Raw genomic sequence first — 134,506 nt, 5'->3', positions numbered from 1 at the left:
ATTCCTTTTTACACTCCATTACTTATAGATCCAGTTCTTTTTCATGACAGCCTGATAGTCCACTGAATTGATCGATTTTGATTTATTATTTTCATATTGGTGGATAGTCATGCTTTTTCCAATTCCCTTTCTACAAATAATGCCACAATAATTATTCCTAAACATATATCCTTACAAGTGGTGCTTTGATTTCTATTAGGCAGAATGGTACAAATGGGATTTCCAGGTCAAACCATATGCGTATGTAGTGTTAATAGATCCTACCAGAACAGCCCCCTTCCTGCCAGCGGTGGGTAAGAGTGCCTCTTTTCCCATCTCCCCACCAGCTTGTGGATATTATGAATCTTTAAAATTTTTGCCAACTTGATAAGATGGAGAATGGTATCTCATCATGTTTTTGTTTTGGCGTTTTTGTTTTTTTTTTGCCGCACCACAAGGCATGTGGGAATTTAGTTCTTGGATTGAAACCAAGTCCCCTGCAGTAGAAGCATGGAGTATTAACTACTGGTTCATCAGAATGTCCCAGCATGGTTTTAATTTAACTTCTAGGAATATGTTGAATCTTTTGGCTACTGAATCTAGCCATTGGGTTTCTGAATTGCATCTTTCTCCCTTGAGTTATTTATCTTTTTTCTTATCAATTTATAGGAGCTTTCTGCACATTGGTTGTGATCAACTTTTATCTAGCACATGCTCCAAATATGTTCACTATTTAGTTTCAAATATAAAAGTTTAAATATTTAATCTGCATATATTTTCTCTGGAATATGTTGCAAAATGAAGAAAGGTGAGAAGAAAAAAAGTAAACCACCTGTAATCCCACTGCTCACTGACAACTTTGGTTGACTTTTCGATGCCCAGGGAGTCAAGGTAACTGTTAAATTCTTGTTCAGTGGAACGAGACAAAACTGGAATTTCACCAGTTTGGGGAAACCAGGCAAAACTGGGGTTCATGAGTTCACAATTTACCAGTTGAGGAGTATTCCAGAAACTTATTTCATCTCTCTGAACAGTAACTTACTCATCTGTAAGGGGTATTAATAATGCTAATACATTTTGAGTGAACATAGCACCTGTGATAGTCTGTGTTTAATTATATGCACATTTTATATGTTTATATGCATATTTAAATATCTCACACTGAATACATTATTTTACATTCTGCTTGGTCTTGTTGCATTAAGTATACATACTGTTACTCAGCCTTAAACCTTCATAAATATTATTGCACGAACACATACCATAATTAGTATTGTTCAACATCCAAGTTTCCAATGATGTATTTTCTCTTACAAATAATGCCACAGAATAAATATTTTTCTCCAGTTAGGTAGAAAAAGAAAGACAAAGTTACTGGGTCAAAGTGTATGAATATGTTCTTGATGCATATTACCAAATCACTTATTAAACAGGTATAGTTTTTAAATTTTGTTGAAGTTGATTTACCATATTGTGTTGTATCTCTTAGTCCCATACCCCATTCTCTTGCCTCTCCCCCTTTCCTCTTCTCACAGGTAACCTCTAGTTTGTTCTCTATGTCTGTGGGGGGGGTGTGTGTGTGTATGTGTGTTGCTCAATCATGTCCAACTCTGTGAGCCCATGGACTATAGCCCACCAGGCTCATCTGTCCATGGGATTTCCCAGGCAAGAATACTGGAGTGGGTTGCCATTTCCTTGGTGTGTGTGTGTCTAATTGAATGTATGTATAATGGAATATTAGGCTTCCCTGGAGTCTCTGATGGTAAAGAACCCGCTTGCAATGTAGGAGACCTGGGTTTGATCCTTGGGTTGGGAAGATCCCCTGGAGAAGGGAATGACAACCCACTCCAGTATTTTTGCCTGGAGAATTCCATGGACAAAGAAACTACAGTCGATGGAATCACAGAGTCAGACACCACTGAGCAACTTACACTAACTAATAATGGAATATTATTCAGCCATAAAAATGAACAAAAATTTGCCATTCGCAACAACAACAAATGAATCTGGAGGGTAATATGCTTAGTGAAATAAGTCAGACAGAGGAAAGACAAATACTGTATGCTTTCACTTATATGTGGAAACTAAAATATAAATGAATAACTATAACAAAACAATTGGACTCACAGATATTTGTCTCCTCATCAGTTGTAAAATGCTTCCTACCTAGTATGTTCCCTTCTCCCTCACTTGTTATACTCTTTAGTGAATTTCTTTTATCCACGCTGCCTTCCAACATGTCCATAAAAAAGGTATCGAAGAATGAAATTGCACTACTTCTCAGTACTTGTTAATAAATAACATTTTCCCCAGGGTTGTCATGTGAATCAGTTGACTATTTGAACATATAGTTTCTTCCACAAAATGACTTAGTTGAGGTGAAAACATGAATAATAATGTGCTATTTCTTTTTTTTTTCTTTAATACCTCCCTCTCTGTTTACATGTTTCTTTTTTGAAATATTTATTTTTGACTGTGCTGGGACTTCGTTGCTGGGCACAGGCTTTCTCTAGTTGCTGCCAGCAGGGGATACTCTCTAGTTGTGGTGCTGGGCTTCTCAATGCAGCGGCTTCTCTCCTTGTGATGCTTGGGCTTGGTTGTTCCCAGGCACGTGGGATCTTCCCAGGCACGTGGGATCTTCCCAGCCCAGCGATCCAACCCAGTGTCGCTTCCATTGCAAGGTAGATTCCCAACCACTGGACCACCACGGAAGCCCCCTTTCAGGGGTTCTTAATCTGAGGTGTTCAGGAGGTCCCAGTCTTCATCATAGCCTTACAAGGGGTGTGACTGGCTCTGCTTAAGTTAGACAATTGACCATCGAGACATGCCTGGACAGCTCCAGAACTGGACGGGGCAAGAAGACTAGCTGAGCCCTGGGTCACGTGGAGCAGGAGAGGACAGCGGAGGGGGATCCCAGAGGGGATCCCAGGAGGGAACCGCTCAAAAGAGGAGGATGAGACCCCAACACGCTGCATATGAGGCACTAGCTCCACGTTCTCAAGGTCTGAAGGCTGATAAATTGGGCTTTCTCTGAGCCACAGCCACTAAAGTCCCAAGTTTCTGCCTCAGATATCTGACTTGGTTCTCCCTGCGGACGCCGCGGCAGAAGAGTCCTCTGTTGGCACAGGAGCGCCCCCTGCAGTTTCTCCTTGTATTACCCCAGAGGAATTTATGGAAAAAAGGTCGGATTATTTCTCATCTCCCTGAAAGAACCAGCCCTTTGGGGTCGTCACTGCAAAGGCCCTTCATATGTGGCATCAACCTTTCCAACCCCACCTCCCTGCCTTCCCTATACACACACACACACACACACACACACACACACACACACACACATTTCACACCTCTGTGCTTTGCACTTGCTGCTTCTGTCTGTCTGCTAGAAAGTCCTTCTGCTTTCTCCCAACTGCATTATCACCTCCTCCAAAGAGCCTGCCTTGATATTCTCCTGCCCCCAGCAGTTTGGGTTCCTAAGTCCTTTCATTATTCCATTCCTTATAAGGATGCTCTGAGGGTTACGTGAGTCAGTGCTTAGAGCCTGGCAAACAATGAAGGCTCAATAACAATAAGATATTTTTAATTTTAATTTTTATTATCTTTAGAATTATTAGGGCTTCCCTGGTGGTTCAGACAATACAGAATCTGCCTGCAATGCAGGAGACCTGGGTTCAATCCCTGGGTCAGGAAGATCTGCTGGAGAAGGGAATGGCAACCCACTCCAGTATTCTTGCCTGGAGAATGCCATGGACAGAGGAGCCTGGCAGGCTACAGTTTATGGGGTGGCAAAGAGTTGGACACGACTGAGCAACTAACACTTAAAATTATTACTGTTTTATTTATCTTGGTGGCTCCTGAGACCTGGCACATAGCAGGTGCTGGATAAACACTGAAGGAATGAATGGCAGAGGACAGGCTTTCCAAGGGTAGACTCAGAAGGGAGGTCCCAGGCCTGATCTCCAGGCATTTCTGTAGCTGCTCTCCACGCTCTGGCCTCCAGCTGCATCAGGCTCCAGACAAGGTGGTCTGTCCAACTTCAGCCAGGGAAGCTCTCTGTACCTGGCCATGTTGAATGAAATTACCTGGGCAAGACCTTCTCGAAGATGGTCCACACCTTTGCCCACTGAATTCTACTCTCTACCAATCAGAGTCACCTTTGGGAAAAGCAGGATGGTGAGAACTTCAAATAAAGTTTGTCAACTGCCCCCCCCGCAGTCTCCCTGGCCCCATGCCTTCCTAGTCCTGATCCTAGCCTAGACTGTTTGATCAGTGGATCCAGGAGAAGCCTGCTATGGCCAACAGACATGGCAATTTTCTCAGCAGAAGGCTTTTAGCTCCATGCCTGGTTATTCCTGCAGCAGAACACGGCTGGATACTAGTATCCAGCCTATCTGTCTTCATTGCTCTCCATGTTTAGAGCTCCCTGAGGTCCCCCGGCATAACAGTAGAGCACAGAACAGGGAGCAGGGACTATGCAGGGGACCCATGTGCCAACCCCGGTGTCAGGCCAGGCACATGCCTTATGAAACACCCATCATAGCCGTTGAGGAGATAACCTACCTCTCACTCTGCTTTATAGCCGAGGAGCCTGAAGGATCATGTGACTTAGCCAAATGTCACAGGATTTAAAGCTTGGCTTCTTTCTTTCATGAAATCTCATTTCCATGAAAACCTTCAGTTTTCTTATCTGTAAAATGAGGATAATTATACCCATTTTACAAGGTACAAATGTGCACGTTAGTTGCTCAGTCGTGTCTGACTCTTCTGTGACCCCATGGACTGTAGCCTGCCAGGCTCCCCTGTCCATGGAATTCTCCAGGCAAGAATACTGGAGTGGGTTGCCATTTCCTTCTCCAGGGGATCTCCCCGGCCTAGGTAGCAAACCAGGGTCCCTGCACTGCCGGTGGATTATTTACCATCTAAACCAGTACATGATAACACAGGGAACAATACTCAGTACCTTGTAATAATCTATAGGGGAAGAGAATCTGAAACAGAATATATATATATATATATATATATATATATATATATATAATATATATATAAGTGAATCACTCTGCTGTACACCTTAAACTAACACAGCATTGTAAATCAACTATATCAATTTAAAAAAAAGAGGTGTACTTAAAAGAAAATAAAAAGAATGTACATGAATGGATATTTTTAAATTTTTGGTAAATGTTAATAAAGTGTTTTGCTTCATTTGCTTAAGACAGGACACATGCACTGAGTTCCCCGCCCCCACCATGATGTCAACCTGATGGGATGTTTTTGTCATTCCTTGGCCTGGGGTGGGGCCTTGATGATGAGCCTGCAGAAACAGAACCCGGAGGCTTCTGTGAGATAATACGAACAGCCTTTACATGTGTATATTCTTCGGTGTTTACAAAACTCAATCACAGATGCTATCTCCCAAGATGTTCATTTCGTCTCTGTGACTTAAGAATTATTAGCCCCATTTCACAGAAGGGTAAGTACCTAAGGCAGGGTGGGGCTGCAGACCTCAGGCTTGTACTACAGCGTGCCCTCTTCTGGATCCACTGCGGATTGGAAACTCTGAAATCACGCCTAGCAGGCAATACTATCTGAGCACCTTGATAAAATGCTGATTCCTCAGCCCCACCAGGTGTGGGTGGAAAGTCACTAGGTCTGGAGCAAATGTCAAGCATCTGCATTTTTATCCAGTTTACCTAGAGATTGGCTCCCCGGTGCTGTGAGAAGCAGCAGAAGAGAATGCCGAGTTCCTGGAAGTCTTGACAAGATCAGCCAGTAGTAAATCTCTGATGGAGCTAAATCAGAAAGTGGGGTGCAGGAGACAGCATGGAGGGGGTGGGGGTGGATCAGAGTAGCATCTCTTTTTTTTGACCGAGACACACTGGCTTATGGGATCTTCCTTCCCTGATCAGGGATTAAACCTGGACCCTTTGCCATGAGGGCTTCCCTTAGTGACTCAGCCGCAACCTGCTCCAGTATTATTGCCTGGGAAATCCCACGGACAGAGGAGCCTGGTGCATTACAGTCCATGGAGTCATAAAAGAGTCAGACACTACTTACAGACTAAACAACAAACAACAGCAATAACCTTGGCAGAGAAAGCCCCAAGTCCTAACCACTGGACTGTCAGGGAATTTCAACACCTATTTAGATGTCTCAAGAGTGTTTTGGCCATGCAACAAGCCAGAATGTGTGCATTAATTTCCAAACATCTCCCTTGTGACTCAGCTGGTAAAGAATCCACCTGCAACGTGGGAGACCTGGGATCCATCCCTGGGTTGGGAAGATCCCGTGGATAAGGGAAAGGCTACCCACTCCAGTATTCTGGCCTGGAGAATTCCATGGACTGTACAGTCATGGGGTCACAAAGAGTCAGACACAATTGAGTGACTTTCACTTTCAAAACTTGTGTATGTGTATGTGTGTATATATATATATGTATGTATATGTTTCCCTTATAAGAAGTACTTGGAGTACTCAAACCCATAGAGACAAAAAGAAGAATGGTGATTGCCCAGGGATGGGAGGAGGTGGGGAGGTGATGACATAAAAGTTCTGGAGGGGGATTGGTGATGGTTACACAAAAGTCTGAATATACTCAATGCTACTGAACTATACACTTAAATGTGGTTGGAATGGTATATTTTATGTCATGTGTATATTTTATCACACACAAAATATATAAATATGTGTGTGTGCTAAATCACTTCAGTCATGTCTGGCTCCTCATGTCTGGCCACCGGTCTCCTCTGTCCATGGGATTCTCCAGGCAAGAATATTGGAGTGGTTTGCCATGTGCTCCTCCAGGGGATCTTCCTGACTCAGGGATTGAACCCACATCACTTTATGTTTCCTGCATTGGCAGGTAGGTTCTTTACCACCAGTGCCACCTGGGAGGCCTATATATATGTATACACATTTAGAACACAAATGAAAAAAGCATCTGAGTTCCTTACATACCAAAAAAAAAAAAAAAAAAGACCAACAATGCAGGAGAAAAATTATTTTTGAATTCAACTCTTTACTTTTTTGCAAATATTTGTTTAATGGTATATGCCAGGCACAAGTCAGGGCTGGGAATATAGCAAGAACAGTAAGACAAGGAGATTCCATACCAATTGGAAAAATGATGATAAACTAAAAAGGAAAGCAAAGAAGGCTGGGCACTGAAGAATTGATGCTTTCGAACTGTGGTGCTGAAGTAGACTCTTGAGAGTCCCTTGGACAGCAAGGAGATCAAACTAGTCAATCCTAAAGGAAATCAACCCTGAATATTCATTGGAAGGACTGATGCTGAAGCTAAAGCTCCAATCCTTTGGCCACCTGATGCATAAAGCTGACTCATTGGAAAAGACCTTGATACTGGGAAAGACTGAGTGCAGGAGAAGAAGGGGGCTTCAGAGGATAAGATGGTTGGATGGCATCACTGACTCAATGGACATGAGTTTGAGCAAGCTCCCGGAGTTGGTGATGGACAGAGAAGCCTGGTGTGCTGCAGTTCATTGAGGTTGCAAGGAGTCAGACCTGACTTAGCGACTGAGCAACAATAGAAGTTGGTAGAATTAACTATTGCCCAGTTAATTATGCTACTTGTAGGTGGCTACTCATAATTTCAATCTTCTCTCCACACTATCATACTGAGGCTAGGCTACTGGAAGAATGCTGAAATAAATGGAAAACCTCACCCCCATCTATCTCAAATGTTAATTTGCTTATGAATCATTTGGGGGCTCCAGTTAAAGTGTGGATTCTGAACCAGCCAGTCTGAGGTGTTGGACCTGAGATTCTGCATTTCTGTCCACACTTCTGGGCCAGCAGTTTTACTATGACTGTTGAGGCTTGTGGTTCCCAGCCTTGGTTGTATTTGGGAATCACCCGGGAGCTTTTAAAAAAGCCTGATGTCTGGACCTCACAGACAGAGAGTGCGGGTTTTTAAGGCTGGAGTGTGGCCAGGGGTTACTGGAATTTTTAAAGGTCCCAGTATTCTAACCTGCTGCAGAGATGGAAAAGCAGAGCTTTAAAAATCATCCAGGGAGCTTTCTTTTTCTTTTTTTTTTTTTAAATGTAGGTTCCCAGGCGGCTCAGTGATGAAGAATCTGCTTGCCAAATCAGGAGAGGCGGCTTCCATACCTGGGATAGGAAGATCCCCTGGAGGAGGGCATGGCAACCCAATCCAGTGTTCTTGTCTGGAGAATCCCACGGACAGAGGAGTCCATGGGGTCTCAAAGAGTCGACAAGGCTTAGGGACTAAACAACAACATGTTCTAGGATAACCATTCCTAAAGTCTTTGATTCTTTAAGCTTTGGGAAAGGTTCCCAAATAAATGTGCGTTTTAGCAGGAACCCCTAGAGACTCCACTGCCCATGAACCGCGTTCACGCGGGAGCGCTCCTCCTCCCCCGCTCCAAACGATGCCCAAGGCCAGCGATTATCTGAATCAGATACAGCGGGTTTGGACTCCAGGCTCATTCAATAGCTGCATAATTGCAGGTAAATCACCTCAAAACAAAACAAAACAGAACCTTATTTGCCTTTCCCACTAAGGTTAACATAGTGTGTGGCTATTTCTGAAGAATAGATTCCAAAAGGGGAATTTTTGTATCAAGAAGAATTTCTTTGCAAATTTCAACAGATACCAAAATTCATTCAAATGCATTCCTCTTTACATTCCTAACACTGTGGAGAATTCTTTTTTTATCACACAGGCACCCCCACAGGTAAATCTTTCAAATTCTTGCCATCGAGGAGTGGAAAAATGGGATCCCCGTTGTTGCTTTCTTTCGTCTTTCCCTGTTGAGCAGCGAGGTTGAGTTCTCTTTATTCATATATTTATTTTAAAATATTTACAATCCTCCTGGTGTGCCTGATTATCCCTATGTGGGTAAATCCTTCGACTTAGTTTTCCTTTCCTCCACTCTAGAATGGTGGCAATACTATCTCCCAAGGCGGTTGTGAAGATTAGAAGAGATCTCATGAATATACAGTGCTTAGTATAGGAGTGGATGTACAGTAGGCGTTCCAGAAAAGTTTGCCTTTGAAACTCGCGCAGGAGCCCACCCTACCGCGGCCAGCAGGTCTGAGCCCCAGGCAGGTTCATTCCACCCGAGGGAGCGGAGAGGGAAAGAGGGCTGGAGGTGGGAGGTAATTAACAACGTGGAGGTACCAGCTCCTCCGCGCAGCGCGTACCATTCGCGCAGCGTCCGCGCTCCATCACATCCCCACTGAAGTGCCCTCTGTCCAGTTCGCCTTCCTGCATCTGCTCCGCAAAGGGACAAGCCACTGGGCCGGCTAGGTACCACCCAGTCAAACCCCACGGCCTTCCCTCGGTGTCTTATCGCCCCCACGTGGTCAATCGGAGCTCTCTTTCTCCGCGACCAGTCTGCACCAATAACAATTCCTGGCGCCGCTCCCGGCTGCGCAGGAGCCAGACCTTAGACCGCGGGCCAGAGAATAGGAGTCTCATCCACATACCTTTGGTCTCCAAACCCTCTGGCCACCCTGCGCCCCGGCTCCCCGCGGAGTAAAACCAAGGAAGATTCTCAGGCTGCCCTGTTGACCTGAAGCTTAGGGTCAAAGTTCTGAAACAAAGGGGGAATTTTCAGCACCACCCCCCACCTGCCTGGCCCCACAGGGCAGCCCCACACGGCAGCCCCACACCCCTCGGCTAACAAAGGGCGTCTCTTGATTACTTTAATAATAACCACACTTTCACCTTAACCTAACATTATCCTCGTAACATCAACTGTCAGCCTCTGGTCTTTGTCATATGTATATTCAATGTCTGTAGTTTTGCAGAAACTATATGAAATTTATAAGCTGTATATTTTACTTTGGGCTCTTTCCTGCTTTCATCTCTTGTTTCCTTCCTTTCTACTCCTTGAGGGTAGCTAACAGCCAGGGGTTCTTTCTCTACCTTCCCCTCCCCCCTCATCAGGTAATCGTAGATTTGCATATATACAAGTTTGTGTGACTCTTCAACTCAAATTATGTCACTTAATCCTCATAGTAACTCTGCAACAAATTATGCCCATTTTATTCGTTTATTTTTGACTGTGCTTGGTCTTTGTTACTGCTCGGGCGTTTCTCTAGTTGCGGGCAACAAGTGGGGATCAGTGTTCATGGCAGTGTGTGGGTTTCTCATTGCAGTGGCTTCTCTTGTGGAGCATGGACTCTCCGGCACTTTGGCTTCAGTAGTTGCAGCTTGCATGCTTGGTTGCTCTTTGGCAACTGGGATCTTCCCAAATTAGGGATTGAACCCCTGTCTCCTGCATTGGCAGGTAGATTCTTTTCCACTGAGACACCAAGGAAGCCCTATTTGTTTACTTCTGTTGTTTTATCTTTTGGCCGTGCTGCAGGGCATGGGGGATCCTAGTTCCCAGATCAGGGATGGAACCCGAGCTCCCTGCATTGGCCGGGGGGAGTCTTAATCACTGGACCGCCAGGGAAGTCCCAAATTATACCCATTTTAGAGTTGAGGAAACTGAGGTTATGATTTTGTTTTCATATCTGTTTATTGAGTGCTTACTACTTGTAGGATTCTGTGCTAAATGTTATATATCTTATCCCCTTGATCTTCAAAACCTGTTACTTGCAGTTGTGGAAACAGATTAGAGAGCTCAAGGAAAATTATAATAAACAAGTAAATAGTAATACGGCTGATTGTGACTACAAACAGTCTCTCTTGTTACCTGTCACTCTTTGAAATCGCCCTCTGGATTGAAGGAAATTCAGAGAAGTGAAATTGTGGGTAGTGGGATGATAAGTGGATTATTACAAACTTCCTGTTATGTGACTGTAGTTATTTTAACAATGGTGTTGGTTCCTTATGGATAAAACGGCGGTGAAAATATCTGAGTTGCAGAGGGCCCAGCAGAATTAAATGAGACCATATCACGTCTGTCTGAAATATAAAGAGCAGGATACAAAGATGAGATCAATTAAAATAGTGGAAATAGAGTTTGCTGGTTTCCTTTTTCTTGTTTTATTAATTGATTGTTATTTGATATTTTATAATTTTATTTTTATTTACCTGTTTAGTTTTGGATGTGCTGTGTCTTCATTGCTGTAAAGACTTTTCTCTAGTTGTGGTGAGCGGGGGCCACTCTCTAGGTTCTGTGCGCGGACTTCTCATTGTGGTGGTTTGTTTCTCTTGTTGCCCAGCACGGGCTCTGGGTCTCACAGGCTTCAGTAGCTTGGGCTCCCAGGCTCTAGAGCACAGGCTCAGCAGTTGTGGTGCATGGCCTTACTTGCTCCGTGGCATGTGGAATCCTCCCAGACCAGGGATCGGACCCATGTCCCCTGCATTGGCAGTCGAATTGTTTATCACTGAGCCACCAGGGAAGCCCTTGGATATTGTTAATCCTGAAAATAGTGCATCTGTTGGAAGAGATCAAACGATGGGTGAGATGAAGATTGGAGTTAATAATCTCTTCCCTTGACCCTTCTCCCCTATTCCTCTCTCCTGAGGTAACCAATGTGGTGTTTGGTGTAGATACTTCTAAACTTTATCCCGATGAAAATATTCCATTCAAACAGATATAGAAGCCATTCCATTTGGCTGCAATCATACTACTCACACTCCTCTGCAACCTGGAGATTGGTCACTTATCTGCTTCACAGACATTTAATCATTCCATCTAGGCTGCTGACTCATTTGCAACGTATCAGAGTACAAATGTATTTTCATCTATTCAGCCATTAGTCTGAGTATTTCTTCAAAAGATCCTTTTGAAGAAAGAACACCCCTTCTTTCCCCTTCATTACCTCTCAGTATCAAAGCCTCTCCCTGCAACTGGGCAAATTTGTGACCTTTCTGGGGAGTGCAAATTTCCTCTGTCTCCTGAAAGCACCTGAGTTCTGACTGGTGAACTCTACCTTGTCTGGGCTCCTCTTCCATGCTCTTGCTGCTAGCAACAAAGCAGATGCCAAGGTTGAGCTGATCCCAATCTTGCTGTTATCCTTCCTGACATATTCTCTGAGTGAGCTCTTGTTGTTCAATAGCTCAATCATGTCCGACTCTTTGCGACCCCATGGACTGCATCACACCAGGCTTCCCTGTCCATCACCATCTCCCAGAGTTTGCTCATTTCATGTTCATTGAGTTGATGATGTCATCCAACCAGCTCATCTTCTGTCACCCCCTTCTCCTCCGGCCCTCAATCTTTCCCAGCATCAGGGTCTTTTCCAATTAGTAGGCTCTTTGCATCAGGTGGCCAAAGGATTGGCACTTCAGCTTCAGCAGCAGTCCTTCCAATGAATATTCAGAGTTGATTTCCTCTAGGATGGACTGGTTTGATCTCCTTGCTGTCCATGAAACAGTAAGGAAAGAGTGAGTTCTAAAAGTCCTTGTCTCCCAATTCATCCCACCCCCTTCCCTTTCCCATTTGGTACCCATATATTTGTTTGTTCTCTGTGTCTCTTTTTTCTGCTTTGCAAATAGGTTCATCTGTACCATTTTTCTAAATGAATTGTGAGATTGGGAAAGGCATATATATACTGTTGATACTGTATATAGCAAATAGGTAACTAATAAGAACCTACTATATAGCTCAGAGAACTCAGTACTCTGTGGTGACCTAAATGGGAAGGAAATTTTTAAAAAGGAGGGGATATATGTATACATGTGGCTGACTCACTTTGCTGTACCGTAGAAACTACACAACACTGTAAAGCAACTCTACTCCAGGAAAAATTGATTTTAAAAAAGTTAAAGTAGAACTGCAAAAAAATCGCAAAATAAAAGCTCCCTTCTTTTCAGGAGGCAGAAGACAGGGAGCCTCCCACTGCAACAGCCCCTGGAGAAATCCTTCCATACCCAGCCCTAAAGAGTGATGACAGAGGAGCAGCCCCTGGACTCCCAGGAGCCAGCCCAGGTTTAATCACTGGACAAGGGGTGTCTTCTGGCTCCCACAGACCAGGCTCAGGCCCTTTGCCCCCTCTGCTGGGTGAAGGCCTCTCTCTCTCTCTCTCTCTGTGACTCCTCCTTCCAGTCCATTCTCTTCCTCACTTGCCACAGGGATCTTAAGGATCACGTCACATCTGAGCCTCCCTGACTCGGAAACTTGGAATGGTTTCCCATTTTCTCCCGACTAAAGCCCCAGGTTTTTGTTTTTGTTTTTTTTTAAAACCACAGAGACCTGGGAAATCCATTATTTTCAAAAGGCAACAATCTGTCCCCAAACCACCTCCTCCTTCTTTTAGATTCTATGGAAGTTTCTGCACCAGAAATCCAAGAGCCTGGGAAAGGAGGTAGGAGGGAGGTTCAAGACGGAGGGGACATACGTATACCTATGGCTGATTCATGTTGATGTTCAGCAGAAACCAACACAGTACTGTAAAACAATTATCCTTCCATTAAAAATAAATAAATAATAAAATAAACCTTAAGAAAAAAGAAATCCAAGAGTCATCTTTTTCCCCTCTACCACTTATTCACTGACTTTATTTTGGGGGGCTCCAAAATCACTGCAGATGGTAACTTAAGCCGTGAAATTAAAAGATGCTTGCTCCTTGAAAGAAAGTTATGTCCAACCTAGACAGCATATTAAAAAGCAGAGACATTACCTTGCAGACAAAGGTCCATCTAGTCAAAGCCATGGTTTTTCTAGTAGTCATGTGTGGATGAGAGAGTTGGACTATAAAGATAGCTGAGTGCTGAAGAATTGATGCTTTTGAACTGTGGTGTTGGAGAAGACTCTTGAGAGACCCTTAGAAAGCAAGGAGATCAAACCTGCCCATCCTAAAGGAAATCAGTCCTGAATATTCATTGGAAGGACCGATGCTGAAGCTAAAACTCCAATTCTTTGGCCATCTAATGGGAAGAACTGACTCATTTGAAAAGATCCTGATGCTGGAAAGATTCAAGGCGGAAGGAGAAGGGGACAACAGAGGATGAAGTGGTTGGATGGCATCACTGACTCGATGGACATGAATTTGGGTAAGCTCGGGGAGTTGGTGATGGATAGGGAAGCCTGGCGTGCTGCAGCCCATGGGGTTGCAAAGAGTGGGACATGACTGAGCAACTGAATTGACTGAATGACTGACTGAATTATTCACTTAATTCCAGTGTCCCTGGCCTTCCTGCCTCAAAAATAATTGTCAAGTTCTTCTATTTTTCTCCACTCCCATTACAGAGATCTCACTTTCTCATTCCTCCCCTCCCCATCAAGCCTTTGGTTGGGCTATTCCTCCTGCTTTCCCCATTTTTCTTTTTGCACCAGCCCGAGCAGGGGAAGCAGTGAAAGAAGCTACTCTCTTGCTGTACAGAGGGATGCTGAGCCAAGGATGAGGGATGCTAAAGCTGTTGGAAGTAGCTAGTATATATTGCCCTGGGTTTATTATTTTAAGTCATTGTCCACTTGAGGAATTTAAAAGTACCTCATGGCAGAAGCATTATGGGACTTGTGATGGTTGACTTTTTTTATGTCTGGCATGTTTAAGTCAGTCACTATGGACCTGCTTGTTATGTTCTTCTCATGATGTCTGAAAGAGGGGGAATACCTTTATAGGTGGAAGAGTGTTTTCTATTCCAGCTCTCAACTACAGATTTTCCTCAACTTATCATGGAGTTACATACCCATAAACCCCTAAGTCAAAAATGCATTTAAAACAGCCAACCTTCTGAATATCATAGCCTCACCTATTTTAAATGTGTTCGGAATATTAGCCTCAGTTCAGTTCAATCGCTGAGTCGTGTCTGACTCTGCAATTCCTGTGGATTGCAGCACACCAGGCTTCCCTGTCTATCACCAACACCTGGAGCTTACTCAAACTCATGTCCATTGAGTCAGTGATGCCATCCAACCACCTCATCCTCTGTTGTCCCCTTCTCCTCCTGCCTTCAATCTTTCCCAGCATCAGGGTCTTTTCCAAGGAGTCAGTTCTTCACACCAGGTGGCCAAAGTACTGAAACTGCAACTTCAGCATCAGTCCTTTCAATGAATATTCAGGACTGATTTCCTTGGGATTGACTGGTTTGATCTTGCCATCCAAGGGACTCTCAAGAGTCTTCTCCAACACCACAGATCAAAAGCATCAATTCTTTGGTGCTCAGCTTTCTTTATGGTCCAACTCTCACATCCATACATGACCACTGGAAAAACCATAGCTTTGACTATACACACCTTTTTGGCAAAGTAATGTCTCTGCTTTTTAATACGCTGTCTAGGTTGGTCATAACTTTTCTTCCAAGGAGCAAATGTCTTTTAATTTCATGGTTTCAGTCACCATCTGCAGTGATTTTGGAGCCCAAGAAAATAAAGTCTGTCACTGTTTCCATTGTCTCCCCGTCTACTTGCCATGAAGTGATGGGACCAGATGCCATAATCTTAGTTTTTTGAATGTCGATTTAAGCCAGGTTTTTTACTCTCCTCTTTCACTTTCATCAAAAGGCTCTTTAGTTCCCCTTCACTTTCTGCGTAAGGGTGATGCCATCTGCATATCAGTCAGGCAAAATCTTCTAATACAAAGCCTATTTATTATTATTTTTTTTATTTTATTTTATTATTATTATTTTTTTTTTTAGTTGGAGGCTAATTACTTTACATCATTACAGTAGTTTTTGTTATACATTGAAATGAATTAGCCATGGATTTACATGTATTCCCCATCCCGGTCCCCCCTCCCACCTCCCTCTCCACCCGATCCCTCTGGGTCTTCCCAGTGCACCAGGCCCGGGCACTTGTCTCATGTACCCAACCTGGGCTGGTTATCTGTTTCACCCTAGATAATATACATGTTTCAATGCTGTTCTCTTGAAACATCCCACCCTCGCCTTCTCCCAGAGTCCACAAGACTGTTCTATACATCTGAGTCTCTTTTTCTGTTTTGCATATAGGGTTATCATTACCATCTTTCTAAAGTCCATACATATGTGTTAGTATACTGTAATGGTCTTTATCTTTCTGGCTTACTTCACTCTGTATAATGGGCTCCAGTTTCATCCATCTCATTAGAACTGATTCAAATATTATTTTTGATTGCACTGGGTCTTTCATCGCTGTGGCAGGCTTTCCTAGTTGTGGTAAGCGAGTACTCCTCTCTAGTTGTGGTGTGCACACACGCTTCCCATTGCAGCGGCTTCTCTTGTCGCAGAGCACAGGCTAGGTGCACGAACTTCAGCAGTTGCAGCACACGGGCTCGGTAGTTGTGCCGCTGGAGCTCTAGAGTGCGGGCTCAGTCGTTGTGGCTCACAGGCTTAGCAGCTCTGTGGCATGTGGAATCTTCCCAGACTGGGAATTGAACCTGTTCTGCTGCTTTGGCAGGTGGGGTCCTATCCACTGAACTACCAGGGAAGTCCTCATTTTTTTTAATATAGTACTGAAAGTGAAAAACAGGATAGCTGTCTGGGTGCAGAATGATTTTAAGTGTACTGGTTGTTTCCCTTCCTAAATGTGTGGCTGAATTCCCAGCATCACTAGAGAATATGTCACATAGTGTAGCACTAGCCCAGGAAGAGATCAAAATTTTAAAGTCAAAGTACAGTTTCTACTGAATGTATATCACTTTCGCATCACTATACTGTCCAAAGATCCTGTTTGAAAGGTCGGTGGAAGTGAAGTGAAAGTTGCTCAGTTGTATCTGACTCTTTGTGACCCCATGGACTGTCCATGGAATACTCCAGGCCAGAATACTGGAGTGGGTAGCCTTTCCCTTCAGGGGATCTCCCTAACCCAGGTATCAAACCCAGGTCTCCCACACTGCAGGTGGATTCTTTACCAGCTGAGTTACAAGGGAAGCCCCTGAAAGGTCCCTATTTACTTCCAAACTTCTTGGGAGAAAAGGCGAACATGAGCCCCCTGGTGGCAGTTACGGTAGTTGCAGGACTAGAATCTGGAGGAGGAAGTCTCCTTAACAAGTTCAGTTCAGTCGCTCAGTCGTGTCTGACTCTGCGCTAATCGCAGCACGCCAGGCCTCCCTGTCCATCACCAACTCCCAGAATTTACCCAAACTCATGTCCATCAAGTCGGTGATGCCATTCAGCCATCTCATCCTCTGTCATCCCCTTCTCCTCCTGCCCCCAATCCCTCCCACCATCAGAGTCTTTTCCAATGAGTCAACACTTCACATGAGGTGGCCAAAGTATTGGAGTTTCAGCTTCAGCATCAGTCCTTCCAGTGAACACCCAGGACTGATCTCCTTTAGGATGGACTGTTTGGATCTCCTTGCAGTCCAAGGGACTCTCAAGAGTCTTCTCCAACACCATAGTTCAAAAGCATCAATTCTTCGGTGCTCAGCTTTCTACACAGTCCAACTCTCACATCCAAACATGACCACTGGAAAAACCATAGCCTTGACTAGATGGACCTTCGTTGGCAAAGTAATGTCTCTGCTCTTTAATATGCTATCTAGGTTGGTCATAACTTTCCTTCCAAGGAGTAAGCATCTTTTAATTTCATGGCTGCAATCACCATCTGCAGTGATTTTGGAGCCCCCCAAAATAAAGTCTGACACTGTTTCCACTGTTCCTTAAGCAAAGTGCCTTACAAATCTAGTTCTGGAAAGAGCAAACACCCCTTGGAAGTGATCCAGAAAACATCCAGAGTTCCTGCTTTGCCCTTGACTTATTCCAGGAGTAAGACTGAGTCACTCCATGACCTGTGGTTACACTGGAAGCTTGTTGTCTCCATTTCCTTGGAGAAATACAATCACTTTTGGTGTAAATGCATCCATAGGAAAGTATCAGTGAGAAACAATCTGGAAAAAGAAAACTGTCTGGAACATCGTAAGTGACCGCTTTTCTGTTCTTCTAGGAGACAAAGGGCAGGCTAGGTAGCTCATTTTCAGAATTTCTCACAGTCTTCCTGATCTCTGGACCAGTACTTGCTGCCAAGGTATTGCTTTCCTGACTGGAAAACAAGCTGTGTGCATGTGCTTTCTCCCAGGACAGAGTCTATAAGCTGTGTGGCTTCCCCATGGGACCCCTCCCCTTTAGGGGTGGGGGATGTAACCCACTTCAGTGAAAAATGGAGAAAGTAGTAGGCTAAAGCAACAGCATCAGGCAGAGCCAAATGAATGCTCAGTGTCCCAGTCCACTTTTCCTCTCATTTAAATTAAACCTTAAGATCTTGTTCCTTTAGAAAACTTCTAGGATTTGAGGGTTTTTTTTTTTTTTTAATCTGTTTTTAGCATTAAGATTGTTGAACCATCTTTTCTCCTTCATTTTGCAAATAGTTATTTATTGCCATGACTGGTACATTTCTTTTCCTCCTCATTTGGCTATTTCCTGAGGGCTGCAGCTATGTCAGTTACATGTTATGTTCTCCAAATCCAATTTGACAAATATGCACCTTATGCTGGATGTTGATGGGATTTCAAGAAGGGGTACCTGCACCTTCTGGGATCTCAGCTATTAAGGAGATTGATTTGTACCAGTTACTGGGTCAACTGCATTCTGTGGGGGCAAATCTGGAGGGAGGGGGCTTGGAAAGATGTCAGAAAAGCAATAACTTGAAGGAGGAGGAGGCAGGGTTTGGAGTCCAGAAAAAGAGCTCTGGGAGAAAATGCAGGAGACTCTATTCTGGTGACCCCTGAGGAGTTGTCAGGTTCTGTGGCCCAGCCCCTGAGCTTCCAACACTGCTTTCCTACTGGTAGCCAGCAGAGGCACAGGCAGAATTAAAATGAAAGAAGTGGGGCTTGCTTCCCTGCTGGTCCAGCGGCTGAGACTCTGAAATCCTAATGCAGGGGGCCAGAGTTCCATCCCTGGTCAGGGAACTAGATTTGCATGTGTCGCAACAAAGATCACAGACCCCACGTGAAAGTGAGTGTTCGTCTCTCAATCATGTCCAACTCTTTATGACCCCATGGACTGTAGCCCACTAGGCTGCTCTGTCCATGGGATTTCCCAGGCAGGAATACTGAAGTGAGTAGCCATTCTCTTCTCCAGGGATCTTCCAGACCTAGGGATCAAACCTGGGTCTCCTGCATTGCAGGTGAATTCTTTACCATCTGAGCCACCAGGGAAGCCCAGGTTCAGTTCAGTTCAGTCGCTCAGTCGTGTCCGACTCTTTGCGAACCCATGAATTGCAGCACGCTGGGCCTCCCTGTCCATCACCAACTCCCGGAGCTTACTCAAACCGAAGTCCATTGAGTTGGTGATGCCATCCAACCATCTCATCCTCTGTCGTCCCCTTCTCCTCCTGCCCACAATCCCTCCCAGCCCAGGTTAGATATGTGCAAATCCTTCAGACAGCTTGGTATGAGGCAGCAGACAAAAACCTTAACTAGGGATTGGAATTCCTGGGATTTGGTCCCAGTTCTGCTCTGACTGGCTGTTATCAAGGGGCAAATGACAGCATCTTTCTGGACCTGAGTTGTACAATAAGAATGGTAATAATAACATCTGTCATAGTGTTTTTATAACTTTTATTATTATTTTACTATATATTTTTATTTATTTGACTGCACCAGGTCCCAGCCTCAGCAAGTGAGATCTTTTTTTTTTTTTTTCAGTTGCTGCATGTGGAATCTTTAGTTACACCATGTGGAATCTGCAGCTCCCTGACCAGGGATCGAACCTGGGCCTTCTGCATTGGGAGCTTGGAGTCCTAGTTACTGGACCACCAGGGAAATCCCTAAATAGCTAGTTCTCAGGGTGGTCGTGAGGGTCAAAGCGTCTGCAGCTGGAACTGAGCAGGCAAACTGGGAAGAAATCAACAAGATCCCTCGCTGGGGTGAAGGGGAAAACAGTAACTGAAGCAGGCTAAGAGAGGAAGAAAAAAAAAAAAAAGAGTTGAACTGGCTAGGAGCCAAGCAGAACAGGGAAGAAAGAGGAGTTGGAGCCTCATTGAGCAGTGAGAATCTGGGAAGAACACACAAGGATCTGTGACGTGTGCCCTTAGCTTACAAACTGCTCAGACTCTATGGGGCAGACATAACGTATCTGTAAGATGGAAATAATCATGCAGTTGACCCTTGAAGGTTGGGCCTGGCGAGTTTGTGCCTGGCAGCTCTGCACGCCACATGCCTCCATCAGACACACCGTGATCCCAACACAACTGGCTTTGCCATACGTAGCCTTTGCTCTAGGCAGCCTCCCTTTGGGGTAGGATGGTCTTTATGTCTCTGACACAGAGTAGAAACTGAGCTAATGTGTTTGGATTATGACTCCAGTGAATTTTGAAAAGGACTTGATCCTGTCAACTCTTTGGGAGAGGACGAGAAGATGCCTGTTTAGAACAGGTTCAGTTCAGTTGCTCAGTGTCCAACTCTTTGCAACACCATGAACCCGCAGCACGCCAGACCTCCCTGTTCATCACCAACTCCCGGAGTTTACCCAAACTCATGTCCATTAGAACAGGTTAGGAATAAGTTTTCTATTTTTTAAAATTAATTTCTATTGGAGTATAGTTGCTTGAAATGTTGTGTTAGTTTCTGCGGTATAGCAAAGTGAATCAGTTTTACATACACATGTATCCCCTTTTTTGGGTTTCCTTTCCGTTTAGGTCACCACAGAGCACTGAATAATAGAGTTGCTTGTGCTATGCAGTGTGTGTGTTTGTGTGTGTGTGTGTGTTCAGTCGTGTCTAACTCTTTGCGACCCCATGGGCTGTAATCCACCAGGCTCCTCTGTCCATGGAATTTTCCAGGCAAGACTGGAGCATGTTGCCATTTCCTACTCCAGGGGAGCTTCCCAACCCAGGTTTCTGAACCCTTGTCTCTTGTGACTGCTGCATTGTCAGGCAGATTCGTTACCACAGAGCTACCTGGAAAGCCATGTGCTATACAATAGGTTCTCATTAATTATCTATTTTATACACAGTATCAATAGTATGTATGTGTCAAGTCCAATCTCCCATTTTATCCCCTGGTCCTTGATGTCCTTATGTTTGTTCTCTACATTTGTATCTCTATTTCTGCTTTGTAAATAAGATTATCTATAAGGAGTAAGTTTTCTTGAGAGTAGGGTTATGACTCTTTTGAGACCTATGATCCCATTTTAAAGTCTGAAAAATCCCATTTCGGAGCCAGTTCCCTCAAATAAGAATCAACCATAAATCATTTCTAAAAGTTTTATTAAACCATTTAGACTTGAAAGAAGTCACAATAGTTAACACACTTTTAAGTGTGTTCTGTACACCACCAACCCAAATGGATTGAGTTCAGAATTTTTATAAATAAAAAATAAACCTATTTACAGTGAAAAATAAAAACATGTTAGCAAGTTAGATGATTAGACTGTTATCTACAATCAGTTCTGAGACAGTATCAACCTACAATATTACATTTAAGACATGTAAGATTTCATTAGGTTTAAGAAGTCCGTAATTGAAGCAGTTAGCTGTGATATATGATTTGTTTCTTACTACAGCTTTTTTTCCTTCTCCAAGCCAGAATTTTTGACCAACTTACACAAAAAGCTTCATTTTTCCCTTTACTGGAGGTAAAAGTACAAAAAGCTCTTAAAAATTTTTCTCTCTAGTTCTAGAACTATCTGAGGAATAAAGCTATTTAATGCTACAAATGACCCTAGAAAACTAGCTATATAATTTGTTCTACTTGTCCTCCAAAATAATGCAGCTTCCTAATTCACCCACCAGGGACAAAAATGGAGTCAGCTTTGTTTTGAAATCAGTTTCAAAACCCCCATGATCTCTCTAGAAAGCGTCTTTCTAGAACAATATGGTTACCACCATGTAGGGAATTTCATTTTCTGTACTATAAAAATATTTCCATTTTATAATTCTCTCTATACATTTTAGGGATTGCTTCTACCTCCCTAGGCAAAACGTGAGGGCAGAATGCTTGGCCAGCCAGTTTCAACAGACCAGCGAGGGAAAGGACTGCATGTGACAGCCCTCCCCTCGACTGGAGCGAAAATCAAAAGTTGGCTCAAATGAGGTGTGCGCTCCAAAATCCAGTTTAAAATCTGATTTAGAAAAGGCAGCCTAAAACAAAATCAAGTGGAGAACCATATTTTCAAGTTTGCAGTTTTGGAAAAGCAATATTCCTTTGAAGCAGGCTATTCCGTTGTCCCCTGTTAGGGGCGCGAACGGAACATAAGGCTAATTGCTGGGCAAAGGGCTGTGGGGGCTGCTGGAGTGTCTTGAATGTTTCGCCCCAGACGAGCTCATGGATCGAGACCTCTGTCTGAGGACCGTCTTTCCTGGAAACTCCAAGTCCTCGAAGATCGCGTTTTCAATGATGCTCGCAGCTTCTGGCCGTTCAGTAGGAGATGGGGACAGCATGTCTTGCACCATGGCATACTGAAAGATAAAAATTGTTTTGTGATCAAGGGGCCACTGAACCATTGCCTAAATCAGGAGTCCACCAAATATTACGTTTCTGTAACTATGTTAAGTTGGTATGCCAGTTTCTCTTTTTTTCTAAATTAATTTTTACTGGAGTATATTGCTCTGCAATGTTGTGTTAGTTGTGTTGAATGTTGTTGAACCTGGGTTTCTGGCATTGCAGGCAGATTCTTTACCATCTGAGCCACTTAATTCCATAGGGAATCAGTTATCGGTACACATATATCCCCCTTTTTTTGGATTTCCTTCCCATTTAGCTCATCACAGAGCACTGAGTGGAGTTCCCTTTGCTATACAGAAGGTTCTCACTGGTCATCTATTTTATACATGGTGTCAACAGGGTATGTACGTCAATCCCAGTCTCCCACCCCATCCCACCCATCTCACCTCACCCTCCCTTGTCCATATGTTTGTTCTCTATATCTGTGTGTGAGCAACTTTTCAACTGTGCTACTGAAATACAAAAGCAGCCACAGACTGTACGTAAACAGGTGGGCCTGCCTGTGTTCCCATGAAACTTCATTACTAAAACAGGTAGCAGGCTGGATTTGGCTTATGGGTCATAGTTTGGCCAAGTCTTGCTCCAAATACACCTGGACTATTTCAGGTTAATTGGTTGTTTTCTAATATAAAGGGCCCTAAATCACATCTCTGAAACACAGTCTGACCTTTAAAATAAATTCATCTTACAACTGCATGTGAATGTACAATTACTTCAATAAAGATTTCAATTAAAAACTAACCATACCAAAGAGACACAGAGACACAGAGAATGGACATGTGGACACCGAGGGACGGGGAGGATGAGATGAACTGGGAGAGTAGCATTGATGTACATACACTACCACGTGTAAAAGAGATAGCTAGTGGGAAGCTGCTCTATAGCATAGGGAGCTCAGCTCAGTGCTGTGTGATGACTTAGCTGGGTGGGATAAGGGGGCATATAGAGGAAGATACAAGAGGGAGAGGATATATGTAAATGTGTAGCTGATTCACTTCATTGTACAGTGGAGACTAACACAACACTGTAAAGCAATTATACCCCAACAAATAAAAAGAAAAATAAATCATGCCAGGGGTCAGTACCTAGCCCCTTTCCCTGATTTTTTTCGAACCACTTTAGTATAACACGGATTCTTGTGAGTCCCCCAGGAACTGATTCACCACTTTTCAAAATACACAACAAACTAATTTTTAGTAAAATAAACTTCACTTTAAGTTAGCATATCTCTGTTGCTATAAAGTTCATTTTTAATGCAATCCTTCAATATACTTAAAATACTGAAAGATCAATTAGACTTTTTCCAATTTGATAATCAGCCACACATTTTAATTTACTTCAACTGAATTTACTAAGAAAATTCAAGCATAAATTTTAAAGCGATGTGTTTGTGGACATAACATAAATAAACAAAAACTGCAAAAAGAAACTTCAAAAGTTCATTACACACAGTTTTCACCATCAAGACCATTTTAATTTTCCCTTCCCACTATTCTGAATCATTTACTGTTTCTCTGAGGGGTATAATTTCAACACACAAAATCATTAGAAATTAGTGACTTTTTTTTAAGAAGCTGGTTTTTAAGATCTGTGTCAAATTCGCTAAGAGAAAGAAATTAATGGCCTGATTATAATGGCAACTTGATTCCTACGAGGGTGAGCTCTTTACGTTCAGCCTTACTGAAAGTCATGTCGGACTCTTTGTGACCCCATGGACTACAGCCTGCCAGGCTCCTCTGTCCATGGAGTTTTCCAGATAAGAATATTGGAGTGGGTTGCCATGATCGAACCTGCGTCTCTTGCATCTTCTGCATTGGCAGGCAGGTTCTTTACCACTGAGCTACTTGGGAAGCCCTACTGAAAAGCGAGGTTGCTACAATCCCCGGATGGGCTGTCATGCAGCATGGAGCAGACTCCTAGCTGCCAGAACAGGGACTAACTCACACCCCTGCAGTGGAAGGTCACATTCTTCACCAGGGAATTCCCTAGCCTTTGGTTTTAAGAAGTTGCATGTTGTTGGGATCAGGTCACTTTCCTCTTTAGACCTTAGGCCTCCTCATCTGTAAAACGTGGAAACTGGTGAGCTGACTGCTGACTTCACATCCTAAGTAAGATTTTAAAGAAAATAAAAGATGAGAATTATACCAACCTCACGAGGATATTTTTGAGTAAATAGTGGTGGAAATTTGAGATCTCTTACATCAGTTAGGATCTGAAAAGAAAGAAAAGTGTTACTTATCTTTAAATCTATTTTGATATGTGGATCTATTTAAACAGAGATATTTTTTGATACTGTAAGCAAGGCTGACCATTAAGCAGATGGAAAATTTATCAATAGCTTTTCCTGACTTGATAATCTATACATCAGTGCTCCCTGGGCACAGATTTACCTGCCACCAAATCACCAAATAATTTACATATATTAGAACTCTACATGATCCTGACATCTGGATTTTAACTGAAAATGGACTGATCTGCATCAAAAATAGTTCAATCATTCATGAACACACATTTGTGTTCTTAAGTGGGTAACTTTTTGTACTAGTCACTAATCACTTTATTTGATATAAAAGGACATAGTGTTCTTTTTAAGTGAAGAAAACTAAGTCAATTGTGCTAAATTCTGAATATAAAAAATAAACTAGCTTTTTGGGAAATTTTCATACAAACAGGATAACAGTGTCTACTTTGTATGACTGCTTTGAGACTTAAATAAGGTAATTGAGGCAAACTATTTGGCACAGTGCCTTAAACTCCTTTAAAACATTTTTATTACTTCTTTCTTTTTGGTGGCTCTGGGTCTTCGTTGCTACACTTGGGCTTTCTCTAGTTGCAGCGAGTGGGGGCTACTCTCTAGCTGTGGTGTGTGGGTTTCTCATTGTGGTGGCTTCTCTTGTTGCAGAACACAGGCTCTAGGCACATGGGTTTCAGTAGCTATGGCACGTGGGCTTAGTAGCTGTGGCTCCCGGGTTCTAGAGCACAGGCTCAGGAGTTGTCGCTCAGGGACTTAGCTGCCCCACAGCACATGGAATCTTCCTGGACCAGGGGACTGAACCCGTGTCCCCTGCATTGGCAGGCGGATTCTTTACCACTGTGCCACCAGGCAAGTCCCTGATACTCCTTTTATAATGAATCAGTTTTGAGGAATGAAATAAAGCAAGTATGTCTTCATATTTCTTGAGAAATAAGATAAAAAGTACTTAAACAAAAATATGAACTGGGTTGGCACTTGTCACTTCCCACTAAAGGAAAACAGAAACTTCACTAGAAGAATCTATGACGCAGGCCATAGAAGGGAGTGTTTCACCTGCTAATAGGTAGGTCATACCAAACAATGTGCAGATAAATGCTTAAGTCTTGAATCACAGAATTTTTAATCCCATTAGATGCTTTTTCTTTTTTTTAACCTGCTGCCCTTTGAAAGACATCATTTAGGAAATGAAATGGGAAGCCACTGGCTGGAATAAATTAGTAATAATACATATACTTGGCAAAGGACTTGAAAAGATGATCAAGGTCATTAATCATCAGAGAAATGCAAACTGAAACCACAATCTGATTGTATTGTACTCCTATCAGAATACCCAAAAAATGTAAAGACTAAAAAACCTAAGTGTGGATGAGGATGCCGAGGACCCAGAACTCGCCTACACTGTGCGTGAGAATATAAAATGGCACTTTCTTATACAGTTAAACCACTTACACATAATTTACCAAGCCTACCTCCTCATTACCCAAGACTAATGAAAACAGATGTATGTCTACAAAAAGACCAGTTTACAAATGTTCACAGCAACTTTATTTATTATGGCTGCGCTGGGTCCTCTTTGCTGCCCAGTGGCTTTCTCCGGCTGCAGCACATGGGCTTCTCATTGTGGTGGGTTCTCTTGTTGCGGAGCACGGGCTCCAGAGTGCAGGCTCAGTAATTGTAGTAAATAGGCTTCAGTTGCTCTGTGGCATGTGGGATCTTCCCAGGCCAGGGATCGAACCCCTGCTTCCTGCATTGGCAGGCGGATTTTCCACCAGAGGACCACCAGGAGAGTCCCACAGTCACGTTATTCGTAGGTGTTTCCAACAGGTAAATGGACACGAACTATGTATATATATACCATGGAATATTACTTAATAAAAAGGAGAAACTGCTGATACACTGAGTAATGAATGAACCTTGAAACCTTTAAGGTGAGTCAAAGATGGCAGGCACAAAAATGTATACACATGTATGATTCCACTCATATGAAACTTTCTAAGACAAAACAGATTAGTGGTTGCTTGGAATCAGGATGGGGGATGAAAGAACAGGAGACTGACTGGGAAGGAACAAAAGGCAACTTTTGGGGATGATAGAAATATTCTGTATTTTGAATGTAGTGGTCATTACATGAAGGTTTAAAAGTATCAAAATCTCATAAAAATATACAAAGTGGGTACATGGTACTGTGTGTAAATTATAGCTCAATAAAATTAGTTTCTTGAAAACCATCTTGGTCAAATCATTGAATAGTCTCCTTTACATTCACTAATAGAATCTCAGAGGGGTTCTGCCTAAACAAGGCAGATTTTCTGAAATTCCCTGATGGTCCAGTGGCTAGGACTCTGCACTCCCACTGCAGGGGGCCTGGGTTCAATCCCTTGTCAGGGAACGAGATCCCACGTGCCACAACAAAAGATCAGAGATCCTCTGTGCTACAACTAAGATCCAGTGCAACCAAATAAATAAATACTAAAAAAAGAAAAAAAAAAGAGTAAACATGGCAGATTCTTTTTTTTTTTTTTTTTTTACTACATTTCGAAACATTTTCACTAAAGCAAAGGCAAAGAAAGGAAAAACATTTTAAATCTTTACAATGAGTGCAATGGAAGAAAAGATCACATCTTTGGAAAGAGAGAGAAAGTAGATGGAAACATAGTGTAACTACTTTAGGTCAACAGAGAAAGCTAAACCAGGGTGCCCACAAGGGATAAGGCCAACAGATGGGGAATTGCTTAGCTGTGTGGAACCTGCAGGAGGTGGGGGTGAGGGATGAAGATGGCTTCAGGAGAGCTGTCGGAAGTTCTGTGAATGAAGTGATATTACATACCCTCATAGGACACAAAGGGCTTCCCCAATGCCTCCAACAGTAAAGAATCTGCCTGCAATGCGGGAGACCCAGATTCAATCCCTGAGTTGGGAAGATCCTCTGGAGAAGGGAAGGGCAACCCACTCCAGTATTCTTCCCTGGAGAATCCCATGGACAGAGGAGCCTGGCAGGCTACAGTCCATGGGATTGCAAAGAGTCAGACAGGACTGAGCAACTAACGCTTTCACTTTTCACAGGACACATAGGTTTGTTATTCAAAGAAACTGAACCAAGGCTTTTCAAACATAGGGCCAATACAGAGGCATGAGGATGAGTCAGGGGTGGGCATGGAAAACTGAACAAGCGAAGATCTGCAACAGTAAGACACTCTCCACCCCTCCATCCATCCCAGTTCTTTCTCAGGCAGGAGAATGAAGCTTCTTCTCTGGAGAGAATGAGGAAAGTCCAAGAGATGCTAACATGTGAGTGTTCTCCCCCATCGCCACCCCAAAGAAAGAACTGGATCATAACACTTAACAGTCATATCCACTTCAGGGTTTTTTGTTTTTGTTTTTTTTTTTTTTTTTTTGGTTGCCTGGCTTGCAGGATCTTAGTTCCCTGTCCAGGGATAGAATAGGGGTCCACAGCAGTTGAAAGCTCTGAGTCCTAACCACTGGACTGCCAGGGAATTCCCTTTTTTGTTTATTTTTTAATGTCCACTTCTAGTTACCATTTTAGAGCACCATTCTTAAATAGGGACAGGATTGTCAACATGTGAAACACACACACAAATCATAACAAAACTCAGAGATATTAGTAGGGAGAAAGTAAGTGTGACTATAAAGGGGTAGCAAGAAGGATGGAACACTTCTATATCTAGACTGCAGTGTTGGTTACAGAAACCTATACATGAGATAAAATACCATGGAGCCATACATAACACAAAGTACCCATGTCAAATTTATGTTGTACTATAATTATGTAAAATGTAACACTTAGGAGAAATTGGATGGAGGGTATCTCTTTGTATTATCTTTGCAACTTTCTGTGCATCTATAATAATTTCAAATAGAAAGCTTAAAAAAAAACAAAGGAAAGAGACAGTATGGGGGAAGAAATACATACACACATACAATTGAGATTCTCAGCAATATGAAGAGAATGAATTCATGCAAAAAGAGTGCAAATACTACAAAAAAAGAAACAATCTCAGATTGTAAAAACTGAATTGTCAAAGGAATTAGGAAAGTTAGAAGAACAAGCTAAGGAACTTCTGCAAAAAATAGTACAAAAAGACAATGATAGAAAATGGAAGGGAAAAAAATTAGACATTTTTAGGAATAAGTCAGGAGTTCCAGGAAAAAACAAAAAAGTTGGAGGAGAATTTATCCAAAAAAATATGAGAAACTTACTAGACTGAAGGATGAATCCCTTCTAACTGAAAGAATCTACCAAGTGCTAAGTACAGTAAGTGAGCAGGGGAGTTGGGGTGGGGGGGTGGGCAGGACTGGTGGAGAGATCTTTAAGGATCTGAGTGGACTAAATTTCATAATGGCACTGATAAAAACTAAATCCCTAAAGCCCTCAGAAAGGAAGATATAACGGGTCCAAAATACCCCACATTAAAAAAAAAATGATGCATCAGAATAGTATCAGCTTTTCAACAGCAGTATTGGAAGCTATAAGAGAATGGGGCAATGCCCTCAAGATTCTGAAGGAAAGTTATTTTCAATCTAGAACTAGAACCTAGTCAATTTATCAATTATGTATAAGGATGGGGGGAAAAAATACATTTTCAGATACCCGAGGACTCTAAAATTTTCCCTCTCGTACATTCTTTCTGAGAAATTTACGGCAGAATGTGCCCCAGCAAAATAAGAGGGTAATGTAAACAAAACAAAACATGAAATCTAGGAAACAAGGGATCCAAGCCAGGATCCAAGCTGATTAACATTTGGGTTGCTCCTACCTTCTAGTCATTATGAAAATGTTACTATGAACATTTGTGTACAGGTTTCTGTGTGGACCTATGTTTTTATTTCTCTTGGAGAAACAGGAGTAGAACCTAGGAGAAGAACATGGTCATTCCATGTTTACCTTTTTGAGGACGTGTCAAACTGTCTTACACAGTAGAATGTACCACTTTACATTCCTACCAGCAATGCATGAGAGCACTAATATCTCCATATCCTTGCCAACACTTATTTTCTGCTTTTGTTTTATTCTATTAGAGCTATTCTGGATGCTGTGAAGAAGTATCTCACTGTGATTTTAATTCACATTTCCCTGATGAATAGTGATGCTGTACTTATTGGCCATCTGTAATCTTCAGAGAAACATCTATTCAAGTCCTTTGCCCATTTTTTAACATTTTGTTGTTGAACTGTAGTCATTCTTTACATATTCTAGACACTACTTTTAAGACTTTCACTACTATACTCCTTAAAGGCAACAGTCATGGTTTATTTTGAGAGGGGAAAGAAAACTTAACTATGCTTAGGTTTTCAGCTTTTAAGCATATGACTGTGTGGCCATTTGTTCTCTGGAAAATTCTCTGACCACGACCATCGCCCCACCTTGTGGTTTCCCTAGCTTTGCCCTTATGACAAATTTAAGTGCAAAATATGGTTAAGTTATGATGAAGTTAAGCAACAGCAAGCAACAGACAATTCACCTCAACCATTTTTGAAGGCTGAGCTTTAAATGGAAGCAAAGAGCCTACAAATTCTTTCTCTTCTACTTGCAGTCAACAAAGTTGCTGGTATTAAGAATAACTTATTTTTCTTTTACAACTCATTCTTTTGTAAATTGAAGAGTATTTTCTTTCTTTCTTTTTTTTTTTTTTTTTAAGAGTATTTTCTTCTGCCTTTTTGGAGAGGAGGGGAAGAACTTACCCTGACCCTTTCCATCTGAGTGCCAAACGGGTACAGTAATTCAAACAGAATGAGGCCCAAAGAAAAGATGTCCACTTTATGAGAGTAGCTGCTGCCATGAATCTGCAATCCCAAATAAAGAGGATTAGGAGAACAGTCACAGAGACAGTATCACAGATGATCATACAGCATGAGTGAATCCCAACACTTAGTCCCTACTTGGTTTAAACGTAATCCTGCAGGTAAAAATGTCAGCAAAGAGTTAATCATCTCTGAAGCCCCTTTTCTTCAAGTCACCCACAGCAAGAGTAATTAAACTACTCAGCATCACAGAAGGAAGCCCAGGTATAGCTCTGAGATATGCATCAGTAAAATAGGCCCAGCGGAAGCCAGGAGCCAGGAAAAGCTGCCCCCCTACCCCTGAGGTGAAGTTTTTCAAAGCCGGCACTATCTAAAGCAAATCTCTCACTTCTGACTATCTTAGTCCTCACCTATTTTTATGAGAAAATCTTCCAAACCACTCATCAACTGTGGTTAGCCCTCATTACAGCACTTAATTATGGACTTCTCTGCATTCTCGGTTGTATTTTTCGTGTGTGTTATTTCTTACTCTTCACAACTAAATTATAAAGACCTGGAGGGAAGGGAGCTGCTTCTTTTGTATTCCTACCATCCAGAACTGAGCTAAGTACAGAGAAGGCCTTCAACAAAAATTTATTTGCTAAAAGGAACAAACGAATTACAACCCAACAGACTCTTAAAAAGTCTCATTCAAATTAAAAGTGACCTCCTAGGACTCAGAGGAAGCCTTTCATTTGGGAAAATGAAGCTAGGCACATAACTTGACACTTGGCAAAGGCCAAGGAGGGCCGGAACTTTGCGAATACTCACATCAATATTTCTTTTTATTTATTTATTTAGTTTTTAAATTTTTTGGCTACAGCATGAGGCATGCAGAATCTTAGTTCCCCAACCAGGGATCAAACACGGGCACCCAAAAGTGAAAAGATGGAGTCCTAACCGCTGGACCACCAACCAATGCCCCATGATTTTTTTTTTTAATCTTATTTACCTAAAAATTCCTATTTTCTTTTACACAAATGACTTTTTCCAGAAACATGATCTGCAGGTCATAGCTATTTTTCATCAAAACTGTACTTATTGGTTTATTGTCTTCTAGGGTTGAGTGTTACAGAAAACAAACTCTTTAAGCTGTAACCTGGTTTTTTCCCTACCTAAATACTTTAATACTATTTTTCCTTTATCTTGAAATTCAAGATGTCTAAGTATAGGACTATATAAAAAAAAACCTAATTAAATTAAAAAATGAAAATATTAAGCATGAAAAAGAATACACTTGAATAATGCAAACAACTCAGGCAGTCTAGAAGGATACTGTACAACAGTAAAATAAAAGCCAATTCCTATGACTGGTCTCTGATAAAACCTTCCAAAGATAATCAATCCATTGAGAGTGTGGTCTATGGATCCCTGGGGATCCCAACATCCTTTCAGGAAGTCTACAAAGTCAAGACTATTTTCACAATAATTCTAAGACATGATTTGTCTTTTCACTATGTTGACATTTGCTCTGCTGAATCTTAGCACGAATTAAGGCAGTGGCACCAAAGCATACTAGTAGTAATTATGTTCTTCAGTTTACATACTGGGGGAGTAGGGTGGGAGAAAAAAGAAAGCAAGAGAGAAAGAGAAAAGAAGAAAGCAAGAAAGAGAGAGAAAGAAAAAGCAAGAGAGAGAAACAGAAAAAAGAGACAAAGTGAAAGTAAGAGATACAAAGAGAGAAAGAGAAAGAGAGAAAAGGAGAAAGAGAAAGCAAGAGAGAGAGAAAGAGAAAGGAAGAGAGAAAGAGAAAGAGAAAAGGAAAAAGAAAGCAAGAAAGTGAGAGAGAAAGCAACAGCAAGAGAAAGAAAGAGAAAGAGGGAAAGAAAGAGAAAGCAAGAAAGAAAAGAGAAAAAGAAAGTGGAAGTAAGAGAGAAAGACAGTTTCACGTAAAATATCCTGCTGAAGCAGTGAAACTGATTAATTTTATCATGTCTTGCCCCTTAGACCACATCTTTTTAATATTCTGTGTGACAAAATGAGCAGTTCTGCTCCTCCATACTGAAGTAAAATACTGTCTCAAGAGAAAGCATTTATGTAATTGTTTGAGTTCCTATATGAACATCTAATTGAGCTCTTCTCATCGAGCACCACTTTGACTTGAAAGAAAAACTGGTAGAACAACTGTGGTTATTCAGACTTGGATAATGGACAGTATTTTCTTAAAGATGAATGAAGTGAGAATGGCACTTCAAGGAAAACTGACAGCTGTTGCCAAAGATAAAAGTTGAACTTTGAAGTGAACTTCAGAATTCTGGAAAATTTGTGTCCATCACTGGGAACCTGACAGCTTTTTTAATACTTAAAAGCTCTTTCTGGTGAGCTTTGTTGGTGATATTAAAATATTGATGATTTTTTTAAATATTATATAATGAGATTGAGAGGAATAGGAGAAGGGGGCAACAGAGGATGAGATGGTTGGATGGCATCACCGACTCAATGGACATGAATTTGAGCAAACTCTGGGGGATGGTGAAGGACAGGGAAGCCTGGTGGCTGCAGTCCATGGCATTGCAAAGAGCTGGACACAACTTAGCGACTGAACAACAACAATAATGAATTGTGACAATTTTTGGAAAGACACATAATGTAGAGAACCAATAATTTCCAAATGACCAATGCACAACTTTAAAAACTCAGGCATGGAAAAGAGGTCCATTCAAAGTGTGAAATGGATGCTACAGTAACAGAATACAGAATGTCCACTGCTATGGTTTTAGATTCCAGAGGGCAAATGATTCTTCAGAAACTTCAGAAACTTTTGCTTATTGAGTTTTGGTCATGCCCACAACTACCTGAAAATGGTATTAAAATGTTCCTCCCTTCCCCACTGCATATCTGTTTAAAGTCAGATTTGCTTAATATACTTGAACCAAAATAACATAGTTCAAGGGATTAAATGCAAAAGCAGATATGAAATCTAATCCTTTTAAGTCAGATAGTAAAGAGCTTTATAAAAATGGAAATAAATACCATTATTCTCACTAGTTTTCTTTGGAAAAATATTTATTTTTCAGAAAGTATCTTGAAGATGGGATAGATTTAAGACAGCTATTTTTAATTGAATTACTAAAATTTTATAAATTTCTGCTTTCATCTCTAATATGGCAAATATTGATAGATATAATCTCACAAGAAAAATTATTAAGCTCTCAATCATATTTTAATATAAACAGGCACTGGTTAAAAAGTCTGAGAACCACTCATCTAAGCATCTATAAGCTTGTGAATATCATCAGTGCTGGGGATGCTACACTGAATCTCCTAGGATGCCCTGCTCCCAGCACTTCCGGTCTCCGTTCCATTTGCCGAGTTTTTCCCACAAGGCAACACAGCTCAGCCTGTCCGCCTCTGTTTCCTGCTGTGCCTGTGGATTAACCCAGAGGGCAGTTTGCTAAACTACCTCCAACTGTCTCTGAAAACAGTTCCTACCTAGTTCACATAAGGGGAAATGAGAGTTAGGTTTGGGAGGAGGACATTCAAAGTCTCCTCTAAATTTCTGGGACTTCCTTGGTGGTCCGGTGGTAAAAAGTCTGCCTGCCAATGTAACAGACACAGGTTCGATCCCTGGTCTGGGAGGATCCCACCTGCCGCAGAGCAACTAAGCCCGTGGGCCACAACTACTGAGCCAGTGATCTAGAGCCTGGGAGCTGCAACTACTGAAGCCCGCTGCCTAGAGCCTGCGCTCCGCAATAAGAGAAGCCACCACAATGAGAAGCCTGTGCACCGCAACAAAGAGCAGCCCCTGCTTGCCACAACGAGAGAAAAGCCCGGGTGGCAATGAAGACCCAGCAGAGCCAAAAATAAATAAACGTTAAATTTCTGGCTGTTGTCAGGTTCTGGTTCAAAGGGCAAGCACATTTCATGCATTGTGAGTACTTTTCTTTATCCACCTCCAATCCAGGTTGCAGGAACTGCACCCTAGCTGTGTTGCCTGTGGAACACTACTGTCAGTTTTCATCATTTTCAGATTTTTATTTTATTGGGTATTTTAAATGGAGCACAGATGAAGATTCACAGGGAAACATCTAGCTTGCTGCCATCCTAATTAATAAATTATTTAGGGACTTCCCTGGTGGTCCAGTGGTTAAGACTGTGCTTCCAAAATATGGGTTCGATCTACCGTCAGGGAACTAAGATCCTGCCAGACTTCATGCCCCCCCCCCCCAAAAAAGACAGAGCATACTTAAAAAAACAATTTTAACAAAAATCTAGTTATTTCTCAGAAGGAAAAGGAACAGCTCACCTGTTCTGGGCTCATATACAGCTTGGTCCCGACTTGTCCTGTGTGCCTGGCGTAACCTGGCATTGGGGTCAGAACCATCTGATCTTCCTCATCTTGGTCCATTGCCGTCACCAATCCAAAATCTCCAACCTTGACCACATCATCCATTGTAAAGAATATGTTGGAAGGCTGAAAAAAAAAAAAAGCAGATAAAAGCACAGTGGGTGTGTATGGAGGAGAGACAGGGAAGAGAACTATTTAAATGACTACAGAAAATAAATACAGGACACTTGATATTCTCAAGCATCTCTCCCTTTACAATGGACTAATATGAAAATGAAAACAATCCTTCAATGCTAGACAAGTACTGTGAATAAAGAAGAAGCAAGGCGAGCAAGTATTCACTGAACATCTGTTTAAATAAACCCTTAGAGAGTCACATTCCCTAGTGTCTAGGGTGCTTAATCCTCAATCTCCTTATTCTTTTTTTAACTTTTTATTTTGTATTGGAGGTACAGCCAATTAACAACGTTATGCCAGTTTCAGGTGAACAGCAAAGGGACTCAGTCACACACACACACACACGTATCCATTCACCCCCAAACTCCTTTTCCTACCCAGGCTGCCACATAACACTAAATCTCATTATTCTGTACACTCTCTCTTGGCAAGCTTCTCTACATTTCTGACCTAAAGGATGATTATAATAATAACAAATACATACAGAGCATTTGCAACAGGCCAGAAGATGATCTAAGTGGTTTTATTACTGTTTATTATTATTAACTCATGCAATACTCATAACCCTTTTAGTCCTATTGGTCTCTCCTTTCACAGATATGAGAACTGAGGCCCAGAGAGAAGCTAAGTAAATCACCCAAGGTCACCCAGTTAGTAAGGTGTGGAGCAGGGTTTCAAACCCAGGCGGTCTGGCTCCGTGAGAAAAGGGCATCTGCCCCACTGCCCTGTGGCAGCAAATCACTACTACCTGGTGAATGAATGAAACAGAAGGATCTTTGGGCTTGTTACGAAAGGGAAACGTAGGCTGTCACGGAGAATAATAAGAGCTCTTAACAACAATCTTTTTATATATATATATAATTTATTTTTCTTCTGGCTGTGAGGCTTGAGGAATCTGGGTTCCCTAACCAGGGATTGAACCTGGGCCCCACATTAGTGAAAGTGCAGAGTCCTAACCACTGGACTGCCAGGAAATTCCCTTAACTACAATCTTATGTTGTTTCTTCTAATACAGGCTCCCATATACCGCATGAACCTTGTCCCGAATTCTAAACTCTTATATGCAGCGCTCATTGGATACACCTAACCATTGGCTCCTCAAATTAAAAATCCTGCACAAGAAATATATCATCTTGGGACTTCCCCGAGAGCCCAGAAGTTAAGACTTCGCCTTCCAATGCAGGGAATCAGGTTGGATTCCTGATCTCGGGGAGCTAAGATCCCACATGCCTCTTGGCCAAAAAATCAAAACATAAGTAATAGTGTAACAAATTCAGTAAAAACTTTAAAAATGTTCCACAGCAAAAAAAAAAAAAAAAAAAAAATATATATATATATATATGTATATATAATATTATCATCTTTCCCTACGGCTTACTCTAACCTCAGCTAACATGACCATCACTCATAGGCCTTTGAAATAAGAGGGGGAAAAAGCCATTTAGCTCATAAAATTTACTTTCATTGGGCTTCAAATGTGGCTTCCCAGGTGGTGCTAGTGGTAAAGAATCTGCCTGCCAATGCAGGAGATGCTGGAGACGCAGGTTCAATCCTTGGGTCAGGAAGATCCCCTGGAGAAGGAAATAGCAACCCACTCCAGTATTCTTGCCTGGAGAATCCCATGGACAGAGGAGCCAGGTGGGCTACAGTCCATGGGGTTGAGAAGAGTTGGACAAGACTGAGTGACTTTGCACATAACCCTCTATTCTTCCTCAAATAACCTTGTACAAGAGATAGGATTAGACTGTGCTGCCTTCAATTTCCTCATTCCTCTCCTCTCTGGGCTCTGGTGTCAGCTTCTATGTACCCAACACTAACAGACTTTGGTTCCTTTTTGGTTCTCCAGCGTCTATCCATCCCTCTATGCTTCCACTGGAAGCATCTGGAAGTGACTTTAGAAATTTCCTTCTTCTGGGCAGCAAGTCCATGGTTCATGTGGGATGTTATCTGGAGGTTGCATCTAGAGCTTGCATCCACCATAAGCATAATCGCAGCCCCTGGCCAGAAGATTGGTTTGGGGATGGGTATGTGTACAGGATTTCGGTCACCTGATGTGAACAGCCAACTCATTGGAAAAGTCCCTGATGCTGGGAAAGATTAAGGGCAGAAGAGGACGTCAGAGGATGAGATGATTGGATGGCATGCAATGGATATGAACTTGTGCAAACTCTAGGAGATGGTAAGGGACATGGAGGCCTGGTATGCTGCAGTTCATGGGGTCACAAAAAGTTGAACACAACCAGCGAATGAACAACAGTGTGTCCTTGGCTTATCAATTAGAAGAAAAGCCCAGGACTTTGTGATCAACAGCGGCAGAAAAAAATACTTTTCTCCCCAGCACCTCCAAAAGACTTAAAACGTGGAGCCCTGAGAACTGCTGGCAGTTATGCTGAGACTGGCATGTGACAAACACGTGACCAAAATATAAAAAGCTTAGAGGGCCTAGAAGGCTTAACATTAGGCTCAATGACAGGTCAGAATGAACACAGTAAAGAACTTTTCAACTGGGAATATATATATAACTGAATCACTTTGCTGTTCACCTGAAACTAACACAACTTTGTGTTACTTCAATAAAAATAAATAAGTGCTGGAGAAGGGGATGGCAACCCTTTCTAGTATTTTTGCTTGGGAAATTCCACAGACAGAGGAGCCTGGCTGGTCAGCTCCTAGGGGGCTGGCCCAGATGGGTCTGACTTTGAAAAGTGGTTCAGAAAAGTCAAGTCAATCTTCTAAAAAGAAAAATAAATAAGTAAAGGACTTCCCTGGTGGGCCAGTGGTTAAGAATCTACCCACCAATGCAGGGGACACCGGTTCGATCCCACATGTTGGGGAGCAACTAAGCCTATCAGTTCAGTTCAATTCAGTTGCTCAGTCATGTCCAACTCTTTGTGACCCCATGGACTGCAGCATGCCCGTGCACCACAACTAATGAAGTCAAAGCACTCTAGAGTTTGTGCTCTGCAACAAGAGAAGCCACCGCACAGAAAGATCCCGTGTGCTGCAACAAAGACCCAATGCACTCAAATAAAGAAATAAGATCATTTTTTAAAAAAATAAGTAAACGAAAAAAATGAATAGAAAAATAAAACGGCGGAAACCCTCGGGTGACAAGCCACAGATAACAGACCTTGAGGTCCCTGTGCATGAGCCCTTTGCTGTGCAGAAACTCCACCGCCTCTGCAATCTGCAGAAAGATGTGCAAACATACGCTCCTCTCTCTCGCCTCAATGGTGCAGCGGCTGTTCAGCCAGTCTTTGAGGTTTTCCTTTCTGCACAGCTGCATCTGGATGTACAGATAAACCTTGGGCGAACTGGGCTGGAGTTTCCCCACCGAGCTTTTAGTGAGGTCTAAACTTAAAGTGGTCGGTCTTGACGGAGAAACAGACACAGTAGGTCCTGAAGGAGATTTGCTACCGGAATGCCGGAGCGCAGTTAGTTTATCCGCATAATGGTTGCCCACAGGCGGCTGGTTCATTCTGGGCTCCTCTTTGCTGGATGTGTTATCACAGCCAGAATCTTCAAATACTATAGATGAGGAGGTTCGCTCCCTGGACCTTACATAAGGAGAAGCTTCCGAAGGACAAAGTTCAAAGGAGTGCCCTTCATCATTACCATCCATGGTACCATCCTCCCCCTCGCAGTCTGTAAGGCAGCTGTCCTGGAGTTGGCATACCACATCTGCTGACTTGCTCACATTTCCGTGGTCCATCCCGGAAAACTCCAGGGGAGAGAACTGACTCTCAGATGAACTGGTCTGGCCGCAAGAAATCCCAACTGAAAAAGACCTGCTGCTGTGTGGCGAAGGAGCTATGATTTCAATACGTTCCTTTGTAGAGAAAGGATCCATTCTGCGTATTTTAACAGAAGGCGCATCCACGGGACTAGGAGAGCTGAGTGGCCAGTCTGTGCTAAGAGTGGGAGAAGTAAAAGGCACAGGAGTGAACATGTGCAGGTTAAATTGCATGAACTACATCCTCTATCTGCTTATTAAATTTTTTTAGAGTATCTTTTTTCTTTTTTACTGAAGTACAACTGTTTTACAATCTTATGTTCTTCCCAAGTGGCGCTAGTGATAATGCAGGAGACGTAAGACACATGGGGTTGATCCCTGGGTTGGGAAGATCCTCTGGAGGAGGGCATGGCAGCCCACTCCAGTATTCTTTCCTGGAGAAATCCCATGGAGGGAGGAGCCTGGTGGGCCACGGTTCATAGGGTTGCAAAGAGTCTGACACAACTGAAGCGACTTAGCCTGCACGCTGTACAACATGAATCAGCTCTAAGTATACATATATGCCCTCCTTCTTGAGCCTCCCTCCTACCCTCCATTGATTTTAATTTTATTGAGGTATAGCTGACTTACAATGTTGTAACTACACCCTTTGCTTCCAAAGTTTCATCTATAATAAAGCCAGTTCCCAGAGGAAGACACAGAAATTCAATGAAAACATGCCACAGGAGACAAAGCTCAGAGTCAGGCCGTTCCTTAACTGGAAAGCTTGATTTCATACCAGAAACTGTTATCTGAGACTGTCATGCCCAGAGCAGCCATGTTCTGTGTAAAACAGAAAGCACAAAGGAAGACCAAGGCCAGGAACCCTTGTACCTGTGATCTGGAAGCCCCCATCCAAATCAGGGCTTGACATACAGAGCCACTTCTCCTGGTCTTTCTGTGGCTGGGCTATAGACAATGGTCACTGCAACTAACTAGGTACCTCATATGGATCTAGGCTGTGTCAGGTACTTCTAGGCAGAAATTTTATTCCAGCTCTTTAGTAAGTAATCTATTTAGTAAGCAGGCTTCCTAGGTGGCTCAGTGGTAAAGAATCCACCTGCCAATGCAGGAGACACAGGAGATGTAGGTTTGATCCCCGGGTGGGGAAGATCCCTTGAAGGAGGAAATTCCACTCCAGTATTCTTCCCTGGAAAATTCCATGGACGTAGGAATCTGGTGGGCTACAGTCCATTGGGTCACAGAGTCGGACACAACTGAGCATGCACGTGCTCGCATACACGCATGTACTCATGCTCTTTAGTAAGTAGTCTATTTTTACTCCAGCCCTTTAGTAAATAGCCTGTTTCCTTATTCTTTTTATTTAGTAGTTTTTAAAAAGGACCTTCTCTCCTAGGGAATAGCATGTTTAACATAGGAATCATCTACAGGTTACCTAAGTTCACATATTTTTAAATGCAAGCAGTTTAAAACTACTTCAGAAAGGAGTTGTAAAACTGCTAACCATCAATCCTAAGAAACTAAATGAAAATTGAAAATAAAAAATGGAGACAAAAGTCAGACAATGTCTCTCATTGAGAAAGGCTACTGTAAATCCCTCAGGGAATTATAAATCATATAGCCCTATCTACCAATAAGTATGGAAATTCACGTTCTGGACAAAAAAAGGAAAAAAAAAAGTTCATGTTCTAAAAACTAAACCAACTTACGTAACTAGAGAAGATTCTAAAACATGGTAACAGAATCAGTAATGTGCTATTCTTTTGTTTAGAAAAAAAAAAAACCTCTAAAGTTATAGTAATAGAAAGGATCTTTTATTCATGTAAGTCAAAGACTAACCTGAAAGAAACACTCATTTTTAAGTCTATGTCAAACCAAGTTACCTGTCATCTTTCAGCCAAATTTCATCCATTTTTTCTTGCCACTTTTCTGGTGGCGCTTCCAACCAAGCATTGAAATATCTCACAATTCCTGGGTGTTCAAGCTTGGCTAAGGCTTTCACTTCTCGCATTACCTTCTCCCGAGCCAGTTCCCTGGAACAGAGAAACAAAGAAGACACTGAAGGTTGCTCTGAAGAAGCAATTATATCCAACAGTGCAAAATAATAAGAAAAGAATTCTTGCTTAAAAATCAGCCTAGCAGCATAATTCTAAAAACCAACAAAGTGTTGTATTAAAAAAAAAAATGTAGAGTATTTCTTTTCTCTTCTAGAAATAAGTGCTACAAGTATATCCATCCATTCAAATAAAGAGTTCTTAACTTACAGACCCTTACAGGTAATTGCTTAATGCTCATTCCTTAATAGGGGGATGAAGAGGTGGAAGTGAAGTATTCAGAAAAGAGAGCTCAGCCTGGCAGCTCTGGAGGAAACAGGAGCACCCCGACAAGGTATATACAAGAATCCTAAAGGCTTGTATGTGTACCCTGACTGTTTAAAGCCTCAGGCTTCCCTGCTGGCTCATATGGTAAGGAATCTGCCTGCAATGCAGGAGACCCAGGTTTGATCCCTGGGTCAGGAAGATCCCCTGGAGAAGGGAATGGCAACCCACTCCAGTATTCTTCGCTGGAGAATTCCATGGACAGAGGAGCCTGGCAGACTACAGTCCATGGGGTCGCAAAGAGTCGGACATGATTGCATGACTAACACTTTCTTTCACTGAATATCACAGACAGTAATGTTTAGCCAGAAAAGCATCTGGATTTGATCTGCTTTGACACCTTTTCTGATGGATCTAAGCTCACATTCAAGGGATTCCACCATCACCTGAAACAACATAATATTAATGAATATGTTATATCCTCTTCCCTCCCCAAGAGAGAGTCAGCTACTCCCACTTTTCTCTCTGGGCTTTATTACTGTTAATGGCCCTGCCCTGAAAATTCCAACAGATTTCTGAATTCTTCACATTCAGTGACCAAATCCTATCAGCTCCTCCTTTTAATTCCTGATACTCATTCCTTCCTCACTTCATAGAGAATAGATGGGGAAACAATGGAAACAGTGACAGACTATTTTCTTGGGCTCCAAAATCACTGTGGTGGTGACTGCACTCATGAGATTAAAAAAGATGCTTGCTCCTTGGAAGAAAAGCTATGACAAACCTAGAAAGCATTTAAAAAACAGAGACATCATTTTGCTGACAAAGGTCCATATAGTCAAAGCTATAACTTTACCAGTAGTCATATATGGATGTGAGAGTTGGACCATAAAAAAAGACTGTGTGGAACAATTGATGCTTTTGAACTGTGGAGCTGGAGAAGACTCTTGAGAGTCCCCTGGACTGCAAGGAGATCAAACTAGCCAATCTGAAAAGAAATCAACCCTGAATATTCATTCACTGGAAGGACTGATGCTGAAGCTCCAATCCTTTGGCCACCTGATTTGAAGAGTCTACTCATTGGAAAAGACCCTGATGCTGGAAAAGACTGAAGGCAGGAGAAGAAGGGGGCAACAGAGGATGAGATGGTCGGATGGCATCATTGACTCAATGGATATGAGTTTGAGCAAACTCCAGAAGATAGTGAAGGACAGGGAAGCCTGTGGTGCTGCAGTTTATGGGGTGCCACAGAGTCGGACGCAAGTGAGCAACTGAACAATTCCTTCCTCCTCTGTCTCCACTTCTGCTGTACTAATGCTCTGCATCTTAGGACTGAACTTCTAAAAAAAAAAATCTACTGAACATGCTTACATGCTTGTCTCTTACTACATACCACCTCCACTTTGATCATGTCATTCTTCTGCTCAAAGGCATAAAGTTGACTATCTATGGAGTAAAATCTAAACTCCTCTGCCTGGCATTTCAGGTGCTAGAAGCCACTTTTCCCATCTTTCTTCCATACTCTCCTCCGTTTTTGTTTTTTTTTGGCCATGCTGCAAAGCTTACTGGACTTTAGTTCTCTGACCAGGGATCAAACCCATGCCCTGAGCAGTGGAAGCATGGAGTCTTAACCAATGTTCACCAGGGAAGTCCTACCCCTCCATTTTTAACCTTGCTTCACTCCTGCCAGAATCCTTACTAACCTTTACACCTCTGCCAGTGTCTGCCTAGAGACTACGCTCAGCCCACTTAGTGCATTTGGCTGTCCTTCCCTACATGTGTGTCCACCAACGGACAGGCTCCCCTTGAACATGGTGCAGACATCACCACCATCATAAGGCTTGCTTTCCTTGACTGCTTTTTGGCTACATCTGTGCTTTCTTCATGAGAACCTATTTACTAAGCTAAGCCATGGGTGACAATCTTCCTCGCTTTGCAGTTATTTGAGTACATATACAAGGGCCTCAAATAGTTACAGGGTCTGAAGGACAGAAGCCTTTCTTAATTTTACATCCTATGCAGAGCCTAATATATAGGAATATTTAAACTATTCAAAAATTATACATCAAAGAAAAGAAAATTATAATCAAAGCACTCATGTTACCAACCAACCAGGGTTCTTGGCTTCCTTAATCAATAGAAATTGATCAGAAGCCAGATAAGAAATTCAGGCAAGGCTTTATGGGGGCCCGTGCTATAGCAGGGGCAGCAAAAATAAACAACAGGTTCCCTTGCTCACTCGCTGCCTGAGGAGGGGCAGGCTGGTTCCTTACATGGGGTGAGTGTAGGCATGTGTCCAGGGGTTGCGCCAGAGGGGTGGCTTAGGTAGTCTGCCCACACCTTAGGTGGTGTTGTATGCAGACGGCATGCGCAGTACCCTGCTCTTGCTCCAGGATCTTCAAAAGTGGCAGTTGGGTTTTTCGTCTCTTTGTATCTTTTGTCCACAATTTGCCCCAACTGCACATGCATGCACTTATTTGTTAGTCCTATGTAGTAATAGTTTCTTTATATTTTGTTGCTTGAGGAGAGGTGTGTCTAGGTGCAAGCATCGCAGCAAAGGGTCCAGGTTCCAGCCTGTCTCACTCAGACCGTCTCATTCCTGTGTCTCTATCTGTTGGACAGTATGTTTAACTATTCATTAGAATGACAGTCCAGCAATTAGTGAACGTTTAATCAAGAATCCAGAGGAGAGCATGTCCCTGGCGGTCGAGTGGTTAAGAATCCACCTGCCAATGCAGGGGACACAGGTTTGGTCCTTGGTCCAGGAAGATCCCACACGCCCGGCTGGAGCAACTGAGGCTGTGCGTTACAGCTATTGAGCCCATGTTCCCTGGAGCCCGTGCTCCGCAGTAACAGAAGTCCCCTGCTCGCCACATCTAGAGAAAGCCCTCATGCAGAACAAAGACCCAGCACAGCCAAAAATAAATACATTCATTTAAAGAAAAGAACCCACAGGAGGCTTCAACAGTAGATGGCAAGAAAGGTATTACTGAAAGCCAATCATTTTAAGTAGCACACGTTCTGAGCCCAAACTTCTATTTTCAGGAATCTATCCTAAGGAAATAGATGTGATCAAAATTTTCCGTAAAATTTGAACACTGCAAAGTTATTTTTAATTTCAACAAATTGGAAACCTAAGTATTTAATGACAGCAAACAGTTAAATAAGATATGGCACAAGGATTCATTGGACTATTATCCAGTCATAACACATCTTCAAAATATTTTAGCATCTCAATGACAAACCCTTAACTGCAAGGAAAATAGTGAGCACACAACAAAGGAAGCAATAGATAAACTGTATTATATTGATGACTGTGCTATCAATGAGGTAAATTTATGATCAGTAAAAAAAATCAAAAGAAAATGCTCTAAAATGTTAAAAGTGGTTATTACTGGGTAGAGCAGACATGGATTGGTCTTTGTTTTAATACTATTTCTTATTTTCCACAATAAATACAGATTATTTTTCAATGGTTATATATAATAGAAGTTTGTAGTTACCAAAATTCACAGTGGGAATGCTCTGAGTTGTTAAGAATCAAAAACAGGGTATATTTTTTAAGAGGATACAAAGCGGTTAAAGTAGATGACATTTTTAAAAGAGTTGATTACCTGGTGGCACTTAGGACATTAGATTCAGAAATTATGTTTTCTATAGTCTCTATGGAGTACAGTAAGAAGGACATATTGACTATGAGATTAGATAATATAGTTCCAACTCCAAGTTTACTAAAAGTACCATCCATTACCTGTTGGGGAGACGGATTCTCTTGATAGCATAATTGCAGTCATCAACCTTGTTTCTAGCTTCAAAGACAACTCCAAACCCCCCACGGCCCATGCACTGAATTGGTTCAAAGTCTGTTAGATAACTAAAAAAAAAAAAAGGTAAATTTATAAAAGTTTGTAATAGTTTTAAATTTTACTTTGTATAAACTAAATCTCCTAGAAATTACCTTAATAGACTGCAAATAAACTCTTAGCTAGCTTTCTTTGCTTTTCTATTTGTATTAATCAAGCAAACACATTTTAATTTTTTCCCTGTGAAATTTATAGAAAGTTAAAAAGCTTCTGCTTCATGGGGAAATCACTTGTTAATCACTTATTCTTACAGCAATTTTTTTTCTTTATTTATTTAAATTGGAGGCTAATTACTTTACAATATTGAAGTGGTTTTTGCCATACATTACCGTGAATCAGCCATGGGTGTACATGTGTTCCCCATCCTGAACCCCCCTCCCACCTCCCTCCGCATCCCATCCCTCAGGGTCGTCCCAGTGCACCAGCCCCGAGCACCCTGTCTCATGCATCGAACCTGGACTGGCAATCTGTTTCACATATGATAATATACATGTTTCAATGCTATTCTCTCAAATCATCCCACCCTCGCCTTCTCCCACAGAGTCCAAAAGACTGTTCTATACATCTGTGTCTCTTTTGCTGTCTCGCATATAGGGTCATCGTTACCATCTTTCTAAATTCCATGTATATGCATTAGTATACTGTGTTGGTGTTTTTCTGACTTACTTCACTCCATATAATAGGCTCCAGTTTCATCCACCTCATTAGAACTGATTCAAATGTATTCTTTTCAATGGCTGAGTAATATTCTATTGTGTATATGTACCACAGCTTTCTTATCCATTCATCTGCCGATGGACATCTAGGTTGCTTCCATGTCCTGGCTACTATAAACAGTGGTGCGATGAACACTGAGGTACACATGTCTCTTTCAATTCTGGTTTCCTCAGTGTTTATGCCCAGCAGTAGGATTGCTGGGTCATATGGAAGTTCTATTTCCAGTTTTTTAAGGAATCTCCACACTGTTCTCCATAGTGGCTATACTAGTTTGCATTCCCACCAACAGTGTAAGAGGGTTCCCTTTTCTCTGCATCCTCTCCAGCATTTATTGTTTGTAGACTTTTTGATAGCAGCCATTCTGACCAGCTTGAGATGGTACCTCACTATGGTTTTGATTTGCATTTCTCTGATAATGAGTGATGTTGAGAATCTTTTCATGTGTTTGTTAGCCATCTGTATGTCTTCTTTGGAGAAATGTGTGTTTAGTTCTTTGGCCCATTTTTTGATTGGGTCGTTTATTTTTCTGGCATTGAGTTGCAGGAGCTGCTTGTATATTTTTGAGGTTAATTCTCTGTCAATTGCTTCGTTTGCTATTGTATTTTCCCATTCTGAAGGCTGTCTTTTCACAGCAATTTTATTTTATTTTATTTTTTTTTTTTTAATTTTTATTAGTTGGAGGCTAATTACTTTACATCATTACAGTAGTTTTTGTTATACATTGATATGAATTAGTCCTGGATTTACATGTATTCCCCATCCCAGTCCCCCCTCCCACCTCCCTCTCCACCCGATCCCTCTGGGTCTTCCCAGTGCACCAGGCCCGAGCACTTGTCTCATGTACCCAACCTGAGCTGGTTATCCGTTTCACCCTCGATAATATACATGTTTCAATGCTGTTCTCCTGAAACATCCCACCCTCTCCTTCTCCCAGAGTCCACAAGTCTGTTCCATACATCTGAGTCTCTTTTTCTGTTTTGCATATAGGGTTATCGTTACCATCTTTCTAAAGTCCATATATATGTGTTAGTATATTGTAATGGTCTTTATCTTTCTGGCTTACTTCGCTCTGTATAATGGGCTCCAGTTTCATCCATCTCATTAGAACTGATTCATATGAATTCTTTTTAATGGCTGAGTAGTATTCCATGGTGTATATGTACCACAGCTTCCTCATCCATTCGTCTGCTGATGGGCATCTGGGTTGCTTCCATGTCCTGGCTATTATAAACAGTGCTGCGATGAACATTGGGGTGCACGTGTCTCTTTCAGATCTGGTTTCCTTGGTGTGTATGCCCAGAAGTGGGATTGCTGGGTCATATGGCAGTTCTATTTCCAGCTTTTTAAGAAATCTCCACACTGTTTTCCATAGTGGCTGTACTAATTTGCATTCCCACCAACAGTGTAAGAGGGTTCCCTTTTCTCCACACCCTCTCCAGCATTTATTGCTTGTAGACTTTTGGATAGCAGCCATCCTGACTGGCGTGTAATGGTACCTCATTGTGGTTTTGATTTGCATTTCTCTGATAATGAGTGATGTTGAGCATCTTTTCATGTGTTTGTTAGCCATCTGTATGTCTTCCTTGGAGAAATGTCTGTTGAGTTCTTTGGCCCATTTTTTGATTGGGTCATTTATTTTTCTGGAGTTGAGCTGGAGGAGTTGCTTGTATATTTTTGAGATTAATCCTTTGTCTGTTGCTTCATTTGCTATTATTTTCTCCCAATCTGAGGGCTGTCTTTTCACCTTGCTTATAGTTTCCTTTGTTGTGCAAAAGCTTTTAAGTTTCATTAGGTCCCATTTGTTTATTTTTGCTTTTATTTCTGAAATTCTGGGATGTGGGTCATAGAGGATCCTGCTTTCACAGCAATTTTAAAACTCTTCTGTCCTATCCAATACTTTCCATCATCCATCAAATAATTAATCCTTTATTCTCTAACCTTTTATCTCCTGTGGCATTCTATAATCAAGTAGAAAATGTACTTTACTCTTATGTCAGTGCCTGTATATTTTATGGAAAAGATTTCATCAGTCCTATTATATTTAAGTAACTTTTTTTTTTTTGGCTGCACCAAGCAGCATGTGGGATCTTCGTTCCATGACCAGGGATCAAACCCGTGCCCCTTCCAGTGGAAGCATGCATTCTTAACCACTAGACTGCCAAGGAAGTCCCTTAAGTACATGTTTATCCAGAAATTTCTCTAGGAACCAAAGCTATCTGAAATTTGCTGAGATGCCTCAGGAGACAGTGTTCAGTTCAGTTCAGTCCAAAGGTATTTGGACAGAGCTAACTCACCATCTGGCACTTACAGGTAGACCCGACTTTGTAGCCTATCTCCCCATTAATGTCTGGCCTTGCTGCTCTGCTCTGTATATTCCAGTCGGCTTGCACCAGGTTTTCTCAAACTTGAGGGCTTTTGCTTCCACTATTTGCTCCAATGGGAACTTCTTTGGATTTAATAAAACTCTATTCTTCATTCATTCTGCTCATCTCACCACCTCTGTAAGGCCTTCCTAGACCCCGATCTTAATGATCTTATAGCACTTTGCACACAGTACATGGAATATTTAAATTAAGTCTTACTATTTTGCAGTTATTTATATGCAGGCTGTATATTCCAGTCAGCTTGCACCAGGTTTTCTCAAACTTGAGGGCTTTTGTTTCCACTACTGGGGGACTTGACTACCTGGTGGCTCAAAAAGTAAAGAAACTGCCTGCAATGCAGGAGACCTAATTTGACCCCTGGGTCAGGAAGATCCATTGGAGAAGGGAATGGCAACCCATTCCAGTATTCTTGTCTGGAGAATCCCATGGACAGAGGAGCCTGGCGGGCTACAGTCTATAGGGTTGCAAAGAGTTGGACGTGACTGAGTGACTAACAGACTTGACTGCAGGAAAGCATTCTTTTTTCTTTTTGTATTTCCAAAGTCTGGTTTTACCTGGCAAATAGAAGGTCTAACAAATATCCATCGAATAATGCATGAATTAATAAACAAATGAATGCATGCATGTGTGCTGTGGAAGATAATCTTCCAGCCACAGAAGGGAGAGTTGAACTAGATTACCTTTGGTGTCCCTTATAAGGTTAAGTTTATTACTTTATGACTCACACACTCATATTAATTTAGCAGTTGGCTCAGCTGGTTTGAGTGTGTAAGGAGGAGAGACAATATATCCCAACCCTCCATGGGCCAATTACTGTCCAGAGAATGAAGAGTAATAATCTGTATGCCTAAAAATAGCTACTCAAGGTACTTCAGTACAAATCCATCTCCCTAACTGCAAAAGCCCATGAAGTTCACGTACTCCTCCTGGAGGGCCAACTGAATTATCTGCCTACGTTAAAGAAAACACTAATGTGAAAACAGATATTTCTTTTGAAAAAGAGGTATATCCACTATATATATATATATATATATATATATATATATAATCTAAGTATATAATATACATATAAAATCATATCCTATACATGATCACAGACTTTATAAACATAAATATCACCTTGACTCAGGTCCCAACAGGCTTTTAATGATGCCTAGAACATAGTAGGCACTCAATAAACACCAGGTATTACACAGAGCTCTGGTATTTTAAAAACAACCAGCATTCTCTTCATATTGAATAAAATGAAAGGAAAATTAAGTCTGATACAATTTTAGAGTACATTATCCCAATTCTCTTCAGAACAGCCTTACAAATATATGCTTATTCATCATACCCCACTTACCCTCCATCTCCACCTGTCAGTTACTCATGATTTATGGTTCAATGAAAATGTGACCTCATTTATGACACCTTCCTGAATCATCACAATCAGGATTAGTCACTTAGCTCATGGTTTTTTTCCTTCATATGTTTATGTTTTATCTAGTATCACCTTCTTCCACAGACGTTAAGCTCCTTCAGGTGATAAGCCCAGTCTTTTTATTGATATTTCTCCCAAAGCCTAACCTACTGTCCTGCACACAATTTTTCATAATAGAAGTTGAATGAACAATGAATGGCTTGGGTAGTGAACTGCCCGTGGAGCTGGTGGGGCCCCCCTCTCCTCTCCCTCCCTGCCTGCTGGTGGTGTTGGCCACTGACATATAAGTCAGCGTCTCTATTAGCAAGGGTATTAAAGCCTTTATTTACCACTTGCTGGTCACCCAGGATGTTTTTCTAGAACATACTGATTACAGTCAATTCTCAATTTTTGAGAATACAGTATGAATGCAGCTTAGATAAATTCACAGATAATCAAAATAACACACATTTTAGTTGTAATTATCAGTCTTTTCTGTCATAAAGCTGTTGTTATCCTGGATATTAAGCAATAAGTTTCATACAGAACTTCCCCTTGTCCCGACATTATGGAAGTGCTAGGCATGATATCAAAACCAAGGGGAAATGTAGCAATAACCCATGGAATAAGAAAACTGAACCACAGCATCATTTCTAGTCCCACAAAGCATTAAAATCCGTACACCTGACAGACCTGCTAACAGATTCTCTACTTATATTTTACTTTCAAATTATTTGACTTGGCTGCTTTTTAAATAACCAATCTCTTCTGCTTTTAACAATGATCTATTCTATTGGTATATTCCTCCCATTTTTTTGCTTTTTATTTTAGACAGAATAAGGATGAGATAAATAACTGAGGATTAAGTCACACAGGAGATTTATATCATACTCTAATAATATAATAATTAACATTATCATTTATATCATATTTTAGTAATGTAATAATTATCAATTATTAATGTCAAGCCCAGTACATGGCAAACCCTCAATAACTAAGTTATCTGAATAACAACTCAATTTTGTGGCCATAATTCTTTTTTTAATTCCAATTTTACTGAGATGTAATTGACATACATGGTGGCTGTACTTTTAAACTTTTGTAACACTATACTTCTAGCCGTCTTATACGCCACTTTGAATGAGTTTAAGTAACTTGAAAGATAAGTCTGTTTCAGGGCTTCCCACGTGGTACAAGGAGTAAAGAACTTGCCTGCCAATGAAGGAGACATAAGATAATAAGTTTTGATCCCTGGGTCTGGAAAATCCCCTGGAGGAGGGCATGGCAACCCACTCCAGTATTCTTGCCTGGAGAATCCCATGGACATAGGAGCCTGATGGGCCACAGTCCACAGGGTCAAAAAGAGTTGGATGTGACTGAAGCGACTTAGTACACATACATTAAAAAAAACCAAGTTAAACAAGACCTTAGTTTAGAGGCTGTTTCTTCTTTTTTAATTGAAATATAGTTGGCATATAATATGTAAGTTTCAGGTGCACCATTTAACAATTTGACATTTGTATACAATATAAAATGATCACCACAGTAAGTCTAGTAACCATCTGTTTCCATAGACAGTTACTGCAGTATAATTAACCATATTCCTTACACTGTCTATTATATCCCTGTGACTTATTATATAACTGGAGGTTTAGAGCACATGTTAAATGAACAACTACTCTAGTCTTCATCTATTTCGCCCACCAGTGCCACTCCTCTCCATTCTGGCAATCCATTTGTTCTCTGTATCTAAGGCTATTCCTTTCTGGATTTGAACAGTCACCACCAGAAGCTACAATGCACACACATGCACTTTAGCATAAGACTCTTACCGTGACACGTATCCAGAATTTTTTATGTCATTCCAGCTACTGTCATTAGCTTCTCCACTGACAGCATCATATTTATTTTCAGTTTGACACTGAGTTTCAGATTCCTTCCTTTGCTGAAGAGGTGGGGGAAAAAAATCACTCTCAGTACAAAAGCTGAATTGAAGTTAGCTAACAATATTAGGCTGCAAAATAACATGGAAGAACAAACAATACTGAGAGACTGTATTAGAAGAACGCAGAACAACAGCATTTTCTTTGTCAAAGGGAAGAGAAATGATCAGGGTGGAGCCAGGGTTGAAGAGTGAAGGAGGGGTGACATTCACGTGGAAACAAAAGTATAGGCAACAGTGATTTTAGGGTGAAATTTAAGGAAACATACCCCTTGCCCAGCACATGGGCACGCGCGAGCATGCGCGCGCACACACGCGCACACACACACACACACACACACACACACAGCTTTCTATAGTCCCAACACTTTGAAATAAATGAGATTCTAAAAAATGTCTTACTCTGTGAGGATGAGGATGGAAGAGTCTGCGTACAATGAAAGTTGTTGCTACGATACAAAACACGATGGTTCCAACTATTTCTTTCCACCAGTGTAAGAGAAGAACGGGGTCCTTTTTGCGGATGTTCTTGTAATTCGGGTTGTCAAGAAATCTGACTGTGATCTGCGTGCTCCGTTTGTTTCTCTCCCTCTTATAGTATGGCAGATAATAACCATTATCTTCAAAAAAATAAACATTATATATTTTTTAAAAGATAAACCAATATAGTTCTACCATTAATTGCTAAAAATTATCTCATTTCCTATGACATAACACTTTCAATTCCTTTTCCTAAAGTTTCATCTCTTCTTTAGAACATTTCCACAGCCTCACTTACCGTGCTTTTTCTTCCTTCTACACAGATATATTTTTCTTTATTCCATAACATCATACATTTTCTTTCTATTGAATAATAATAAGACTAAAAAAAACACATCTTATTATCTCATTAATAATTCAATCCCTTAAGTGGAAGAAAAAATTAGTACTCAAACCTTCTTCGAGGATTTTAAACTTTCCTTTCAGTTCAGTTCAGTTCAGTCACTCAGTAGTGTCCGACTCTGCGACCCCATGAATGGCAGCATGCCAGGCCTCTCTTTAGCCCCCCCAAAATACCAAAATACCAAATTTTAGCATGGTTCATTCTTCACAAGGAAAGGAAAACATTTCCACTGTGCTCTCTGGTTCATTTTAGGCTGTCAAAATGAGTCTGTCCTAGAAAGCAGTTTTTCTTTTTAACTTCTGTTTTACACCATGTGGGCAGATTACACAGTTCTCTTTTACCTTCTATGTTGATCAATAACAGACTTTAGCACCTTGTTGTTTTTTTTTTTTTACTAAATCAATTTAAATTCTACAATAACTTCCCAGTCCTACCATCTAGGGTAAGTAACTGATAAGGAGTCTATGTTTTTGCCTAATACAGATTCGAGGATTTTTTTTTTTTTTACTGTTCAACTGTTCAAAAGACTTTCATATCTGAACATACCCTAACTTTCCCGGTGGCTCATATGGTAAAGTGTCCGCCTACAATGCAGGAGACCTGGGTTCAATCCCTGGGCTAGGAAGATCTCCTGGAGAGAGAAATGGCAACCCACTCCAGTATTCTTGCCTGAAAAATCCCATGGACAGAGGAGCCTGGTAGGCTACAGTCCATGGCGTCACAAAGAGTCAGACACAACTGAGCGACTTCACTTTCACTTTCGTAAATAAATAGGAATGTGTTACATGCCAAATTTCACCTATTTTTGACTTCCATGCTAATTTTCCTTGTCTTAAAACAAAATTAAAATAATCCCATTGTATAGCATTTTCACATAGCTCTACAGGAAACATCTATTTTCACTATACAGACAGATATTACATAGACTATATTATATAAGCTGATCATTAAATAAGAGGTAATAACAAGAACTAAGGCTTACCGAACATTGACTATTTGCCAGACTTGGTGCTAATTAAGACTAAGCATTATTGGATTTCCCTGGTGGCGCAGTGGATATGAATCCATCTGCCAGAGCAGGGGACACGGGTTCAATCCCTGGTCTGGGAAGATTCCACATACTGAGGGGTATCTAAGCCCACATGCCACAACCGTGTTTCAGAGTCTATGAGTCACAACCACTTAGTCACAATTACTGAAGCCTGGATGCTTTAGGTCCCACAAGTCACAACTAATGAGCCCTCGCGCACGAGAGCCTGTGCCCTGCAACAAGAGAAGCCACGGCAATGAGCAGCCCTTGCGTTCTCACGGTGGGCAGCCCCCGGCTCTGCACAGCTAGAGAAGGCTCGCATGCAGCAACGAAGACCCAGTGCAGCCGAAAATAAAAACATAAACATAGCAGCGTGTACATGTCAAAACAAAAAAAGATTGCATTATCTCACTTAGACCTTAGAACAATTCTATAAATAGATATATAGGATTATTGTATCTTTGTTTTACAGACAAAGGAATAGAGACATAGGTAAGTTAGGTGTGTCCAATCGAGCATGTGACAAAACCCCTGCAAACAGTCTTTGGAACCTTGGCCACCATATACAACATTTGCTTCCCAAGATATTTCATTTTTTACCCTCCAACTGATTACCCTGCATTTGAATTCTATTAATTAATTTCAAATGAATAAACTAAAATAAATAGAAAAATCAGACACCATTTTCAGTTCAAATGTAATCACACTTACCATAAGGATACTGCAAGATTGAAAGTGCACCATTACTGTACTCTTCGTGAGAAAACTTATCATTACTGAGACATTTGTCAAATTCATCAGACCCCACCAAGACAGGAGTTCTAGAAGGAGAATCTAAAAGAAAATGGTGAAATCTTAACTGTTATGATTTTAATGAAAATGTGTATGCCTCATTCATTCAAAACACAGATATTCAACCACAATTCAGTTTAAATATGTTAGTCAAACAATGGCCCAAGGTTTTTTCCCTCGAAAAGCAGTCTTATAGAGAAGATGAGTCATTTATACAAGTCATTAAAATATGATGTGGTATATGTGATTAAAAAAAAAAAAAACATATACAAGGTAGAGAAAGACAGCTGAAGAAAATAGATGGCTTAGTATTTGAATTCAATTCATTTGAGTGTCTCAAAGAAGTATGATGTGATAGCCAGATAATGTTTCACAAATATTCTTAATATAAACTAAATGATACCAAGGCATGGTCAGAGAATGGTTAGAAGTTTTTCTAACCTGTCTAGAGAAACATTTTATTATTAACACTGATTTCTACAGAAGCAGCTGTTGCTTTGATGAAATCATGTTGCAAAATGATAATTAAAATTCATTAACTTCTGAAATACCTTCCCCACTTATTAGAAAGGACGAGCATGTGTGCTCAGTCATGTCCTACTCTTTGTGATCCCATGGACTGTAGCCCACCAGGCTCCTCTATCCATGGGATTCTCCAGGCAAGAATACTGGAGTGGGTAGCCATTTCCTCCCCCAGGGGATTTTCCCGACTCAGGGAGCGAACCTGTTTCTGTATTGGCAGGCAGGTTCTTTACCTGCTGAGCCATTAGGAGGCCATTAGAAATTACAGAGTATATGTCAGTTGTGATCCTTGTGATACTCAAAACTAGGGCAACGACAGTCATGATCAGGCCTCTGAACATCTTAATAACATTTACAAAAGTTCACAGTTCACTTACGAATTAGAGGTTTCCATTTGATGGTTGGCAAAGGAATAATAGCATTTTCACTATTGACAGATTCCAAGGCCTTGGGACTCGTAGGAAACTTTTCTGAAATTCTGACTGATGACTGCAGATACAGCTGGCCTCTGTACATTCCTAAATCAACCAGAACCCTGTCAATCACATTTAGAATCAAGTGCCAATGATTTTTTTTTTTCAAAAAGGTTCATTTTGGTTTAATAAAATTAGACAAATTTCAGTTATTTATTCATGTGCTACACAGCTCTTTTCAAAGACTCATGCATGACGCACTCAAATTTGACCCAAAGGTTATTCAACAAAAACAGGGCAGGAAATTTATGTACCAGTTACAATGTTTCTCACTGAATAATCTTTGGTAAAAACTGGAAAACCCCTCTGGCAGGAAAATTGAAAGAAATAATTGTTCTCTTAGGAAACTAATAGCTTAGATGAAGTAACCTTTTCTTAAAGAAAACCTAAACACCTGTCATTCACAATATACTAACAATTCAATTAAATACTATCATATCACGTGTGTGACATGTCACTCTTTCAAATTCTTGCATTTCGCTGAGATTGAGGGGTGGGTAGCACATTGATAGCGCTAAAAGAATTTTATGAGTATTTGGCCACAAAATTAATTCAAATAATTAGATTTTAGGGTTTTCAAAATGTATTATATTAAAGGCTTTCAATTGCCCAGTAGCACACAAGCATTTTGTTTTAATTTTTCAGATACACTGTATAGACGCATAGAAAGAACTAAACATGATCTTTAAGAGAGAGCAAGCTGATAGAGATACAAATACAAATGTCAAAAGTTTTAGACTTTGAGGATACATAAGTAACATGAAACCATGCTACATAATGGCAACATTTTTAAGCCTTTTAAATAAAGGTCTCCAAGAAAAAGAATACACTATGGTAATTAGAAGTTTCAGAACTGAAAAAATGAGAAAACACTGCAGAACCGAAATCAAAGTATAAATCTTAAGGCCAGAGAATGTACTAAGGAATTAAAACCACTATAGGCACACCTAGAGTAGGGAAAGACCATGTAGGAATAAAACCTGGATTCAACATGCACTATCTCGAGATAAGAGACATCCACTCACCCAAGTAAACACTGTTTTCTGTGGCTCCCCGGGCAGCTTCTACAATATCTTCTTCATCTTCTAAAACTCCATCATTGGGGGCGTAACTTGTATCATCAAAAAGACTGATGGGAATGACTTTGCCATCCTTAACCAACCAGGCAGATGCAATGGGAGTACAAAACTAAACAAACAAACAAATAAAAATGGAAAAGAAAATTTTAATATCTTCAAGCAGTATTTATATATATCCCAACTCCTGAAATACCATTTAAAACCACAGATTTATTTTAAAAATTTTCACTTTTCCAGCTTTTTTGTTGTTGTTCAGCTTTACTGAGGTATAACTGGAAAATAAAAATGTATGTACTTATGATATTGTTGTTTAGTTGCTAAGCCGTGTCAAACTCTTGTGACTCCATGGACTATAGTCTGCCAGGCTTCTCTCTCCATGGAATTTCCCAGGCAAGAATACTGGTGGGGGTTGCCATTTCCTTCTCTAGGAGATCTTCCCGACCCAGGGATTGAATCCGTGTCTTCTGCATGGCAGGTGGGTCTATAACACTGAGCTCCCTGGGCTGGGAAGCCATTTATGGTATAGAATGTGATATTTTGGTACATGTACACACTGTGAAATAATTAGCACAATCAAGCTGATATATCCATCATTTCATAGTTATTTTGTATGTGTGTTTTAAGAATATTTAAGATCAACTCTCTTCACTTCTGTTTAATATCGTAAGGATCCCCCATGCTGTTTTCCATAACATCTAGGTCAAAGAAACGCTGCTGTACGCTGCTCACCTCACCCACACTTGCTATCTTCTGTCTTTTTCATAATAGCCATTCTAACAGAGGGCTTCCCTTGTGGCTCAGCTGCTAAAGAATCCACCTGCAATGCAGGAGACCTGGATTTGATCCCTGGGTTGGGAAGATCCCCTGGAGAAGGTAAAGGCTACCCACTCTAGTATTCTGGCCTGAAGAATTCCAAGGACTGTATAGTCCATGGGGTCACAAAGAGTCAGACACGACTGAGCAACTTTCACATTTTAACCGATGTAAAATCACAAATTTCTTGAAAATGGAGAGATCACAACAGACAACACTGAAATACAAAGGATCATAAGAGACTACTACCAGCAGCTCTATGCCAATAAAATGGACAACTTGGAAGAAATGGACAAGTTCTTAGAGAAGTATAACTTTCCAAAACTGAACCAGGAAGAAATAGAAGATCTTAACAAAATGATCACAAGCAAGGAAATCGAAACTGTAATCAGAAATCTTCCAGCAAACAAAAGCCCAGGACCAGATGGCTTCACAGCTGAATTCTACCAAAAATTTAGAGAAGAGCTAACATCTATCTTACTCAAACTCTTCCAGAAAATTGCAGAAGAAGGTAGACTTCCAAACTCATTCTATGAGGCCACCATCACCCTAATTCCAAAACCAGACAAAGATGCCACAAAAAAAGAAAACTACAGGCCAATATCACTGATGAACATAGATGCAAAAATCCTTAACAAAATTCTAGCAAACAGAATCCAACAACATATTAAAAAAATCATTCATCATGACCAAGTGGGCTTTATCCCAGGAATGCAAGGATTCTTTAATATCCGCAAATCAATCAATGTAATACACCACATTAACAAATTGAAAGATAAAAACCATATGATTATCTCAATAGATGCAGAAAAAGCCTTTGACAAAATTCAACATCCATTTATGATTAAAACTCTCCAGAAAGCAGGAATAGAAGGAACATACCTCAACATAATAAAAGCTATATATGACAAACCCACAGCAAGCATCACCCTCAATGGTGAAAAATTGAAAGCATTTCCCCTGAAATCAGGAACAAGACAAGGATGCCCACTCTCACCACTACTATTCAACATAGTTTTGGAAGTTTTGGCCACAGCAATCAGGGCAGAAAAAGAAGTAAAAGGAATCCAGATAGGAAAAGAAGAAGTGAAACTCTCGCTGTTTGCAGATGACATGATCCTCTACATAGAAAACCCTAAAGACTCCACCAGAAAATTACTAGAGCTAATCAACGAATACAGTCAAGTTGCAGGATATAAAATTAACACACAGAAATCTCTTGCATTCCTATACACTAACAATGAGAAAACAGAAAGAGAAATTAAGGAAACAATACCATTCACCATTGCAACAAAAAGAATAAAATACTTAGGAATATATCTACCTAAAGAAACAAAAGACCTATACATAGAAAACTATAAAACACTGATGAAAGAAATCAAAGAGGACACAAGCAGATGGAAAAATATACCATGTTCATGGATTGGAAGAATCAATATTGTCAAAATGGCTATACTACCCAAAGTAATCTATAGATTCAATGCAATCCCTATCAAACTACCAACAGTATTTTTCACAGAACTAGAACAAATAATTTCACAATTTGTATGGAAATACAAAAAACCTCGAATAGCCAAAGTAATCCTGAGAAAGAAGAATGGAACTGGAGGAATCAATCTGCCTGACTTCAGACTCTACTACAAAGCCACAGTCATCAAGACAGTATGGTACTGGCACAAAGACAGAAATATAGATCAATGGAACAGAATAGAAAGCCCAGAGATAAGTCCACGAACCTATGGTCACCTTATCTTCGACAAAGGAGGCAAGGATATACAATGGAAAAAAGATAACCTCTTTAACAAGTGGTGCTGGGAAAACTGGTCAACCACCTGTAAAAGAATGAAACTAGAACACTTTCTAACACCATACACAAAAATAAACTCAAAATGGATTAAAGATCTAAATGTAAGACCAGAAACTATAAGACTCCTAGAGGAGAACATAGGCAAAACACTCTCCGACATAAATCACAGCAGGATCCTCTATGACCCACATCCCAGAATTTCAGAAATAAAAGCAAAAATAAACAAATGGGACCTAATGAAACTTAAAAGCTTTTGCACAACAAAGGAAACTATAAGCAAGGTGAAAAGACAGCCCTCAGATTGGGAGAAAATAATAGCAAATGAAGCAACAGACAAAGGATTAATCTCAAAAATATACAAGCAACTCCTCCAGCTCAACTCCAGAAAAATAAATGACCCAATCAAAAAATGGGCCAAAGAACTCAACAGACATTTCTCCAAGGAAGACATACAGATGGCTAACAAACACATGAAAAGATGCTCAACATCACTCATTATCAGAGAAATGCAAATCAAAACCACAATGAGGTACCATTACACGCCAGTCAGGATGGCTGCTATCCAAAAGTCTACAAGCAATAAATGCTGGAGAGGGTGTGGAGAAAAGGGAACCCTCTTACACTGTTGGTGGGAATGCAAATTAGTACAGCCACTATGGAAAACAGTGTGGAGATTTCTTAAAAAGCTGGAAATAGAACTGCCATATGACCCAGCAATCCCACTTCTGGGCATACACACCAAGGAAACCAGATCTGAAAGAGCCACATGCACCCCAATGTTCATCGCAGCACTGTTTATAATAGCCAGGACATGGAAGCAACCCAGATGCCCATCAGCAGACGAATGGATGCGGAAGCTGTGGTACATATACACCATGGAATACTACTCAGCCATTAAAAAGAATTCATTTGAATCAGTTCTAATGAGATGGATGAAACTGGAGCCCATTATACAGAGCGAAGTAAGCCAGAAAGATAAAGACCATTACAGTATACTAACACATATATATGGACTTTAGAAAGATGGTAACGATAACCCTATATGCAAAACAGAAAAAGAGACTCAGATGTATGGAACAGACTTGTGGACTCTGGGAGAAGGAAAGGGTGGGATGTTTCAGGAGAACAGCATTGAAACATGTATATTATCTAGGGTGAAACGGATAACCAGCTCAGGTTGGGTACATGAGACAAGTGCTCGGGCCTGGTGCACTGGGAAGACCCAGAGGGATCGGGTGGAGAGGGAGGTGGGAGGGGGGACTGGGATGGGGAATACATGTAAATCCAGGACTAATTCATATCAATGTATAACAAAAACTACTGTAATGATGTAAAGTAATTAGCCTCCAACTAATAAAAATTAAAAAAAAAAAAAAATCACAAATTTCTTAGAGCACAGAGAACAAGTTGAAAAACTGCAAAATGGCATCACCTCCCTCTACCCAACATGTCTGGTCAGACTGAGAAGGAAAGAAACACATTCATAAATTCTCAGTGGTTCTAGGTACCTGGTATTCCCACTCCAGGTGTCCTCCCTTCTTATTAAACGCCATAACTTTCCAATCCGCAACGGAGACCTTTATCACTGTATCCATCATGACAGCTTCCTGCTCTTCCACGTCTGAAATGATTTTAGACTGTTCTTTGTTTCCACTGGGCTTTAAAGTGCTTTCAATAAATCCGGCTCTAGTTTCCATGTCTGGAATATACCGAAGTTCAAAGTGGCCAACACTGAAATTCCACCTTAAATTTACAAAGGCGTGTTTTAGAAACTTACATTTTAAAAAAGGGACCAAACAATAAAGAACTCTTGTAGAGTGAAGAAACAAACACTAAAATCTGGGTGATGAGAAAAGAACAATTAAACAATCTTCTAGAAAAGAGCACACTACTGATTTTAGCCACAAGAGGGCGTAACTTGGGTCATGACCCTTAGAAACTGATTCTGAGAGCTGTGATCTGACAACAGCTATGGGATAGATTTTTCTCTCAAAGATTAACAAATGTTCACATTTCTAAATCAAGGCGATTTTCTCAAAACACATTAAAGTCACATCAAAATGACGCAGCTTGCAGTCGGTCCTACTTCTTAATTAAAGTGTGGAAACATTTCACTCAAGTGTTGAGAAATTAACCCTTATTGGGATATCCCAGTAAGCCAATGTAAAAGGCAAGAAGAATACACCAATTTTAGATTTTTATGAAAATAGAGCCTTGAAAGGCAATGTGACCCAGTATATCAAGTCTGAAGGTCATAACACCTCAGCTCCAATCTTAGTTCTCTACTGACTGAGATCTGGTTAGCCTTAACCTTGTCTGAGTTTTAGTGTCCGTATTTGTAAACTGGTAGCAGTAATGTTTCCTCTATAATTAACATATAGAAAAATCACATATCTATTGACACTACAATGGTCTTGACACTTAGATATAAAATGGCCCTAGAATTCTGACATCAGTTAAAAAGTAATCTCAGACGTCAGATTCTTCCCATTCTGATAATTCAAATTCTGTTAAGTTGAACATCTGCTCCTATGGTGGCTGAACACGCAACAAGCACTCAACATTTAGGGAAACAAAATCTCATCAGGATAAAGGAGCTCTGGTTGCCAGCAAAGTCCTCAACTTACAGTCCAGGGAATGAAGAGAGAATACATTCTTCACGAAACTTGAGAAAAGTTTTCAGGAAACAATTATTGTGCATCAAATTAGACAAAATCTCAAAGTCTGGTTCACTTTCAAAAAGATAAAGATGGGCTCTCAAATTCTTTTTATTGCATGGCAATTTAGAATTTAAACATTAGGTTTTTAAAAAGTCAAGCATGTAATTTATGACCACTAGCATATCTAATCCAATCACGTAATTTTATTTTAGCTTTTTAAATATTTATTTATTTGGCTGCGTTGGGTCTTAGTTGCGGCAAGCAGGACCCTTTGCTGTGGTGTGCAGGCTTCTCTCTAGTTGTGGCATGTGGGCTTATTTGCCCCGTAGTGTGTGGGATCTTAGTTCCCTGGTCAGGGATTGGTCCCAGATCCCCCTGCATTGGAAGGCAGATTTCTCAACCACTGGGCCACCAGGGAAGTCCCTAATCACGTTATTTTAAATGTAAAAATTTACATTACTTGAAAAAGGAAACAAAAAAGTATTTGACCAAATAAATTACACTTTAACACTTTAAGAAAATAGATTAAAATTTAAAATTGAGGTGGTAGTCAGACAAACCACAAAACTATCTACCAGAGAGAACTTCAGAGTCCAACAGGCCCAAGTAAAACAAAGCACATCAGCTTTTTCTTTCTGTGTTCAAAGAACTTTGACCAGTGAGGTTGCTGTGAAAAGTATCATTAACCTAAAACTAAGCTAATATATGGGCTTCCCTGGTGACTCTGGTAAAGAATCTTCCTGCAATGCAGAAGACACAGAGATTTGGTTTCAATCCCTGAGTGGGGAAGAAGCCCTGGAAGAGGAAATGGCAACTCACTCCAGTATTCTTACCCAGGAAACCCCATGGACAGAAACACCTGGGGGGCTACAATCCATGGCATCAAGAGTCAAACATAACTGAGCGACTAAGCAATTAACAACAACAAAGCTAATATACAGTCATTGTATGGGACTCCTCCTGGTTACCATAGCCGAAAGCACATGGTGAGAAGTTCAGCTCAAGATTTGTTAATATTAATTGTCATGAAGCTGTTTTAAATTTAGGGGCTACTGAGACAAGTGCTCGGGCCTGGTGCACTGGGAAGACCCAGAGGGATGGGGTGGAGAGGGAAGTGGGAGGGGGGACTGGGATGGGGAATACATGTAAATCCATGGCTAATTCATTTCAATGTATGACAAAAACCACTGCAATGTTGTAAAGTAATTAGCCTCCAACTAATAAAAATAAATGGAAAAAAAAAAAGAAGACATCAATAAATAAATAAATAAATTTAGGGGCTACAAGGACTTCCCTGATGGTCCAGTGGTAAAGAATCTGCCTTCCGACACAGGGGATGTGGGTTCAACCCTTGGTGGGGGTACTAAGATCCCACATGCCACTCATCACAACTGGAGAAGCCTGTGTGCTGCAACCAAGACCCAGCACAGCGTAAATAAACAGATAAATCAAGGGGCTACATTTCTCCTTAAAAAGTAGTATGCTTCTGGGGAAACAAAACCGTTCAGAAAATTTCAACAAAGAAAAAGCCGATGAACTCTGCTCTTACTGTACTTCTAAACATCAACAGCAACATCATCTAAATACACACTTCTCATTGCCGCTGCGAGGTCCAACAGCTCTCACAGTTTTCTGGGTGCGCTGCAGAAGCAAGATGTCTTCTTCTTGTTCCATTTCATCATTATCCCACTGGCGACAACCCAGAGCTGAACAGATGTACCTCACCTGAAAATACAGATGTAAAACTGGTAAAGAGAACATGTTCCAGGAGACCAGAGACAGTAAAAGACTCTCGATAATTTATAAAAAGTGAAAAGAAATTGAGGAAATGTGTAAAAAGTACCCAAGGATTAAGAAGCAACAGCTATACTGTTTAGTACAAGGACCTCTGCTCGATACTGTGTAATGGCCTATATGGGCTTCCCTGGTGTCTCAGCAGTAAAGAATCCGCCTGCCAAAGCAGGAGACATGGGTTCATTGGAGAAGGAAACAGCAACCCATTCTAGTATTCTTGCCTGGAAAATCCCATGAACAGAGGTGCCTGGAAAGCTACAGTCCGAGGGGTCGCAAAGAGTTGGACACCACATAGCAACTGAACAATGATGACAGTGGCCTATATGGGAAAAGAATCTTAAAAAAAGAGTGGATATGTGTGTAACTGATTCACTTTGCTGTATACCTGAAACTAATATAACACTGTAAATCAACTATACACCAATAAAATTCTTTTAAATAAATAAATTTTTAAAAACTGGAAAAAAAAAGCAGCAATAGCCAGATTACCACCAGTTCCTAAAATGAAACATTCAGAACCATAGAAGTGCCAGTTACTATTTACTTCAGTGAACGAGTTTCAGGATTTAGACAATTTCAGTCTTACAGTGAGCATTTCCATGAAGAAATGGAGAGCTAGTTGTGATCTCTTAGTAATAATACCATGAATAAAATCCAAGGTGAGTTTAAAAAAAAAGGAAAAATCGCCTCGGAGTTTCCATACAACAGAAGCATTTAGTTCTAAAAAATTCAAACCTTCTCTAACAGCTGTTAGCATTTTCAAGTACCTCCTTCAAATCCTCATTCAAAGGAAAGGGGAAATTCTTTGGATGGTGTGACCAAAATCCTCACAGAAAGTGTACCTGCTAGGATACCAGAATTTTGGAGCAGCACATCAAATCACAAAACTAGGTGCTCAGGTTCAGTCCCACTGTTTTACCGATGAGAGCACTGGAGGAGAAAGAGGACCACAAGGCCCCCTCAGTACAGTACAGACGCAGGTGGCTGGAGAAGGGAAAAAAGTCTGCGAGAACAAGAAGGGCCGATGGGCCGAACACTCAGACAAGGGATCATCAAGTTTGGAAAACTCAAGGATCAAAGACCTTTTTTCTATTCTTCCTTGTTTTCAAGTCTATATACAAATATTCAAGCATTGATGTGTTAAGGGGTTAGAAAGAAATTTTCACCTTTCTAAAAAAGTGTGTTTTTAGTTATTCCCAACAATGGATTTATAAGATCCAATCTTAAGAGTCAGATTATTTCCTAAGAGCTAATAACGGAGAAAGCATAGGTCATTAACAGCATGACTTTTTCATCAGACAGATTTAAATCAAATTTGACCTTGGCAGTTTCTGAACCTTTGAAAGCCTCAATTTTTTCATCCTAAAATGAGCACAGACTTGCCTCTTAGATTCTCTCATGACAGGCTCGAACTAGAGAAATAAATAGTAGTAGCAATTATTCTTATCATCAGGATTATTATTAATCCTTGGAGTGTTTTTCATCTATCCAAATAAAAATTTTTAAATGCAACCATTAGAAATATTGTGATGATCTCAAAATGATGCATGAAAAATGCAACTGACACACAGCAGATCACAGTTATTCATTCTCTTCCTTCTGCTATTCCTGGCTCTGCTGTTTGACTCTGCTGTTTATTCTGTTATTTTGGATAAATTCCGTTTCTTTTAATAGCATTTCCCCCTTTCTACTTCACAGTTCTTTTATCAAAAGAAATGACAGCCTCGGGGGATAATTATAACAGATCTCAACCAGTAATAGTACAGTTTAAGAAATTATTTCTTCTATTCTTATTTAGACTGACTTCTCCCCAATCAAATTGAACATTTTTACTCACCTTTCCACTATATGCACTGAGTCCATATGTAGTGAGAGACTTTCCTCCAACCAAGACAACATCATCTCCAAATTTATAAGATGATTCAAGAAGTGATTCAACTGTAAACGGAACTGTTTCCATGCTCTCACGATCCCGGTCCCACTGGAAGAGGTCTCCATCCAGGGAAGGAATGATCATCTTGTTCCCAAATACCTAAAATAAAAGCTAACTTTTAAAAGGATTTTATGAATGAATAAAGAAGATGTGCTACATATATACAATGGAATATTACTCAGTCATAAAATAGAGCAGAACAATGCCATTTGCAGAAACATGGATAGACCTAGAGATTATCATGCTAAATGAAGTAAACCAGACAAAGACAAATATCATATGATATCACTTATATGTGGAATCTAAAACACAACACAAATGAACCTAACTACAGAAAAGAAACAGACTCACAACAGACACTAAGAATATACCTGCGGTTGCAAGGGATGGAGGGGTAGGGGAGGGATGGACTGGAAGGTTAAAATTAGCAGATGTGAACTATTATACATAGAACGAATAAACCAACCATAAAGTCCCACTGTATAGCATAGGGAATTATATTCAATATCCTGTGATAAATCATAATACGAAAAGAATATGAAAAAGAATATATATGTATATATAACTGAATCACTTTGCTGTACATAGAAATTAACACAACACTGTAAATCAACTATATGTCAATAAAATAAATCTTAAAAAAAATAAATAAAAGGATGAGTAGGAACTAAGAGCCGTGGTCTCATGCCTCATGTACTTTGGCCTCTGGAGCAGCAAACGAAGTTGCACAGCTTATCAACCAAAAGCAATTTAAAAGAACCACCCATCTCTCTTGGGGCCCACAGGTACGCCCCAATATGGTTTTCCTCAAACTCCGTTCACCAGGAGCCAAGAGTGTTCCATAATAAGAGCTACCAAATGAGAGTTTGTGACTCAGTGAGTTCAAGCAGAGGTTACTGGAGGAGTTCTTATGGTGATTACCATGCCAACAGATAATGTGATTTTCTAGTAAAGGGACAGTTTATGCAGCACTTTCCAGGCCTGTTTTATCCAAGCCAGTTACCACCAATGATTCAGGTCCAAGGAACACAGGTTGATTTAAGCAGCATCCCACTCTTTCTCTCATTCAATTTCTCAGATCTGCTAAGAGCAAGAAGCCTGGTAACCAAGCTTAATGATTTCATGCTCTTAGAGGTCCTTCCTTCTTTTAACAACGTTTATGGAGGGCCTATTACATGTCATAGGAAATAGTGCCATGGTCTCATGCCTCACGTACTTTGGCCTCCAGAGCAGCATACGAAGTTGCACAGCTTATCAACCAAAAGCAATTTAAAAGAACCACCTGTATCTCCTGGGGCCCATAGGTACACTCCAGTATGGTTTTCATAGGAAACAGAATAGGAAAGACTAGAGATCTCTTCAAGTAAATTAGTGATACCAAGGGAATATTTCATGCAAGAAAGAAGAAAAGGAAGTGAAGTCGCTCAGTCGTGTCCAACTCTTTGCGACTCTGTGGACTGTAGCCTACCAAGCTCCTCCGTCCATGGGATTCTCCAGGCAAGAATACTGGAGTGGGTTGCCATTCCCTTCTCCAGGGGATCTTCCTGACCCAGGGATCGAAAGCAGGGATCGAACCTAGGTCCTACACATTGGAGGCAGATGCCTTAACCTCTAAGCCACCAGGGAAGCCCCATTTCATGCAAAGATGGGCTCAATAAAGGACAGAAATGGTATGGACCTAACAGAAGCAGAAGATATTAAGATGAGGTGACAAGAACACACAGAAGAACTGTACAAAAAAGATCTTCACGACCCAGATAATCACAATGGTGTGATTACTCATCTAGAGCCAGACATCCTGGAATGTGAAGTCAAGTGGGCTTTAGGAAGTATCGCTACGAACAAAGCTAGTGGAGGTGATGGAATTCCAGTTGAGCTATTTCAAATCCTGAAAGATGATGCTGTGAAAATGCTGCACTCAATATGTCAGTAAATTTGGAAAACTCAGAAGTGGACACAGGACTGGAAAAGGTCAGTTTTCATTCCAGTTCCAAAGAAAGGAAATGCCAAAGAATGCTCAAACTACCACACAATTGTACTCATCTCACACACTAGTAAAGTAATGTTCAAAATTCTCCAAGCCAGGCTTCAGCAATATGTGAACTGTAAACTTCCAGATGTTCAAGATGGTTTTAGAAAAGGCAGAGGGACCAGAGATCAAATTGCCAACATCTGCTGGATCATTGAAAAAGCAAAAGAGTTCCAGAAAAACATCTATTTCTGCTTTATTGACTATGCCAAAGCCTTTGACTGTGTGGATCACAATAAACAGTGGAAAATTCTTCAAGAGATGGGAATACCAGACCACCTGACCTACCTCTTGAGAAACCTGTATGCAGGTCAGGAAGCAACAATTAGAACTGGACATGGAACAGCAAACTGGTTCCAAATAGGAAAAGGAGTACATCAAGGCTGTATATTGTCACCCTGCTTACTTAACTTATATGCAGAGTACATCATGAGAAACGCTGGGCTGTACGAAGCACAAGCTGGAATCAAGACTGCCAGGAGAAACATCAATAACCTCAGATATGCAGATGACACTACCCTTATGGCAGAAAGCGAAGAAGAACTAAAGAGCCTCTTGATGAGCATGAAAGAGGAGAGTGAAAAAGTTGGCTTAAAGCTCAACTTTTAGAAAACCAAGATCATGGCATCCAGTCCCATCACTTCATGCCAAATAGATGGGGAAATAGTGGCTGACTTTATTTTTCTGGGCTCCAAAATCACTGCAGGTGGTGACTGCAGCCATGAAATTAAAAGACGCTTACTCCTTTGGAGGAAAGTTATGACCAACCTAGATAGCATATTAAAAAGCAGAGACATTACTTTGTTATCAAAGGTCTGTCTAGTCAAGGCTATGGTTTTTCCAGTGGTCATACATGGATGTGAGAGTTGGACTATAAAGAAAGCTGAGCGCAGAAGAATTGATGCTTTCGAACTGTGGTGTTGGAGAAGACTCTTGGAGTCCCTTGGACTACAAGGAGAGCCAACCAGTCCATCCTAAAGGAAATCAGTCCTGGGTGCTCATTGGAAGGACTGATGTTGAAACTGAAACTCAGCTTCATATTTTGCCCACCTGATGCAAAGAGCTAACTCATTGGAAAAGACCCTGATGTTGGGAAAGATTGAAGGCAGGATGAGAAGGGGACGACAGAGCATGAGATGGTTGGATGGCATCACCGACTCAATGGACATGAGTTTGGGTAAACTCCGGGAGTTGGTGATGGACAGGGAGGCCTGGCGTGCTGCAGTTCATGGGGTCGCAAAGAGCCAGACATGACAGAGCAACTGACCTGAACTGAACTGCTTACATGTCAGGGACTATTCAGTTGCTTAGGGTACACAAGTAAGTAAAACAAACAAACAAACAAAAAAACACCTACTAACTTGGATCTCAAACTGGATTGGGGAGCTAAATAACATAATAAATAATTACAGACTATGTTAGGGCATAAATGCCATAAGCAAAAAAAGTAGAACAAGATAAAGGAGGAAGGGAAAGTGTATGCATGGGAGGGGAAGGGACTGCCATTAAGGGTTAAGTTCAGGGCAGGCTCCCATAGAGAAAGTAACATTTGAGCAAACTCGAAACACAAGTGTTAACTCTGCTGATACAGGGGAACAGCCCTTGCAAAGGTCTTAAGCAGGAAGTACACGGTGACAACGGGGGCGGGGGGGGGGGGGGGGGGGGGGGGGGGGAGGGACAGGCTGGAGAGGCAAGGATGGAGAGCAAGCAGCAAGCCCGAGACTGTGCTGGTGGTGGGCAGCGGAGGTGATGCCGGTGGTTGGATAAAGTAAAGCCAGCAGGATTTCATGGTGGATTCCCCATACACACGAGCAAAAAAAAAAGAGCCCAGGATGACTCTAAAGGTTTTGACCAAGAACACCTTGTTTCTGGAGAGTTATTAGTACATGCCTTTGTGACAGTGGCCTTTCAGCATTAACAAACAGACACAACTCAGGAATCCCCTGGTGGTTCAGTGGTTAGGACTTGGTGCTGTCACTGCTGGGGCCCGATTCAATTCCTGGTCAAGGAACTAAGATCCTACAAGCCATGTGGTGTAAAAAAAAAAAAAAAAAAAAAGGACACAGCTTGATTTATTTCAGCTAATGACAACAACTATTTTCCGGACTATGAAGGCTCAAAACTTTGGAAAAGGGGCTATGAAAGAAGTATGAGTTTAAAAACCAAATACTCCAAACAAATGTCGATACAAACTTAAAAAAAAAAAAAAATTTCTCTATGGACTTCTTTGTTCCTTAAGCAGCAGAATCTTTTCTTTAAAGAGATACTAACAGGGATCTTTTAAAGAGATCCTTTTCTGTCACAAAGAGTTTTAAGTTGTTGTTCAGTTGATATATTCTTTCCCCCACCCTCTACCCCCAGGTCTGTCCCATACTCCTGGAGTTCTAGAAAAAGGCTGAAAAACTGGACTCTAATCCACTTCTTTCCTTCATTTCAAATCCTTATATCTCTGTGTGAACTATTATAATAATCTCTTCACAGGTCTTAGCTGGAAATTTCCTCAACCTAACCTCTGCATATCTTCTAGATTAATCTTTAAGTCAGAGTTAAGCTTGTTATGACACTATTCAAAAATCCTCAATAGCTCTCCATTATCTTCTTACTAAAGACCCCAAATCCTAAATCCAACATTCAAAGTCCTCTAAACACAACCTTGTACAATCTTCTCCTCCTTGTCTTTCACCTTTCCCCACGTGGGTGGAAACCAGGCATCATTACTGAAGCAGGATATTTAATGTTATGTCATTGTCAATGTCATTCATTCTCCCTGGAGCACCCTCCAGCACCAACTCTGCCCACTGAAATCCCATTTGGCCTTCAGGCTAGCATCACTTATGCTTTTCCTTTGCAATCCAAGAAAATTTTAGCAGTGGAAGTTCACTGACAGAAGTCTTACTACTATACTTTTTGCTGTAACTATACTGAGACAATATTACAGTCTCAAAAAGTGTTTGCTGTACTATTAAATATTAAATATGTTAATGTGTACACATTTATGCTTATACAGTAGCTGTAAAATTAATGCACTCAAACCTAATGGCCAGATTTTATTAAATTCCATTCCCTCAGCAAAAGAACAAAGGCTTCTGAGAGACATGGCTGACTCCTGGGCTGGGACAAGGCAGGTAGAAGGTGAACCTTTAATATCTTATTGGTCAGAAAAGTAAGAATATGCCCCCCCAAAAAGATGAAAATGTGTCGCTGACCACATCTGGAACTGAAGCACCAGAATGATTACTGAATTATAAAGCATTGAAAAAAAATAAGGAATTTATGAGTCCACATTGTTAACAAATAGGTAAACAACATATGGGAGAGAAGGGAATGCTTTTACTGCAATAAAATGCCAAGAGTCTACTGATATGAAGGGAGGACTGCAGTTGGAAAAATTAGCATCTTGCAGTCATCGCAGTTAAGATTGTGTCAGGCAAAAATCAGCCATGCTGTTAAATCTAGGTGAAAATTTTGATGAGAAGCAGGATATCTGTATGGTCCTAAAGTATCTTCCTGTGCTTCCCTAGTAGCTCAGCGGTAGGAAATCCGACTGCCAATGCAGGAGACTCAAGTTCAATCCCTGGGTCGGGAAGATCCCCTGGAGGGAAAAATGGCAACCCAGTCCAATATTCTTGCCTAGAGAATTTCATGAACAAGTGAGCCTGGCAGACTCTAGTCCATAGGGTCGCAAAAGAGTTGGAAATGACTTAGCAACTAAACAACAACAAAGTATCTTCCCAACTGCTTATTAGTTACAATAGACTAAAAACAAAAACAGAAAAGTCATATAGTGGAGAATTTAGACAATACCTTGACTAGATGATCAAATGAGTTTGATAGACAGGAAACCTAAGAGAAGGTTACCCATACAGCATTTTGAACCAAGAATGCACAGCCTGGATCTAATTATCAGGAAACATCAGACAAGCACAAAAGAAGGAAAATTCTATTTTATTTTTAAGCAAAAAGCCAGAGAGACAATATTTTTCAAAAATGTCAGTGTCATAAAAGATAGAGTCTGTGGGGGAAAAAATCCAGATTAAAAGAAGCTAATGTGACAAGTAACTGTGCTACCTGACCCTAGACTAGATGCTACACTGGGAATGAAAGACACCATAAAAGACATTATTAAGTCAACTGATAAAACTGGAATATAGACGACAGATTAGAGGTTGATGACTATACTGTGATTACATAAGAGAGTATCTCTATTAAGAAATGCACACTGAAGCATTTAGGAGTAAAGAGCTATAATGGATATTTCATTTATCTTTAGATATTTCAAGAAAAAAAGAGTATGTATGGGGGTCTGGGAGAGGAGAGATGACACATACAACTCAAATGATAGAGCAAATAAGTTTTGAGGAGATTAATCTGGGAATACAAGGGTTGGTTCTTTTTTTTTTTGGTACTACTTTTCATACCAAAAAGTGTGCAACTTCTTGTACTGTGAAATTACTTCCAAATAAGAGGTTAAAGAGAAAAGATACTCAGCTTTGCAGCTGTAATTAAACTCAGAAGGCTATACCATGAAATTGAAGGTTCATCATAATTCTCTATATCTAAAGATCTCCAACTATTTCTCTCTATTTTAAAGAAATCTAAATTTGGGGGGACTTCCCTGGCGGCCCAGTGGTTAGGACTCTGCACCTTCACTGCCAGAGGCCTGGGTTTGATCCCTGGTCGGAAACTAAGATCCCACAAGCCATGTAGCATGGTCAAAAGTACATAAATAAAAATAAACATTTGATTTTTAATGAGCTCTCAAATGACACTGGCATGTATACATATGTATACCACCGCATATTATCTGAGAGTTTTAACATTACTATTTTATTCTTTGCTTTCTTCTATTTCTTGGTAACAACAGATAAACAATTCTATTTTCAAAAATCAAAGTTTTTCATCTTTTGAAGAATGTTCAACTCGAAGTTGTCATTAAAAACAGATTTAGTCATAGTTTACATACCCTATGGTGAAGCTACCATGGTATTTAGCCAAAGTAATCACCCATTTTAAGTTACACATTAGTCAGAAAATCAAGTTTACTGTTCTCTACCTTCCACATTATATTCTCTATTCTATTCACTAGAACAATAAATTCAAACTATGATATAAAAATGATAATAAGGGACATCCCTGGTGGGTCAATGTCTAAGACTCCTCGCTCCCAATGCAGGGGGTTTGAGTTCAATTCCTGGTCTGGGAACTAGATCTCACATGTTGCACCTAAAGAGCAAAGATCCTACCTGCCACAACTAAGGCTTAATGCAGTGAAATAAATATTTTTTTTTACAAATGATAATAAAAATAATGATATAAAATGATAAAATTAAAAAACAGGTATTGTCTGGTAATGTCAACAGCAGCACTGGTTGAGGACAAATAGGCAGAGCAGGTGGCGTTATCACTACAAGAAAGAGGAAGAGTGGTTAGTGGGTCTGCAGTAAACAAATAACATTTATTTTTACTTGTTTCCTCTTCCATTAAACAACTTCTCTTCCTCTAAACAAGCAGCAGGTCCTTAGGGAACACAAAGGCTTCGAAGTGCAACCATCCCCAATCACTCCCCCCGCCACACACACAAAAAGAATAAATGAAAACCTCCATCAGACGAACAGGAGCTAAAGTTCACCTTTGCTTCCAAATGTAAAAGAAAGTAAACTTATCTGCAATTAAAAATATGGTTTAAACAACCAAGAAGATGTCATGTGATTGACCATATGGAGACAAACTGCCTTATTTTATCTGCTGGTTTTTTTTTGGGGGGGGGGGCTTATTTTAAAAGAGGACAAAACCCAAAACAAAAATGCATTATGATTCAAGCCTTGATCATGTCATATTTCTGGATGATGATTTTAAAGTTCACTTTCAAATAGCTGCTCTTCACTAATTGGCTGCTTATGAGTCATACTCACGGCTGCTAACCTCTGCACCAATCTTTGTGAAGTCTTTGAGGCTGCAGCTGTGAAGCAGATGGCGCTTTTTCCTTGAGAGCCACAAGAAGCGGTCGAGGCCTGCAGTTCAGGTAGAGAGATGACCTCACCTCTCGGAAAAGCATTACCTCACCCTCCCAGCATAGGAATGAGTCACCCAGAGAGTCAGCTGCAAATCTCTTGGTATAAAAAAAATGTAGGTTATGGTGATGCATTTTCACATTCCACCAGTTTGTCTCTGGAAGGAGCCATTTGTTCTGATTCGCTGCTCTGCATCTCAAACTAATTACGTGCCTCGTTTCCCACTTCAGTCAGTTTCAAAAACCCACATGCTTATTATCTGCGGGTGGTGGTGGGGTTTCCCTCTATTTGTTTTTTCCTGTGAATAATTTTAAAATAAAAGGTTTGTCAAATCGGCAGGCAAACTCGGGATCAAAGATTCAGCCCCAGTCTTTAACCACCAAGTCACAAAGCAGCTTAGTAAAAGTAATTCAGTTACCATTTCTGATCAAAACCTGAATGGCATAATGAATACCTGTGGCACTTGGAATCAAGGACTGCTATTTGAAATCAGAATGTGAGGATAAGAACTCTGTTTTCAAGTGGCAGGAGGAACTTCAACTGAGAAAATAAAGGAACTGACTAAAAACAAAAATTCTTCCTATTTGAAAAAAACATTTTCATTTGGTTCTTCCTTCTTTTTCCATGCGATCACCTCTCCACTCACCCAGCCCAAACCTCCTACCATCAACACATACACTTTGGGTGGGTATATTCAACTTTAACTTAAAATGAAAGTTTTAAAACATCAAATGTAAAGAGATGACTATAATAAAACCCCATGTGTCTATGACCCAGTTTCAACCATCATCAACATTTTGCTACTCTCCACTTATCTGCTACATATATTTGTTAGGACAGTATTTTAAAGTCAGTCACAGGCATCATTGTCATTTCACCTACACATACTTCAGTATTTGCTGCTGAGAAATAACTACTATGCCAAATGTTACATCTAACAGAATTAAGAGGAATTTCTTAAAAATCATCTAGCATTCAAATTTCCCTGACTGTTGCAAAGACATACTATATAATTGGGGCTTCCTTGGTGGTGCTAGTGATAAAGAACCCACCTGCCAAGGCAGGAAGTGTGAGAGACGCGGGTTCAATCCCTAGGTCAGAAAGATCCCCTGGAGGAGGGCACGGCAACCCACTCCAGTGTTTCTGCCTGGGAAATCCCACGGACAGAGGAGCCTGGTGGGCTACAGTCTGTGGAGTCTCAGAATTGGACATGACTGAAGTGACTTAGCACTCAGAACTATATAATTCATTTGCTCCAACAGGAATATAAAGTCCACATATCACATTTGATTCTTTCTGTCCCCTATCAGGGACCCCTTTACTCCCTTTTTCTTGCTTTGATTTACTTGAGAAACCAGATTATTCATCCTAGAATATCCCTCAGTGTGGATTTTGCAAGTGACTTAACTTGTTACTTTATTCCCAGTATTTCTTTCCTTTCTTCCCCCCACCCCTTTTCTTTTCTTTTTAAAATTTATTTGGCTATGCGAGGTTTTAGTTGCAGCATGTGGGATCTAGTTCCCCAACCAGGGATCAAACCCAGGCCCCCTTCATTGGGAGCATGGAGTCTTAGCACTGGTCCACCATGGAAGTCCCTATTCCCTGTATTTAATTTAAGGTGTAATAACAACTGGAGCTTTGATCTGATGCAGCTTTGATGTTTTGGGACAAGACTACCTCACAGGCTGTGCTGTATACTTCCTATTATAGAGGTCAGACATTCTCATTCATTTCTGTATCGCCTATGACTGCTTTCTCACTACAACCAGAAAGACTGCATAGCACACAAAGCCCAAGATATTTACTATCTAGCCCTTTACAGAAAAAGTTTGCCAACCCCTGAGTTATGTCATATGTGTTACTATTAATCAGTGGATTCAGTGGAGTCAGTCTGGTCCCTTCATTTTAAAGAGCCCCATCAACTTTTCACCCTTTTAGTATCAACTGAGGATCTACTACTTCAATAAAATGATAAAAGAATGACTTTCAATTCTACCATTCTTTCTTCATTTCTTAGATAGAATTTTTCTTAAAAAAAAAAAAAAAAAAAAAAAAAAGAACTTCCCTTGTTAGACTTTAGATGCTGGATTTGCCTCTAGTTCCCTGATCAGGGATAGAATCTGGGCCTCCTGAATTGGGAGCTTGGGGTCTTAACCACTGGCCCACAGGAAAGTCCCCTCCACAGCTATTTAAAAAGGTATGTCTACAATTAATGCTGGAGAGGGTGTGGAGAAAAGGGAACCCTCTTACACTGTTGGTGGGAATGCAAACTGGTATAGCCACTGTGAAGAACAGTGTGGAGATTCCTTAAAAAACTGGGAATAGAACTGCCATAATACCCAGCAATCCCACTGCTGGGCATACACCCTGAGGAAACCAGAAATGAAAGAGATACATGCACCCCAATGTTCACTACAGCACTATTTACAATACCTAGGGCATGGAAGCAACCTAGATGTCCATCAGCAGATGAATGGATAAGAAGTTGTGGTACATATACACAATGGAATATTACTCAGCTGTAAAAAGGAACACATCTGAGTCAGTTCTAAAGAGACAGATGAACCTGGAGCCTATTATATAGAGTGAAGTAAGTTAGAAAGAAAAACACAAATATATGAAATTTAGAAAGATGGTAACAATAATCCTATATGCAGGGCAGCAAAAGAGACACAGATGTAAAGAAGAGACTTTTGGACTCTGTGGGAGAAGGCAAGGGTGGAATGATTTGAGAGAATAGCACTGAAACTTGTATATTACCATAGGTAAAATAGATGACCAGAGCCAAGTTTGATGCATGAAGCAGGGCACCCAAAATTGTTGCTCTGGGACAACCCAGAGGGATGGGGGGGAGGGTGGTGGGAGGGGGGTTCAGGATGGGGGGGAGGGTGGTGAAAGGGGGTTTCAGGATGGGAGGACACACGTGCACCTGTGGCTGATTCATGTCGACATATGACAAAAACCATCATAATATTATAAAGTAATTATCCTCCAATTAAAATTAATTAATTTTTAAAAGGTATGTCTCTTGGTCTCCAAACTACTGATGAATGTTTCTACCATTTTGGGGATCCTGCTTTTCCCATTCCTTCCTCTGTTCCCCCAATTCTTCCACAGTCAAATCAGAAAGGGTTCTGGTGGTGGTGTTTTTTTAACATTTTCTTCTGCTTGAAGACTTTCAATGAGACTTTGACCAATCAAAGGATTCTCTTAGTGAGGTATGTGCATTCTAAGCATATTTGTAAATATTCTAAAGAATTCACACCAACCAAGAGGTCAGGAAATCTAGAAGAGAGCAGGAAAATCCTAAAATCCTACTAATGGCAATCTATCCTTGAAACTCTCTTCTCTCTGATTCATCACTCTCTACTTGAATTTTAATATGTTAGGGGTTCTGCTCAGCCATTAAAGGGAACAAAACTGGGTCATTTGTAGAGACATGGATAGACCCAGAAACTGTCAGAGAGTGAAGTTAAGTCAGAAAGAGAGAAACAAATATTGTATATTAACACATATATGTGGAATCTAGAAAAAGTTGATACAGATGATCTTATTTACAAAGCAAAAATAGAGACACAGATGTAGAGAACAAATATAGATGGATACCAGGGAGGAAAAGTGGGGGCGGGATAAATGGGAGACTAGGACTGACATATATGCACTATTGATACTATGCCTAAAACAGATGACTAATGAGAACCCACCAATATGCACTATTGACACTATGCCTAAAACAGATGACTAATGAGAACCCACCAATATGCACTATTGACACTATGCCTAAAACAGATGACTAATGAGAACCCACCAATATGCACTATTGACACTATGCATAAAACAGATGACCAATGAGAACCCACCAGAGAGCACAGGGAACTTTACTCGGTGCTCTGCGATGACCCAGACGCGAATGAAACTCAAAAAGGCGGGGATGTATGTACAGTGGGCGGAAACCAACCCAACGTGGTAAAGCAACAAAACTCCAATAAAACTTTTAAAAATTAAAAAAAAAAAAGGGTTAGGGATTCGGAAAGGTTGGTTGGAGGTCATTTTCTCATCATACTCCTCTACCAGGTGACGGTTTCTCTCAGTTCCCAGGACACTAATACTTCTAACTTTTCTCTTCAGCGCAGACTTTTCCTCTGTGAGCACCAGACCCATATATAAAATGCCTTCTTAACCTCTCTGCTTGGAGAGCTCTCAAAGTCACTCTGAACTCACGTCTAAACAAATTCATGTTCTCCCTCTCTACACCTGTTCTTAAGTTACTACTAATTCCTCCTTTGGTCTTTTAATTTCACAAAGACTTCCCTCCTTAAACATCTCTTCGATCCATCACTTTACTTCCCTCCACTTCCTCTGTCTCACTCCAATCCAAGCTATCCCCATCTGTACCAGACTAGTCTCTTAACTAGTCTCCCCACTTTTGCTCTTCTTCCTCTTCCAGTCCATTTTCCATGGTGTTGTTGTTCAGTGGCTCAGTCGTGTCTGACTCTCTGTGACCTCATGGACTGAAGCAAGCAAGTCTTCCCTGTCCTTCACCATCTCCTGGAGCTTGCCCAAACTCATGTCCATTGAGTTGGCGATGCCTTCCAACCATCTCGTCCTCAGTGGTCCCCTTCTCCTCCTGCCTTCAACCTTTCCCAACACCAGGACCTTTTCCAGGGAGTCAGCTTTTCCCATCAGGTAGCCAAAGTCTTGGAGCTTCAGCTGCAGCATCAGTCTTTCCAATGAATATTCAAGACTGACTTCCTTTAGGATTGGATAGTTTGATCTCCTTGTAGTCCAAAGGACTCTCAGAGTCTTCTCCAACACCACAGTTCAAAAGCATCAATTCTTCAGCATTCGGCCTTCTTTATGGTTCAACTCTCACATCCATACAGGACTACTGGAAAAACCATAGCTTTGACTATATGGACCTTTGTCAGCAAAGTAATGGTTAGTACAAACTATGTAACATAGTATACTATGGTTAGTACATACCAATATATATAGTACAGCCAATATACATAGTCAGCAAAGTACAGGAGAGATTGGCTTTACTAGGATTTTAAGAATTTATCTACTTTCTTCCAGATTTCCACAACTTCTAGCTGGTGTAAATATATCATACATATTTCATTTTTATTTATTTATTGGGCTGCACCAAGTCTTAGTTGCAGCACTCAGGATCTTCAACTTTCATGGCAGCATGCAGGATCTTTTAGTTGCTGCATGTGACCTTTTAGTTGTGGCATGTAGAAAAGCCCATGGACAGAGGAGCCTGGTGGGCTACAGTCCACGAGGTCGCAAAGAGTTGAACATGACTTGGCGACTGAGCACACTCACGGGATCCAGTTCCATGACCAGGGATTGAACCCGGGTCCCCTGTACTGGGAGTAGGGAGGTCCAGCCACTAGACCACCAGGAGTCCCTTTACAAATATTTTCTAAATATAAATACTTCCACAGTTAGAGATACTGGCTTATAATACAAATGCTTCACTGTGCCAACCTTCTGATTCATCAGTCTCATTGAAAGGCTCAGCAAAACACAATGTGAAAAAAACCCTTTCCATTTTGACTATGGAGGAGTCTCTCCCAGTTAAAACCTTTCAGTGGCTTCCCATGGCTGAGGATGAAATCCGAAACGCTTCCCATACATTACGAGACCCCATATAGCCTGACCCCAGCTTCATCTCTACCTCACCCTCAACCCTCATCCTTGTTGACATCCTCACCTTCTTTACTGCTCTGAGCACACAATGATCATTCCTGCTGCAAGGCCTTGACGCTGGCCATTTCCTCTCCCAGAGCAGTCCTTCTCAGCATCTCTGCCCATCTCTTAACAGCTCTTTGTCCTCATAGGATCTCAGTTGTAAACACTGTTTCTTCTGAGCAGCCCTCTCTGACCTCCCACCTTGGGAGGTCAGGTACCCTTGCTAAGCCTCTCTTAGTTCTACCCTTTCTTGTGGCAGTTACTGTAATTAGACTGTGATATTTACACTAAAATAGTTTCATATCTGGCTCCCCTGCTAGCTCCACATGGTGCCACATAAGTTCCATAATGGCTAGGATTTTACCAGACCTGTGCATTGTTGAAACCCCAGCTGCACAGTCCTGCAGGACCCTCTGCCGCCTTAAAGACCAGTTGAGTTTTAGGTGTGTTAAAGTTCAAGTACCACTGACTCTCTCACTAGGGTTAAGAAGCAGGGACCTCTCTGGTGGTCCAGTGGTAAAGAATCCACCTTCCAATGCAGGGAATGTGGGTTCCACTCCTGGTTGGGGAACTAAGATCCCACATGCTGCAGGGCAACTAAGTGCATGCAACTAGAGAGAAGCAGGCACATGGCAATGAAAGATCCCATGTGTCGCAACTGAGACCCAATGCCGCAAAATAAATAAATAAATATTTAAAAAAAAAAAAAAAGCAGCAGCAGTCAGGTGCTCGAAGTGCACTGAGCACCATGATAAGTTTGCTCTCTATTATGATGGGCTTCCCCTGGAGACTCAGATGGTAAAGAATCTGCTTGTAATGCAGGAGACCCAGGTTCTATCCCTGGGTTGGGAAGACCCCTTGGAGAAGAGAATGGCAACCCGCTCCAGTATTCTTGCCTGGAGAACTCCATAGACAGAGAAGCCTGGCAGGCTACAGTCCATGGCGGGTCACAAAGAGCCAGACACGACTGAGCGACTAACACATGATGTCTTTGTCCCTAAATTTCAATGAGAACGTTGAAATTAATGTGACAGGGAGAGAAGAGGAAGCTTATTTACTGAACGTTCCGTGTTATAGGGAATCATACGTCAAGGATTAAGGAGAGGGCCTCATGGTTAACAACTAGTTAGTTGATCTAACATGAAGAATTATGAAATCTTTCAGTAGATTTGGATATTAGTCAAAGGCATCCTGTGTGACATGCTTAAAAGGAAATGTAGATTTAAAAGAAGAAGAAAGAAAGAAAGAAAATGCAGAACAAAAAACAAATCCTGAAGTGATTTGGAATTTATAATCATCAAAGATTATGAATCATTGCCCAAGAGCAGTGAGATACCAAATAGATAATCATTCTTTCATTCTTTCTTTCCTTAACCTATACTCAACCTACAAAACAAAATACCTCAAGGAAAACTACTAGCTTAACTGCTTAAGTATAGTTTTGGCATTCCTGGTGAAAAATAAGAGTTTAGTAACTACCTCTGCCTTCACTTAGGTTAATAAACTTCCATAAAGTAGATAAAACAATATGCACAAGGAGTCAGTTTCCTACAAAACAATCAATCAATTTCTCACTTGACAACATGCGTGCTGGAATAAATCGATTTAGTTCACAGCACTGCTTTCAGCCACGCTAAGGGATAAATAAAATAAAATTATATCAAAGCACTGTTTCACTTCTATAATTAAAAGAAAAGCAATTAGCCTAAGCAATTATTTAAATATTGGCTTGCTCCATGACTGACAGCGACTTTTCCAAATAAACTACCATCTGAGATGGTGCTCATCTAAGACTCATGTTGTGCTAGTTTATGTACAAACGAAAAACTGCCAAATGATCAGACATCTTTCAGTATAAATTAGAGAATCTTTAAAAGAGATTACAGAGCCTCTTTTAATAAAGCAATGCTCAAAATGGTCTACTGATGAAACTTTTATGAAGAAATCAAGTAACCATTAAAAATGTACTCTTTTTCAAAGGCTCCCTCCACCAACCCTCAGCCTCATGAAGGCCCGTCTTAACAAATGCAGTCTGATGTAGGGCAGGGAGGAGGCTGGAAGGCTCTCAGATTATAGTTGTTTCTGCACCTGTCTGAAACAGAAAGGCAGTGTGTCCCTTGGGGAGAAACATGCCTAAAATAAAATAAAACAAAACCCCAAACTCTAAGTATAGACTTATAATAGAATTGTTTGTTCCTTTTAAGAGGAAAAAAAAGGGGAGGACATTTTAACAGAAAAATGAAACAAAAAACAAATATGGTATCTCTAAATAAAGAATAGGTAAAGATATTGTCTAAGGACAGACTAGCTATAAATACACAGTTATAATATGCATTCTAAATACAGATAAGGAAGGTCTTTGTATTTATAAGTGTGTTTCAAAACATAGAGAAGTAAGCAGATAATTCAAGAATCTGAAGTCTACTTAGATTTGGTGAACTGTGATCCTAATGCCATCCAGAGACCCCAAAGAAAAACCATGCTACTGTTTACAATAGCCAGGACATGGAAGCAACCTAGATGCCCATCAGCAGACGAATGGATATGAAAGCTGTGGTACATATACACGATGGAATATTACTCAGCCATTAAAAAGAATGCATTTGAATCAGTTCTAATGAGGTGGATGAAACTGGAGTCTATTATACAGAGTGAAGTAAGTCAGAAAGAAAAACACCAATACAGTATACTAATGCATATATATGGAATTTAGAAAGATGGTAATGACAACCCTATATGCAAGACAGCAAAAGAGACACAGATGTATAGAATAGTCTTTTGGACTCGGTGGGAGAAGGCGAGGGTGGGATGATTTGAGAGAATAGCATTGAAACATGTATATTTATCATATGTGAAACAGATCGCCAGTCCAGGTTCCATGCATGAGACAGGGTGCTCAGGGCTGGTGCACTGGGATGACCCTGAGGGATGGGATGGGGAGAAAGGTGGGAGGAGGGTTCAGGATGCGGAACACATGTACACCCATGGCTGATTCACGGTAATGTATGGCAAAAACCACTACAATATTGTAAAGTAATTAGCCTCCAATTTAAATAAATAATTTAAATTAAAAAAAAAAAAAGAAAAACCACGCTAAGGAGATCCAACCAGTCCATCCTAAAGGAGATCAGTCCTGAGTGTTCATTGGAAGGACTGACGAAGCTGAAACTCCAATACTTGGCCACCTGATGCGAAAAATTAACTCATTTGAAAAGACCCTGATGCTGGCAAGGATTGAAGGCAGGAGGAGAAGGGGACGACAGAGGATGAGATGGTTGGATGGCATCACCGACTCAATGGACATGACTTTGAATAAACTCTGGGAGCTGGTGATGGGCAGGGAGGCCTGGCATGCTGCCGTCCATGGGGTCATGAAGAGTCAGATACAACTGAGTGACTGAACTGAACTGATGTCACAAAACAAAATTTTAAAACCATCAGGGAAGAACCATGGCCAAATCTCCTGAGTGATTTGACTCTGCATATAAATCACTAGAGAAAAGCAAATTGGATTTCAGGTGGTCCTTCTGAAAACCGAAAACAAAATTCTTAACTATTATCAAAAAAGTATTAGATTTAAATAGATAGCCAGTGGGACTAAATAGACAGCCAGCTGTATGACTCAGGGAACTCAAACTGTGGCTCTGTGACAACCTAGAGGGGTGGGATGGGATAGGAGGTGGAAAGGAGGTTCAGGAGGAAGGGGACATATGAATACTTATGGCTGATGCATGTCGATACATGGCAGAAATCAGTACAATATTATAAAGCAATTATCCACCAATTAAAAATAAATAATTTTTTAAAGAAAGTATAGATTTAGAACCTAGGAGCACATCTGCTAAAGCTAACAGAGTAAACTTTAGGTTCATCATTCATTCTGACACACAGACACATACACAGTTTTAGCTTGGTTTCTATCACTGTTCTTTTGAGGAAGTTTATAAATACCTAATCAAGAGGAAAGAGTGGCAAATCAGATCTCTGTCCCAAGGCATCTCAGCCTTCCTGCAGCTCACAATTCATTCTAAAAATAATGTGAAACCCTTGTTTTTAATGGAACCATCAATCTCTCTTATCCTCTGGGAACTTATTTTTTCCCTTAACATAATTGAAACATGACTAAAACAACATAATAAATTATTTTATACACCTTTTGAGTCAGAAAAAGTTAAGGGTATCATCAGAGCAAGTTGAGAGGCAACGAGATATGTACCTAACGGTAATGAATTTTTGCTATTTTTAAAAGAATCCTTAAAGGCACTAAAAAGGGAAGTCAAAAAATTCCTCTAGATAATTTATAAGGGTGTTTCATGTATTTGATGGTACCTGAGCCCTAAGGTTAGGACAATCTTTAGAAATTTAGTCCTATCCGTCATTTTACAGAGAAGGAAATTAAAGCTCTCCTGAAATAAAGAACATGAGTTTGCACAAGCTCTGGGAGATGGTGGAGGACAGGGAAGCCTGGCACACTGCAGGCCATGGGGTCACAAAGAGTCAGACACGACTGAGCGACTGAACAACAGCCACAACAACTGAAATAGTTTAGCCAAGTCACACAGCCAGTTAACAGCAGTGTACCCACTAGAACTAGCCCCTGAATCCTGGTGCGTACGCCACACCACACAAAGTCCCTGTGATGCTCTTACTCTATTATTCAAGCAAAAGTACATGTGACTCACAACCAATTCCTCTAGCACTAGTAACTTTAAAAGTTTCCTTACCACTGAGTCACCTGGGAAGCATCAGATCAATCAGTCACTTGAATAAGCACTGCACAGAGGACTTTCCTTGTGGTCCAGTTGTTCAGAATCCGCCTGCCAATGCAGGGGACACAGGTCTGGTCCTTGGTCCAGGAGGTTTCTATATGCCAGCGGGCAGTTGAGCCCACGTACCACAACTAAAGCCTGCGCTATAGGGCCCACATACCGCAACTACTGAATCCCGTGTGCCTAGAGCCTGGGCTCTGCAATAAGAGAAATCACTGCAGTGAGAAGCCCATGCACCACAACCAGAGAAAGTCCACAGAGCAGTGAAGACCCAGTGCAGTCAAAAATAAACAAACAAATAGCAAAAAAAGTAAATAAATAAAACATAATCACTGCATAGAGAATACATCTTCTCTGGTCTTCTGGGTTTAATATGTTTCACCTTCACACCACTCCTGAGGAAAGCATGGAGAAACTGACATTAGTAGAGGCGTCAACAAATGGAGACTTACCGGCAGCTGGGTGGCTCCTGTTACATCTCCCCACCAGTTCCTTCTGCCTGCTGGGTTCACCCAGTCCTTTTCTCTACACTACCTGCCCTAGCAAATGCTGAGTTTCAGACAGAGAAAATTAATTTTTCTCCCTAAAAGCTAAGGACTGTCATAAAATAGTCTATCAGATGCATTCAGAAGAGTATTGTCCTGCTAAGCATCCAATCTGGGGCATTTCAAAGAGCAGTTTTTGTTCCTCTTTTGGTGGTGTTTTGTCCAGTTTCTGAACACAACTTCTAGATGATGAGTGACACACACCTTGCTGAATAACAGGTGACCCAAGCTCACAATACAGTTCTCTCTCCTTGTTAATGTTTATAACCTTACCAATACTCTCCTAATATTTCTATTATATACTAGATCGGTTGGTCTCAAAGCATGGTCTGTGGATTCTGTCTCAAGTGCAGGCGGTCAAGCGGTTTTCATAAGGTGGTGGTGCTATTTGCCTTTCCCTGGGGTGATACTTGCATTTATGGTGTAGAAGCAACAGTAACTAAAACTGGTGCTTTAGCCTAAATCTAGCACCAAATTTGTAGTCCTGGAATCTTCACTTGTCACACACTTGTGACAAAATAGAAGAAAAAAAGTTTCACTCAAGAATGTTCTGATGATACCCCAATGTTCATTGTAGCACTACTTACAATAGCTAGGACATGGAAGCAACCTAGGTGTTCACTGACAGATGAATGGATAAAGAAGTTGTGCTACATATATACAATGGAATATTACTCGGCCATAAAAAGGAAAGCATTTGAGTCAGTTCTAATGAGGTAGATGAAACTGGAGCCTATATACAGAGTGAAGTCAGTCAGAAAGAGAAAAACAAATACCATATATTAACACATATATATAGAATATAGAAAGACGATACTGATGGACCTATTTGCAGGGCATCAGTGGAGATGCAGAAGTAGAGAACAGACTTATGAACAAAGTGGAGGAAGGAGAGGGTGGGGCGAGTTGAGAGAGCAGTATTGAAACATACACATTACCATATGTAAAGAGATAGTCAGTGGGAATTTGCAGTATGATGCAAAGAGCTCAAATCCAACGCTCTGTGACAACTTAGAGGGGTCGGATGGGAAGGGAGGTGCGAAAGATGTTCAAGAGGGAGGGGACATATGTATGTCTGTGGCTGATTCATGTTGATGTATGGCAGAAACCATCGCAATATTGTAAAGCAATTATCCTCCAATTAAAAATAAATTTCTTTAAAAAAGAGTGTTGATGAAACAATAAAAATTAATTCCATCAAGTTGTGGCCCAAATACATACCTTTATACTATTCTGCCCAACCAACCAGGAAGTATACATTAAGGACTTCAGCCACCAGTGGAAGCATGTTTTGAGAAAAAGTGCTTGTGAGACTGTGTTTTGAGCTGAACTAGCAGCACAGCTCACAAAGCTCCATTTTTACTTGAAAAACTGAGAGAAAAGCTATGATTATGAGACTTGGGTATCCGGCAGACATTTTCTCAAAAATAAACAAAGTAAAGCTCTTACTTTGAGGAAAACAATTGACTATGTTAATGATCAAATCTAAGTTGCCAAGTGAAAATGAGAATCTTGTAAAAGCTGTATCTTCCCATGTGAGCTTCCCAGTATTTAAAGGATTTTCTCATGACATTGGTGAGGATAATAAAAAGTTTGAGTTTACAAAACATTCTACAAGGAAATATGTCAACATTTGCAAGATCTCTGTAACTCAATGAATCAATATTTTCCCAATGATGTTAGAAGATCATGCATGAGTAAAAAGCAAGACAGGCCAATGGATGTTACTGGAACAGAGTACAACTGCTCATTGATATGATTTCAGATTCCACAGAGCAACTAACCTTCCAGAAACTTTCACCTGTTCTTGTGTAGAACCAAAAAAGAATGATCACAATTACCTGAAAAGGCTACTAAAATATTCTTTTCCCAACTACCTGTGGATCTTCTTCTTCATATAGCTCAACCAAAACAATAATGCAACATGCTGAAGGCAGAAGCATACAGGAAAATCAAGTTGTCTTCTATTAAACTAGAAACAGGACATTTAAAACAAGAGAGTCCCATAACCAGTGCGAGTCTGATATTTGAAGCAGGGCACCCAGAACCAGTACTCTGTGACAACCTGGAGAGATGGGGGTGGGGAGAGAGGTGGGGGGGGGGGGTTCAGGATGGAGGGGACACATGTACACCTACGGTTAATTTCTACTGATGTATGGCAAAACCCATGACAATACTGTAAACTAATTATCCTCCAGTTAAAATATATAAATTTCAAAACAAAAAACAAGAGAGCCCTAATAAGCCACAGAAAATGGTAGGGACAGTGAGAAAATTATAGTTTAAAAATAGCTAATATAACTGCTATAGTAAGAAAAGCTTCAAGGTTGACCAGCTGCTTATAATTTAAACACACTCAATGGCACCCAGGTTATCACAACTATTTGTCATAACGTGCAATTTCTCTTTTTGTCAGTATGTGTATTTTAGTTTGTAAAAGCACACATGCTTTACACCACCACACACCAGAATGTTACCTCAGGTGTAAACAGCTTAGTCTTCTGATTTTGCTCATCATCTTTCACGTCTAGTTTGAAAATAAAGCAAAATGTGCATGCCCAAGCATTATCCCAGGAGGACACAAATAAACGACTCTTCAGTCTGGGTAGTAGTTCATTAGACTATTGCACCTGATTCAAAATTTGTAACATAATTTATAATCAAAGTGCTTTTATATTAATAATTCACAACACAGAAGTTCACGATTCTCAACAGATGTTTTCAGCATACTGCTGGATAAGCAGCAGGCACTCTGAAAGTCTACTCAAGGCTTAGCACACGGCAAGCGTGGAGGCTGGGCAGTGCCATCTCCCTAAGTATCTGCCTGGGTGCTCCAGAACACAATTCAACCTGGGTTTTCTAGAGAGCAGTGGGGTCACTGATAGCAGTTATTCCATCATCACTAATCAGGTCATTCTCAAGCCCCTCATGCTAGGTTTTTCCCAAACTTGTTACCAGCTTAAAAGCTTTTTGAAAGGGAAAGATTGATAATGAAAGGGGGAAAAAAGGTGGACTTCCCTGGTGCTCCAGAGGGGCCTTCCTGGTGGCTCAGACAGTAAAGACTCCGTCTGCAATGCATGACACCTGGGTTCAATCCCTGGGTGGGGAAGATCCCTTGGAGAAGAGAATGGCTACCCACTCCAGTATTCTTGCCTGGAGAATTCCACAGACAGAGGAGCCTGTCAGGGCTACAGTCCACGAAGTCACAAAGAGTCAGACATGACTGAGAGACTAACACTCCCTGGTGGTCCAGTGGTTAAGACTGCATGCTTCCACTGCAAGGCGCTTGGGTTTGATTCCTGGTCAGGGAAGAAGATCCCACATCCCACAAGGTGAGGCCAAAAAAAAAAAGAGTGGGGGTGGGGGCAGGAGGAGGAAGAGTATCCTAGTGATCCTAGTATCTTACCTCTAAGAACAAGGTAAAAGGCTGAGAATGTTCTGGAAAACAGATGACTGCTTCTATGTCAGCAGTCATAACTCAAAAGAGGGACCTGTTTTAAATGATTTAAACAAGAGGGTAGAGTGCCAAAAAAGGAGAGAGACTTCATCTGAGTCTAGACTAAAGGTGAGAAAAATAAACTTCTGTCATTTAATTCTCCTTAACCTGCTCCTCTCATCGAGGTAGGCAATGTCGTGACTTTACCCAAGCAGATGCTAAAGCTCTTGAGGGGCTAAGTCACCTGCGCAAGTTTGGGAGTCACATGCCAGAAAAGTTTTGAAAGCAACTAACTGCAAATAATCCAGTTTGTCTAAAATTACACTCAAAGAAAATTTCAGATGAATTATATTCAATATTAGGATGGACAACTGAGGGAACACATAGGGAATAATTTATGGGGTTTTGCAACATGTATTTCCAACTGTTAAAACACAGTTGTTTACATTTGTTTTATTATTCCTAGGGACCTCGTGATGGTGGTGATGATGATGTTAGGAAGAAGAAATTATGATCATTTTACAGCTAATGAGCTTTATTGGTATAGCAGATAGTATCCTCAATTACTCATTTATACGATTAACTCATTTCAGGCCCCAAACAATCCTAAGTAGGTGACATCATCCACCTCATTTTACAGAAGGGGGAATTGAGGGAAAGAAGAGCAAATGCCTCCAGGGGACACAGCTTGCTAGAGAGAGACACCCCCCACACCTAGGTGATCAGCTCCTGAGCACCAGTCCTATAAGCAAATATCTACTAGTAACAGCAGCAAGTGCTCATTTTAACTAAGTTTTCCTGTCGACACATAACAGAAAATTCTCACCTCTGGTTTGCTAAGGCTGGATGACACCAAGGAACCAGACCCCACGTCCAAATCCCACTGCTTCTTCCCATGATTCTCAGGATCCAAGGCAGCGATTCGGCCATCTAAAGTGCTGATGATCACTAATGCTCTGTAAAATTCAAAATGAAAAGGACAGAGTTAAAAAGATACCAAAGGCATACACTCAAAAGAAACCAGCCTCTCCCAGACTTCCCTGGTGGTCCGGTGGGTAAGAATCCACTTGCCGGTGCAGGGGACATGGGTTTGATCTCTGGTCCAGGAAGATCCCACACGCCACAGTGCAAGTAAGTCCATGTGCCACAACTATTGAGCCCAAGCTCTAGAGTCTGTGCTCCACAAGAGAAGCCACCACAAGGAAAAGTCCACACACCACAACTAGAGAAAAGCCAAAGGGCAGCAACAAACACCCGGTGCAGCCAATAAAGAATGAAAGAAAGAAACCAGCTTCTCCCCAGGCCTCTATCTGTAAGGGCAGGGAGCAGGGGTACATCCCCGTGACACCTGTAGTCTTTCCACCTTGTCTTGAGCCCTCCAAGACAACTGCACTGTGCCCTTTTTCTGTTTGTGCCACTTATGAAAAGCCCCAGAGTCCAAGGTCACTCCTCGTCCCCACACTCTAATCCCCACTGGGAACTCAACACACCCTCTTCTGTTTCCCCAACTCCTGAAGCCTCACCCTGAAACAGCCTCCCCTGAATGTCCACTCACCTTCTTGCTCTAATAGAAACCTGAAGACACTCCTGAAGAAGCTATGAGGATTTTTTTTCTCCATCACTCTTACCAGGTCCAGTGATGGGGTAAATGTAGTCCTCATACCATGCTACCATTTCTAGACTATTTTCTTTCCTTCCTCTCTAAAAACCCTCAGGATCAAATCATTCCATCCATTACCCCTCCTAATAATTGTCTTTTAATCTTTGGGTCACTGGCTCCATTCCTTGGAAATTTTGGGCTCCTGGTTCACTGTCACTATTAATACATTCTGTGGGTTTTCAAGATCTGTCTACCTTGCCTCAGTCATTCCCATGATCAGACCCTAAGACCCTGTCATTACCTATCACAGCTTCCCTGTCCCACTGAAATGTTAAGCATCCAACCCTAAGCCACCAACTCCTCTTTTCAGCTCACCTCCTCTACTTCTCTGACCCCCCAGAATCTATTAGCTATTGATCCTACCACTGTTACCCTGAACTTCACCACCATTATGCCTTTACTTTGTCCTTATCCAGTTTTTTGTTTTTGTTTTGGTTTTTTCCTTAAAGCCAAGATAGTTTTTATTTACTTGACTTCACCAGTCTTAGTTCTCGCATGAGGGATCTTTGCTGCCGAGTGTGGGATCTAGCTCCCTGACCAGGGATGGAACCCAGGACCCCTGCATTGGGAATGCTGAATCTCAACCACCAGACTGCCAGTGAAGTTCCTCTTATGCAGCTTAAATTCCACATCTTTCATCTTAAGCACCTCCCTGCTCATGCCTTCAACTTCCTTTTTCCTCTCCTACACATCACACTGGACTAGCAGAACTTCAACCCGAGTTAAGCTCAACTTTCTGCCTTTGCTCCCTCTTGCATCTGTGCGGTTGAAGACAGACAGACATAACCATGCTGACAGGTATCACTTTTATTCATTTACCATCAACGTCAAAAGGGCTACAAATGATGTTCCACAACCATAATATGGTTCCCTAGTCTATCCTCTCCCACTGTCCCAAGTTAACTATTTCATTCTGCCTTTGTCCTCAAACTTCCTCCACTACTTCTTCCAAGCTCGTTCATCTCAGGGACTAGGACTCCTAGACAGGTGTTTACTAAGGAAAACAGAAATAATCAAGAGACCCCACCATCCCATCTCTCTATGTGTCAGCACTTGGACCCATGAAATCCCCCTCGCCTCCTAGTACTGCAAGTGAATTGTTCACATTCCCATCCACTTCCAACATTTCCACTCAGGCAACAGGTCTTTCCCCATGCACATATGAGGACCTGTTCCTCAAAATCTCTCCTCCTGCTTTCACATCAATTATTTCCCAACTAACACAGCACTCCCCACCCCCAGCCATCAAACCTGCTACTATTTCTCCCAACTTAAAAACCAAACCAGATTAAACATAAAGATTAACTCTCCATGCTCCAGCTTCCAATCCATTGCTTGCCCCACTTTGGAACAAAGCTCCTTGAAGGAGTTGTGGTGTAGTCTTAGTCCCCATATCCTCTCCCCCATTCCTTTACTGAACTATTTCTAATCAAGTTTTTGCCTCTACCCCTCCATTCAAAAGGCTCTCATAGGACTCATCCATGCCTTTCACACTGACAAATTCCATTCACTTGACTATCCAGTAGCACATGACCAGCCAGCCACTTCTCCTGCTCTCTATCAGCTACATTTTTTTTTCCCTCTAGTTTATTGGCACTTTTTAAAAAACTTGTAGCTGATTTACAGTGTTGCATTAGCTTCTGGTATACAGCAAAATAATTTAGTTACATATATCTATGTTCTTTTTCATATTCTTCTTCATTTTGCTTTATTATAGAATATTGAATGTAATTCCCTGTTACACTAAGAACTAAAGAGCTTCTTGATGAAGGTGAAAGAGGAGAGTGAAAAAGCTGGCTTCAAACTCAACACTCGGAAAACTAAGATCATGGCATCTGGTCCCATCACTTCATGGCAAATAGATGGGGAAACAATGGAAACAGTGACAGACTATTTTTTGGGCTCCAAAATCACAGCAGATGGTGACTGCAGTCATGAATTAAAAGACACTCGCTCCTTGGAAGAAAAGCTATGACAAACCTAGACAGCATATTAAAAAGCAGATATTGCTTTTTTGAACAAAGGTCCATATAATCAGAGCTATGGTTTTTCCAGTAGTCATGTATGGATGTGAGAGTTGGACTATAAAGAAAGTTGAGCACTGAAGAATTGATGCTTTTGAACTGTGGTGTTGGAGAAGACTCTCAAGAGTCCCTGGGACTGCGAGCAGACCGAACCAGTCAATCCTAAAGGAAAACAGTTCTGAATATTCATCAGAAGGACTGATGCTGAAGCTCCAATACTTTGGCCACCTGAATGTGAAGAGCCAACTCACTGGAAAAGACCCTGATGCTGGGAAAAACTGTAGGCAGGAGGAGAAGGGGAAAACAGAGGATGAGATGATTGGATGGCACCACCAACTCAATGGACATGAGTTTGAGCAAGCTCCAGGAGATGGTGAAGCACAGGGAAGCCTGGCGTACTGCAGTTCATGGGGTTGCAAGGAGTCGGACATGACTGAGCGACTGAACAACCCTGTGTTATACAGTAGGATTCCATCCATGGACAGAGGAGCCTGGCGAGCCCCAGTTCGTGGGGTCGGAAAGAGTAGGACACCACTTGGTGAATAACACATACATTAAGACCTGGTTGTTCATCCTCCATCAATCACCCTTCACACAGCTTCCAGGACACCATTCTCTCCTGATTATTTTTTCTCCATTCTATGCTTCCTTTCTCAGTCTCATTTCATGGTTGCTCCTCATCTCTCCTATCTCCAGAAATATTCTCTCCCTACATGTACTTTTCTTTAGTGCTCTCCTAGATTAAAATATCATCTATTCCTGGTGGCTTAGAAAATAAAGAATCCACCTGCAATGTAGGAGACGTGGGTTTGACCCCTGGGTTGAGACGATCCCCTGGAGAAGGAAATGGCAACCCACTCCAGTATTCTTGCCTGGAGAATCCCAGGGACGGAGGAGCCTGGTGGGCTGCCATCTATGGGGTCGCACAAAATCGGACACAACTGAAGCAACTTAGCAGTAGCAGCCAGCAGCAACAATGACGACATACATTCGAAACTTCCAAATTTATATTTCTGTTTCCAGGCCCCTTCCCTGAACTCTGGGCATACATCTCTAACTGCCTGCCACATTCAGACTGTGTAACAGGCTTCTCAGAGTTCACATACCTAAAATCAGTATCAGCAGACTCAGTCCTCCAATCCCTTAAACACATCGTGTGCAATTTTCCCTCAGGGTCTTTGTACCTGCTCTTCCTTCACATCCCGGAACATACACCCCAGATACATGACAAGCTCTCAATAAATATTTGCGGAATGAAAAGATGTGTAGAACAGTCTTTCTGGGAATTTGTTAGGTATATTTGTCTACTCCTCAAAGATGACACAAATTCCAAGCATAGACAGTTATACTCCTGGCTTGGATTATAAAAAGCTACTTTTATCTATTCTACTTCATATACGATATATACAAATTCAAAGTAAAGCTACAAGTTGACCAAGACAAACCAGTTCAAGTAATCTCCTTTGAAACCTTTCAAAGAAAATAAGACAAGCCAGTTCAAGTAAACTCCTTTGAAACCTTTCAGAGGACTTACTCATTTAGCAAATGAATAAATTTATCAAGTGAATAAAAGTGTTAATATAATTTAGTTCCCTATCTATACACTAATTTTCACTTTGAATTGTTCAAGTAGTAACTCTTAGCCTAATTTACGAAAATAAACATTTTTGCCATACTACAAACTAGTAATTTTAAATAAAAAACCAAAAGAAAAGGAACAATTGGACTTCCTTCCCCACACATTATCTTGCATTCTATAGTGATCTACCGGGAGTTGGAGAAGGATATAGTGAGCCAAAAAATTATATCATAATGAAAGGTATAAAAAATTCATACCTGATAAACCACCATGGAAAAGAATATGAAAAATTATATATATATATATATATATATATATATAATAGAGTATATTACATACTTTCAATTGAGTCACTTTGCTGTATGGGTTCAATCTCTGGTCTGGGAAGAACCCAGATGCCGCAGAGCAACTAAGCCCATGTGTTATATATAACTACTGAGTCCACGCTCTAAAGCCTGCAAGCCATAGCTACTGAGCCTGTGTGCCACAAGTACTGAGGCCCGCGTGCCTAGAGCCCATACTCCACAAGCAGAGAAGCCACCACAATGAGAGTCCAAAGCACTGCAAATGGAGAGCAACCCCCTGCTCACCACAACCAGAGAAAGGCCCAAGCAGCAGCGAAGACAGAACAGCCAAGAATAAACATTTCTTTTTTAAAGACGCATATGTCTTATGTAAAGATTCTGCTTTTTAAAATAAACAAGATATTTTCAGATGATGAACTGGATCCAGAGGGTATGTGTGAATTCAAGAAACAAGTGAAAGAAAGAAAAACATGCAGGCAGGAACAATTAAGTACATCACTCTGTTAAACTGGCCATTGATATTTAGTATAATCTGGTTGTTAGATTTGAATGGCATATCCTTAATTCTTTTTAACTCCTCTTAATGGGAATAACAGAAATTCCCATAACAAACCCTGTCAACTCTTCTTGCACGCTCAGGTATGTCCAACTCTTTGTGACCTCATGAACACAGCCTGCCAGGCTCCTCTGTCCATGGGATTTCCCAGGCAAGAATACTGGAATGGGTTGCCATTTCCTTCTCCAGGGGATCTTCCTGACCCAGGGATCAAAGCTGTGCCTCCGGCATCTCCTGCACTGGCAGGTGGATTCTTTACCACTTGAGCCACCTGGGAAGCACATGTCAGATGTCAAAAAAAAAAAAAAAAAAAAAAAATTCATTATCCCCACTGTTATAATTTATAGGCTCTGTCTCAAGCACATCACTGGAAGAGGGCTTTCCCTTCTGGGGCTGCTGGAAATGAGTAACAGTTGGAGGGCAAAGAGATACTTAATAGTTGAGATAGTTACATCTTATCACATTCTTGGAGAGAGGTGCTCTGACATACTATTGGTTGAGAGCCACATGAAGGAGACAGACACTGCTGAAAAACAGTCCCTCCAGCTGAATGCAGAACAACCAGAGGTCAAAATAAGATACAGCACTTAAAACAAACATCAAGGCCTTCCCTTTCCTCAAAAAAAAAAAAAAAAAACACAAAAAAACAGGGAGAATCTAAGGCCATTTATCTCCCCATAATCTACTCTATTTGGCAGCTTCTATGAACGAGATGAAAAACTCTTTAACTTGTTTAAAAACCAAAAGAACTACACAGGCAGCATTTCCAGTGGAAAGAATCAGAGCTTTGAAGTTAACCCTGTGTGCCCATCCCCATGGCCCTGCTGTTGTTCTGCTCATGGCTCCATTCAAATTGCTTTTTTCATGGATAAAACAGGACGATTTCACCCAGCTCAGCATAACTCAAATTGACCTGATTACCAAAATAATCTGGAGTGCTTGTTAAAAACCAGTAAAGGTTCACTGGTTCCCTCTGCAGAGGGGATTCAGAGATGGTGGCTTAACAAGTACCTGAGGTGAGTCTCAAGATAAGACCAGTCTGGCAAAGAGTGATTTACCTCAAAGGGTGATTGCCTGGGAGTAAAAAATAATAAAAATAATAATAATCCATTACCTGGATGAAGATGGCCTACTGATCAACACTATCAGCAAACTCTAGAAATTTCTCTCACTTACAGGCTGCTTTGGTTTACAAAGTCATTTGTTTGGATGGTTCAACAGCACGCACTGTTCTCTCACTCATAGCGTGATTCTTCAAAGCCCCTTTCAAGAAAGGTTTGCAATGACCTCGACTTGATGGCCAGGTCTCCTCCCCACATCAGGTTTGTCCCTCCAGTGATAGCTGGGACACAGTGTGAGGGCTCAGTCACTCAGTCGTGTCCATCTCTTTACAAACCTATGGACTGCAGCCCACCAGGCTCCACTGTCCATGGGACTTCCCAGGCAAGAGTACTAGAGTAGGTTGCCATGCCCTCCTCCAGGGGATCTTTCCAACCCAGGGATTGAACCTGTGTCTCCTATGTCTCCTGCATCAGCAGACGGATTCTTTACCACTGAGCCACCAGGGAAGCCCTTAGTTGGAACCGCTGTCTCCCATTCTAGACCAGTCCTTGCCCCCATCCTCACCTGCCATCCTGACAGCTTTCAATCTCCAAAAAGTAGGCCGAGGAATTCTAGTTTTATCCAAAGTCGCCACTTACTGCATGTGTAATCTGACAGCTCCCTAAACTAATGTAGTATTTACAGTTCATCCCTCTCCCAACCCCACTTCAGCATTTTCAGCAAGGCATCACCACAACGCGTTCAGAAAGCTTCCCTTCTCTCCCCAGGCTTTCTGCATCCACCCTATCACTGAACATCCATATCAGAAATGAAACCTGCCTCCTCCCTCACCCCTTGCATTTAAACAACAGTCGTGTACTCTTGATCTGTTTTTCAAGCTTCCTTTAAATCTTTTCATTCTTCTTCAGTCCCACTGTCCTTGTTCTATGACAGATTCGCATGTTGCATTAGACCATCTTAAAAAGATGTCCAGCCGACACAAAAACAAACCAGAAAAAAAAAAAAAAGACTAAAAAAAATTAACAGAAAACAAAACCCAAAACAAACAAACAAAAGACTTCCTGCCTCTGGCTTCTTCCTTCCTCTATTCTTCTGACAGTTTTGTTTCTATAACTAAAATCTGATCAACTTCCAAAGCTCCCTGTGCCCACTGAATAAAGGCCACACTACTTGGTATCACACATAATCTGGCATAACCTAGGTTTCTAACTCTTTGAACAAAGTTCCATTGTTAACTTGGCTCTTGTCTCATGTCTTTTTTTTTCTTTATTTTTTGTTGTCTTGTGTCTTAAATGATTTTATACATCCCCCAAATATCACTTCTAATGAATTTTCCTATCTTCAGAGAAACTATTTAAGTACTAATCAAAATATTCAAGACTTCTGGAGAAAAAGAGCTAATATTACTAATTAAGTCTGGTATTTAGTTCCAGTGCAAAACAGAAAACTTGCCTTTTTAATTAGCCTTCTCCTCAGTGAACGGCCAATTTCCCTTAGATTATTTGGAAAACATAGAACCCATCTCCTGGCTCCCCGACAAGCAAGTACATGAGGGTCCCGGAGCGCTGGTTTGGCAAGCACAGCTTTGAGCCGGTGCTCACATCATCCCAGCAGCCGAGACCTTCCCTGACACTCCATGTTCAAGGGCTCGCTCACTTGACGTCTCCATTCTCTTCGCTCTCAAACTCCTCTTATGTCATTATCATCCATTTCAGCACAGTTAATTCTTTAACACATGTGGCTCCCTCTCAGGCCTGGACTCAAGGACAGTCCATGTATCCATCCCCAGCACCCAGTAGTGTGGAGCTCCTAGTAAGAGGCAGTAAATGTTTGTTGGATGAATACATTTGGCTGGGGCAGATACTACTACTCACATAAAACAAAAAAGGAGCTGAGAAAGATGTGAAAAGATGCAACTTGGCTAAGGTCATGCACCTAAAAGAGGTTTTGGACAGAACTGTGAAGCATAAATTTTGGGTTTTTTTTTTTTAACTCTAATTCAACTATTCTGTTAACTATATGTCTGCATAAGTGGCGACTCCTGTATTACTATAATGTGCAGCTTTTATTCCCCCCAGAAATCTCATCAAAATGTCACACATCCTGTTACTGCTCTGATTATGCCCTTAACTGAGCAGAAATGCTCTTAGGCCACAATGAATACCAATTTTAAAAAATTTTGTTTGCTCCAACTTCCATCACCTAGAACCCCTGCTTATTTATAATTAAGTTTATCAGAGTATGATAAGTAAATGCTGAATTCTTTCATACAGTAACTTGGCCTGAATAAATTTCCCATTTGAAACAGAAGTAGGTGACAGTAGAAAGTTCTATCGATTGAACGGTTTCTACGTTAACAACTGCTTATTTTAAAATTGCATATTTCCTTTCATAGAAAAAAAAACAGTCACAAAATTAAAAATGTGATTGGGTTAAATCTGTTTTTTTTTTTAATGTAACCAAGAATCCTCTACCTAAAATATATGCTCTCACTCAAGGAAGCATATATTCTTGTTGAAAAACAAATATATTAAAAAAAAGAAAAACAAATATATTAATTGGACTTTACTTCATAGTCCTCACCTACTAAGTAAATCTTCAGATTAAACTTCCTTTATTTAAACCTGTCACAAGACTAGTCATGCCCCCAATACAAACATATATAGTGCCAAGAATGACTGACTATATAACTCTGACATATCAGCTAAGCCTTACATAAATACTCTTAAGTTTTCAATGTTATAAACCAAGTGAGGGAAGCAGATATCCGTTTCCAATTAGAATTAAACATTTTTGAAGCACTTTGCTTTATTCTATGAAATCTTTTAAATAAAATGGTTATTGACAAATAGAACAGGGTAGAAAACATTAGAAAGTGTTTTTTAAACTTTTTATTTTGTATTGGGGTATAGCCAATTACCTGGAGGAGGAAATGAAAACTCACTCCAGGATTCTTGCCTGGAGAATCCCATGGAGAGAGGAGCCTGGCAGGCTACAGTCCAAAGGGTCACGAAGAGTCCAACACAGCTAAGTAATTTAGCACATAGCCAATTAACAATATTGTGTTAGTTTTAGGTGAACAGTGAAGGCACTCAGCCATACATACACATGTATCCATTCTCCTACAAACTCCCCATCCAGGCTGCCACATAACACTGAGCAGAGTTCCAGGTGCTATACAGTAGGTCCGTGTTGCTTACCCATTTTAAATATAGCAGTGTGTACATGCCCATCCCAAACTCCCTAATTACCCCTTCCCCCCACGTCAACCATAATAAGTTTGTTCTCTCAAGTCTGTCTCTTTCTGAAAAACTTAAAATTTCCCCCCTCACACTTATTTCTAAAACCTACCAGCTTTCCTTTCTGCATTTTAAAATGTTTCGTAATAAAAATATACAATCAGCTCCTATCTTACAAAAAAAAAAAAACCGATGGAGTTTCCAGACAGTATTTATGGAATGAAGGACCACGTGGAAGCCACAGCTCACAGCTGGTGATAAAGACAGGTCACCTTCTGCACCCAGGAGTGTGAACACAGAACAGTTTCCTCAACCCTGTCAATATCAAAGCCAGAGTCCAGGTGTCAATTACACTAAAAAGACAATTATAGACAGGAAGGATAATCCATTACTCACCAGGTACATTTACTTTGGCTTATAGCCTGCCTTGAAAATTATGCACAAATTCTTCTTTCGGTGTGATTCTTAGTCAACTTTAAAAGTCTGGAGTCTTATGGTTGCCAAGGGGAAGGGATAGTTAGGGAGTCTGGGATGGACATGTTCATAGTCCTATATTTAAAATGGTAAGCAACAAGGACCTACTGTACTGTACATGGAATTCTGTTCAATGTTATGTGGCAGCTGGATGGGAGGGGACTGTGGGGGAGAATGGATACATGGATATCTATGACTAGGTCCCTTTGCTGTACATCTGAAACTGTCACAACATTATTAATCGACCAGACCCCAATACAAAATAAAAAGTTTTAAATAAGTGAAAAAAAAAAGTCTGGGGTCAGAAAAGTGAACAGATAACTGAGTTTCCTTTTAACACCGTATCCTGTAATTCTATTATTCAATGGTCATTTTAGCTGGGAAAAACAAGGCTTGATTATGAATTTGAAAATCTGAGGAAGACTAGATTTCTAAACCATTGATTCAGATCAGATCAGCTAGTAAAGGATAGAGAGGAGAAAAAAATAAAGAGAAATTAAATCATCTTATATTTGGGAAGTGTTTTCCTGTTACAACTCATTAAATCCAAAAATTCCAGGTTACAGATGCACAAATTAAAGAAGCATGAGAGACGAAATGAATGTCAAATGTAGTGATATGATACTTTTGTTAGAGAGGAATCAGAGGCAAAAGGAACTTTGCCTCTAAAATTGGTGTAAGAGCTAAAACTAGTGCTTTACAATTTCCAAGGTTGTCAGATATCAGTTGGAGGATGCTCAACCCATCACAAGAATGCCAAATGACATCTTGCAGTTTGCTTTTCGCGCTGAAGTCAGAAAACTGGTAACTCATCATATAACGCCAACATGCATGCATAAAACTGAACAGTGAGGTGAGAGTCTGACTTTCTTCCCAACATTCTGCAATGACCGTCTCATTTAAATTTCAACTAAAAGTAATATTCACCAGAAGAACCGCTGACAACAAGACTGCTACAAGAAAAACAAGTTCATTTTAGCTACTTTTTAAAGGGAAAAAAATTGTTTACTCACTCATTTACATGCCTGAGATGCAGAGTAAGCATTTAGATTGAAAATTCCATCAAAAGAAAATGAAAAGTCCATCAAGAGAAAAAAAAAAGAATGAGCAAGTTGCATTCTGCTTCTTGGGAGATAAAAGACAACCTGTAAAAACAAAGATCTCAATTTCCCACCTCCTACTTTTAAAAAGTTTTGCAAAGACTATGGCTCTTCACAGTTATCTGCAATAAACGCTTGGTTAATCCATATTTTTTCCCCTAATCTTCCTTCTTTAAATAAACAGGATATTGGTTTATTATTATAGAACTGATATTCTCTCTCTCTTTTTTCCCACTTTTTTCTGTAGTGCATTTTAAAAAAGTCTTTTACAAACTACTCTTGCTGATTCTACCAATTTACTTACTCAAGGTTTCTCAAACTTTCCGTACTATCTTAAGCTACTAGGCAGACCCCTAAACCCCAGCCCATCTTATCCTAACCAATTCTGTTTGCCAAAGATCTCTCACTCTCTGGCAGGCGAAATCCCTCTCTTTTCACTCTTTTTCTTTCTGAGAAAGAAGCAGTTTTGCTTGCCAACTACCTTCGCCTCCTCTCCTATTCCTTCCTTTTCCAACTTGTCTGTATAAGCTCCCACTCTCTGAATGTATAAAGAAGATCAGAGATCCCAATAGGTTTAACAGTGAGGGACTGAGGAAGTGGGGCCAAAAGGATGAATCTTTTCTCTGGGGGGCAGGGGGGAGCCCTGAGCTGTGTAGCGTGGCTTAAAGGATCTCAGTTCCCCAACCAGGGACTGAACCTATGCCCCCAGCAGTGGAAGCTCAGAGTCCTAACCAATGAACCACTAGGGAATTCCCAGAAAGGATGAATCTTTAACCCCTTCTTTAGGTATGCTTGCTCTCTTGCTAAGTCACTTCTGTCGTCCAATTCTTTGCAACCCTATGGACTGCAGCCTGCGAGGCTCCTCTGTCCATGGGATTTTCCAGGCAAGAATACTAGACTGGGTTGTCACTCCTGACCCAGGGATTGAACCCTCTCTTACATCCACCTGCATTGGCAGGCAGGATCTTTACCACTACCTTCATCTTCTCAGTCCTTACCCTATGCCTCCTGTACAGCCTGGCCAGCTGTACCTGTCTCCTTTGCCAGCTTATCTCTCCAAAACATAAAGGGCATTTCCTGAAGATTTTATCACAAGCTCCTCTTTGCAGTTTCAAAAATTTACCCTGACATCTCTCCACCTGCAGGCATTCAACTTCCTACTAATCTCTCCCTCTAGACGTCCTGCCAGCACTGCCAAGTCACCATGTCCAACACCAACCAGTTACCTTTTCCTCTCTGCTCCCCTTAATCTTTCCACTTTCCACCTGTGCTCTACTTCTTAGCCATCCCATCTGCATCTTCAGCCAGTGGTGCCAAGAGAGGAGGAATCAATTTATTTGCCAAGAACCAAGGTTCCACCTGTGATCTCTCATCTCTACCTCCTCTGTTCTCTATCCACTGGACAGTGCACCTCTCATGGGCACTGCTATAACATGCTCCTTCTGGTTTCCACACCTCACGTTTTTTTAATGTACACAGTAATGCTGGAGAAACAGTTCCTAAACACAAGCTTAGATCAAGTCTGGCATTTGAGATACTCTACACAACACTTCTCAAACTGTAGTGTGTGGGGGACTTTCCTGATGGTTTAGTGGTTAAGACTCTTCACTTTCATTGCAGGGGGCATGGGTTTGATCCCTGGTTGGGGAACTAAGGGAGCTTCCCAAGTAGCGCTAGCAGTAAAGAATCCACCTACCAATGCAGGTAGATGTAACAACACAGGTTCGATCCCTGGATTGGGAAGATCCTTTGGAGGAGGAAATGGCAACTCCCTCCAGTATTCTGGCCTGGAGAATCCCATGGACAGAGGAGCCTGGCAGGCTACGGTACATAGTGTCAGACACAACTGAAGTGACTCAGCATGCATCCAATCAGGGAACTAAGATCCTACATGCCAAGGGGTACAGCCAAAAACAAACTACAGTGTGCATGTGAATTGCATGCTGATCTTGTTAAAATGCAGATACTCATTCAGTGGGTCTGAGCGGTGCCTGATTCCGGATTTCTAAAATTTCTAGCATTTCCAGGTGATGATGATGTTACTAGCATACAGCTGTATATATACAATATGGCTGCAACCTATTTTTCTAGCCTTATCTTCTACCCCTCCCTGCCCAGCACACATGTATGTATGTTTGTAACTCTTTTGTGCCTACAGGTCACTCACATGCACACATACACACAAATGCACACAAGCAAAATAATGGGTGTGTGTGTATGCACTCAGTCGTGTCCGGCTCTTTGGGGTCCTGTGGACTGCAACCTATCAGGCTTCTCTGTCCGTGGAATTGCCCAGGCAAAAATACTGGAGTGGGTTGCCATGCCCTCCTCCAGGGGATCTTCCAAACCCAGGGATCAAACCCGAGTCTCCAGCATCTCCTGCATTGGCAGGCTGATTCTTTACCACTAGTGCCACCTGGGAAGCCCTCCCTAAACACACAGCTTCTGTGCCCCTCACTGTGTCCTCAAGTCCAGGCTCTGCTCACCACATTTCTACCCACTTTTGAGGAAGCAACTCATTCTGCCAGAGTATTTTCTTGTCTTCTTTCCTACCTTACCCCAGTACCACTCACTGACTGCCACAAGGAACATGGGACACTGAGAGCACTTAATTTGCATGGCTTCTGCCCTATAAGGTCATTACGGGTCATCTTATTTCATCCTCACTGCTGGACTGCACCTCTTGCTGGAGGACAGGGGCTAACTGCCTAACCTCTGTAACCCCAGGGTATCGTGGGGGGGCCTTTTAAGCACCAACAAACACCTGTTCCAGTGGATCTGTATTTTAAGAAAAATGAAACATACCACTCTATGTAACTCACTTTGGGCAAGTGCTTCAGAAGTTTAAGATAAATAAAAACATTCTTTCTGGATAACTAATTCATTAGCAAAACCTCTGAAAATTCTGTCAAATGTTTGGCATTTTGAAATCATCTACATATAAACATTCAAAGGGTGTTTCTAAAATTTTAGTACTTCCCAGGTGATGCGAGTGGTAAAGAACCCACCTGCCAAGGTGGGTTCAATCACTGGGTTGGGAAGATCCCCTGGAGGAGGGTATGGCAACCCACTCCAGTATTCTTGCCTGGAGAATGCCATGGACAGAGGAGCCTGTTGAGCTACCGTCCACAGGGTCACAAAGAGTTGGGCATGACTGAAGTGACTTAGCGCCCTCACCCAGGCATACAGATCAAAGCTCTGATATTTAACTGAAAAATTAAGCCTAATTTGTCATAATCTAGTCATGATTACATTTAAACTTAAAATACTTTCTAATCCAGTAACGCTCTCTGGTTTAATTTACCTAGTGCTCCTGTTATCATTCCATCCATTAAATGGGATCTCACTTTCTCCTCCGGTGTGCTAAGGTTAGCCATCTGCGAAATAATTTACCATTAAAATGCCTCACACGTGTGCCCAGCCATGAAAAGTGCTTTAAAATATGTATCTTGAAGAAACGTTTTTAAGGAGATGAAACAACTCAACCAAAACAGCCCTATGTTAAATGTTTATATACTAAACCCTCTAAATATCAAAGAACTAAGCAATCTATAGATTCAATGCAATCCCTATCAAACTACCAACGGTATTTTTCACAGAACTAGAACAAATAATTTCACAATTTGTATGGAAATACAAAAAACCTCAAATAGCCAAAATAACCTTGAGAAAGAAGAATGGAACTGGAGGAATCAACCTGCCTGACTTCAGACTATACTACAAAGCCACAGTCATCAAGACAGTACGGTACTGGCACAAAGACAGAAATATAGATCAATGGAACAGAATAGAAAGCCCAGAGATAAATCCATGAACCTATGGTCACCTTATCTTCGACAAAGGAGGCAAGGATATATAATGGAAAAAAGACAACCTCTTTAACAAGTGGTGCTGGGAAAACTGGTCAACTACCTATAAAAGAATGAAACTAGAACACTTTCTAACACCATACACAAAAATAAACTCAAAATGGATTAAAGATCTAAATGTAAGACCAGAAACTATCAAACTCCTAGAGGAGAACATAGGTAAAACACTCTCCGACATAAATCACAGCAGGATGCTCTATGACCCACATCCCAGAATTTTAGAAACAAAAGCAAAAATAAACAAATGGGACCTAATGAAACTTAAAAGCTTTTGCACAACAAAGGAAACTATAAGCAAGGTGAAAAGACAGCCCTCAGATTGGGAGAAAATAATAGCAAACGAAGCAACAGACAAAGGATTAATCTCAAAAATATACAAGCAACTCCTCCAGCTCAACTCCAGAAAAATAAATGACCCAATCAAAAAATGGGCCAAAGAACTAAACAGACATTTCTCCAAGGAAGACATACAGATGGTACAAAAACACATGAAAAGATGCTCAACATCACTCATTATCAGAGAAATGCAAATCAAAACCACAATGAGGTACCATTACACGCCAGTCAGGATGGCTGCTATCCAAAAGTCTACAAGCAATAAATGCTGGAGAGGGTGTGGAGAAAAGGGAACCCTCTTACACTGTTGGTGGGAGTGCAAATTAGTACAGCCACTATGGAAAACAGTGTGGAGATTTCTTAAAAAGCTGGAAATAGAACTGCCATATGACCCAGCAATCCCACTTTTGGGCATACACACCGAGGAAACCAGATCTGAAAGAGACACGTGCACCCCAATGTTCATCACAGCACTGTTTATAATAGCCAGGACATGGAAGCAACCTAGATGCCCATCAGCAGATGAATGGATGAGGAAGCTGTGGTACATATACACCATGGAATATTAATCAGCCATTAAAAAGAATTCATTTGAATCAGTTCTAATGAGATGGATGAAACTGGAGCCCATTATACAGAGTGAAGTAAGCCAGAAAGATAAAGATCATTACAGTATACTAACACATATATATGGAATTTAGAAAGATGGTAATGATAACCCTATATGCAAAACAGAAAAAGAGACTCAGATGTATAGAACAGACTTGTGGACGCTGGGAGAAGGCGAGGGTGGGATGTTTCAAGAGAACAGCACTGAAACATGTATATTATCTAGGGTGAAACAGATCACCAGCCCAGGTTGGGTGCATGAGACAAGTGCTCGGGCCTGGTGCACTGGGAAGACCCAGAGGGATCGGGTGGAGAGGGAGGTGGGAGGGGGGAACAGGATGGGGAATACATGTAAATCCATGGCTAATTCATTTCAATGTATGACAAAAACCACTGCAATGATGTAAAGTAATTAGCCTCCAACTAATAAAAATAAATGGAAAACAAAAAAAAGAAAAAATAAGTAAATATCAAAGAACTGCCGAAATTCAAACAAACAAAACCATAGCTTCTAAACTTCAGTGTGTTCAAGAATTGTCTGCAGTGCGTATTAAATGTGCAGATTCCAGTTTCTTATCCTGAGGAAGTCTAATCCAGTCAATCTGGAATGGGACTTAGAAAACTGTACAGTCCACCAGCATGCCCGGGCGGTTCTGATGCAGGTGTTCCACAGATCTCAATTAGAGAAATACTGACCTCAACCCTGGTGCGTGGGCACTACAGGGATGTATTTTTTTTTTTAATGTTGAAATCTCTTTATGAAGTTCTTTCCCCAAAGAGCTGTCACACTAGCACAAACATAGGTAATTCATTTAAAAAAAAAAGATGGGGGGGGGGGTGCTGTAAGTTGCTTGGGGTACGAGTAAAGCTCGAAAGCAATCAAAGAAAGAAAGTAACGTTTCTTTCCCACTTCGCACACCGTTCTCCTAGCATCCTCCAGTACCTTCGAGGATGCTGCTCGTACCAGGGAACTACAACTGGGCGCCAGGGAGCAGAGTGAGGCCCTTCTCTGGTCCAGGGGATGGACAGGCGGACCCGATCTCTCCCCCAGGTCACCAGCGGTCCTCGGCCAGCTAGAGGTCGCGGCGGAGGGGGGACCGCGGCCCCCGGATCCTCCGCGGCGCACGCGCATAAACAAGTCGCTTCCAGGGGGTCAGTGATCTCGGTGGTCTACCCGCGCCCCTTACCTGCCGCATGGCCGAATATCGGGCTCCTCTTCCGGCTCCGGCTCCGGCTCCGGCGGCTCCTGCTCGCCTGCGGCCGCCGGCAGCGCTTCGGAGTCCTCCACCGTCACTTCGGCCGCAATCACTGCGCCCGCCGCCGGCACTCGCGTAGCCGAGGTGGGAGCCGCCGCGGCTCCCAGGCCGAACGCCGCCTCCGCTGTCGGTGCGAGGAGGTCAGAGGTGCGCCGCGCGGCCACTGTCCCTGCCACGAGCCCCAGCAGCAGTGGCAGTAGCAGCGCCCGTGCCAGCGACCCCGGGCCGGTGGCGCGCTCCATCAGCGGCCCGCCCCGCGAGCCGGCATGGAGGTGTAGCCGCCGGCGCCCGTCTCTCCCGCAGTTCAGAATCCCCGACCAAGACGAGGACGCGCTAGGGACTCCGCCGCTCCTAGACGGTCAGGAAGTCCAGCAGCTATCCCTCGGCCACGTCTTAGCCCGGCCTCCGCCAGCGCCACCTGAGTGACAGCTTCCCTCGGACATCGCCCATTGAGCGAGCTTTCCGCGCATCTGTTCGCTGATTGGCTGCAGACTCTGCCACTCTGGGCACCGACGCTAGTCTTGTTGGAGCAGGTGGGCTCTCCCGGGTTGTCAACAGCAAAGCTGCCAATCAAATTGTATTGCCTTTAGCCCGAGGCCCGCCCTCTTCCGGACGCGCTTACCAATGAGAAACTCCCCTCCAAGCAGTTTTTTTACCTGATTGGTTGATTTGGCAGTACCCAGAACACCATTCCCCAGAGAAGATTGGCCATTGTGCTGATTGGCCTCGCCCCTCAAAGCGAGGCGCTAGAGAATACTTGAATATCATTGGTGGAAACGGCTGTCCTTCAAAAGTCTGAGATAATTTCTTCTTGATTGGTTGGAAGCAGCACTTACTACGTGGCGGATTCTGACTGCGGAGAGGACAGTCCCAAGTGAAAGGAAGAGTGAAAGGCGAGTCCCTGGTGGTGGGGAGGCGGCCGATCTTCAAGGAGTTATCTCTGTGAAGTCTGGTCCGTTTGGAAAGCCAAAAGAAGAGCAGGAAAAATAAGTGACCGCACAAAACATGTAGTTCCTGAAAGTGAAAGGGGTAACGTGAGTTGGGGAGACGATCCAGCCATCGGGCTGGGAATTACGGCTTGTTTAGAGATGCTGATTTCTTCGGTGACCTACAGCAATCTAGTCTACCCGACACGCCCCTTCCTTGTTCGAAAGGAGAAGGAGCACAAGCCCGGTGCACTTACGTCATTTGTCTACAGTCACATAAGTAGTTATTTACGGAACCATGACTTTTCATCCAAGCCTTCTGATCCTGGTCTGCCATGCTTTGTAGCTCACTAACAGGGCAAGAAAGAGAGAAAACCACAAAAGGCCAAACTGGAGATTTGAATGCTTGGCCAAGGCAGTAGAACTTTCCATGCAGCGGTTCTGGACACCCTGAAGATTCCTGAGCAGATGAGTGAAGTGACAAGAGTTGTGGTTTAGAAACAACCCAACTGCTGTGAATTCCTTAGCAGTGTTCTCAAAAGAGCGTTAAAGATGAGACCAGTTGGGTGGCTATATGTGAGAGGCTATGTCCCCATCAAAATTTTGAAGATCTTATTTTTTCTAAGCTACTGGCATACAGACATGCTCTTAACTTCTTCAGTCCAAAAGCAAAACAAGCAAAACCCTCCACTTCCCCTTCCACAGTCAACCGTATTTCATAGTTGCTCAGTTCAGAAAAAACTAAAGTGTCTTCGATTCCTCTTGTCCCTTTGTCAAACACACTGCTTTTGTTCCCACAACTCCATCAAACTGCTCATGCTGTGGCCACCATTGCTAAATTCAAAAGACTAGTCTTCATTTTATCATCTATATAATGAACCCAGACAGAGGATGAGGTGGTTGGATGGCATCACTATTCAATGGAAATGAACTTGGGCTAACTCTGGGTGATGGCGAAGGACAGGGAGGCCTGGCATGCTGCAGTCCATGGGGTTGCAAAGAGTCAGAGAGGACTTGGCAACTGAACAACAACAATAACTAACCCAGTACATCAGTCTTTCCCGTATAAAACACTTTTCACTGGTTTTCCAGCTTCCATGTCGGCCAAATCATAGCCCTCATTACCACCTTATTTTAACTTAATCTCCTCCTCAAAAGGCTTCTCTCCAAATAAGGTTACATTCGGGGGTACTAGGGTCAGGACTTAAAGGCATGAATTTCAAAGGAGACACAATTCAGCTCATAACACCCAGATACTCATGAGACTAGTTCTGGCACTTCTTTCAGGGTTCTGTTACCTTCCCAGTAAAGCCTCTCCTGACCATCCTTTTTAAAATTGAACTCCCCACCCCACCTCAATTCCTAAACTCCTCCCCTGCTTTATTTTTCTCTTTATTTTTTTTAATTTTTTAATTTTATATATATATATATATCTTTCCTCTTCAACACAATCTTTTCAGTTCAGTCACTCAGTGCTGTCCGATTCTTTGGGACCCCATGGACTGCAGTACAGGCTTCCCTGTCCATTATCTCCCAAGTTTGTTCAAACTCATGTCCATTGAGTCAATGATGCTATAATTTGCATATTTATTTATTGTCTGTCTCCCTCCATGCCTACATAAATTGCATTACCATTTACACATTGATATGTTCAAAGAGCCTAAAACAATGGAAAGTATTTAGTGAGCATTTAATAAATATTTGTTGAATAAATGAAAATCTGAGGACAGAGCAAAATGGATAAATGAAGGAGATTGTAGTTGTTATAGATAGAAGGGAGTGATTAAGAAAGCAAGAACCCAGAGTATCTGGAGAAAACAGAGACTGCTGTGCCTTCCATGTTGAAAGTAGAGATTAGAAAGTACCCCAAAAAGATAAATTATTTTGAAATGAAGAGAAAATAGATGAGAGAGCTCAAACTAGTTGATCACTTTCTACTCAACTAAACAGGAGATCAGATCTCCTAAGTGAGAGAATATAAGAGATAGTATGAGGAAAGTGTCAGAAAATTAACGTGAGATGAGAAATGATTGTTGACTATTTGTAATGCCCATTTGAAATTGCCCTGGGCTATGTGCCCAGTCATGTCCAATTCTTGGTGACCCCATGGACAGTAGCCCGTCAGGCTCCTCTGTCCATGGCATTTTCCAGGCAAGAATACTGGAGAAGGGTTGCCATCTTCTTCTCCATGGAATCTTCCAAACCTAGGGATCAACCTGCATCTGTTGCATCTCCTGCATTGGCAGGCAGCTCCTTTACCACCAAGCCACCTGGGAAGCCTGCATTTGAAATTAGCTTGTGTATATGTTTTAGTGGATTTAGTCTTCATAGATCTGTGACTTTTTCAAAAGATGATCATGGCATGAACAATAACAATCTGAGCTAATGAATCAGAAATCTGCTTGCCATTTGTAAATTATGTGGAAGGTTTTTATTATTGTAATTATTCATTTACCATGCAGGGAGGACCATGTGTCTACCTGCATGTAATGGGAATAAAGATGTGAACAAAACAGGCATGGTCCCTGCCCTTCTGAAGCTTAACAATTATCTAGTTAGGGAGGCAGACACTACGTTAGTAAAATATTTATATTATTAAAACCAAGAAAAATAAAAATTAAAAAAAATAAAACCAAGATAAGTGCTATGATGGAAAGGGCACAGGCAGGAGAGCACAGTGGTTGAAAATGTTAGGAGAGTCAAGCTTTATATTCAAGGAAAAAAACATGCAAGAATTTCCATTTTGGAAAAAGATGAGTCCTGAGTCATGGTCAGCTGAATGGGATAAAAAATTACTGGAAGGGAAAAGAGTATGTGCCAGTTTTAACAGCATGCAGAGTCACAGTGACTACACAGTAGCTCTGGAATCTGAATCAGTGAGACCAACTGGGGCCTTGGACTCTTTAATGCAGTGCTGCAATGCTTGACCTGGACACATGTCTCCTCAAGTGGCAAAATACAAAGAAACTGTATGAAACTAAAAATAACTACATGCATGTGCATGCATGTGCAGTTGGGGCAAATTCTGGCCCCCAAAATACAAAGAGACCAAAAACCCAACTGTCATTTTTGAAGAGCCTGGAGCAAAAGCAAGGTTGATCCCTGGGTTGGGAAGATCCCCTGGAAGAAGAAATGGCAACCCACTCTAGTATTCTTGCCTGGGAAATCCCATGGACAGAGGAGCTTGGTGGGCTACCGTCCATGGGGTCGCATAAGAGTTGGACATGACTTACCGACTAAACAATAGCAAGACTAAAATAAGTACCAATAGTACAAGAGGTGTGTATGTGTGTGTGCTCAGTCCTGTCGGACTCTTTGCGACCAGTCAAGAATACTGGAATGGGTTGCCATTTCCTCCTCCAGGGGATCTTCCTGACCCAGGGATCAAACCATCATCTCCTGTGACTCCTATATTGGCAGATTCTATTACCACTGAGCTGCTGGGGAAACTCACAGCTTGAAAGGTGGGAGTAGGTAAATGCAGTGAAAGCAGCCTAACACTAGACTTCCCAGGTGATTCAGTGGCTGAAAATCTAAGTACCAATGCCGGGGAAATGGATTTGCAATCCCTGGTCTGGGAAGATTCCACATGTTGCACAGCGACTAAGCCTGTGCACCACAACTACTGAAGCCTGAGCACCCTAGAGCCCGTGCATAAGATAAGCCACTGCAACAAGAAATTCACACACAGCGAATAGAGTAGCCCCTGCTCGCTGCAACTCGAGAAAGCCCGAGTACAGCAATGAAGACCCAGCACAGCCAAAAATAAATAAATAAATAAAAATTTTTAATAAGCAAACATCTTTGCATTATCTGGGAAAATAAAGTACTAATTTAGTTATACTGTATTAGGTCAAGGATGCATGTTACAGTCTTAGGGTAATCACTTAAAGAATGATATTCATACAAAGGCGATATAACTAATGGAGGAAATGTAATAATAAAAATCTGTGATTTATTCGAAGTGGGCAAGAAAAGAAGAAAAAGAGGACAAGAAACCGGTGGGACAGGTAGAGATTAAAAACAGTAAGTGGTAGCTATAAATGCCAGTATATCAGTATTGACATTAAGCATGTATGGCATAAGAACTGTTATAATACAAAGCTTATCTGCCTGGATAAAATGTAAGAGACATATTAACTGTAAGGTGAACATGCAAAAGTTATATATGCAAACAATAGCAAAAAGAGATCTGATATAATCATAATTAGATCTGGAACAGTTGATTTTTAAAATGACTTGAACATTTTTATTGGAATTTTTATTGGAATATCATCGGTTTACAACATTGTGCTAGTTTCTGTTGTACAACATCATGAAGCAACCATAAGTATACCTATATCCCCTCCCTCCTGAGCTTCCCTCCCACTCTCCCATTCCACCCTCTAGGTCATCACAGAGCACTGAGCTGAAGTCCCCGTGCTATGCAACAGCTTCCCACTGATTATCTATTTTACACATGGTAGTGTATATGCGTCAATGCTACTCTCTCAGTTCTGCCCTGCCTCCTCCCCCCACTGTGTTGAAAGTTCCGTTCTCTACATCTGTACCTTTATTCCTATCCTTCAAGTAGGTTCATCAGTACCATGTTTCTAAATTCCATGTATATGTGTTAATATACAATATTTATTTCTCTTTCTGGCTTACTACACTCTGAATAACAGGTTCTAGATTCATCTACCTCATTAGAACTGACTCAAATTCACTCTTTTTTTATGGCTGAGTAATATTCCATTATATATATGTACCGCATCTTTATCCATTTATCTGTCAGTGGACATCTAGGTTGCTTCCATGTCGTGGCTATTGTAAACAGCATAACTATTGTAAACAGCAGTACCCTGAGCATCAGGGAACATGGGGGTATTTGTGTCTTTTTGAATTATGGTTTTCTCAGGGTATATGCCCAGGAGTGGGGTTGATGGGTCATGTGGTGTTCTATGTTTAGTTTTTTAAGGACCCTCCTTTCTGTTCTCCACAGTGGCTGTACCAATTTGCACTCCTACCAACAGAGTAGGAGGGTTCCCTTTTCTCCACACTGTCTCCATCATTTATTGTTTGTAGATTTTTTGATGATGGCTATTCTACCTGGTGTGAAGTGATACCTCACTGTGGTTTCAATTTACATTTCTCTAATAATTAGTGATGTTGAGCATTTTTTCATGTGCCTCTTGGTCATCTGTATGTCTTTGGAGAAATGTCTGTTTAGGTCAGACAAAAAGGTTAATCTCCAAAATGTGATAACAGCTTATGGAGCTCAATAGCAAAAATAACACAAACAATCCAATCAAAAAATGGGTGGCAGACCTAAATAGACTCTACTTTTTGAGAGTAGTTTAGGACTTCCCAGGTGGTCCAGTGGCTAAGACTTTGCTTTCCAATGCAGGGGGTGCAGGTTTGATCCCTCATCAGGGAGTTAAGATCCCACATGCCTCCTGGCAGAAAAAAAAAAAAACAAAACAGAAAACAAGAACAATATTGTAACAAATTTAGTAAAGACTTTAAAAATGGTCCACATCAAAAAAGCAATCTTAAAAAACAGAAGAGTAGTTTTTAGGTTTATAGCAAAATTGAGCAGGAAGTACAGAGTTCCCATATACCTCCTCTCCCCACATACTGACAGCCACCCCCAGTAGCAAAGTCCACCCCCACCAGGGTGGTACATTCACTACAATCAAAGAACCTGAGTTGATGCATCATTATCATCCCAAATCCAGTGCATTTATCCCATGTACCCAGCAAGCAGACTGAAAGGTTTTGGTTACCCTGACTTTGAGGTCCTGAGTTTAGATTCCTTGCTCAGTATTACCCTTAGTATCAGTGAAGGCTTTCTAGAGGGCAGGAGATTTCAAATGGACATTGCTGATCCAATACTGGATCCTTCGGTGGATACTTGGTTCTCTCAGCCAAGACAGAAATTGGTATTCAGACAAGAGATTCACACTGAAGGGCCCATCCTGCTGCAGTCAGCTTTGATGACTACCTGTCCAGAAGAGGTGATGATAGCTTTGGAGACAAGTGTTGAGATCGTTATGATTCATGCCAATATGCGTGTCAGGATAAACAGGGTAGTAGGATGGTCCGGTCCACACAGGGATATGGTTTGACATGGGGGCCAGGACTGCTATGATGACTGAGGCAGTAGAGACTATGACAGAGGCTATGGTTACAGGACAGGCAGTGGCAGAAAGAGTATTTGGTCGTGGGCACCAGAGGGATTAGGAATACAAAGGAAGAGGAGACCACTATGAAGATAGATATGGCAGATGATTAGAGAGGCATGATGGTACAGGTCCTTCCACCCACAGACTCATCGTGAATGTAAAGCCCCAGGGTACTCCCAAGGAAGACATTTCCTCTACTAGCACCTCCCGGCGAGCAGCCTCTGTGAGTGAGGGGCAAAACTTGTTGACACAGCTGCTAGGGACTTTCTAGAGCCAAACCTAGAACTTCAAACTTGGGAGAGACACATAAGCTGACAAAGTGAAGAAATTCAGGAAAAGGAAGGACTGAGGACAGGAAGTGAATCATCACAGACTGCACCTAGCAGAAATGTATGAAGAAAAGATAGGAAGAAGTCTCTAGAAAAGAAAACACTTACTAAGGAGGAAAATTGTCACTCTCCAACTTCTAAGCCTACCAAACCTGAGCAGTCTCTAAAGGTAATGCCAGCTGCTCCACCAAAGGAGAAGGCTCCTGGGGAAGCAATCTAACCCTCCTGCTAATCTCAAAGCTCAGACACAGAGCAGCAATAGTAGTTCTGGCTCTGCCATCTCAGCAAAGACCAGCAGGAAAGGTGAAAAGAAGATAGTTGAGCAAATGTCCCAAAAGGTCAAAGCGGCAAGTCCAGTCCTGATCCAGACCGTGGAGGGAAAAAAGACTGCCAGAGAGTCAGGTGTGAAGGATGATAAAAAGGATCAAGACTCCTGATCTTATTTACATTGGAGCCAAAGAAACCTGAAGAAAATCCAGCCTCCAGGTTCAGTTCTGCAATCGGTCATGCTGCTCTTTCCTTTGACAGTGAAGGTGAAAACAAAGCTGACGATCTAACCCTGTGCTTTCTCCTTGTCTCTCTCCACCCTGGAACATTTGAGAACAAATCAAACCTCCATCCAGACAAGATGAAATAAAACTCAGCATCTCCATTGCCTGGGCAGGGTGCGGGAGAAGAGAGGACCAACCCACCAAGATGATCGAATGGTTCTGAGACTGAGAGATTTTCCAGGACTTGGAAGCTTGTGCCTTAAAACTGGGAAGGTTTTGGGCAAAACTGGGATACATTGGTCCCCTTTTATGGTGGCATAAGACCAGGGATCCTGTGTGTCACAAATAAGCCCTAAGCTTCCTTATAGTCTTTTTTTTTTTTTTTTTTTTTTTTTTGTGACTCAAGTGGTGAAGAATCTGCCTGCAATGCAGGAGACCCAGGTTCAATCCCTGGGTCAGGAAGATCCCCTGGAGAAGAGAATGGCAACGCACTCCAGTATTTTGGCTTGGAGAATCCCATGGGCAGAGGAGCCTGGTAAGCTACAATCCATGGGGTTACAAATAGTCCGACATGACTGAGTGACTAACACTTTCACTTTCAGGGAACTAGATCCTGCAAGATGCTATTAAAATATTCCGCATGCCTCAGCTGAGACCCAGTGCATCCAGATAAATAAATCAATTAATTAAGTAAAAAGAGGGTGACATATTTCTGTATACATATGTGCATGTGTACTACTATATGCATATATTTCTATGTAAATGAATGTGTATTTCTATACCTGTATATATATATATCCCTATATATATATCCCTGTATATATATATATATATCTATATCCCTCTGGAAGAAGAAAACAAGCCACAGGATTGTTTCTGGAAAAACAGGGTGGCCAAGGCACCAGAATGGGAGGATAGGAAGAAGACTGTTCCATTTTTCTAGCAGCCTTATTGAGATGCAATTCACATAACATACAATTCACTTATTTAAAGTGTAGCATTCAGTGATTGAATATATTGCCCAGTTGTGCAACCAGGAAGAATTTTATTTATGCTTATTTTTTTCTTGTACCACATGATTTGTGGGATCTTAGTACCCTGCCCCTACCAGAGATCGAAAGTGCTGAGTCCTAACCACTGGACCTCCAGGGAATTCCCAAGAAGGAGAATTTTAAATGTGTACCCTTTTGTATCTTTCCAAGTAGGCATCAGATGTTTTATCATCTACTACAACTTAAATAAAGAAATAGATTTAGGGACTTAATGCACTTGTGGTGCAGTGGATAAGAATCCACCTGCCAATGCAGGGGACATGGGTTCAATCGCTGGTCTGGAAAGATTCCACATGCTGCCAAGCAACTAAGCCCATGCACTAAGTCAGCAGTTGCTGACTCTGCATACTAGGCCTGTGAGCTGCAACTGCTGAGCCTGTGTGCTGCAGCTGCTGAAGCCTGGGGCCTGGAACCCTTGCTCCACAACAAGAAGTCACTGCAATAAGAAGCCCATTCACTGCAACTAGAGAAAGCCAGCATAGCAACTAAGGCCCAGCATAGCCAAAAATAATTATTAATAAATATTTTTTTAAAGAAATAGATTACTTACTAAAAATTGACAACAACAAGAGTTTCTTTTCTCCTATAACCTATCATACAATGGGGCTGGAGCTTATAAACAAACTCAGTGTTAGCTACTTGTTTTATGCATTCTTTATCAAATATTTTAAATGCCTAGGCTGCTAGGGACTGAGATTCAGACAGAAAGTATTCTCATCACCAGGAGAAAAACAGTATTCATTTTAGACGTTCCTAGCAAAACTGGTAGCTCTTTGGAGGAATACATGATCTATATTCCCGTTTTCATTCTGCACCCCCACCAGGTAGCTGGGTACACACATTCAGTGCTTGCAGCATAGATGCATTAAAAAATAAAAGTCTGGGAGACGTCCTCAGTTTCCTGAAAGTCTGTCTCCCAGATTAATCATCAGGTTGGCTTAAATAAAATTTTCCATTTCTTTCTCAAGAAAATAAAAATAATATAAGATTCAAGGCATACTTCAGGTGGAAAGTCCCCTCAAAGTCTTCACTGGGTGGGTAACTTTTGTTGCCAGTAATCAGAGGGTGGAGGAGGACTCCTGAAAAGGCCTTGGCCTGGATACAGATCTTCCCCCTCTTGTCTCCCCAGGGAACTTATATCTTTGCAGGGACAGATTTCAGCATTTTCAGGCACCTGTCACCAAGCATGGCATCCCAGGACAGGACCCTGTAAAATAAAGTGTGGTTGCATGTTTAATCTCGTAACCCCCTTCAACATTGCCCAAATCAGAACTTTGCTTTTTTTGACTGAGTTGGGTCTTAGTTACAGCATGTGGGATCTTCGCTGGATCATATGGAATCTTTTGTAGTGAACCATGGACCCTCTGGGCTTCCCTGGTGGCTCGGATCGTAAAGAATCTGCCTGTAATGCAGGAGACCCGGGTTCAATCCCTGGGTCAGGAAGATCCCCTATAGAAGGGAATGGATATCCACTCCAGTATTCTTGCTTGGAGAATCCCATGGAGAGAAGAGCCTGGAGGGCTACAGTCCATGACTTGCAGAGTCGGAAAACTCTGAGTGAGCAACTAACACTTTCAAATGGACTCTCTAGTTGTGGCTCGAGGGTTCTGGAGCACAGAGGCTCAGTAGTTGTAGAGTGCAGGCTCAGTTGCTCTGGGGAAAGTGGGCTCTTTGTTCCCCACCAGTGATGCAATCCAAGTCCCCTGCATTGCAAGGCAGATTCTTAACCACTGGACCACAAGGGAAGTCCCAGATGTTTTAAAAAATGTGTTTATGCTTAGCTTAAGTATCCTTTCTTGACTCACTCTAATTTTCTACACTGAACCTATGTTACCTGCACATTTTTTAAGTTAAAAATTAAACATAGTCCTCATGATGCCTCCTACAAGAAGCCTTTCTTGACTACTCCTTCATTTCCTCATGGTAGGTTTAGTTCCCTTTTCTTAGTTTCCATGGTACCCATGCTCACCCCTAGCACAGTACTTACCATAAGGTGTTTTAATCACCTGCTGATCACTTGCCTCTCCCTTAGACTGTGTTTTCCTTATGGCAGGTGCTGTGCCTTTTATAACTGCATCCCTTGGGCCTTGACTGGGATCTGGTACACAGAAGGAGTATTTCTCTTTCCACCTCCCCTAACTGTCCTACCTTTAACACCCACCCAAACCAAAGAAGACCGTCCTTTCAATCAACTGATTGAGTAAGCTTTATTGCCAACAGTAAGAAGTTGAAGGGGACACTTCCCAAAAGTCCATTGCCCTGGGATGCAGGGTTTCCATCTCCTGTCTTCCTAGGGAACTTGCCCCTTACACATAGACAAGTTTTACTAAGCCCTGAGTACCTAACACTATGAAATTAATATGAGAAAATGAGGATTCCAGAAGGACTTTGTTGTCACGGCCATCTTGGGAATGCTGTAAGTCAAGGACCTTGGGCATACTATTTGGGCAAGAGCTATATTGCTCAAGAATGAAAGGAAGAGGAGAGGAAGGTAGAGAGTTAGGAACTAGAACTAGAACTTCAGACAAGATGTAAATTGGGAGGTGGAAAGGCAGTTAAGTCAGGAATTTCTGTTTTGGACGACAATTGATAGAGGAGGAAAAGAGCACCTTACTAACACCAAACTCACACGCATTCAATTAAATACGGGCTTCCCTTGCTCAGCTGATGAAGAATCTGCCTGCAATGTGGGAGACCTGGGTTCAATCCCTGGGTTGGGAAGATCCCCTGGAGAAGGGAAATGCCACCCGCTCCAGTATTCTGGCCCAGAGAGTTCCATGGACTGTATAGTGTTTACACATTATACATTTTATAGTTTTTATACATTAAATATGCTTGGCAGAAAGGAAGACAGGAAGAGGGAAAGGAGCAAAAGTAGGAAGGGGTGGAGGAAGAAGATACAAGAGAAATAACCACTTAAATTATATAAGTTTTGGGACTTCACTGGTGGTCCAGTGGCTAAGACTCTGCACTCCCAATGCAGGGAGCCTGGGTTCAATCCTTGGTCAGGGAAATGGATCCTGCATGCTGTAACTAAGACCTGGCATAGTCAAATAAATAAAATGTTTTAAAGAAAGAAAAACACAAAAAAGAAATAATCAGTAGGCTAAAAAAATAAATGATATAGGTGTATGTGTGTGTGTGTGTGTGTGTGTGTGTGTGTGTGTGAGTTGCTCAGCCATGTCCGATTCTCTGTGACCTCATGGACTGGAGCTCACCAGCCTCCTGTGTCCATAGAATTCTCCAGGGAAGAATACTGGAGTGGGCTGTCATTCCCTTCTTCAGGGGATCCTCCTGATCCAAAGATCGAACCCAGCTCTCCTGCATTGCAGGCAGTTCTTTACTATCTGAGCCACCGGAGAAGGCCATATAGGTTTTTATATTTTGTTAATATACAGGGGATCCTACCCAACATCCCACTCAGTGCTATTCCAGGAGATTTTGAGAAGGGAGAATTGACATATACTTTACTTTTAGTGTACTGGGACTCAGCTTTGACTGCACTTGAATTAACAGGTGAGCTTTTATTGTTGTTCAGTCACTCAGTCACGTCCAAATCTTTGTTACCCATATACTGTAGCACTGGGCTTCCCTGGTAGCTCAGCTGGTAAAGAATCCACCTGCGATGCAGGGGCCCCTGGTTTAATTCCTGGGTCGGAAGATCCCCTGGAGCAAGGAAGGCTACTCATTCCAGTACTCTTGGGCTGCCCTGGTGGCTCAGACCATAAAGACCTAGGAGACTTGGGTTCACTCCTTTGTTTGGGAAGATAATCTGGAGGAGGGAATAGCATCCCACTCCAGTATTCCTGCCTGGAGAATCCCCATGGACAGAAGAGCCTGGTGGGCTACAGCCCAAGGGGTTGCAAAGAGTCAGACATGACTGAGCGACCAAGAACAGCACAGCACACAGACTGCAGCACACCAGGCTTCCCTTTCCTTCACCATCTCCCCAAGCTTGCTCAAACTCATGTCCATTGAGTTGGTGATGCCTTCCAACCATCTCATCCTCTCTCAGCCCATTCTCCTCCTGTCCTCAGCCTTTCCCAGCATCAAGGTCTTTTCTAATGAGTCAGCTCTTCCCATCAGGTGGCCAAAGTATTGGAGCTTCAACTTCAGCATCAGTCCTTCCGATGAGTATTGAGGACTGATCTCCTTTAGGATTATCTAGTTTGATCTCCTTGCAGTCCAAGGGACTCTCAAGAGTCTTCTCCAACACCACAGTTCAAAAGCATCAGTTCTTTGGTGCTCAACCTTCTTTATGGTCCAACTCTCACATCCGTACATGACTACTGGAAACACCATAGTTTTGACTATAGAGACCTTTGTTAGCAAAGTAATATCTCTGCTTTTTAATACACTGTCTAGATTTGTCATAGCTTTTCTTAAAAGGAGCAAGGGTCTTTTAATTTCATGGCTGCAATCACCATCTGCAATGATTTTGGAGCCCAAGAAAATAAAGTCTGTCACTATTTCCATTATTTCCAAGGGAGAAAATATATATACATATATATGCCTGGATCCCACCCTCAGAGAATCTGATGTAATTAATTAGTTAGAGATACAGCCTGGGCATCAGGCTGGTTAGAAGCTCTCAAGAGATTTTTTGGTAAAGTACACATAACATAAAATTTACTGTCCTAACCATCTTAAATGATGTAACCCAATGCTATTAAATACATTCATAATGTTGTACAACCATCACCACCATTCATCTCCAGAACTCTTGTCTTGTAAAAGTGAAACTCTAGACTCATTACACAATAGCCTTGGCAATCACCACTCTACATTCTGTCTCCAAGATTTTGACCCTTCTAAATACCTCATATGAGTGGACTTATACAGTATTTATCTTTTTGTGTCTGGCTTATTTCACTTAGCATAAAATTCTCAGAGTTCAACCATGTTGTAGCGTATGTCAGAATTTCCCTCCTTTTTAAGCCAAATAGTATTCCATTGTATGTGTGTAACATATTTTGCTTATCTATTCATCCATTTATGAACACTTTGGTTGCTTCCAAATTTTAACTATTGTAAATAATGCTGCTATGAAGATGGGTCTACAAATATCTCTTCAAGACCCTGCTTTCAGTTCTTCTGTGTATGGACCCAGAAGTGGGATTTCTGGATTATGTGGTATTAGTAATTTGGGGGGAGGGATGATCCTACAGGTAATCAGAGTTCTATCAGTTGAGGAGGGGATGAAGGCTGGGCAGATGAAAACGGCAAGAGTCTAGTACTGAGGAGAGGAAGAACTCTGGAGTGGGGCCTTAGCGTGGCCAGCTGGGGAGCTGGAGTTCCAGAAGGACTGAGTGGGTCTTAGAGGATCAGTCTCTGGAGTTATGACTTGGGCTCGTGATTTTCTCTTCACTGGTGAAGCCTGAGAAACAAGAGCTGCACTGGAGAAACAGAGGCCCCATAATACATTTAATGTAATATTACTCACCATAAACAAGAATTAAATACTGCCACTTGCAGCAATGTAGATGGACTTGGAGACTGTTATACTAGTGAAGTAAATCAGAAAGAGAAAGACAAATAGCCTATGATATCACGTATGTGTGGAATCTAAAATATGACACAAAGGAATTTATTTACAAAACAGAAACAGACTCAGACATGAAAAACAAACTTACGGTTACCGAAGGGGAAGCAGGAAGGAATAAATTGGGAGTTTGGGGTTAGCAGATACAAACACCTACATGTAAAATAGATAAACAGGGAGCTACTGTATAACAAAGGCAACTATATTCAATATCCTATACTATACCATAATGGAAAAGGATCTGAAAAATAATATAAATATATGAAATATATGAAAATGAAAGTGTTAGTCACTCAGTTGTATCGGAGTCTTTGCGACCTCATGGACTGTAGCCTGCCAGGCTGCTCTATCCACGGGAATTCTCCAGGCAAGAATACTGGAGTATATCACCCCCCACTGATAATCAGGGTGCAAAAGTTTTTATAGACAGAAAGAGGGGCTACATTGCAGAAAAGAGCACAGTCAGCTCTGACGGTCATCTTGAAATTGGTCATCAGAGTTCTGATCAGCATCCTCCTGATTATTTTAGGTACAGTTAATCTTCAGTTCCAGGGTGGATTTGTTCCTATTTCCGTCAGACCAGTTCTCGAAATTGTGGCTACAGTCTGGTCATTAACTCCTCCCACCTGGTGGAGGTTTAAGTATCTATAAGACAGCTCACAGGATATGGCTCCAAATATTATCTATAGCCCTTGAGAAGGAACTGAAGGTCCTTGACTTTGCTTACTGTCTAATCTATTATTGTTTTGTTCTCTTTGACTACTTTTCTTTGCTTCTTCATTTTCTCACTTCTCTGATTAAACTTATTCTTTGGCTAAGTTTTCCACAAACAAAAAGAAGGTTGAGGACATGGGGTCAAGGAACATAGGGTCTTGTTCTGTTTCAAAACTAATACAATATTCTGAATCAATTGTACTTCAATTAAAATAAATAAGTAAACTACCTAGATATTTAAAAGTGGATTTCAAAGTAATAAAGGAGAAGAAACAACATGAAAGATTCCTGGGCAGGAGGACATGCAGGGACTCACCAAAGTTCAAGGCAATTGCTCTGCCACCTGCCCATGACAAAGAAGGTCCCATCCATTGGCCCAGGTGGATAAGGGTTGTGTTTTCAGCGCTCCCAGGTCACTAGCCACCAACTCACATAAATCCCACTGTTTCAGAGGTTCATGGGTCTTGTTGAGGGTGGTTGTACTGTGATGTTGAATTGTGAAAAATGTAGAGTAGTAACAGTCCTGATCACAAAAGCAGAGCATCTTAGAGAAACTCAGGAGATTGGATGTAGGTGAAAGCTAAAGAAGTTATTCAACACTGGAGTGATTCATCTAGGAAGCTGTGACATTTTCTTCCTTAGATATCTTTAAATAGACAATGAAATAAAGTTCCAGCTGAATATCAACTTCTAGATGTCTTTTCTAGGTGCTGCCAGTCCTAAGGTTTTTTATTCTCTTAAGAGCTGATAAGTAAAAATAGAAACCAGGATGTGTCTTTCAATTATAGTTTTGATGCCTCTTTGACGTGTTGTATTAATTCCTGGCTTTCATATTCTGAAGCTTGGATGCTGAGATTTGAAGGATGAGTGGCTGTTATCTTTATTCATCAGTTTTTAGAAAGATCTGAACCCTTTGGGCGCAGCAGTTAGGAGAAGCCCAGGAAATAGCGATATTAAATTCCAATCTTGTTTTACCCACTTCATTGTGGCAAAGCTCCTGACTTTTTAAAAAATATTTATTTATTTTTATTTGGCTGATTCTAATATTTAGCTGCAGTGTGTGAGGTCTTTAGCTGTGGCATGTGGGATATAGTGCGCCAATCAGGGGTCGAAACTGGGCCCCCTGCGTTGGGAGCATGGAGTCTTAACCACTGGACCACCAGGGAAGTCTTGCTCTTGACTTTTTTTCCCCCCTATAATTTTATTTGTTAATTTTTGGCCATGCTGGGTCTTCTTTGCTCCCCTCGGGCTTTCTCCAGTTGTGGTGATTGGGGGCTACTCTCTAGTTGTAGCGCTCAGGCTTCTCATTGCGGTAGCTTCTCTCTTTGTGAAGAACACAGGCTCTAGGGCACGTGGGCTCAGTAGTTGCAGCTCCCTGGCTCCACAGCACAGGCTCAGTACTTGTGGCGCTTGGGCTTAGATGCTACTCAATATGTGGGATATTCCTGGACCAGGGGTCGAACTCATATTTCCTGCACTGGCAGGTGGATTCTTTACCACTGACCCACCAGGGAAGCCTCCTGACTTCTTTAAGCTCCATTTCTTTCTCCTTTTTCCTCCCTACCTCTTGTTTTCCTATCGCTTGCACATTTATCTTGATAAAACAGAAGCACTAATGATATCAGAGACATTAGTTTAATTTTTAATTATCTTTGAATGTGCCCAGTAGGAAACAAATACTTATCCTTCCCTCCTCTATTCTATGGTCCTAATGGAATAATTCCCATTAATTTTATAGAATAATAATAAACGTAGGGACTTCCCTGCCAGTCCAGTGGTTAAGACTCTGTGAAGACAAGGGGTGCAGTTTCAATCCTTGGTCAGGGAACTAAAATCTGATATGCTGCATGGCATGACTGGAAAAAAAACTTATAAACTAATAATTCCCATTAATTTTCTTACAAATAAATGCAACAGGTTGGAGAGAGGACTGGTGTAAAGAGTTTGAAACAATGTTGACCCAGAACTAAGAAAATAATTCAGAGTTCACACTATTAATTGTGAGTCAGTAAGTGTCATTTTCCTGGAAAAACACCGGGAGTCAGAAAAGGAAGTCAGAGGCATCATCCTAAGAGACCCTTCCCTTTTCGTTTTTGGCAGCGAGGGATTCAGGGATCCTAGGTCCCCAACCAGGGATCAAACCTAAGCCCATAGAAGCATGGAGCCCTAAGCACTGGTCTGCCAGGGAATTCCCAACTGTCCTTTTCAATCCAAAGGTCTTTTGGCTCTCATGTTCATCTATTTGGACTTCTAACTCCTGCAGGTTGGCCCTTCTTGGGTAGCATGAAGACAGGGTCATCTGTCCTTTATCCTAAAGCACCGTGAGTCTGAGCTGGCCCCTCTCGTTAACTGCTGTCTCTTCAGCATCCGTGCACCACTGGGCACCTAGTAGGCGCTCAGTAAGTATTGGTGAAATGATGTGAAATAACCAATGAATAAATGAATTACTAGAACCACTGGTGCTTGCCTGCACTTGTTGCAGAATTGAGATGGTGGAGGTACCCACCCTTCTCTTAATGCTGAGTTTAGAGACCCCCCATGAGCAGGAAATTTAGGCCAGTAACACTCTTACAAACTTCCCTCAACAACCATACTCTGAGGGAAGTGATCAACCCTGGCTGAGCTGAGGTGGAGAGTTGTCAGCCTGTGAAGTCTGCTCTTCTGATCCATCTGTAGAAACTCAGGCTTCCTCTCTAGCAGCTGTGCTTTGAGGTAATGAGATGTTTCCCCATTCTTTCTTTCCGGACAGCCTGTGGTGAACTGAAAATCCTCCTTGCACTTTGAAAGTAGCTTCCTTGCAGCGCCTGAATTTCAGAAGCAGGGCAAGCATGCCTATAATACATTCACTCTTCCTATTGGCTTAGTAATTGTGTTTCCAGCCATGCCACCATCACCTGATCCCAGAGGCCAGCCCCCATTTCACCCAGAAAGGCCACCAGTGACTCAGATGTGGATCTGTTTTTCTGAAACCCCAACGCAGATGGAACTGTGGCCGGGCTGCTAGTGGGTGGGGCCCAGACGATCTGTGCTTCCTTTAACAGTTTATTCTGAGAGAACTGGCAGAAGCCAAAACACGGAGATCAGAGAGAGCTGTGGGATAGAAGAGTGTCCTCCACTTTATTCTTTTAAACATCTCTCTGATGACCATCTCCCTCTTTGCTAAAACAGTGAAAAAACTATCCTTTATGAGAAAACCTCTTTTTTTTTTTTTGGCTGCCCGGAATGAGAGATCTTGGGATTCCAAGGTGGCACTAGTGGTAAAGAATCCACCTGCCAAGGCAGGAGACACAAGAGACATGGGTTCCATCCCTGGGTTGGGAAGATCCCCTGGAGGAGGAATACTGGCAACTCCAGTATCTTGTCTGGGAAATCCCATGGACAAAGGAGCCTGGCAGGCTACAGTCCTTGGGGTCACAGAGAGTCCAACACAACTGAGCATGCAGCAACAACATGTGAAGTCTTAGTTCCTGGAAACCCACACTCTTGCCCTTTGCAGTTGAAGTACGGAGTCTAAACCACTGGACTGCCAGGGAAGTCCCACTTTCATAAGAAAACCTTGATCTTGGTTCTGAAAAGAAAGCAGGAAGGGTGGCTTCTAAACTCAGCTCTGGCCTTGGAATTGCCTTTCTAAGTTAAAAGGCCAAGCATGTCATGAACTTGAATGTGTACCAGGTAGCCAGCCATAAGCAGTTCAGCAGGGAGGAGCAGAGATAACCCCCAAGTAAAGGTTCTTTGAGGATGGGAGAGAGAACCTTTTCTTGAAAGGGAACATTTCAAGCCTAGCAATCTTCTTACATGGAAGGGTGTCTTCTAAGAGCCTTCTCAACGCTGATCCAGACTTTACTGCATGGTATTGTTCTGTAAACATTGGGTGTACTTCTCAGCTTGTGGAAATACCAGATACTTTGTTTTTTCTTTTTGCTTTTCTATGATGGTTAAAGGAGGAAACGCTAATTGGTCCTCTGCAAAACCAAAGCATATAAATAACTCAAACCACGAATACAGAAGTCCTTTAGATGTAAACTCCAGCTCTCATGACTGGTTCTTAGTTCATACTAAATTTCTCAGAGCCTCACAGGACTAAGCCTTACTTACTTCTTTTCTAAATGCAAAAGGCAGGACTTCCCCTGAAGTTTAGCAGTTAAGATTCAGCATTTCCACTACAGCGGGGCCTGGGTTCAGTCCCTGGTGGAGGAACTAAGATCTGGCATGTGGCACTGTATGGCCAAAAATTAATAATAATAACAATAAAAATTAAATGCAAAAGGACCTTTGTGCACACGTACTAGGATAGAACCTTTGTATATAGATCTTTCTTGTCCTGAGAAGCCAAACAAATCCTTCTTTCATGAATGAAAGATGGGCATGGACCTAATGGGTTCCAGGGATGGTAAATTTGATTGCATCTCTGAACAGAAATCATGAGAACCATATCTACCATCAGGACAGACACAGAAAGCAAAAATGGAAATGAATTAAGATAAAGTCATCTGAAATGTACAAAAGCATTATCTGAAAATACCAGCAAGAGATTTAGTCTTTAGAGTTTCCAGAAGAACTTAGCTAGGTTTCCAAAAATTAGATTGCTTTCATATTAAACAACTAACTTCCTCCACAGCAAATTTGCTTGATTTGAATATTCCTTTGAAAGTCTAAGAAGCTGACATAATAGCTAGGATAGCTATAATCCTTATGGTCAAAGAGGGAGTGGGGGTATGAGGGAGCAGGCAAACCATTTCTTGCTCAAGAAGAAATTCTATTAGTCTAGCCCCAGACCAGAGACTTCAGATTTGACTAGTCCTAACTCAAGTAGTTTAATAAAACCAAAAGAGAAGGAAAGAAAGAAATTGTGGGAGATACACCTACAGAGCAGGGGGCAGGTTGTGAAGGGCTTCTCTTGTCAGACGGAGAGCTTTGTTCTGCACACAAAAGGAATAGAGAACTGGGGAGTAATAATAAAGAAGATTATGTTTATTTCACATGTCCCATGAAACACAAACCTCAAGAAATGCTTCTTGAAAAAATGGTCACATGGACAAATAAGTTTTGAAAAGTCAATCCACTCTCGTCCTGGAATCTCCTGGAGATTCATTTGTTTGAAAAGTCCCTGAAATGTCACAGGAAACTGATTTTATTCTGCTTAATCCAGGGAAAGATGAAAACACAAAGGAGAGTATATTGTTGACAAATATATTCAATTTTTCTTGTCCACTTCACAGCAATGAATTGATAGGTTGCTTTTTTTTTTTTTTAATTTGTGGGGCTTCCCTGGTGGCTCAGATGGTAATGGAATATTGTCCAATAAATGTAGTATCACGCAAATATAACTCACATGTTCAAACTCTAGCAGCGAGTGACCTCAAAATAAAGTCACATGGTTGTAATATGAAAAAACCCAGTGCTCAGGGACTTCCCTGATGGTCCAGTGCTTAAGAATCTGTCTTGTAATGCAAGGGACACAGGTTCTATCCCTGGTTTGAGGGCTAAGATCCCACATGCCTCAGAGCAACTAAGCTGGTGTGCTAAAACAAGAGAGTTCCCGAGTCACAGTGAAAGATCCCAAGTGCTCCAACTAAGACCCTTGGCAGCTAAATAAATAAACTCAATGCTCAGAGCCTCTAACAGGAAGTCTTGGGTTTCTAGAGATTCTCCTCTGAGGATATTCCTGTGATGCTCACAGGTCTAGTCCCAACGCCCTTGGTGTGATAACTGCTCAGTTATGTCTGACTCTTTGTAACCCCATGGGCTATAGTCCACCAGGCTCTTCTGTCCATGGGATTCTCCAGGCGAAGAATACTGGAGTGGGTTGCCATTTACTTCTCCAGGGGATCGTCTCAACCCAGGGATAGAACCCAGATCTCCTGAATTACAGGCAGATTCTTCACCATCAGAGCCACCAGGGAAGCTTCAATGCCCTTTAGGCTTGGCCAGTTTGATTCCAGTGAAGCCCCTTTTCCTATTAGGAGGAAAATGGGCTAGAGAGACCCTGCTCAGATCCATGCCCAGCTCACCTGGCCCTGCTTGCAGACTGTTGTCACTCTTCGCTGCCCCTCACTGCCTGCACACGGAGAGGAGAGCTTCTAGATGACTCTTCGTCGTTTGTTTCCTCTCTGTCCAGCGGGGAAACTCATTTCAGAGTGACTGCTCCTAAGGGAGCTGCAGGATGCCTGGGTCATAGTTTTCCCCTTTAGCTGTACCTTTCCCCTTGATCCCCTGGAGAAGGAAATGGCAACCCACTCCAGTATCCTTGCCTGGAAAATCTCATGGACAGAGAAGACTGGTGGGCTGCAGTCCATGGGGTCGCAAAGAGTCAGGCACGACTGAGCGACTAACACTTCCCCTTCTCAGAGTGTTAAACACACCTGCATGCTGGATATGTACAAGGGGAAAAGTCGGACCTAGGAGAAGCCTCCCTCCTGTACTAGGCAGAGTTCTCCAGAGAAACAGAGCCGATAGGATGTGTGTGGGGGCAGGAATAGAGATGCAGATGTAGAGAATGGGGGAAAGAGAGGGTGGGACAAAATGAGAGAGAGAGTAGCACTGACATATACAAACTACCAAGTGTAAACAGACAGCGAGTGGGAAGCTGCTGTATAACACGGGCGCTCAGCCTGGTGCTCTGTGATGAACCAGAGGAGTGGGGTGGGGAAGATGTGGAAGGGAGGCTCGAAAGGGAGGGGGCTTTCTTATTGTTGTTCAGTCGATCCGTCGTATCCAACTCTTTGTGACCTCATGGACTGCCGCATGCCAGGCTTCCCTGTCCTTCACAGTCTCCCGGAGTTTGCTCAAGTTTATGTCCATTGCGTTGGTGATGCCATCTAATCATCTCATTCTTGGCCGCCCTCTTCTCCTTTTGCCTTCAATCTTTCCCAGCATAATTATATCCCAGCGGATATATGTATACCTAAGCTGTTTCACATTGTACAGCAGAAACCAATACAACATTGTAAAGCAATTACCTCCAATTAAAAACAAACTTTAAAAAATGTTAAAAAAAAAAGATGTGTGTGTTTGTTGGAGAGAGAGAGGAAGGTTTTTAAGGAATTAGTTCATGTGATTTGAGGGACTAAGTTTGACATTTTCAGGGCAGACCAGCAGGCTGGAGATGGAGACTCAGGGATGATTTGATGTTGTGATCTCGAGTCCAAAGGCCCTTTGGAGGCAGAATTCCCTCTTCCTCTGGAGACCTCGAGCTTCCCTGGTGTTTAGTGGTAAAGAATCCACCTGCTAATACAGAAGACTAGGGTTTGACCCCTGGGTCTAGAAGATCCCCTGGAGAAGGAAATGAAAATCCACTCCAGTATTCTTGCCTGGAGAATCCCATGGACAGAGGTGCCTGGTGGGCTGCTGTCCATGGGCTTGCAAAGAGTCAGACATGACTTAGAGACTAAACAACAACTGGAGACTTCAGTCTTTTTCTCTTAAGGCTTTCAACTGATTGAACCTGGCCCACCCACATTATGGAGGGTAATCTACTTTACTCAAAGTCTACCAATTTAAATATTAATTTCCTCTAAAATGTGCCTTCACTGTGATATCTAGACTAAGTGAAAGTGAAAATGACTAAGTCGTGTCTAAATCTTTGCAATCCCATGGACTATAGAGTCCATGGAATTCTCCAGGCCAGAATATTGGAGTGGGTAGCCTTTCTCTTCTCCAGGGGATATTCCCAACCCAGGGATTGAACCCAGGTCTCCCGCATTGCGGGTAGATTCTTTACCAGCTGAGCCACAAAGGAGGCCCTAGAATATTGGAGTGGGTAGCCTATCCATTCTCCAGCCAATCTTCCCTACCCAGGAATCAAACCAGGGTCTCCTGCATTGCAGGCAGATTCTTTACCAACTGAGCTATCAGGGAAGCCTGATATCTAGACTGGTGCTCAACAAAAACTGGGTACAGTGGTGTAGCCAAGTGGACACATGAAATTAACCATCACACCCAGGTGTGATGTGCATTTGGGTTCACTCTACCAGGCTCCTGGGTCACTTGCAGTGACTTACCTCCTGGGCTACTTGTCCTTCTCTGCCATCTGACATCCTGGGGTCAGACCTCAACTAAGCTCTTAACTCAGGTACAGCCAAAGTAACATAAAGTAGACAGAACCATTCTCTGAAACCCATCAAACCAGCTCTGATTTATTTGCATGACCGTTTGCAGTTTTGTCATTAAAGTTCCTTTTGCAAAAAATTTCTTCATTCTTCAAACACTGAAATCTTTAAGTTTATTTCTTTAAAAACTTAATAGAATAACATATGGAAATGCAAAGTAAATGACCGGCTACCAGACAATAAAGGAAGACAACAATACTAGCCGATAATTTGATGCTCAAAGAAACTGAGTTCAGAGCATGATAGGAGTTTGGGGGATGTCAATGTATAATGGGAATAAATGGGTGATACCAAGCCAGGGAACCTGTGTGATGCTCTATGGGTCCATATGTGGCAGAGAATATTTTCAGCCGTAGTGATTTGGTTAGATCTACCTACGCTCTTAATCTCAGATTCATTAAAACTATTTTGGGGGGTGAGATTTATCACTTCATCCATTAAATGTTTTCTAAATTTTACTTCTCTCCTCTCTTCCCATTCTAAAGTCATCCCCTTTTCTTTTTTCAATCTTTCCCCTTCAGAGATGCCAGTGTTAGAACTCTTTTGGAAGCCAGGCCTCTGTCACTAAAGAATGCCTGGTGATTTTGATACTGCTAACTTATTTCACACAAACTAGCTCAGGCAACATAGTCCATCGTGAAATGTTAACTTCTAATTCTGCCTACTAATAGCATGCAACCCTGTGAACTGTAGCCCACCAGGCTCCTCTGTCCGTGGGATTCTCCAGGCAAGAATACTGGAGAGGGTAGCCATGCCCTTCTCCAGGGAATCTTGACCCAAGGATCAAACCCAGGTCTCCAGCATTGCAGGCAGATTCTTTATCATTTGAACTACCTGGAAAGCCCCTGTACTGATGTATTGATGTGCATACCTGTAATTCACAACGCTATTTTTTTGTTCTTCTAGCTTTATTGAGAGGTAATTGACAGACACTACTGTGTAAGTTTAAGGTGTCCATCATAATGATTTGACTCACATATGTCACAAAAACAATCACCACAATAAGTTTAGTGGCCATCCACATCTCATACAGAGACAAAATTAGAGAAACAGAAAAAGTTTTTTTCCGTGTATGAGAACTCTTAGGATTTCCCTCTTAACAATTTTTGTGTATAACATATAGCAGTGTTAATTATATGCATTGTGCCATACATTATATCTGTAGCATCTGTAACTTAAGTTACATTCATAATATCTTTTTTATTTTTTGTTACTTTAGCATATTTTTGAAAATGTATTTATTTTAATTGAAAGATAATTGCTTTACAGTGTTGTGTTGGTTTCTACCAAACATCAGCAGGGATCAGCCATAGGTTTACCCATGTCTCCTCTCACTTGAACCTCGCTCCCACCTACCTCCCTTCCTATGCCACTCCTCTAAGTTGTTACTGAGCCCCCAGTTTGAGTTCCCTGAGTCATACAGAAAATTCCCATTAGCTATCTATTTTACATATGGTATTGTATGTTTCCATGTTATTCTCTCCATACATCCCACCCTCATTCGTAACTTTTTAAAAAATCCCACTATGTTAAAAAAAATTGTTATCATATGGATCCATATTGGAACTAAGTCAAGCCTTTGACTTTAGAACACAACAGACCTTCATCAGACCTCATGACACAGAACCCAAGTATCGTCATATTGAAAATGTGTTCTAAGTCTTAATTGCTTGTGCAGTGCATAGTCTTATGAATCTGAGCAGTCTGAAAGCATTTGTACCCATTAGGAAATGGTACTTCATCAGTATCCAATTTTCTTCTGTGGCCATTTGATGGACATGTGTAGTCTACTAGGTATTGAGCTGAGTATCTAAGCAACAGACTCTAAGAAAAGTATGTAGTCCAATTTGCAACTCCCTTGTCTTGGATGTTATTTCTCATGGTAATCTGGGAATTTTCATATTCATTGCCTTTCTGATTTTCATAGTCTCTCCAACTACCACTAGCGAGAACTTGGTATAATAGCCTAACTGATTGCTTGAGACCCTTAGCAGACTAAAGGAGAGGGTACTAGCATCTAGCCTTAGTGAGACCAGTGCAAATGCTTAGCACTGTGGCCAATGCACAGATCAAATGGTTTTTTTTTTGTCCAGGTGAGTAGTTGTCTAATTTTGCTGCCTATTAGATTTTTGAAATCCTATTGCTCGACTGTATCTCAGATCCACAAAATTAGAATATCTGGAGGGAAGCAGGCATTGGTAGTTTTTTAAATTTTATTTTATTGAAGTATAGTTGATTTACAATGCTGTACAGCAAAGTGATTCAGTTATATATATGTATTCCTTACATATATATGCATTCTTTTTAATATTCTTTTCCATTGTGGTTTATCACAGGATGTCCGCTATAGCTCCCAGGGCTATACAGTAGGTTGTCATTGTGGTTCAGTTGCTAAGTTGTGTTTGACTCTGCAACTGCACAGACTGTAGCCTGCCAGGCTCCTGTGTCCATGGGATTTTCCAGGGAAGAATACTCTAGTGGGTTGCCATTTCCTCTTCCAGGGGCTCTTCCTGACCCAGGGACTGAACCTGCATTGGCAGGTGAGTTCTTTACTGCTGAGCCAGCTGGGATTTTTGTAAGGACTTGGAATTCTCCCACATATGGAAGTCCCCCACCTTTTGTTTTTCATTTTTCAAAATCAAAGACCTTTGAACTGGAATCTAGTCCCTAAGCACTCCTGGAACTATCAAATATTTCTCTGGGGGATTTTGAAGGAATATCTATCTAGAAGGGTGTAGAGACTCATAATCAATATTGAAGAAGGAAAAGTTAAGAGATGAAGAAGGGGAAACTCCCTTATTTTCCTTGGATCCTATTCAAATGGGGGTCTCCTGAGTTTGGGATCAGGTTGTATCTTGGATTCAAGTGACGTTCTCTTCCTCATCATGTTGACCCCAACTTCAGAGACCAAGGAATTATTACCAGACTTCTGAAAACCCACCCCATCACCAAGTCTTTGACTGAAGGCTGACTAAACAAAGTATCACACACAGATATATGACAATCCAATATCTGTAGAAATGGCATCTTTAATAAAATAAAAAAATATTTAAATTCACTGAAGAATTTATGCTAGATTTTTCATTATGATCTTCATTTGGTTTACAAATAATAGAAAAAGCAATAGAAAAAAAAACAGCAGAGATCTGCAAGCTTTCTTTTTTTTATTTTTTTTTATTAGTTGGAGGCTAATTACTTTACAATATTGTAGTGGTTTTTGCCATACATTGACATGAATCAGCCATGGAGTTACATGTATTCCCCATCCCGATCCCCCCTCCCACCTCCCTCTCCACCCGATCCCTCTGGGTCTTCCCAGTGCACCAGGCCCGAGCACTTGTCTCATGCATCCAACCTGGGCTGGTGATCTGTTTCACCCTAGATAATATACATGTTTCAATGCTGTTCTCTTGAAACATCCCACCCTCGCCTTCTCCCACAGAGTCCAAAAGTCTGTTCTATACATCTGAGTCTCTTTTTCTGTTTTGCATATAGGTTATCATTACCATCTTTCTAAATTCCATATATATGTGTTAGTATACTGTAATGGTCTTTATCTTTCTGGCTTACTTCACTCTGTATAATGGGCTCCAGTTTCATCCATCTCATTAGAACTGATTCAAATGAATTCTTTTTAATGGCTGAGTAATATTCCATGGTGTATATGTACCACAGCTTCCTCATCCATTCGTCTGCTGATGGGCATCTAGGTTGCTTCCATGTCCTGGCTATTATAAACAGTGCTGCGATGAACATTGGGGTGCACGTGTCTCTTTCAGATCTGGTTTCCTCGGTGTGTATGCCCAGAAGTGGGATTGCTTTTTTATATGTTCCTCATACTTATTATTGCCCACTTCTTCTTGAGGTAGAAATTGTTTATAGCTGATTCAGCTGTAATAGAAGGTCTAATAGGAAGAATTTGCTCACAGATGGGCAAGCAGAGGAAAATGACCAGTGGGTCTAAACAAGGTTGCAATCTCAGGGTCCAGCTGCCTGCACTTCATATGGAGGTTCTTGGTCTTGTTTGGAAACTCTGGGTTTTGTTTTTATGGAAGGCTCCATTCTGGGGCTTCCCTGGTTGTCCAGTGATTACGGCTCTGAGCGTCCACTGCAGGGAGCACAGGTTTGATCCTAAATGCCAAGTGGCCGAAAAAAGGGTTCCATCCTGACTCTGATTCAAGGCCAGCAATATTTGAGAGAAATCTCCCTGGAAGTAGTCTCCGGTAGCAACATAAAGGTAAAAACACAGACAAAATCCTGGACCAGAATAGTCATTCACTCATTCAACAATCTTGACTATCAATTATAAGTAATAGTTGCTCAGTCATGCCCAACTCTTTGTAACCCCATGGACTGTAGCCTACCAGGCTCCTCTGTCCATGGGATTCTCCAGGCAAGGATACTGGAGTGGGTTGCCAATTCCTTCTCCAGGGGATCATCCCTACTCAGGGATCAAACCCGTGTCTCCTGCATTGGCAGGTGGATTCTTCACCACTGAGCCACCAGAGTAGCCCTACGTGTAAGTGTATTAGTGATTAAACACAAGGGCAAAAGTATCAGAATGGAACATTGACAATCAGGGCCAGAGTGAAAGTGACAGTGACCTATTAAACAAGAGAAAGATTCAGTCATTTATCTTCCATTTCACATACAAACTTGACTTCAGGTTAGCCAAAGAATAGATAAAGGGAGACTTATCTTTATCAACATCTCATCCTGTTCCCTCAGAGCCTAAGGATGACACAGGAAATGACTGCAAGCCGCTGAGGTTGGGGGAGGGGATGGCCGCTGGTGACCATGCCTCATGACTCACCCGGACGAGACGTCGGTTCTCCTGAGGGTGGCTGGATGGTCCCTCACACACCCTCCCCAGGTGCAGCCATTCCCAGGCACTGTGAGTCATCACCATGAGATGCCTGTCTCTGCTGCCGCCCTGGCCCCGCACCAAGTCAAACACGCTGGCCACAGAGCCCTGAGCCTTGTTTACCTGGAACACTTGGCCCAGCCCCTGAAGTCCATCCATTATTGATGCACAGGCTGTACATGGGCAGCATGGGCAGCAGGCTGGGTCCCACTTTCCTACTCGTCTACCCCCACCCCGTCCCTCTTTGTTGCCAGCACCGAACAGCATCTGACAGTGCCAGGTGATCCATCTTTGTGCAATCCTCCTAACATTCTTTTTTAAAAGGAAGGATATTCTTTTTCTTCTTCTTTTTTAAAGGGAAAGTATTAGTCGCTCAGTCATGTCTTCACAACCCCATGGACTGTAGCCCACCAGGCTCCTCTGTCCATGGAATTCTCCAGGCAAGAATACTGGAGTAGGTTGCCATTCTTCTGGGGATCTTCCTGAGGCAGGGATTGAACCCAGGTCTTCTACACTGCAGGCAGATTCTTTACCTCTGAGCCATTTTATATTTATTTGTTTATTTGGCTGTGCCGGGTCTTAGTTGAGGCATGCTGGATCCTCCATCTTCAGTATGGCCTGTGGAATCTGGTTCCCTGACCAGGGATTGAACCCAAGCCCCCTGCACTGGGAGCATGGAGTCCTAGCTAGTGGACCATGAGGGAAGTCCCTCTCCTAACTTATTTTAAGCATGTAACTGGTGTCTGCTTTTACCATGCCTAACAAGATGCTCTTGGTAGCAGAGTGCAGAGTTGTGTAATGCACACACTCAGCCTCCGAGGGGTGTTTGTGTGTGTGTATGTGTGTTACAGAGGGTGGTGTTGCTGAAGACTTTGT

At 41.5% G+C, this 134,506-nt stretch overlaps 1 protein-coding gene, 1 non-coding gene and 1 pseudogene across 2 annotated transcripts; 2 read left to right on the top strand and 1 right to left on the bottom strand.

The window, feature by feature from the left end:
* Positions 1 to 20,967: 20,967 nt before the first annotated feature.
* On the bottom strand, positions 20,968 to 105,903 carry EIF2AK3 (eukaryotic translation initiation factor 2 alpha kinase 3). Its single transcript, XM_070479279.1, has 17 exons — positions 105,372 to 105,903; positions 88,198 to 88,327; positions 64,789 to 64,983; positions 62,749 to 62,882; positions 60,006 to 60,240; positions 55,824 to 55,986; positions 54,703 to 54,843; positions 53,723 to 53,845; positions 51,501 to 51,718; positions 50,989 to 51,101; positions 44,542 to 44,664; positions 40,356 to 40,505; positions 37,870 to 38,650; positions 34,521 to 34,688; positions 30,176 to 30,277; positions 24,371 to 24,433; positions 20,968 to 22,175 (listed from the first exon to the last, which is right to left on the bottom strand). Exons 1-17 carry the CDS (start codon positions 105,680 to 105,682, stop codon positions 21,975 to 21,977), a joined length of 3,351 nt encoding a protein of 1,116 aa, XP_070335380.1. The 5' UTR covers positions 105,683 to 105,903; the 3' UTR covers positions 20,968 to 21,974.
* TRNAG-CCC (transfer RNA glycine (anticodon CCC)) lies at positions 26,792 to 26,864 on the top strand. Its single transcript has one exon. It is a non-coding gene; the product is annotated as a tRNA-Gly (tRNA).
* Positions 105,904 to 112,095: 6,192 nt separating the features above from the next.
* Positions 112,096 to 113,496, top strand: LOC110132576 (eukaryotic translation initiation factor 4B pseudogene; annotated as a pseudogene).
* The last annotated feature ends 21,010 nt before the right edge of the window (positions 113,497 to 134,506 follow it).

The sequence above is a fragment of the Odocoileus virginianus genome, chromosome 2 (genome assembly GCF_023699985.2).
Source record: "Odocoileus virginianus isolate 20LAN1187 ecotype Illinois chromosome 2, Ovbor_1.2, whole genome shotgun sequence".
Classification (NCBI taxonomy): Eukaryota; Metazoa; Chordata; class Mammalia; order Artiodactyla; family Cervidae; genus Odocoileus; species Odocoileus virginianus.
This window is presented reverse-complemented; position numbering and strand designations above follow the sequence as displayed.

Bases quoted from the DNA above. Each gene is read 5' to 3' on its own strand.
- EIF2AK3 (XM_070479279.1), bottom strand. From the start codon at position 105,682: ATGGAGCGCGCCACCGGCCCGGGGTCGCTGGCACGGGCGCTGCTACTG. The intron at 60,241-62,748 runs GTGTGTATTTAG...TGTAAATTTAAG, and splicing joins CCTCGCAGCGGCAATGAGAA to GTGGAATTTCAGTGTTGGCC. The intron at 51,102-51,500 runs GTAAGACATTTT...CCACCTCTTCAG, and splicing joins TCCATCCTCATCCTCACAGA to CAAAGGAAGGAATCTGAAAC.